Below are 144,179 nucleotides of genomic sequence, written 5' to 3' on the forward strand. Positions count from 1 at the left end.
CTTTTCCCCCAATTTTTCATGTTTATTACACCCTAAACACGAAACGCGAGTATCGCGCCTACCCACAAAAAGTACCCGTTTTACGCGTTTTTATTAATATTGCGGATGGTGTACATGCCACAATGGGAGTGACCCCTACCGGGCAACCGCCATACTTCAATATGCTTGGTTCTAGTAGAGTTCTGATGATTTGTAGTATCCATTTTCTTAAATGTTATTTTTGTTGGCCCCTACACCATATTTTTGCCTTGATCTCAATTACAAATTTGCCGGCTTGGGCCCTAAACCAGATATCACACATTGTTACAAATTCAATTCCAGCAACCTGTTATTTCCAGGGGCGGCGGAACGATGTTGAAAGTGGGGGGGCCAGTCAGGGTGATGTAAAAAATTAAAATAATGGCCGCGAAGCGGCTTCATCGCGTCAGCTTGCGCGACACAGAAGTGTCTGAGGGGATGTGCCCCCTTAGAAGTGAGAAACTTTTGCAAAATGAAGGCCCAATTTAAGCCATTTGGTGGACCATTCTGGCACTATTATTGTGTACAATTTTAGTTTGAAAATTCCGAAAATGGGTTAAATGAAGGCCCAAATTGAAGCCATTCGTGGATAAGTTTTCACTATAATTGTATAAATTATTGCTTTTAGTGTTGCGTGTCCTAATACAGGGGAGTTGGAAAATTTTGCAAAATGAAGGTCCAATTGAAGCCATTTTGTGCATAATTTTACACTTTCTTTAAGCATGTTAAGGTCTAGAATAGAGATTTGATTATTTATGTTCACCCAGACATGTTACACACAGCACATTATGGGTTAAAAGTGGGGGGGCCAGGTCCCCCCAGTCAAAAAAGTGGAGGGGCCACTGCCCCCCTGCCCCCCCCGTTCCGCCACCCTTGGTTATTTCAATTACTTGTCTTTATATGAATATACTAAAGTGAAGTCAAATAGGCCTACATCATCTACATGTCTGAACTCAATTCATACAAAATCTCAGTTTTGTTAGGCATTGAGTGTTAATGCTGTGCTGACCTTTCAATTAATATTAATTAACAACATTAACAACATTGAAGACAAACCTGCAGTGACAAAATCATTAAACGGAGACGAATATAACTATTCGTCTCAGATGTGACATGTTTTCATTCAAAGATTATTTATTCTATACTTCTCTTAAGTTAAGTGCTTTCAGTGATTCCAGCGAAAGTAAATTTTGTCTTAAATACATAGCTTTCAGCTGAATTACTATGTTAGCACATCTATGACAATGCAAAGGTACCAAAATCTGAATTTTGATGACTCACGATACGATCGTCCAAATGAGCAAATCGCCGAATGGGCCTTTAAAACCTGTTACTTTTAAATCAGTGGCTCCGGAACCGAGGCAAATCCATCATGTTTCCTTTAATCACTGCGTTGTCTTTTTTAAAGACATTTCTTGTTTAAAATTACTAAATAAGGTTAGTACTTCAAACCATTCTTTGATGAATCTATGCAATATGACGGTAATTTTTGAAACATCTAAGAATCAATCTTAAACATCTTCATGATATTAATTTTTTTGCGCATGGTCAAAGCATGCTCTTGCGCTATCCACAGACTATCCGGTGGAAACTTCAAAGCAACGATCATGCGTTAATATTTACAAAATGGCGAATGATGTAGTTTAAGTCGAACAATAGCGTGACCGGCGTGACGTAGTTTTTGGCATTGTTCCTATATGCACTTTCACCCTCCTGATATAAAGGTGTAGTTCAATGCAGTCTCAGATTACCATCTTTAACCTTTGGTGAAACCTCAACATAGCAATCGGCTCACTGCACGGACTGTGCACGGACTGTGTACAGACCAATATACCTAGTTCAAACAGAGGTGATTTGGGGTTTTTGCTTGCACCAATTTTTTTCAGATTTTTCGCTGTATGCGATCCGGCGAGTGAGATACTTGACAAATCAAATTCTTTCTTAGATGATAAGCTTGGAAACATCCCAAGCTTCAATTGGATACCTCGACCAGGTATACAATGGTCCCATGTTGTTGTAACGCTTTGAGATGACTGGTCAAAATACGTAGAAAAGCTGAAAAACGCGGATCTCAGGCAGAGAACGAAGCATTTTTAATACGTAGGTGGAGGTGAATAAAAATTATTGGCGAGTAAACAATATCATCTACATTATTTCCGATGCGATCATAAATTGCAGGACATTCTCATGTTTATTTTGGTGTAACGACTGTGACATATGATTAATAATTTCAAAGTTGTGATTTTAGTAATACAAATGTTTTGAGAAAAAGTCTGATTTTTGTTGATGTCAGTGGACGGTTGTTAATGGAATGAAATAAGAAAATGAGTAATGACGCTTAGGGTACCCTAACGTTTTGATATGGCTTCCTTAAATCATCCTCTGAAGCTAAACATAAGCTAACATATTGGAATCAATTCGCACGAAGCGCGCAAAAACCATACTGCAGTTAGGCTACTGTCCGTTTTCCTATACACAATACACAGTGCTCTCACCATTGACGCGTGACCCCTACAAATGATCTACGTTGGAAGAATGGGCACTTGCCTAGTTAACATCACTGTGTGAAAAATAACCAGCCAATATGTTAGCTATTCTCCAAACTTCTAGCAAATATATTTCTCTAACATGACCTAAAATTACAGCTAGGTTAGATGTTCAGAAATAGTCGCACTTTTGTAAAATATGAGTGAGGGCAAGGCATAGCTAGCCAACTCCCGTGTTAATTGAATGGAGATTTGACCGAAAATATTGGTATCGGACCGCTCACTTCTGAAGGATGCCACAAAAAACGGTACAAGCTACATTTTAACTATTCTCTGGCAATCATCATGATGAGTTTCTTATATAGTATGCCGAAATTGGGTACTGTAGGTGATTGACAAATGGTCGCACTTTTCTGATAAATAAGTGACAGTGAACATGAAATATCAGCGCCCATAAACCCAAGTTAGTAGCTAGTTAGTGGAGGCCGTCACGGGACTGATTATTGATTATTGAAGTGCCTTATTAATAGATACGCACGATTTAGAAAAACAAACCGGGACACTTTTGGAGACATCATCATCATCATCATCATCATCATCATCATCGACATCATCATCATCATCACTTTCTACATTTTTTCTAAACAACATAGGGCCTACCGTTTTAATAAGATTTTTTCTTGAAATGCATGTAACTATAATTATTGTTTAGAGCGTGATGAAATAAAACATCACGATTTTCATCACAAAACAAATATAATGCATAAGAAATCGTTTGTTTTAGAGCGTGATGATGAAATAAAACATCACGATTTTCATCCCGAAACAAAGTAATACACAAGAAATCAATTTTTCGTGAGTGATGAAATAAAACATCAAAATTGTCATCACGAAACAAAGTAATACATGAGAAATCGTTTGTTTTAAAGCGTGATGAAATAAAACATCACGATTTTCATCACAAAACAAAGTAATAGGCCTACAAAAGAAATACATTTTTCAAGAGTGATTGAATAAAACATCACGATTTTCATCACGGAACAAAGTAATACATAAGACATCGTTTGTTTGATTGCAATCAACCGCGACAGTTCGTCTCACACACATAACAATGCACTGCGATCAAATAGGTTGATGAAAACATTTGATTGAATGGACTGCACTGCGCCATGATTACGTGCACCGGTTCAAATCCTTTTTTGGAGCCAATCAATAATTTCACGTACAGCCTCTATGCAAATTAGAGTTTACACACGCTGCAGCTGGGGTAATCGACCGAAGCTTGTTGCCGTTTAGTGATCGAATGCATGAGCTTATTTGCTTTACTGAATCGATTTACTGGATTAATTTCCTGTTAACTGGGTTTAATGCCACAAAGGTCGAATCGCCTTTGCCATGGACCATGACTGCATCATGCTTGGCACTTTTAATGTTAAAACAGCCGAAATTCCAGTCCTGATATAGAAATCAGGGACATGAGTAAACATAATATAAATATAGATATACTTAAAGACAAACTGCGCCAGGTGGACTGGGATAATGTGTGTGAAACTGAAACTGAATGCTAATGTAAAAGTGCTTAAAAAATCACGCTAAAAACAAGACGCCAAACATGCCAAAGGCACCTTGGATAACCTACTCATTGTTGAAATGTATACGCAAGAAGAACAGGTTGTATAAAAAAATCTATGCAAAAACCTACTGAAACAAATGTAGGCCTATCTAATCCCTGTTAAGGAGACAACTCAGTACCGTACTTCAGTTCTCAACTGGATAAAGAAAGATACACGAGGAATTATAGGCCTACCTGGAAAATCCTGAACTCAATACTCAGATGACCAAAAAAGGTACAATGTCTGAAGTTTGTACGTAAGAATAAGACATATAGGCCTACTGAGCCCAAATAAATTGTAAACAATTTTAATGAGTTTTATGCCACTAATGCCAGCATCGGACCAACATTAGCTGGAACAATCAAACATCAAGGTAAAGATTTTAACCAATAGCTGTAACTCTACTTGTTTTTTCCAACCAACAGATGAAAATGAAATCTTGAAAATCATCAAAAAAACTGGGTAACAGAAAAAGTCCTGGTCATGACCTTGTAAAATCTGACTTTATAGTAAAAGTGGTTGCAGCTGAGATTGTGTATCCGTTGAAATTAATATTCAATAAGTCACACTCAGATGGAATTGTTCCAGATACCTTAAAAATAGCAAAGGTTGTGCCAATTTATAAGAATTAAAGAATCTCCTGAATCATTTGGTAATTAGGCCTACAGGCCTGTATCTGTGTTGCCTTGTTTTTCATAGATTCTAGAAAGAATTATACATGAAAGATGTTGCAATGTTGTAACTCTTTAGATGCCAAAGATATTCGTTTCGCCATAATCATTCAACATATATGGCGGTATTGGATTTGATTAATGATGTAAATAATGCTATTGATGATAATATGTACGCTGCTGGTATTTTTATAGATTTATCGAAAGCTTTTGATACCATCAACCATGAAATTTTATTACACAAACTATATCATTATGGTCTTCATGGTGTATCTCATAAATGGTTTGAAAACTACCTGTCAAACAGAAAACAATATGTATTCGTAAATGGTGCTCAATCATCCTATGAAACTGTACTTTGTGGAGTGCCACAAGGGTCTATCATTGGTCCTCTTTATATGAATGATATATGTAACACATCAACACTTTTATCATTTATATTGTTTGTTGATGACACAACAGTATGCTACTCTGATAGTAATATGGAGAGTTAAAAGAGGTTGTAAACTGGTTCAAATGTAACAAACTGTCTTTAAGACAAATCTTATGTTCTTTGGAACGCCTCATCAGACTAATGATATTACCAATGAGTATCAAATATATCTTGATGGATGTAAGTTGACACGTGTATACAATGTATGATGCAAAATTTCTTGGTATTACTCTAGATCATAACCTCACATGGAGGTCGCATATAAATAGTATAAAGTAAGACGTGTTGTAAGAAATTTGGTGTACTAAACCAACTCAAACATTTCTAATACCAAAATCCAACATGTACCAGTTGTTCTTATCCCCTATCCTACCATTCTTAACTTACGGTATAATATTGTGGGGCAATGCCAATAAAAATATTTTGGATAGAATTGTAAAACTTTATAATAAGGAATTGGGTCTATTTATGTACAAATACCACAGGTGTCTATTACCAAAATCTTTTGATAATATTTTCATCAACATGAAGTCTATCCAATTAACTATGATATATACAAGAGGTAAAGATGATTATCGGGCCGAGGTCCATCGACTTAATAATGTTTTGTCACTTGGCCCTAGGCTGTGGAATAGCTTACCAAAGGAAGTCAAAGAAGCAAATTGCATCTCCAAATTCAAAACTGGTATTATTAGAATCATTAAAGGTGATCAATAACTCTTGATTATCGCATACTTGTAATGTTTCTGTTACTCTATTGTACAAGTTACTTGTTACTTATAAACGCTTTTTGAATATTTTTGCATTAATTTGCCTGGTTAATGTATATAAGTGATATTCACGATGGGTTCCGTGTTTGCTTGTGTAATTAATATCTAATCTTATATATTATTCAACGTAAATGTGATTCATTGTCTTTCAGGCCTTTGGCTTTGAAATGCATCTACCTCATCACATCATTGTTTTCCAATGATTATTGGATGATGATGAAAATAAAATGAATGAATGAATGAATACGTAGGCCTATAAATAATGCATTGTTCCTTTGATGCCGATTTGATTTGCCGACATGCAGGCTTGAAGTGGTGCCGTTGTTTCTATCGAACAAAAGGAGTTCCGCCATTAAAGCCGTAATGTGTGATTTGCTTCACAGCGACGCCCTCAATTTTACTCGGATTTCTACTTTTTGCATAATTATAATGCCCAGTGGTGTACTAAAATACCACGTAAAAGACTAAGCCTGAAGTGCTTTAATAACAGTAAAATTTAACTTTTTAACCCGGTTTTATTCAGAGTTCATCGATCGACTGCTTGCTAACATCTCCCGTGGATGTCAGCTTATGTGTACACACGTCGAGCGCGATGCTCCGTGCAGTATTACATGTTACGATCTCCGAGCGTAGTACACGCATTGTAGGCGCTGGAATGAAATCGCAATTTTCTTCGTTATACCTCATTTGTGTGGCTCGAAATTAAAAGGGGATTATGTGATCAGTGAAAACAAACATTTAAATAGGAATCTATTCTTATGCGAGTCACACATTATTGCTTACCCGACAGCCTTACGCTTTTCCTGGCACTGACTGTCAATAAGTGATGAATAAAAGGTTATGTGTAAGCACACCACTTTCGAAAGTGGTACCATTGTTCTCACACACCCAAGGGCGTTCTGGTTCTTGTTCTGGTACAATACTGCTAAACACCCCCTTTAAGGGGCCAAATTAGCAGGAGTGGTGCTGTAAACGGTTGGTTAGCCTACTACCTACAACTTCTGTTATACCGCTGTTTTGAACTTTTCTTTCTCCTCTATGGAAGTTATGTTGTCGGGTGGAACATTCCACTCTGCCAATGTCCTCTGTATAAAAGATAACTTATATAACAGTTTTTATTGGTTTGAATTTGTGTGTACTTTGAATGCCTTGATGAGCGCAGGACTGGGCGCCGAACCTTTCGAATAGGGACGAGGCGAGGCGACCCACACTCTAATGACAGCCTATTCATTTTTTTGAATAGAAAGTCTATTCATTCTTTTTTTAATAGAAACTCATCAATTTGAATAGATCCCTTATCATTTTTAAATCGAATCATATCGTTTGATGCGATTTAGTATCAACATCGCAGAAAACTTTGAATCGACACACTCATCAAAATGACGTCAACGATAATGAGGGATTTCATTGGTCAAAAGTACGCACGCTGCTGTATCCGGGGTCTTGGTCGGCCGCCATTACACATTTGTACAGTACGGTGGGGACATAGGCACTAGTAAGAAATCCACTTTTATTGATATATTAATCTAGCATCTGTATTTTTGTGTTCATTATGTTTTAAAAGTACGTTAGAATCTCAGTTGAAATAATAGGAAACAAAACCACGGGTGAAGAACACAGGGCAAACGCTATTTAACACCATAGATTTTATATTTTCAAGCAAATACATTATAATTTTCTGCCATCCTCTTTTAAGACCGTAATTTTATAGATAATTTCTGTAATAGGTGTCACCATGCTATCAAATACACTCGATGGCTATTTAACACCACAGTGTTGAGTCGTATAGTGTTCCTCTCTTAGCGTGAAGCGGACATAGAGATGACGCATTTCCCCAAATTAACATGACTAGAATTTTAACCAGATTCTAGTCAAATAGATTCAAATAAATTGAATGGATTCTAATCAACTGCAACTAGTAAACTATTCATTTTTGATATATTACGTATTATTTTGATAAGGATCAAATCAAATTTGAATAGTTATCTAATCATTTTGATTAGATAACTTGTAAAAAAAATGATTAGTTCCCCTCATCAAATATTTGATTAGACTCTCCGTATCATTTTGATTAGATTCTAGTAAGTCACCTATCGATACGGCAGTCTAATCAAATTTGATTAGTTTCTAATCATTTTTGATTAGTTTGTTTTAAGAGTGCAGCCCCGGGACCCAGCAGGGCTTGTTAGAAAATTGTGATTTTCGATGTCTCTCTGCACACATCTAGTGGTTCCCATTCCAGATCTGATTTATTTTTTGTAACACTGCTCTTCCTCTCGTAATCTTGACAAAACGAGCCACTCTATTTTGTACAAACTCTAGTTTTTGTATGAGTTCTTTTGAGTGAGGATCTCACACTGATCCACTGAATTCCATACAAAATGGTGAACCTACCTTTGCCGCCATGAAGTACTTCATTATAAGTTCAAAAAGTTAAAGACAACTATTACTTTTTTTCAACTTAAGTAACATTTTCTGGTGCAAGTTGATATCATACTTTCCTTCAATTTTGTCGGCCATTTTGAAAAAAGCAACCTCGCCTGTGACATCATATTACCTTCGTATTAATAATCTGACCTAGTAATGCTTTACCGCTATCAATAACAACATCCAAAATCTGATGAAGTATACCACTTAAGTCACTAATTTAACAATCATATGCTTTTTATTGATTTTGGCGGCCATTTTGAAAAAAGGGCCCTCAGCTGTGACCTCATGTTACCTTTATATTAATAACCTGACCTAGTAGTATATTCCCAGCAAACAGAAAACGTTTTCGACATCAGTCGCAAAAGGTTATAAAAGGTTGTCAGAAAACGTTTAAATGTCGGGTTATATAAAGGGTACATTAATGGTATAAAACGTTTTCATAACATTTAAAAACATTTGTTGGTAATTTACTGCACAGCAAACACAAATGTTTTACAGAAAACATTTAAATGTCGGGTTATATAAAGGGTATTAAAACGTTTTAATAACATTCCAAATTTTTTTTTGAAAACTTGGTACAAATCATTCTAAACAGAATGTTATTTTGGGGTTGAAAAAATATTTTGCCAAAAATGTTTGCCCAAAATATTTACAATAACGTTTTAAAATGTTTTCACGACCTTTATATAACCCGACATTTAAATGTTATTAAAACGTTTTGTAAAAAACATTATAAGAACATTTCTGTGTTTGCTGGGTGAAAATATTTTTAACATAATGTTATTTAAATGTTAACAAAATATTTGGCCAAAAATGTTAGCAAAAATAGTTTACAATGACATTTCGAAAACATTTTAAAAATATTGTTGTAGTGTGTTTTCATACAAAACGTTTTTAAACGATTTCATGACCTTTATATAACCCGACATTTTAATGTTATTAAAACGTTTTTGCCTAAACCAAAACCCAAAATAAAACTTATTTAAAACGTTTTAAAAACGTTTTTGTGTTTGCTGGGTTATTGCTAACAATAAATATCCAAATTCTGGTTAAATATGCGCCTAAAGTGACTTATTTAACCATATATATGTTTTTCATTGAGTTTGGCGGCCATTTTGAAAAAAGGGCCCTCAGCTGTGACCTCCTGTTACCTTCATATTAATAATCTGACTTGGTAGTACATTATTGCTATCAATAAACATTCAAAATCTGGTTAAATATACCCATAAAGAAACTAATTTAGCCATATATGTTTTTCATTGAGTTTGGCGGCCATTTTGAAAAAGGCGCCCTCAGCTGTGACCTCCTGTTACGTTCATATTAATAACCCGACTTAGTAGTACAATGTTGCTATCAATAAAAATCCAAAACCTGGTTAAATATGCCCCTATGTGACTAATTTAACCATATATATGGATTTTGGCGGCCATTTTGAAAAAAGCGCCCTCACGGAAAAGTTCTCAGGTTACGGGCTTTTTACCCAAGAAATTCTTGTTCCCCATGCAAAACTGGTCCAGATAAACCATGTGAGAATTTCTCGTTCTCCAAGTGGTACTTAGCTCAGTTTTAACCTGGTCTATTTGGAAGAAGATTCATCAACAGAGACACAACCAGCCATGCCATGCCAGCCCTTGTTCTGTCCAGATTACTGTGAGACTATGCCAACTCGCTCTTAATTGGATGCAACTCTAGCAACATCACCCGCCTTGAGAGATTGCAGAACAAGGGCTGCTCGCATAATCTTTCAAGTTGCTCGTCGTCATTCTACAACTCCTCTTCTCGCTAGTCTTCATTGGCTCCCAGTTAAAGATAGAATCGCCTTCAACATGTTCAAGACACTTTTGTACATTTTCAAGTCACTTAATGATCAGGCTCCTTTATACCTCACAGACTGCATTACCATAGCTAGACCAGGCCTACGCTCTGCTACAGACACTACTCGTCTTGTCATCCCTTGGAATCATCGGGTGGTTGGTGGTGGGGCTTTCAGCATTGCTGGTCCCAAACTTTGGAACAACTTGCCATCATCCATACGGTCGTGTCCTACTGTCAGCAATTTTAAGAGCCATCTAAAGACTCATTTGTTCACCTCATAAGATTTTTTGTTGTTGTTTTCCTCTTATCTTTTTGTGTAAAGTGCTATGTTCATATGGTTATGGTTTACCAGTTTTGAATTATTCAATGGAAGCGGATGCAAATTACTCTTTATACAACTCGTTTGAGACGATCATCTCAGCCATTATCCTACCTGTACTGCTATCCCTCGGCTTTCTAGCGAATTTCGCTATTGTGTTTTCTGTTGCACGCACTACGTACACGCCTTCACACCGGTACAAACTACTACTTAGTAAGTTTAGCATTATGCGACATCACTGTTATTTTAGGTTTTTATCCTTTCCTGATCTGGCCCTACGTTTCATCACCAGTAAGTTTTGAGGTACCTTTCAGGCATTGTTGGATACCTGTTTTCATTATAATCGCCGGATATCAAGCATCTACTGGGTTCATCACAGTAGTGACAATTGAAAGATACTTTGGTATTTGTCATCCTTTAAAGCATCGTCGCTTAGAATGGTTTAATTCAAAGAAACGGACGATTATGGTCATATTGTTCATTATTTTGATCAGTATTATATTATCAGGTAACAGTACCCCAATCATTGGTAAAACCATTCAACTTTGCATCATCTGGCCTGATCACGCCTACCAAAGGTTGCCGACGTTAATCAATACATGCGGCGCTTACTACTCGTTCCCATTTATGGAAGTTATCTTTAATGACCTACCATTTTACTTTTGTTTTATTTTGAGCTGTATACTAAATTGGAAAATTGTGCGGCATCTGCATTTCCGCACACACATCTTGCGAAGTGATTCTGTTATGACAGTGCGCAATCAAGTAGCTCGCATGTTAACCATCAATGCGTTTGTCTTTTTCATGTGCCACATTCCAGCCAGAATCATGAAGCAAGAACAGGTGGACCTTGGCTTGGACCTGCCGAATTTGAAATCTTTAATATGGTTCAGCGCGTGGGATTAGCAACCAATTCAGCGATCAACCCTCTAATTTATAGTCTCATGGGTGCATCTTATCGTCAGGCAATCCGTGAAGCATTTTGTGGACTCTTGCCTGATTCACACACCTGTTACAGAGGTCCAGAAACGGGAGTTATGATAGACTATGCCATAGTCGAATTTTATTGTATGGGCGGAGCCATAGGCGGAGAGCCATACTTTAATTTTGTTTTGCAATATTTGTTCGCACGTTTAAGGGTTTATCTAGCCACTGTGTAGATTGAAAGTTGCAGGGTATATAGTATGTAATCGAATGAAGAAGTAGATAGATTTTCTATAATAATATGTGTTCAGGAGAGGAGATATTTAACAAAAGCAAAAACACCCAAGTCCGTCAAATGCACGAATAAGAATACGTGTATAGTATAGGCCTATCCACCATTGGGGAATTGCCGCAGCTGATTAGAGTCGTTCATTTCGTGCGGTACATGATTAGAGTCGTTCATTTCGTGCGGTAAATAGCGGGCAATGGGTGTATTTTTTGTTTGCTTTTGTGTTGCTTTTTGGAAACACTCGCGTTCGCTATAAAGTCGTTAATTTGTTTGCACAGACCTAGTCTCCTACACAGCCAATTTGTGTCGGGCGATCCAAACAAACATCGTGATAGCCACATACAGTCTGGCCCGAGGCACAGACTATCAAGTGTTTGTTTACCAGTGACCTTCAATAAAATCGATACTGTAGTACAAACATGCTATATACAGGGTGTCCCTGAAAGAACTGTATCGTCAGAAACTTAATTGTTTGGGTATTTTAACGCCACAACTAAACAAAACTAAATACTTGGTGTGGTTGAGCAATAAATCAGCTATCACATACTTTTTGAATTTTGACAAAAAGACGAAATATTAAGATTAGAAATTTAATAACGTGGCATAATCACTGCGCATCATAATTTACTGTATAAAACATACATCTTTTGACTCATGACACCACATTTTTTTTCTTTTTTTGAGAAACAAAAATCCTTCCAAACTTTACATAGAGCCAAAAATTTACAAGATTAAATTTTTTATTTTGGTATAACAATTTAGGGAATTTTTTTTTTGTTTGTTAACGTTTGTTTTAATACGCAATCACTCGGGCACACCCTTTCCAACGAAAAATGAAAACTTTAATCTCAACATTTAATTTTGAGCATGGAGAAAGGAAATCATAATTTCCCTCAACTAAACAAAACTAAATACTTGGTGTGGTTGAGCAATAAATCAGCTATCACATACTTTTTGAATTTTGGCAAAAAGACGAAATATTAAGATTAGAAATTTAATAACGTGGCATAATCACTGCGCATCATAATTTTTACTTCATTTACTGTATAAAACATACATCTTTTGACTCATTATGACACCAGATTTTTTTTTTCTTTTTTTAGAAACAAAAATCCTTCCAAACTTTACATAGAGCCAAAAATTTACAAGATTAAATTTTTTTATTTTGGTATAACAATTTAGGGAATTTTGTTTTTGTTTGTTAACGTTTGTTTTAATACGCAATCACTCGGGCACACCCTTTCCAACGAAAAATGAAAACTTTAATCTCAACATTTAATTTTGAGCATGGAGAAAGGAAATCATAATTTCCTCCCGTTTCTCCCCATTTTCCCCTTCTGTTTTTCTTCTCTTTTTTTTCATTTTGCTTTTCACCTTTCCACATTTTTTCTTCTCATACAACCCTTGTTTACCAAAAGTAATCAATTTTATTTTATTTATGACGACACAGCATTCTGTCATCCCTGTCTAGCCCCGCTCCAAAGGTTTGACCTGGTTGTTAAACCAGCGCAGGCCAGATGTCAGAACTACAAATCAAATGCAGCAAGGTAGAGGTTGTAATATCGTCCACATAGCTACCTATACCTTGCTGTGTATAGTGAACAGAGCACGTGTATTTTGCTCACTGGCAATTGATACAAACAGAAGGTATCAATAAATGGAACAGTATGAATGGATCATTTTCGATGTTTATGTTGTGATGAAGTTTGGAAGTCAACATGTGCGATGATGCCGAGTATTAGGGAACAAACCAAAAGATCAATGACGTCCTATAAACGAAACTAGTTTCGTTTAGGGGTGAGTTGGTAAAAATACATTCTCGATTACGTTTGTACAAAACCATCGGTCTGAAGAATGTGTCATTATTATTATTATGTCAAAATTTTCAACATTTCATTATTACGTTTCTGGGAGGGAGGGAGGGGGTCGGCTGAGAAATGAAACTAGTTACGTTTATAGGACGTCATCAATCTTTTGGTTTGTTCCTTATAGGGTCTACAGGGGTTTTAACAACATGGTGTATTGCCTAAACTTGGTCAGTTGTATTTGTAGTTGATGTTCTTACAGAGCTGAATAGACTTCGGGGTCATCCAAGGTCACCCAGGGTTCATCTGAGGTCAAATGACTAAAAACTGTCATATGGGCACGAAACTTGGTGGGTATAGTCAACACTTAAGAGTAAAAAATTTTGGAAGGTCATTTCAGGGTCATCCGAGGTCACCCAGGGGCATCTGAGGTCAAATTACTAAAACTGTTATATGGGCACGAAACTTGGTGGGTATAGTCAACATTTAGAGTCAAATTATTGGAAGGTCATTTCGGTGTCATCCGAGGTCACCCAGGGGTCATTTGATGTCAAATTACTAAAAACTGATATAACAGCATGAAATTTGGTGAGTACAGTCAACATTAAGAGTCAAATGTTTGGAAGGTCATTTTGGGGGTAATCCAAGGTCACTTAGGGGTCAAATGACTAAAATCTGTCGTATGGGCATGAAACTTGGTGGGTACAGTCAACATTGCTAGGAAACTGTCTATACATACAAAAACTTCCAACACACGGCTCGGGTTGTTTTGGTAAAGTAATACCAACACCTGTTGTGAACTCGACACCACACACCGACACCGCCTGGCTAATAATTATTTGGTGCAGAAGGGACACTAAAATGAATACACGGGATCGATACACGTGAATTGCTATGCACGATTTTGATATCAGACGAAAATCTTCTGATACCGGGTTAGAAAATGATGAATATCTCCCGTCATGATTTTGTTCTCAAGAAACCAGATTTGGTCTCATAAACTTGGAAATACGTGTTGAACAGATATGATAGTCGCTAGAATGCGCTTTGAAAATTGGCCGTGCGCTTTGAACTCAAAATTTGACCATTTTATATTGCGTTGGTCCTGTTATGGACTACAGCGTGCAGCGTGTAGTACAGCTGCACTCACTGTAGGCAGTATAAAAGTCGATGACCATTGACCTCAATGGGGTATACAAGCTTAATCACGCACAACCAAGATCGATTACCCGGCTATTGTGAGTAGCCTTAGTTATGTCCCTCGACTAATTATTAGTTTAAAAGAGCTTTAAAGGTTTGAACCAAATGGCTAATCGTGGCTGTGGATTTAACCTACCATGGCGATTCCTGCCATGAAGATATAGGGTCGAAGACACTGTGCACCACGAGGGGATATCCCATATCCCAACCCGTGCTCTGGGCATCTTGTAAAACATAAACATTACACAGCTGTGCGGCCTATTACATTTCCATATTATTTCCTTCTTTAATCACCCCACACTCCCCATCCACCATCCAGGCTTCGCCCATACAGGGTTCTGAAAAGAAACTCACATTTAAACACAACCACTACCATACCATCACCCAACAACCTTACACACCAACCGCGTATGCCGAAAACCGCGCAACCCGAGAACCGCTCTAGTTTAAAATATGTTATTATTAGTCATGATGAACCCATTTCGTTGAACTCAAAATTATACTGATGTTTATTAAAATTAAAGTATTCAATAGTAAAATGGTCATAAAGAGTTAAAAATATCAGACGATTAGTGACAATAAAAGTAATTGAATGCAACATTATCTTGCATAATTATAACGGCTCACTTTAATACTGAACAATTCTGATTTTGGAATCTACCAGTTTATTGATAGCGAACCCCGAAATTTCGGGAAGCTAACAAACAGAGGGAGTAGGGTGACTGATCAGATGTGAAAATCTATCAATTGTGCACACATTAATTAAATCAGAGTTTTAAGCTTAAATACAATATCCAGTATGCACAATGGGCAAGTGGACTACGAGGTAGTCTAGAGTTATGATGGAGCGAACCTCTACCACAGACACGATGAAAACCATCGAACAAAGCGCAATTGTGACAGTTAGCAATGATGTTATCGGCGATCAAACCACGTGCACCATTCAACTTTAATATTATTATTATTATTATATTGTACAAAGTGTTGACGATAAAGTGTATTTGAAGTAGGTATAGCTGCAATCTGCAATGTATGATAAGAAATTAACCGAACCCTTAAATCGTGCCGTCGTTTTGACAGCTTTAGAAAAACATGATATTTAGATTGTATAAAAACGTATATTACATGAATTTCATTATACCAAAGGTAATTTCAATCACACCAGAACTTTTAAAACAATGACTCATTTTAAGGAGCAATGACTCCTTTTAAAAAGCAATGCACATTTCCATACTTCGTATACCGTGACTGATATAGAATAATTACAGTTTGTGCTCAGCAAACTCCCAGGGAATCGTAATTATGTTATGTTGTTTTTCCCAAACATTCAATCCTATATAAAACTTCACGGTGGCTGTCTTCCACACACAGATTGATCTTTCAAACTTCCATCACGTCCTTACTTAAGCCATGGAGACAAATCAGTCAATAGAAGTGAAACGTGGCCGTAATTGCTTTCGATAGTTCTAGATTTTTCTTTTCACCGTAGTATACCGTAAAACCTCGTCTACAAGCATAGAGTGCTTCTGATAAAAGCTAAATTAATCCAGGTGCCATTATGGAATTTGAACAAATAAGCATATACAAACAAGTTTTATTGTAAGACCAATCTATTGTATTGTCATATTTACGCATCACGCATGTATCATATTAATTTAGCGTTCATCAAAAACACTCTATATGCTTATAGACGAGGTTTTAAGGTATACATTCTCATTCATTTCCCTTAATCAATTCACTGATGAGCTGTGATGTTTGGAGAGTGCGAGATGTTGATGCGTCTAAGTGCCGCGGGCTGTTTTACATAAATGTTAGGTGCAGATTTGTGCAAAATATGGAAAGGAAATTAATAGGGTCTATTCAGTTCATTTTGGTTGCAAATTCAGGCTACGGTGTGTTTGTTTGTTTGATCTAGTGTTCATTTTGTTTGTTCGTTCGTTCATAATATCCATTTGACGGTTGTTCCGCTAGGAAGCACATTTTGGACCAGATTGACAACTCAAAAGCAAATTAATAGCCGAGTTTCTGAACCAAGATAATCTTACAATTTTGCTTTTCCAGCAACAACTTTTTGCAAAACCTGTGAATCCAACGGAACGTATGTTTCCTGTTCTCTTTCCATAAAATACAGAGGATCCGACGTCAGATTCGGATCAAAACCTTGCTTCACCAAATCTGTTTTCTTGTGTTTGAAAGTCCCTGTAATGTGCATCTCTGGCATGAGACGTATGAATTTCGGACAAGCGTAACTTGGAAGGTTTCTGGTGACATACTGGTACAACTCTTTCATATCGATGACTCCCTTGGATGTGTGGTGTAGAACTATGGCAGCCATGCCGGCACGTCCATCCATGTTTCCTGCGATGGAATAATATATCATATTCTGTTATGCGGATATTCAAAGAAACTTTAATATTGAGAATTTCCCCGAATGTGATAAATTTGGTCGGGACTGACCTCATAACCATAATTAGTCCGAGAATAAGGTTCACTAGTCTTAAACAAGGTTTCACTAGTCCGAGAAAGAAAAAGGATCGCTTGTCCGAAACTTAAGGATAGGGTCTACTCATGGTACTAGCGCACTTTCGAAAAAGAGACCTTAAGAACTAGCGAGGCAGCGAGCCTTAGGACAACAATAACTACCAGACTTGATATTGTGATTTTTTTTGCATGTCGGTGTAGTTCCTAATCTACATAAGTAAATTCGATGATTTAAAAAGGATACTATTAGTAAACCCAAATAACTTTTTCTTTCTGAGGTTCAATTTGGATATTTATCTTGCAAGTAAACAACAGAACAAAACAAGTCCCTGTACCAATCTTACATAAACACCCTGTACAACTTAATGATTTTACACATGCAAACATTTAACCATCTAATACTATACATATACTAACCAGGTATTTTGACACCATACACATTGGCTTCTTGAATCCCTGGGAATTTGTTGAGGACTTCAGCTACTTCCGTCGTCGCTACGTTCTCTCCTTTCCACCTATAATAAATTGACAGCGTTAAATGGTGCATATAATGGTGCTTTTGGATATTATAATGCCCGTGTTGTTAAGGAAAAAAACAGCTATCATATACTTTTCGCATTTTGACCATTGGCCGCTCCGTTCTTGGATTATGCATTATAATGGTACAGCTTCAAAAGTTCAAACGCTCTAATTTATGTCCAATTCAAAAGAATTTCTTAGGGATGAAATCAAAACTCGACCGGCCGTTGACAGCCGGTTCCGGCCGACCAACTACCGCGCTAGTTTTGATTTCATCCCTAACCAAACTACGTTGACAGTTTACCTGAATGTATCTCCAAGCCTATCCACAAAATACAAGTATCCGTCCTTATCGTAAGTCAACAGATCTCCGCTGTTAAAGTATACATCTCCTTTTTTCTTGACATCGCGGAGGACTTTCTTCGCATTGACTTCGTCTGATGCTTTGTAGCCTGTCAGAGGAGCTGATTCGGTGATCTTGAATACCATAAGCCCTGGCTCTTCTGCACAGCAAAACACATATCGACACGGTGCATGGTTATAACATTTCTAAAGTGTCAATTCACTACCAATCATGATTAATTATTGAATAATTTTAATAAACCGCGGTTTTCCTTCAAAGATTGTTCGTTCTTTCTTTTTCTTTCTTTCTTTCTTTCTTTCTTTCTTTCTTTCTTTCTTTCTTTCTTTCTTTCTTTCTTTCTTTCTTTCTTTCTTTCTTTCTTTCTTTCTTTCTTTCTTTCTTTCTTTCTTTCTTTCTTTTTCTTTCTTTCTTTCTTTCTTTCTTTCTTTCTTTTTCTTTCTTTCTTTCTTTCTTTCTTTCTTTCTTTCTTTTTTTTTTCTTTCTTTCTTTCTTTCTTTCTTTCTTTCTTTCTTTTTATCTGGTAGAGAATAATGTATAAATGAATATATAAACTACTCAACCAAAGTTTTTTTCAAGCATCAATATCTCAGATTATTTGTGACATGCTCATGTCATGTTACATAACAATGGACAGCTCATTTATTCATCTTTACAATGACACCACATTTAAAACAATTACCATTTTCACGGCTGAGTACACGTTCTGTGAATGTAGTGAGGTCTCCACCAGAATGTGCCAAATTGACCATTATTCTGTACAGCAAGCTGCAATTCACTCGTAATCTTGGACCTAATATAATCTTCCAAGATGACAACGCTCGCCTCTAATGTATACAGATCCAGGGTAATCAATAACTACCTACAGAATATGAGAGTAGAGGGAATGGAATGGTCTGCCATCAATCCAGACCTCGACCCGATAAGTTCCCACAGCAACGCCCTAGCCACACGTTGCAACGTGTGGCTAGGGTGGTGGTGAGCAGCATGAGGAGGAGGTGCCATGCTGTTGTGGCTGCATATGCATATACATATGCATATTCGTTTTAGTGAGTAGAGTTGTTTGAGCACAGAATGGTCAAGTTGGCACATTCTGTTTGAGACCCCACTGCATTCACAATACGTGCACTCAGCTGTGAAAAATGTGATTGTTTCAAATGTGGTGTCAGTGTAAAGGGAATAAATTTGCCGAACTTTTGTTGAAGTGTTAAAATACTGATCATTTGATTTTGTGCAATTCTCGTGTAGTTGTTTCAGTTTTATTATGTTGGTTACGTATATATAATATGCGTGTAATGTTGCCTTACCCTTTTAAGCAATATGCCTCACTGTGAATATGCCTCAAACTAAACTTTTATATCACTTTTAATTACGGTCGTACGTAACCATATAGGAGACAGAGGAAGAGATATATTGTAGCTTATGCGTGACTCACAGGTCGGGTGGAGTTGGATGCAGGCTGTGGGGTCACATATTTTGCAATAATATGTAAGTTCGTATATATTTTTGTGGCCCGGGGTTTGTGGGTCTATCTGTCTGTCTGTGATGGGGTGCGTGTATTTGGGGGCGGTTGTATGATGAAGTCTATGCAGTACTCATCTTTAGTTACTAATCCTATAACCTACTTACCTGGTGGTACTAATATGCACAGTCCATTCTTATCTCGAATTGGCTCAGCTGTATCGGGATCGCATCGGATGAAGTCATACAAATCAAGCAATGACTGATACATAGAGAAGAGAATACCACACAGTTTATACAGTGAAATTGTTTTGAGTGCATAGCCGCTATCATGACTAAAGTTTGTTTGGCTTATACAAGGCGGAAATTATTCGGCTTTTGTTACTACGCAGTGGTCAGTTTGCCCTCATGACCATATAGGGCTAGGTAGTAATTCCCTTGAAAACGAAATGTATTGGCCACCATTGCCCGGTTTTACCCTATAATTAAACTCAGCAATCTGATCAGGGCAGTGTTGATCTGTATCTGTATATTATAGGATGCTTATGATACGCGCACATTAGCTGCTGGTTTCCTCTCATCGCGTTAATGTCGCCCGAATGTCGCGGGCTATTTAATTGTGATTAGACACTCTGTGCGGGACCGTAACTAAAAATTCAAATTCAAAATTTAGTCTTGTGATTGGTTTATCCCTGTCAGATAAAGGGGTTCATTTAAAACTAACCTTGAACAGTGGAGTATATCTGCCTACAGCCCCGACTTTGCCGTCTGAGTTGAGAGTGAATCCATTGGCTTCTGTTGCCCCGAAGAATTCTGCAATAGTACCGATGTTAAATCGACGCTTGAATTCTTCCCATATGTCAGGACGTAGACCATTGCCTATTGCAACGCGCAGCTCGTGGTCATATTTGCCGTCATCGGGACGCTGAAAGACAAATTAATGTGAAAGGACTTCAAGAGAGTTTTTTTAATAAAAAAACCAAAACGGGAACCAAACGTATGTGACGGGACTTTAACGAAGTTTCTGTAAAAATCAACTGGGAACCAAACAAATATGAAGGGACTTCAAGGGAGTTTCTTCGAAAAAAGCAACAACCGGGATCCGAACGAACTATAGAGTGATATGATGATCCATTGCAAGTTATTATTTTAACCTTGCAAATATTCTTCGAAAATGTAGGATGTCAGGCACAGTTCTTATAGGTTTATGCGATCGAACTCGGATTAGAGTTAGATTCGTTATTACAATATCGTATCTACGTTACACCTGGAGACAGTATAATTTCACTGGTTTATTTAGTATCAATTCAGACAAATCAACATCTTTGCCAATATGTTCAGTTCGCATCTTTTCGCAACGTTTAGTAAAATGACGACAATTGCTGTGATGTATAACTGGCAGCCATTTTATCACTTCATCCAAAGCTACGGGCCAAAACTAATGAGCAGAGAAATGTTTACTCGGGGCTACAGTTCCACCTGAATATTGTATTTAAAAAATGAAATTAAAAAAGCATGGTGGTTATTGCGATGCTTAGACAAAACAATCATCATTGCACCTATAGGAATGGGCTATTCCAGATGTATTCCGGACCCCACCCATATGGAAGACACTCCCGGAATTCGGCGCTAAATTGACAGCCGGAATTCACATGTCAGGAAAAACCCATGGAAGACACTGCCGGAATTGTGGTAATAATGTCTAATATGGCCAGCCGGAATTCACGTAAATGTCAAAGTCTTCCATAGGGTTCCAGCTGGAATTAGAACATTTCTTGTTTCCAGCCAGAATTCAAGTAAATGTCTTTCATAGGTTAATCGAGATGGTGATCATAAGTGAAGATTCTGCTGGAATTGGAGCATTTTCCAGCCGGAATATTAAGAAATGTGAATGTCTTCCATAGGCACATCATGGCCTTTCACAATCCCCACTTTTGTTTTTTCGTTTATTTTAGCAGCCGGAATTTCACCTAATCTCAATGTCTTCCATACCCTCCAGCCGGAATCTTTGTTAAAAATGACTGCTGGAATTCTAGAAACATCTCAATTCCAGCTGGAATTGTATTTGTTTTAAATGACTTCCATAGGGGGGTGCGGAATACATCTGGAATAGCCCAATTCACTGACCATACACTTACCGGTGGCTGTGCCAAAAGGTATCTGGCAGTTTCTCCAATATATTGAATCTCTGTGGCTCGAAATTTTCTCACTTCGTCCCAAAACTTACGAGCAGAGAATTGTTTACTTAGGGCTACAGTTCCACCTGTATTTTGTATTTACAAACAATATAAAAAAATAAAAAATCATCATCACACTTAAAAGGAATTCGCTGACCACAGTGGTCCAAGATACACCTTATAAGAATCCTAATCGTCCTACATGTAACCATCGTATTCGCAACCAGGATTATATAGCTCCCCAGGTTTCGTACGGGTAGACCAAGAAGGTAGCAGTTAGTTCCTTGCCCAGGGGGAATTCCAAGTTCCACAACAGAAATCAACATCAAGCATGTACGTACCAGATTATAACGGCTAACTGTTATGGTTATTATATGATCATGGTTTCTAAAACTGACGAACAACAGATACATACAAACCGTCCCTTGCAAAGCTTTCGGCTTTTAACCACAAGCAGATTATGTTAGCACATCTACTAACAAAGGTGTAAAAAAATATCCGAATTTTGATGATTTCGAATGAACAAATTACCTTTAAATATCAAATGTTGCATTGATCAATATGCTATAAGCTATGCTAGAGATTGCCGATTTCATTTTTAATAGTAGGTGACCTATCAACAAATTATTTTTTAGTCTTCATCATATTCACTTCTCAGTTTTTAGAAGCACCCATCCGATTATTATAACTTACCTGGTCTGAGTATATTCATAACTCCAACAGCCAAGCCTGCACTGTGATAAAGAGGTAGACAGACATACACAATGTCATCGGGTCCAACCAAAGACAACTGGATGTACATTACTTTGAGTACTCTCCAGTTATGGACATTGCACGGCTTAGGAAGACCTGAAAAATCAAGTAAAAATCAACTATATTACAAGTAGTCTTTTTTTTCTGTTTTCGATGTAACATCTCAAATTCTGTCGTTCCGAATGTGATTTTCTAACATAGCGATAAAATATCTATCTTCCATAGTAAAACAAATCTTTTGCAATAACTCCTATAGTGCTACGAAAGGGATTTTCATTCGGCACAAAAATAGCGCTCGTTTTTACACAAAAGGATATAACCTAATCGGAGATCCATCCTTTGTGCTTATTTTAGTGATCAAATGTTTACCCTGCATCTTTCCCGGGGTAGGACCCTGGGTATCAAGGAAGAACAGGTGATTAATTGTGACGTGTCATGTCAAAAGGAGACACTTTTGGGCAGGATCATAAATGGAGAAATAGCCAAAAATCTGCCGGTGGGTGATTTTTCACAATTTGGGTTTGTTGCGAATTTGTGATGTTATTAATGCTAAGAATATTGTCTGATAGTTTCAGACCGGAATATAACTGGCATCTTGTAGTTTTTGAGACACTTTTCAAGTTAATTCCTACTCTCAACATTGTCAATAATATTTTTAAAGGCCGATATCTCAATTTCCAATTTTATAATACCATAACTTTTGAACTCAATATCTTCGATTAGGAATGTCCGATTTCATTGGGGAAAACGGTGTTGTAGAGCAAAATATCTCTATATTTAATATATGTAAAAACTCAATTTTCATAACCTGCCCAAAAGTGTCTCCTTTTGACATGACACGTCACAATTGTGTTTCAACTGATTGAGTGTCCAATGTTAATAAAGAAGAAATAAAACAAACAAACAAAGAACCGACCATAAACGGAGCTTGTTGAGGCTAGGAGCACTTCGCTGGTGGAATTATCATCGCAAGAGATATGTTGGTAGTTAGATTGAAATAGTCATTTCCTTTAATATCCAGTCGAAAATGTGGCGCAAATCGTTTTTTTAGCCAAAAATCAAGTTTGCCTATACTTTTGTACAATATAGCCAGAGTTTCCCAATTTCAAGTTCCGAGGGCGCGTGCATATTATGACGTCATAGCGATATTATGTCTGAAAGATTGTACTTGAGTGGTATCACTGGATAGAAGATGTTATATGACAACTTCCCAAAGTTACTAAGCATTTACTTACCCGTTGTTCCAGACGTGAATATGTAGCAACACACATCATTAATTGTTAATCCACTACGTATCTCGCGCGAACAGGATCCCCAGAAAACATGGCTGGTTCAAAGTGTGATACACTTGCTGGTAGGGCATCGTCTCCTCGTCCATGAATCCATACGGTTACACCTAAGGCTTTCAAGTCAGGCATTATTTCCATTAGGGCGTCTAGTAACTCTGGATCTGCAATATCAAAGAGAGAAGAGTTAAACTATTTAGTTTGTTACGTTTCAAGAACCTTATAAAACATGCCCCCTCACACTTTAAAAATGGTTTATAACCAGGACCGTAATCTAAATTAATTCCACCAATGTGCCCTTAGCTCCCTTTATTAGCTTTCCCTCTATCCCCTCTTACTATAGACTCTCTCTCTCTCTATTCTCTCTCATTTCTTGTAAATAAAGCACTTACCTTTCCTGCAAATAACAGCCTTCGAATCACAAGTTTCAATACAGTGCAATAGTGATTTTGCCCGCAGATTGTAGTTCAGCAAGGCAGTTTTCACACCAAGTTTGCACAATGCAAGCCATGTCATTACATATGCTGGTTCGTTGTACATAAAGATTGCCGCCGTTTCTGGACACGTAACTGCGCCGCTGTGTTGGATAAATCTCACCTAAATGAAGAAGAATCATTGTGTTTGTTTTTTAAATACGCCTAATGATGTATATACAGGGTGAGTCAAAAAATGTGCAATAGAGCAAAGAATCGATATTTATGTAAGAATCACGTTGAACTTTCCAATTATTGAAAGTTTATATAAATGCCACACTCAATACGCATCCGTTGTGAAAAAATAAAGTCAATCACATCTACCGTTTAATTTTTATGAGTCCTTTTGCTACGATACCCAATTTCATTATTTGTCCACGAGGTACCATGTATTTTGAATGAGAGCACACAATGCACGATAAAGGCACCAGCTCTGAAACTGACTTTAACTTAAATAAGGTTGATTTTTGCGTTTTTTTTATTTCTTATTTCTGTTAAAACAAACAAACTAACATTACTTGAAGTCCTTCATACCTCACTCGACTTCAACTCCAGTTTTTTTAATCCCAATATATCCAACTTACTGGATATTTTATAATTCACTCCAATTTGCGCGCATTTCATTTCGACATTTAAAAAAACCGCCTACAAATGTGTATATTTTTGATAGAGAATAAACATCTTTAAAGTAAAGGTAAAATGAAAAATAACAACAAGTAATGTTTCTTTTCCTTAAACAAGACCAAGGAAAATAACAATTTCGGTGCTCCCTTTTATTTCAATGCCAATGAGGTTAAGAAAATAGCAGTTGTTCCAAATCTACCTTACACAGAGTGGGCTGACATTCAAATTTTAGATGTTTCTTGGACAAATATTAAAATTGGGTATCGCTATATAATGTGTCATAAAAACAAAACGGTACATGTTCATTCCTTGGTTTTTTCACACAAGGTCACTAATGGATATATCATTTATAAAATGTTTTAAAACCTAAAAGGTTCCAATCGGTTCTTAAATAAAAATGGATTCTTTTCTCTATTGCACTTTTTTTGACTCACCCTGTATCTAGTTTTTTTGGTCTTAAGCCAATCTTCTCCATCATTTTTCGTTTGCCTTTTGACGTATTACGTTTTGAAAATAAAAGAAATTCAAGTTCAATGTGTAAAATAAAATAATTGACCTGTGTCGTTCCAGGAGCGTCAATGAATGTTAAATATGAACACATTTTTGACATTATGGTTCGTAAGTTGTAGTTTAACATGACTTGACCTCAATCCAATTTGTAGTTTTCTTATTTTGGTCACTTAAGGGAAGGGACATTCTTCGTATTCTGAACGTTTGGACAGTATTTATTGTGGGACATTAGAGCACATCAGACATATCGAATTGCATTCTGAATACGAAGAATGGCCTTCTGATATCAAATAATTTTGTTTGTTTTTTCGCAATGTAATACACATTTTATGGCAAATCGTTAAAAATTGATATTTTTGATATTTAACAGTACTCGAAGTAAACTTTATAAATCTGATGATTTCTACCTAAAGTGTATGTAGATGGGATGAAAAGCCGACGATCAATTGAAAATTTTGACCTTTCGTATTGAAGATATGGATTTTTTCCCAAAACACCCAAAAAATTAGGTCTTTTGGGGAAAAAAATCCATATCTTCAATATGAAAGGTCAACATTTTCAATTGATCGTCGGCTTTTTCCTCCCAGCTACATACACTTTAAGACTATATCATTAAATTTTAAAATTTACTTCGAGGACTGTTATATCTCCAAAATGTGAAAAATATCAAATTTTAATCATTTGTCATAAAATTTGTATTATATCGTGAATTTCATAAAATGAAAATTATTTGATATCAGAAAGACATTCTTCGTATTCAGAATGCAATTCGACAGGTCTGATGTGCTCTCATGTCCCACAAAAAATGCTGTCAAAACGCTCATTCCAGTTCACTTAAGGATGGTCTTAAACTTGGAATTATGGGAAATTCGGGCCTCGAAACTGCTACATTGTTGGTCTAAAGAATATAAAAGTATACATTTTAGAATGGCAATGACTTTGATGAATTCATCTGTGAGGTCAAATTTGGGCAAAAAATGCTCATTTTTGGAGAAAACGGTTTTTGGGCCCAATTTTTTTCGGACAATGTAACAGAAAAGTTCTTGGGCAATTTGTTTTTTATTAATTTTTAAAAACTAGATAAAATATCTAGGACCCGGTTTTGTTTTTTGTTTTTTTTAATTATTACCAATTTTGAGAAATTCGAAACAAAAAATGGTCATAAAATGCTCAATTTAAAAAAAATCATAAAAAACCTGATTTTTGCCCAAATTTCAAATATTTTTGTGAAGCTACATAGGCCCTAATGTTTGTGTACAAAACATTTCTTGCAGATCATTTCGTTTAGCAAAAATATCGTCAAATTTGAATTAAGTTCTGGTACACCAGAACGAAATTACAACAGTGGCCTATGAGGCAGTGCAGTGTACACATAATCATAACTCGCGAATGCAAAATCGTAATCAGTTAACTGACATTTTGGAAGAAATTTGGGGATGTGCGCTGCACTTTCGGATGCTGACTTTCTCTATACCTCATTTTTCTGGGTTTTTTTTAAATGCTAGCCACCAATTTTTGCACAAAAAGCACCAAAATTTGCCCTAATTTGCAGCTTTTATTGACATTTTTGCCCAAATGCACCCAATTACTGAGAATACAGTACACCCATCGATATTTGATCGATTGCACAATAAAAGTAATTTAACATTATAAATAAATAAATAAATAAATGTAGATATTAATTGGAATTCACAATGTAATACCCATTTTATGGTAAATGATTAAAAATTGATATTTTTGATATTTAACAGTACTCGAAGTAAACTTGATAAATCTGATGATTTATACTTAGTGTGTATGTAGGTGGGATGAAAAGCCGACGATCAATTGAAAAATTTGACCTTTCGTATTGAAGATATGGATTTTTTCCCAAAACACCAAAAAAATAGGTCTTTGGGGGAAAAAATCCATATCTTAGAAAGGTTAAAATTTTCAATTGATAGTCGGCTTTTCCTCCCAGCTACATACACTTTAAGAATATGTCATTAGATTTATAAAATTTACTTCAAGGATTGTTATATAAAATGTGAAAAATATCAAATTTTAATAATTTGTCATAAAATTTGTATTATATATATCGTGAATTTCAAAAAATGAAAATTATTTGATATCAGAAAGACATTACATTCTTGATATTCAGAATGCAATTCGATATGTCTGATGTGCTCTCATGTCCCACAAAAAATACTGTCGAAACGCTCAAAACGCTAATTCCAGATCCCTTAAATTCGATGTAATTTCATCCCATTAAATAAAATTGAACAGGTCTAGTGTAAACTTCTTTATACAAATACACACGGGTCAATGGACCTGACATATGGTGAACTCAAGTACTCGTTTTATACAAGCTTATACAAATGGTAACAATGGACAGTAAAGTTTCTAGATTGTGCAGTGAAATTCAGACTATGCTTGTTATTAATTTATTAAAAGGGACAATAATTCTCAAGTGAATTTTCTATAGAATACGTAACATGTTTAATTTAATACTACGATTTATATCTGGAAATCTTTATCTCCTGTTTCAAAGTCGTTTAAATTTGCAACTGTGTACCACTGCATGTACTCTTTGAAATTTCGCGTTGGTATTTCAGCCCTCTTTAAAACATAACTAAAGAACCACAGGACCTATAGGAGACAAGCGGCTAGGGGACGCAGGGGTAACCTTGTCAATCAAATACTTCATCTATTGTGTCCAATACTTAATCCGATAAGTGATCGATGTATATCGATATAGGATCAAGATCATGGAATTAAGCTACGGCGGCGCGCTTTCATACTTTACGAGGTGATGGTCTCAGGATTCAGCCAGGTAGGGCCTACCGTAGTACCGTACCTGGATTCAGCACTCAACAACAAGTTGTCATGACTTAATTTATTCTTTATGATTACGATTTAAAAAAAAAAATATAGGAGTATATCTGTGATATTGTAATTCTTCTACACACTCGCTATGAAATGATCAATGCCAAAGCTCATTACCTTTCGCAAGATGCTGTGAACTACCAAATCGCATTAGTTTAAAATAGTTGCTAACCTTAAATTAAAATTGGCTCAACATACTGTACGTCGTAACTATTAGGCATATTTACATACGGAATTTACTTTACTATAAATGCATTGCATTGCAGCATGTATTGTATGCCCGAGATTGTATGCATAGTTTAATTTTAGTTCCCTACCATTTGGTTTGCTTCACGGTCAACATCCTGGTAACTATAAGATGAATCTTCGAATAATATGAAAGGCTTGTCTGGGTGATTCTTCACATGAGATTCAAATATATCCACTATCGTTGTACCATTTGCTATTAGTTTGGCTACTTCTTTTTGCACGGCGATACCTGCTTTTAGCTTGACCAAATCCTGCCATATCGTAGGCCCGTACTTCATTCGTAGAAATCCTGCGACGGCTGCTGGTATTCCCACTGCTAGAGCCGCTGCATTGGGGTTTAATGACGGCATTTTAGTTTTGTTTTGACCAATAAGTATAACTCTATAAGGTTTTGTGCCAGAGCCATTTATTGAACAAGGTACAAATTCGTTTATACCCATAGACTCATGTAAACAGCAAAAGAATTGAACTTTGAACTGTCATTATTTGCCATAAGAAGGCGTTGTTGGAGGCGTTGTTTGGTAGTAAGGAGCCTAGCCCGGTCAAGAAAACTTATTTTAATCAAGTTACATTAAACAAAATAACTTTTAAAAAGGCAGTGATTGTGCCAAAGTGATGGAATCTCAAAGTTTACATAGAAAGTAGCCTATACATTTAATAATGCTATACTCTAAAAAAGACAATGTGTATAATATTTATTTGGTTCAAATTAAGAAAACATATAAAATCGATCAATCAGCCGAAATAATTAAGAAATTAAGAAAAAAAAGCTACTATTATTATTATTATCATTATTATTATTATTACTATTATTATTTTTATTATTCATTTGTTATTATTATTATTATTATTATTATTATTATTTACCTGTAAATCCAATGCCTAACATGTTCCAATCGCAATAATTGCAGCGGGTACATGTATTATAAGCCAATATGCATGCACTGTCTTGGTATCAGTTCGCGGTTCATTCGTTACTCACTTCAACTCTCAACACATTATTTTGTGGTATCAAGACTAGTAAATGACGATCAAAAAGTATAAAAAAAATACTTTATTGTTAACAAGTGTCAAGTGTAAGTGCGTACGTCCTTGACACGATTGTCAGCGCACTGGGTGCCCGGGTGACTATGAAGTGAACTTGAAATCTGGCCTCTACTAATTATTTTCTCCCGTTGTCACGGTTGCCGCGCAAGAAACGAAAATCTCTGAAAATTTTGGGCACAAATCGGCAAATCTTGGGCAATTTTCCAGATTGTTTGTATTTCACTTTTCCATCATGCACCGCAGCACAAAATAAATTTATTTCCAATTTATATACATTTGAATATGAACACGTCACGGTTCACAATTGAATACCTGAGTGGAAGAAGGGCCCAACTCCATCAAAACTGTTTTTGAGATATTAAGAAAAAACTTAATATTTGGAAAAGTTTTATAGACAGAATGTTTTCATCTTCAGGGGACCTTTAATACATGAACATACAAAAGTACATACATTCGAAATTATATATGACGTTTCCATGGCAACGGTACAGGTCTTAATACGAGCTGGAGTTGGGCCCTTCTTCCACTAACATACTGCAAGTGCCAGTTCTGTGTTATAAATAGCTACAGAAATTAGGTAATCACCATTAATTGCACAAGTAGAACTCATGTAATATGTTAGCAAGAAAATTTATTGTAGTGAAAACCAGTCTTCATAGATGGACAAATTTCCTCTTGATCCCTATTTTTTGTGGAAGAAGGGCCCAACTCCATGGAGTTGGGCCTTTCTTCCATAAAAACCATGATTAAGTGTATATGGAAGACTATTTAGAGAGTGGATTTTGGCTCATCTTTCACACACAAGGAAGATCAGTCTGCTGGCAATAAAATGCTGGGTCTAACTCATTTTTGTAAAAAATTGGAGTTGGGCCCTTCTTCCACTCAGGTATTCAATTATATATACTTCTAGTATAAATAACGCGTGGGGGTGAAAGAAGTGAGAAACCTTTGCAAAATGAGGACCTTATTCTTATTCCTGTCGTAAACTGTCGGAAACAATTTGGGTAACGCCACAACTAAACATAACTAAATTACTGGTGTGGTTGAAGAGTAAATCAGCTATCACATACTTTTTGAATTTTGAAAATTGACCACACCGTTCTTGAAGAATTTTACACTCATACCTTTCCACGGATTCAGATATCAATCGATGATCTGTATTCGGAATGCTAATCACTGCGCATCATCAGCGCATGCGTCTATTGTTATTGATAGATACTCCGTATAGATAGGACTCCGTAAAAACATTTTCAAAAAGAATTAAAAACAAACACTTTATTAATAAGTACAAATTATGATCATCTGAGAAAAAAAGATCAAAGACGAATAGTGGTTTTTTTATTGAGACACCCTGTATTGCACACATTTTACACTGCTTCTAGAACAAATAAGGTAATTCAAAGTTCAGGTACTCTGGGTTATTCTACTAAAGATAGATATTGTTTAATGCACGTTGTTGTCATTGTTAAACACAACTTGACACTTAATTTTCAATTACATTAGCTACCAAAATGCCATCGGTAAACCCCAATGCAGCGGCTCTTGCAGTGGGAATACCAACAGCCGTCGCAGGATTTCTACGAGTGAAATACGGACCTACAATATGGCAGGATTTGGTCAAGTTGAATGCACGTCTCTCGAGGCAAAAGGAAATAGCCAAGCTGATTGCAAACGGTACAACGATAATAGATGTATTTGAATCTCATGTGAAGAATCACCCAGACAAGCCTTTTATCTTATTCGAAGATTCATCTTATAGTTACGAGGCTGTTGACCGTGAAGCAAACCAAAAGGTAGGGAGCCCAGGTAGGGAGGTCAGGGAACTATTATGTGCTGCCGTGTCATGTCAAAAGCAGACACTTTGGGCAGGATCGTGAATGGAGAAAATAGCCAAAAATCTGCCAGGGGGCGATTTTTTCACAATTTGGGTTTGTGGCGAATTTGTGATATTATTAATGTTAAAAATATTGTCTGATAGTTTCAGACCGGAATATAAGACATCTTATATTTTTGGCGACATTTTTTCAAGGGAAGTCCTACCCTCAACATTGTCAATAATATTTTTGAAGGCCGATATCTCAATTTCCAACTTTATAATACCATAATTTATGAACTCAATATCTTCGCTTAGGAATGTCCGATTTCATTGGAGAAAACGGCGTTGTGGAGCAAAATATCTCCATATTTAACATGTTTAAGATTGGATTGATAAACAAGTATGATTAATAGTGTGTTTGTTAGGGACTTTGCCCGATCAAAGTCCCGTTTAAAATGCAATGTCCATAGTCGATTTTTAACCCGGACTTTCGCGATTAATAAACTGGTGGATTCTAAAATCAGAATTGTTCAGTATTGATGTGCCAATATAATTATGACATTATGATATGTTGCATTCAATAATATAAGCCTACGTATCCTTTACTTTTACTGTCACTAAAATAATTATATAAACTTTTTCATAACAATTTTATACTGGTATTTTGATGTAATAAATATCAGTATAATTTCGAGTTCAACTGAATCCTTTCATCATGATTAATGACATGTTTTATTTATCAAAAATCGATTATGGCATAGTCTAAAAAACGTTTTGAGCCGGAAGAGGTAAATCTCATGACTCGGCTCACCCTGCTCTGACGGTACGCCCGTATACCATTGTATACAGTTTTAAACGAGAGGGAAAGCAGACACAGTATTTTCCCCGCGAAGAAGGCAAATATTAGGCAATAATCGAATTTGTATTTCCATGGTCTTTCGGCTCTTGACTCAAGACCATGCACATGGGGCGGAAATGGCACCCAAGATAGCAAGTAAGCAAGCCTTGAGATCTCCCATACAACTTCTTTTGTGTGTCAGCTTAAGTTGTCTCTATAGTGCATACACCACTAGGTCATGATCCCTTGCCGTCCAATAATTCAGAGCCAAAGTGAAGGAATCTTGTGAAAGTTTACATACAAAGTATATTGCTACAATGTAAAAAAGGCAATGTTCAAGTTTGAATTGAATTAAATATCGAGGTTCTTTCAAGAATTAGAATAAAGTTGTACGAACAGGCCTCGGCTCGGTAGAGAAATGAATCCAGATAAAGTGTATATTTTATTCCTTTTCAGTATTGTGCACCGCTTAGATTTTACTTTCCTTACAACAAGTTTGATAACTAAAACAAGTTATATCATCACCTTTATTTTTCAAACGCTTTTACACCTTTATTCGTCCTTCTAAATTTGAGGCGAGGTTTATCCAACAAAGCGGCGCAGTTACGTGTCCAGAGACGGCGGCAATCTTTATGTACAACGAGCCAGGATTTATAATAACATGGCTTGCATTGGGGAAACTTGGTGTAAAAACTGCCTTGCTGAACTACAATCTGCGGGCAAGATCTCTATTGCATTGTATTGAAACGTGTGAGACGAAGGCTGTTATTTGCGGGAAGGGTAAGTCCTTTCTAGGACACTTAAAAGTGCAAAAAACAACAACAAAAAAGTGTAGAACCATTTTAATTTAAAAAAAAAGGGGGGCCGGGGTTGGAAGAGGCGAATATCGCTGGCCTTGCACGTGATCTTTCCGTAGCCTCCAAATCCATGCTACTATGACATTAAACAAGATGAGGGCTTTGTATAGTTTAATGGACATTCGTTTGGGGAAATTGACGGTGAGAAGCCGTCAACAGCAATGCTAGGGACACTGTTCGATGGAATGAGTAATTAATTCGCGTCTACTTTAAGTTTGACCCTAGGAGACATTTTTCTATGAAAAATCTGTGACTGGTTGAAAAATCCCTCGAAAAAAATCTGTGTTTGATCACAGATTTTTTACGGATTTTTCAACCGATCGCAGATTTTTGTGTCCTATAAAAGGCGGTGATATATGTTTTATTAAGTTATACTTACACAACACAATAAACTATAACAGATTACTTTTTTTATAATCTTTATCACCTCAGATCCACATTTACTTGACGCGCTAATGGAAATAATGCCCGATTTGAAAGCCTTGGGTATAACCGTTTGGGTTCATGGTCGGGGAGAAGACGTTCTTCCTTCAACTGTATCACACTTCGACTCAGAACGGTTTTCCAGTGAACCCGTTTTGCGAGAAATACGTGCTGGATTAACGATAAATGATGTTTGTGCCTACATCTTCACATCTGGAACAACAGGTAAGACCTATATATTATATAGCGTTCGACTTTCTGAAGTACTTGCATGTATTATTACTTCTACTGACTTCTATTTCTACGTTGATACTCAGCATAATCCTCCATAGGATGTAGAGCCAAGGAACCGGGCCAAGGAATAGAATGCTCTTGAGCGGTGCCAAAGTTGCGGTGCATACAATGTACATACAGGGTGTAATAGTAAAAAAAATATGGTCCTTTAAATGTGTTCTGCAACTGCTCCCTTGAAGGCCTCAGCTGTTGGCAAGGCGAGGACATATCCAGGGAGGTTGTTCCACCAGTTGATTTGAATAATGGTTGAATTACCGGGGCCTCTGTGACTAGACATGGAAATATCTGGTTTAATAATATAATTTTTTATGAATTTCAGGTCTACCCAAGCCATGCAATATATATCATTGGCGATTCATATTAACATCGTATAACCAGGTGTCTTTGCTTGGACCAGACGATATTGTCTACATCTGCTTGCCTCTCTACCACAGTTCAGGAATGCATGTTGCCTTCATGAACATACTCAGAGTTGGTAAGAAATGTTAAGAAAACGGATGGGTTCTCATATCGGTAACTCAATCCAGATGCTCTAATTTGGTACCTTTTATTGGAAGCCGACTCTCTCGGGCCGACTCTGGAATAGTAATGGGTTCTATCCTTGCAGTTTCCCGGGGCAGTTTTGTTTCTGGACATTAAGAACTTCCTGTTAAACCGTGCAAATTTTGACTTTCATCGCTAAGAGAGGGCGCAGAATCGATGCTGAATTGGTCTATTGCCCAGGGCATGTGCCCCCTGCTCCCCCAGTCGCTACGCCACTGAATCCTATTAAATGCTATATGTTATATTATATTATACACTTTGATTTTGCAGGTGGAACAGTAGCCCTGGGTAAACGTTTTTCTGTCCATAAATTTTGGGACGACGTGAGAAAGTTCAGAGCGACAGAGATTCAATACATCGGAGAAACATGTCGATATCTTCTGTCGCAGCCGCAGGTACGTAAAATTCTGGACTTAAACCAATAACCGGGAATATATTATATATACTAATACTAGCGTGTGTAGCGGATCCGATTGAATTCACACACCTTTAAAGTGCGATTTAGGCGATATTAATTGCGAATACATAATGACCTTCATCGAAACACATCAATGATCTTCATTCTTTTCCATTGTATGCATCAGCGTCCCGATGACGGCAAATATGATCACGAGCTACGCGTTGCAATAGGTAACGGTCTACGTCCAGATATATGGGAAGAATTCCAGCGTCGTTTTAACATCGGTACCATTGCAGAGTTCTTTGGTGCAACAGAAGCCAATGGATTCATTATGAACACCGACGGCAAAGTTGGGGCTGTTGGAAAATACACACCATTTTTAAAGGTAGAGTTAAAGTAGAGTTAAAGCTGTGTACGGATTTCAATTGACCTTTTCGGTAAATCCCATAAGCCTTTGCGAGTCGTCATTTGACGTCACGCCGATCTGCGCCGATGCGAACATCGTTTATCGAACATCGTTTCTGCTCATTGTAAGTCGACGTGACGTCAAATGACGAGTCCGGTGCAAAGGCTTATGGAATTTACCGAAAAGGTCAATCTAATTTAAACTTATTATGGAGAGCAAAGAGATGAACATATTTATGTACTTCATAAATTTGCAAGGAAAAAAAAAGAAAAGGGGGGAACTGATGAAAATCATGGTACCCTTAAATGCATTCGTTACCACCGTAATCACAGCGTCATGGATCATTTTCGATTCAGAAAGATCGCCGCAAATGCGGTGGTAGTATGAACGGACCTTAAGGAACTTGCCACAAGAAAGGCATCCAAACCAGAAATGGAGAGTGGTTACCGTTAACTCCTCAACGGGCAGACAACTTTAAACAAGAACTTACCTGAGAAACGACTTAATTAGAGCAAGCCTCGATAAAACAACATGAGAGAAGTCTCTCAGCTGAAGAATGTTGGTGAAATCAGCATGATTCTCAGATACGATATGGCAAACTGACAAGTGAAAGATGACGTGACAAAAGAATGAGAAAAAAACCAAGCTGGTTTTAAAAAGGGACTCTCATGCCAGGATAAAATATTCGGCCTTAACAATAATGAGAAGTGCTTGAACAGGGGCTTGAAACAACATCTACTGTGCCTAATTGACTTTCGTCGGCTCCTGCACAACTTATTCAAAAGAGATCATCAATGTCATAAGAATTCTTATCAAGGCACAACGATTATGTGCGACAAAACCAGAGTGCTCCATTTCCAAATTCTTCAGGATTGTCTCCTGCGTTAGTACAGGCAGTCAGAATTAATAGGTAAATTTTCACGGGAAAGTTTTCTGGACACGTGACACCCATGGGCGCAGACATATTAGCATTATAGAATGTGACCCCGAGCACAGCGGGTGTTCTTCCAATGTATTTGAATAGGAAGAATTCTTCCTTTGAGGCAAAATAAGTTACTTGTCGCAAGTTAATAATGTTATGGTAAGAGTTTCCGTAGATAAATATTTTTTTCCGTAGATAGATATTTTTGAAATTACGTTTTGATGATATTGTGAAAAAATCAAGATAACATAATATTCAATAAATTTGCAATGCACAAATTTCTATCAAAATCGCGGTCAAAAATACTATTCCAATTCAAAATTACTAAGACTTGAATAGCGAGGTCACCGCCGGGGGTCAGAGATCAGGCTCGAGGTTACACTCACATTGATACGCATTGGTCACGTGTCCAGAAAATTTTCCCGTGAAAATTTACCTATTAATGTTGACTGACAGGGTGACACCACAAAATTCGGTCCTTACTGCTTTTTGGCCTTGCCATCGATTTTTTGTAATGAAATCAGCCGTTAGATGAAATTCGAATCATCTTAAATATACTATTCGGTGATTTGTTGTGGTTATCAACAATTTCCTTCACTCAATGGAATTTGGGGAGCTACACAGATAATTGAAGGATGTTACAGTCTATAGGTTTACGTCAGGTTCAGCCGCCACAACCTAGCTGATGGCAGCGAAATTACAGCGCTTTGAATCCTCCGAGATCTGGAAAATGCGCTATATATAAATCCGAAATTTATTTTATTATTATTATTCGATTATCTTATAGTCATGGCTGGATCTCTATGACTTCGTCCAATGCGATCACGATACAGCAGAACCAATTCGAGATAAGAATGGTCTGTGCATATTAGTACCACCAGGTAGGCAAAAAAATTACTAGAGCCAAGTAAAATATCTTGATGTACAGCGTGTCCCAAAAGTAACTTAACATTGTGATTTGGCCATATCTCAAATATTTCCTACTTCATACCAAAATGGAGAACATATTCATATAGATTGATCTTTTAGAATTATTCTGATACCAAAAAGAGCATTATTGATGACCCTTTGACCTTACTGTGCGACTGTACATATGTGTGTATCAAACCCACAAAAGCAAGCTCATGTGTTCTTTGTTCAAGAACATGAATGATGTGCTTCCCTGAACAATAGAGTTGGTTCACTCACTGCGCACGCTACATTAGGGTATGAACATTCATGGATTACATGGCTTAGCGTAAGCGTGACTGCTGTTTTAGATTATAATTATGATATATTGACAATATTAAACTTTACTTTAAAACAGTTGAAGTGAAGATGAATTTCCTATAGATCAACGGATTCAGGTCGTATGGTTCTTTGCCGAGACAAAGTCGGACAAACTCACTGAAGCAATGTTTAAGGAACAGTTTAATGTAAATTATGCACTACCCAGCCGAAATACAATCCAGCAACTAGTGCTGAAATTCCTATCAACTGGATCTGTTCATGATCTACTTCGGGCAGGACGTGGAAGAACAGGAAGATGGGCTACAAACATTGATGTCATACGAAGAGCGGTGGCGAAAAGCCCAAGGCGATCAGTACGTCGACTTTCAATGGAGAACAACGTACCCCGTACAACTGTTCATCGAATCCTCAGAAAAGATCTTAAGCAGTTTCCATATAAAACCCAGATAAAACAGAAAATGAAGATTACGCATTGAAAACAAACAAACAAACAATAAAACAAACACAGCCAGATTAAACAAAACTGATTTTAAAATGATAACACGTTATATCGTGTTCACGTCTCAAATGACGTGACTTATTTTGCGTTTATAAAAGTGGGTTTTACGGTACGGTAGATATCCATTAATTTCATGCCAAAGGGTCATGACCACATAGGCATGTTTGGTATCATAACATTTCTAAAAGAATTATCTACATACTGTGCAATTTTTGTAACAACACTATTAACCCAACGCAAGTTATGGCAAATTCACAATGTTAAGGGACTTTTGGGACACCCGGTATATTCATTCGTAGCGGTAAACGTAAATAGAACGCAAAATAATACTTTTACGCTACTCAAATTCGGTACACTCACCGGAGCGCTTTCACCGGGTCAACCGGCGTGTTCAGCGGATGTTATTACTTCTTGAAGATATTCATCAGGACTGTTCATGATAAACTGGTATTTGTAATTTCTTACAACTAGTCCAAAGATTTCCACTTACTTGCAGACGTTTCGAAAACTGACAGTTTTCTTTATCGATGCTATTGTTGCAATGACGATCTGTGTACAGCTGATGATTTCTGCTGCTTGGCAACGGAGTTGCCAGTTGATTTTTCACTTATCAGATCGTCAATGCAACAATAGCATCGATAAAGAAAACTGTCAGTTTTCGAAACGTCTGCAAGTAAGTGGAAATCTTTGGACTAGTTGTAAGAAATTACAAATACCAGTTTATCATGAACAGTCCTGATGAATATCTTCAAGAATTTGCGTGATGATTATGGTAAAAACACAGTGAAACATCTTCGTGACTTAGAGAACTGTGAAAAGAAAATTGCCCGTCATCGAAACCATCTTGTCTACACTCTCAGATGCCGCGATCTAAACCTCACGCCTCCTAGCCTCAAACTTAAGTGTCCGATCAACACCAAGAAAGCCAGGGACATCATAAACCAAGCTCATCGTGGATTATTACGCGAAAGAGTAAGAGTAATTAACAATAAATTGGATTGTTTAAAAGATAACAAATCTTCTCTCGAACGTGAATTAAAATCTGTAATACCCGCGGACTCCCCCCTGGAAAGTGAAATCTCGTCCCATCTTACGAGAGTTCGCGAGAACACGTTTGTGAAAACCAAATGTCGCCAAGTGCGCAAGCTGCAGAATTTGGCAGAGAAGAACCAAAACAATGGCCAGTTACACAGAAATTCGACCAGTGCACCGGAACCAGATCTTACCGGAACACAGTTGAAAAAGTGGGTAATCAACTTATCAAAATACAAGCTAAATGATACGCGAAAGGTCTGAATTATGCCGTATCTCCCGTAGATGTTTGCCCTGACGAATTCGTGCTCGCCACTGAATTAGCATGTAAGAACTTACCGTACCCGGAAGCTGTTCAACTCAGATCCAAAGTCGCCAGTACTCTCAGATCATCGAAACCTCCGAAATCTAACGTGAGTATCCATGAAAGAAAAGCTATAAATGTACTTAAAAAGAGGACTCGATTGTCATCTTACCCGCGGATAAGGGGAAGGCCACGGTTGTTTTGGATAAACAGGAATATAATGAGAAGGTAGACATCTTGTTAAGTGATAAGAAAACGTACGAGGAATTATCGGCTGACCCCACGCAAAAGTACAAGAGGAAACTGGTGGCCATATTGACTAGATTGACGAATGAGGAGAAGATCAGTAAGGCAAAGTACAAACAGTTGTACCCGACTGCGGAAAATGTCCCCAGACTCTATTGCACGCCAAAGATTCACAAACCTAACGCACCACTCAGACCTATTGTTGATTATACCTCTACCATAGGATATGAATCTTCTAGGTGGCTCGCTGACATCTTGGCCCCCATGGTAGGAAATTCTACTCACCATGTGTTAAACTCCAAGTCATTAGCTGAGGAGTTAGTGGAAGTTGTGATTGATGAAGGGGATATACTAAACTCCCACGATGTGGTTTCTTTGTTTACGTGCACGCCCATCAGTAAAGTTCTGGACATTGTGAAAGAAAGACTTCAAAAGAGGGCTGGTTGAAAGAGTACAACAAATCCAACGGTTTCAATTTGTCAACAGAAGACGTTGTAGAATTATTAGATTTCATCTTATCCACCACCTACTTTACATTTCGGGGGAAGATTTACAGACAACTCTTTGGAGCGGCTATGGGTAGCCCTGTTTCACCGTTGGCGGCGAATATCTTCATGGAACACCTGGAAAATATTGCTATCGCTACTGCCCCTATGGAATGTAAACCTAAGTTATGGAAGAGATATGTGGATGATATCTTGGAAATTGTTTGTAAAGATGAAGTGAATAACCTCACTGACCACCTGAACCAAGCTGACGACACCGACTCTATCAAATTCACTTTTGAAAAGGAAGTGGATGGCAAGATCCCCTTTTTGGACACTTTGATTGTTCGGCGAGATGATGGATCGGTTGTTGTTGGTTTACCGTAAGGCTACTCATACTGACCAATATTTGAACTTTAGGTCACACCACCCTCTTCACCAGAAACTAGGCGTTGTTCGTACCCTTCTCGATAGAAAGAACAAAATTGTCACTGAAGAGCAAGACAAGTTAGAGGAGGAAACTCACATTAAGGGGGCTCTCCAAAAATGCGGATACCCAGATTGGACCATTGAAAAAGTGAAACACCAGATGGCTACGCCTAAGCCCAAGAAAGACAGATCTAAGAAAGACGATTCCGCTAAATCGAAAGGTCTTGTTGTCATTCCCTATGTGGAGGGAGTCTCAGAGCGTGTCTCGAGAGTGTTCAAATCTTATAACATCTCCACCGCGATGAAGCCCCATTGTACGTTGCGCAACCTCCTTGTCCACCCAAAGGACAAACGGGATCCCCATCATTCTACGGACGTCGTCTATTCAATACCATGTAAGAACTGTGATTTGGCATATATCGGGGAGACAGGAAGGAAATTCGGCAAACGTTTGGAGGAGCACAAAACTGAGGCTGAGAAAATTGGTGATAATATAAAAACCAGAGCCACCAGAAAAGCATCCCAATCAGTTGTTCACAAATCGGCTATCACCGATCATGTAGTAGAAAACAATCATGTCATCGATTGGGAGGAGGCTAGGATCGTCGGCAAAGAGAGTAATAGATATAAGAGATGGATTAAGGAGGCGATCACCATCAGAAAGCGGGGCAATACCATGAACAGAGACGAGGGGCAATACAACTTGAGTCACGTCTTTGACGATCTGATAAGTGAAAAAGCAACTGGCAACTCCGTTGCCAAGCAGCAGAAATCATCAGCTGTACACAGATCGTCATTGCAACAATAGCATCGATAAAGAAAACTGTCAGTTTTCGAAACGTCTGCAAGTAAGTGGAAATCTTTGGACTAGTTGTAAGAAATTACAAATACCGGATGTTATTACTACATCACTAGCAACAACAATCTTCTGAGCAATATCATCCGCTGAAGACGCCGGTTTACCCGGTGAAAGCGCTCCGGTGAGTGTACCAAATTTGAGTAGCGTACCCGGGTAGCGTAGAAGTATTATTTTGCTTTCCAGATAATGAAAAATTTCACTGCAATACCAAAGACTTTTCAGCATTATCATCTGACCTCAGACGCAGCCATAGGTCACTTACTGGACAGTTGGACTGAACAAGTCACCTGGTGTAACTGATTCTCCATCCGGGTCCTTATTCCCTTTAATTTGCTGTATGACATACTGATCGTTTCTAGGAAAGGGAAAGAATTATAAACGTGTTCGCGTTATGGTTTGGGTCAAAAGTTTTAATGACATTTAAAATGCCGGGTGATATAAAGGTCATGAAAACGTTTTAAAAACATTTTTTATACATCTACATTTTTAAAATGTCAAAATGATATTGTAAAATATTTGTGGGCAACCTTTTTTGGAAAATAATTAATAACATTATGTTAGAATATTTTACATTAAGTTTTCACAAATTTCTCCGAATGTTGTTAAAATGTTTTATATCCTTTATATAATCCAAAATTGAAATGTTTTCTGTAAAACGTTTTTGTGTTTTCTGGGATATGTATTTTTATTTTTTAATGTGCAGGGGAGCCTGGACTAATGGTAATCAAGGTTACCAAATCGGCTCGTATTGCTGGCTACAGAGCATCAAAAGAAGCTAATGAGAAGAAAGTCCTCCACAATGTCAAGAAAAAAGGAGATGTATACTTTAACACTGGTGATCTGTTGACCTACGATAAAGACGGGTACCTGTATTTTGTGGATAGGCTTGGAGATACATTCAGGTAACTTTAACTTATATCGAGTCGTTTAATATGCTAGATTTATGTAATTTTGGGTTCAATACATTTCTGCTTTGAAATATCACATAAAATAAAAATATCGTTGCTTTATAACGTGTTACAAACGCTGGTTTTATCAAAACGTTTGAATAACACTTAAAATGTAGTAGCGGGTTATATAAAGGTCACGAAAACATTTTAAAACTGCTAATGATAAACACGCTCAGCAATATTACAAAAAGTGTTGTCAAAATGTTTTATTCAGGGTTGTGGGAGGCGTCAGACAAAATAGAGGGAAATTTAGTACTGAAAAAAAAACCAACAACATAAAATCAGGGTAGAAACACCAAATATGGGCTGAGAAAAAAAGAAAACGCGTAAATTTTGGCAATGAAAAAGCCGAAATCAGCTTACCCTTTATATAGCCACCAAATTAAAGAAGAAACAACTCTTTAAGTAGTGGTCCAGAACTAAGTGATTATGAGAGGCAAGAAATAAAAGAATGCAATTGGTCAAAACAATTAAGAATGCATCTTGGCAGGAATATGGAGAAACCTAGCAGAGAAGTGTGAAAAATCCCCCAGAGAATTCTACAAGGAAGTGAAAACTCAGACAAAGGGACAAACCTTTCGACCCCACATCACTGATAAATGATGAAGCTGGAAAACCACTCACTGACCAAGAAGACATAAACAACAGATGGGAGGAATATTTTGATGGTCTCCTCAACTTCAGGGATAGTCAACGCTCCCAGGAACCCTTCAATCCAGGTTTACCTGGTGGAGAGGAACCTTGTCTATCTTGGAAGATGAAGTTCGAGCTGTTGTGAAAGAAAGTGCCAAAAATAAAGGAGCAGGTACTGACGACATAACAACAGAAGCCATCCAAACATGTGGAGATGTTGGAATCAAATGGCTGACTTGAGTTTTCAATGCAGGATGGGAGGAGAGAGCAGCACCAGGTGACTGGCAAAAGACAATATAGTGATTCCTATCTGGAAAAAGAAAGAAAGCAAGAGAGACTGTAAAAAAATACTGGGCCATCTCCTTGCTAGCTGAGTCACGCCGGCAAGATGTTTGCAAAGATCATCAAGAGAAGGAATTCGACCTCTAGTGGAGCTGCAATTAAGTGAGATACAATTTGGCTTCAAAAAAATCAGGAGATATGCATGCCATTTTCGCGCTGTAATTGAGGGCTATGGTATAAGAGGTCAACTGCTAGAAAATGTCAGATCTCTATATAAAGACAGCAAATGCATGATGAGAACCAGAAATGGTCTGTCAACGTGGTTCCCAGTAACATCAGGGGTACGCCAAGGCTGTGTGCTATCGCCACTGCTCTTCTTGATCTATATGAACAAGATCGCCAAGAAACCAAATCCAACTAGTGGAGAAATAAATGAGCTTCTCTTTGCAGATGACCAGAGCCTCATTCACAAGGTCATACCAACAAACTAAACACAGCATGCGAGAAATATGGCATGAAAGTCAGCATAGCCATTATCCATAACAGAGACTATGGTGGTTAGCCGATTACCCAAGGATATTGAAATCACCATTAACAACAGCAAGTTAAAACAAAGTAGTTTAAGTACTTGGGAAGTATCTTTTCTGAGGATGGAAGTATCAGTAGATAAATAGAGACACGATTTCAAAAGGCCAATAATATCATTTACCAACTAGGCCCACTTCTTACACATCCTGCAATACCGATGGATACCAAAACAAAACTCATCAGTGCCATATTTTTCCCAACTCTCAGTGCCAAACATGGACTCTCAACAAAAGAACAACCCAAAAGCTCATCACCTGTGAAATGAGATGCCTAAGAGCAGCAGCTAATAAAGTAAAGGAGGGATAAAATCAGAAATGAGGATATCAGAAAGATGGTGGGCACCACGGCAACACCAATTACAGAATATGTTGCAGAACACCAGGTTAGATGGTTTGATCACCTTATGCAAATGGCCCCCTAGCCAACCTGCAGCAAGAACGTATAACTGCAAAACAACAGAACTAGGGTTAGAGGAAGACCAAGGAAGAGGTGGGCAGATGGAGTAAAGGAAGGATTACCACGAGTGAGGCTAACCCCTTGTCATTTTATTTCAGATGGAAAGGAGAAAATGTAGCGACAACGGAAGTAGCTCAAATCCTCAACCAATTCCCAGGGATTCAAGAAGTGAATGTGTATGGTGTCCAAATACCTGGTTAGTACACCGATCACTTTTGGAAAAAAGAGTTCAATATATCCCTATCATTGAAATGCCTCAAAATCCCGAAATGGCAATTTACACTCGGTCGATTATCATTATGCCATTTAATAGCCTGCCTTTTTATATAGCAAAGGATCCTGAAATTGGTTCCCTGGCGCAGTCAAAGCTGTTGAGCGAAATCATTTCTGCCTGAGGATTGCAACACATTGGGTTTGAGTGCTGAATACTAAATTCAGAGACGTATCCTACATTATATCATAATTAAGAAATACCTATAAACGTTCTGAATAATGAACCAAATAATAGCTTATTGTCATTTATGAAAGTGTAAATTAATGCTAATTTATTAAATTCTCAAATTTATCAAAATTCATTAAACATGGTGTATTTTTTTATCAAAATTCATTAACATAGTATCTTTTCATCAAAATTCAGTAACATAGTGTATTTTTCATCACAGGAAACATGGATGGACGTGCCGGCATGGCTGCCATAGTTCTACACCACACATCCAACGGGGTCATTGATATGAAAGAGTTGTACCAATATGTCACCAGAAACCTTCCAAGTTACGCTTGTCCGAAATTCATACGTCTCATGCCAGAGATGCACATCACAGGGACTTTCAAACACAAGAAAACAGATTTGGTGAAACAAGGTTTTGACCCAAATCTTACGTCGGATCCTCTTTATTTTATGGACACAGAACAGCGTACATATGTTCCATTGAATTCGAGTGTTTTACAGAAAATTGTGGTTGGAAAAGCCAAGTTATAAGATTAATAAATAGGTCTCTAGAAAAATCATACAAATGCTGATTATGAAGGAACAGTCCAAAGGCCAATGTCTGAGGCCACCAGTAACTATTTCCTAAACATTAATTACTTGTAATACAGAATGACTTTGGAGCAGGACATAAAAATGATTTCGCTACACTCCTATAGAGCCTTTTGTGATCCACAGCCTCACTCCCCCACCCACCCCAACACACACGCACTTGCTTTTTATACCATCAGAAACTTAGGGACTACATTATGATTGTGTGTACAAGCTTTCTTGGAAATTCAATGTTGGCAATAAGCTTTGTTTGTGAATATTATCTATTGAACCATACCGTAAAAGATGATGCTAAAATCAGCAAATACGTCTTTAACTAACAAGCAAGTCTGAGCTAAAGTTAAAAAAAAAATGCTTGCAAATTAATTGGAGTTGTTTTTGTTTTAACAATAATGCTTTACTACATGTAGCTACAAAAACATTAATAGCCCTCATGGATACATCATACTACAAGGTACAAATACAGTAGTTCTTGCGACAAATTAATACAGTAATTTATTGCATCTTATAATTTATTATTTAACTGTGTTCCGACGTTCCTGTCCTTTTCTCTACCCTGAGTTTGGAGCTTCATGCCATGAAAGCATGTTACAAAGTTTTCATAGTATAATTCCAAGAAAAAACTCACATTTTTCATACTTTGAAACCTTTGTAATCTGATTAATATTGTATTCCATGAATCGCTTCAATAACGATAAGTATGTGTTATCACAGCAGTGAAAATGTAAGCCATCTTTACACAGGCTGTGTCAATGTGTGATACAAATCAGTTTTCATGGTTATTGCAAAGCCTGCTTCTTCCAATATGTTACATAAGATCTTCTTCAAAATGACCATAATTTATTATTATATGTGACCATCCATCTCAAACCGCTCGTAAAGTCGGCAAATTGAATTTCGAGTTACAGTCCAAAATGTGCATAAAGCTTGTATTCATAATGTACCTAATAATTGTCCTACAAGTTTCTCATTTCAGTCCAGTCATATACCAATCTTTAATCCTATTGTTGAAGAAGATAATAAGCTTATACTTATAGTAAATAGCTTTAATCTTTGTTTGCTTTGGCTAAATCCTGTTCAAGTGGTTGGTTAACCAACAATTAACAATGAGAGGACATTCCTGAACCTCGTTGACTTGGGGATGATTTGAAGTGACCGCCAATTATGACCATTTGATATTTAATACCAGCAATGTAGAAAAAGAGATATATTGTAGCACCAAAATAATGTACCTTTTTCCTGAAGTAGCAAAGTTTAACAAGCCATAACTCCACTTCTGGATATCGTTTGAAGTCAAATGATATATCATTGTAAAGCTTATGATATATATTTTCTAAACATGGAAGAAAACAAAATTGACCAGGGGCCGACTTTACGAGCGTTTCGATGTGGATGGTCACATATGACTGTTCACAACATTAATCAAGTTATGTGGATCCCATAATAATATTAATAACTGGAAACTGGTGGAAACCAATCATTTTGATACAACCTGCAGCACTACACATCAATTTCACCATCACAAAAGACACAGACATAGTGCCTTGGATTGGATAGTTTCAATACCTACATGCAAACTTACAAACATTACTTGATATCAATTTTGTTGCTGTTCTAGCATACTGGTATATACCGCTATATGACAAACTGAGTAAATTGCATTTCATTATCTGAAAATGAAACTATTCATCCTCCAAAAAAATTGAGACAAAAATGTAATTAGTTAATGACATGATTTTTGCATACTACCTGCATGAAAACTTCATTTTGTGTTCCAGCATACCATAAATGTTCGCCTAATGGCGCTATGGGCTCCCTTGACATAACTGGAATTTTAGACACAAACTAAAAGTGCCCTCACATAAAAATCCCACGAGCAAATAAGGGCACATAACCTTAATTCTTGTTGGGATTTTTAGAGGAGAGCACTCTCTATTTGTACATGAAATTTACCCCAAGACAAAGGAGCCCATGTGCACCATAAGGCAGAAGACAAGGTTGCTACGTCGGCACGCATAGTAGGTGATAAAAGTGGTTTTCCAAGTAAAGTGTTTGGATGCGAGCCGTTAGACCAATAGGCCTATAAAATAAACGCCGTGTCAGACAAAAGTCTTTGAACATGGCAAAAGTTCGAAGTCAGCAAAAACATCTAAATCCAGCGATGCGAGGCCTATTGGTCTAACGGCTCGCATCCAAACACTTTACTTGGAGCACCATAAGGCAAATGTTTATGGTATGCTGCTATAGACTACCATGTAATTGCAGTTGTCCATTGTTCTGACATACCGGCACATCACTGTATTATTTTCATCTCATATCAAAACCACTGGAGCAATATAACTCAAAATTGTTTTAATGTTACACCTCATTGTAAGACCCCATCCCTTTACAGACGTCAGACTATATAAATTAGCCTTTACTTCTTAGGCCCAATAGTTTGCTCGGAATAGGAATGTATCTCGGTAATGAATATACTGGCTGGTTCAAAGGAAGCAATATCTCCAAGAACTTCACTCCTGGAAGGAGGCTGTGATGCTGAACCTGTATGGATGGAACAAAGTTTATATTAAAGTTTTTAAACATCTTCAAGATTAAGTTAGCATTGTGTTCTTTCTTTTTGAGAAGGAAAGAAAAAGGAAAGGGAAGAAAGAAATGAAGGAGCGAAAGAAGGAAAGCAGGAAGGAAAGAAAAGAGAAAGAAAGGAGGGAAGGAAGCGAGGAAGACAAGGCGAAAAAGAAAGGGGGTCTTGCGAAATGATAATTGTTCTGATCTTGGGAATTGAATTTTGGTCCAATAAAAATCAACTTCAATTAAGGCCTTTTAAAATTAGTATTTCCTATTCTATCAGTCCCAGTGACTGCCTTCCCCTGTGACTGCACAATCCAGGAAAAGGGGCCTATTTGCATTGGATTTTGGACTCAACACAAAAGTGGGTACCCATACACGTTCCTCAATTTTTCAACGACCTCCTTTACAATGATTTTTCATTAAAAAACATGCGTTTTTAAGGTCCATTTCGTTTGTTGTGACAATCAAGCCCAGAGACTTGCAAAATGTAAAAAGACTAATTTCAAGTTATGCATTCTAATTTTTGGAAAAACATATTTTCTAATCTTTTTCATAACATCAAATATTAAAATTATGAGCCAACTCTTAGCCTATACCAAAGATTTTGAATGCTAACGTGTCAAGTCTTAGAATTTTGTGACTCCAATAAAAAAAGAACATGCAAAATTGCATAGCCCATTGTCCTCCAATTGCAAAACTATTTAAATTAGACTTAGCTTTCATTGCCAGTAAGAACTAAAAGGATTATGATTTTAGCTATGTTTTGGCAAAACAAGATTAGAAATTTGCTATTCAAAAACACAATTGCTGTATTTGTCTGGAATGGGGAGTGCCCCCCCTGATTTCTTCCTATAGACGAATCCAACAAGCCAAGTCATGGTCAGGATTTGGTCGGCCATGACGGGTCCCCGCATGCACCACACTGGTGTAGTGACTGCCCAATTGGGTGGATTAAAGCCGCTTAAAATTCGATGTTAGATTCTTTTGTGTTGTACACTGTCATTATTCTTTTGTCTACGTGTAGCACAGGTGATAGAATGCAGTTTAAAATACCCTCCAAGGCCGAATCATTTCACATTTTAGGTGAGATGGAGCCGACTGGGACCAACTTTGGCAGCCATTAAGGTGTAGGAATGCGTGAAATTGGATTCGTCTATAGATGATTCCTCACCTTGTAGTTCTACATGGGGTGTAGTAGATACTTCCTCCTCATTCAAATGCTCTGCTTCAAGTATTGCGCCCCCTGGTGGTGGTACCTGACCAGATTCAGTAATCTGTTTAGTATCTTCCAATCTTTGACTCACTGCAGTGTTTGCTGCTGGAGTAATCAATTCAAAAGCTACTGAGCCCTCCTGCTGAGAGAGAAAAAAGAAGTGCAGTGTCCATGAATGAATGAATAAATTAAAGAATGAATGAATCAACAGACGAACGAATGAAAGAAAACCACCCTTATAAAGCGCAAAAGACAAATTAAGTTCCAATGTGGTAAAACAATAATCATTTTAATGACATTATTATTACTATTAGATTGGACGATGTGGTGTCCAAGTGTTTAATGACATCCATATCCTTTCAGTTTTTCATACAATTAACAAGGACATGTCTCAACTTCCTTTCCTATTAAATTCATTATCCGGTATGAGTGTGGACAAAGCATTGTTATTAATACATGTATTGGCTTGCTGAAAAGCTTTATTATTGTACTACTTTTTAAGACACTCATTCAATGGCCTGTGACAATTCAGATCAGAGTAGTGCCAGAGTACCATGTCATGCTCCTCAAACAGCTTACTACCATGGTTCCTCAAGGTGATCATCTCTGAACATTCCAGGGCATTGGGTTTGGTTCTGGACACTGATGATGGACTCCCAATCCATGTGAAATACTTGTGATTATAATCCCCTCCCTGGGCAAACCTGTTCAAACTAAATACCAGTAATCTTGCACACAAGGGTTTCCTAGTGTTGGAAATATGGTTACCCCTACTTACATGTGAAGCTGCCTTCTTGTCATGAGTTTTCATGTGGTATTTCAGATGAGATTTCTGGGTAAATCGCTTGAAACATCCTTCTTTGGTACACATGTAGGGCCTTTCCCCTGCAGAGAATAGGAGTAGTATAGGTTAGTTTTGCAAGCACACCTTGAAAGAGGAGGAGGTTTAATATGATAATTGTATTCTTTAAAGGTCCGTAACCCGATCGACAGCATCATCCCCGATTTTTTCATTGTTGATGAGGTTTTGGTATCACATAATAGATACTATTTTTCTCATTACTATCCTGAAATTTGACGCTCCAAGTCGATGTATTTCGAGAAATCATGAATCACAGCGGTTTTACAGGTATACCAGTTTGTAAACAATGGTAAATACTTTGGAATTCTGGGAGGGAATTATGAACGAAATATCAGTCACCGCAAGACGGTGCGCTGTAAATAGTTAAGAAAACGGCACCGGTAAGCGGGGTGTGCTAAATAGCTCAATTGACTAGCGCGTTTGTTTTTTACCCGAGAGGTACACGGTTCAAAACCCGGTCTCGGAAGGGTTTTTTTCTCTCCATTTTACCCAAACTTTTTTATATTCATTTGAAATGTACATATTGCAAGGGGAAATATATTTTGTTTCCTTTTTTTTTTTATTTGTACGAAAAAAAAACATTTTCCGGGGCCGGGCATTGTACAGCATGTCAGCATTCGTCATTGCCTGCCCAGAATGCAATTCACGTATACCAAGGTATTGGATTGCAAATTTGGCTATTTATGCACATTTACGCTGAAAATGCTCTCGTTTTTTCACAAAGCAGCATAAAGGAGGCGATATTTGATATTATTATGTAATTTTAAAGACAATCCATATCCAAAACCAATAGGGTTACCCCCTTTAAAGCACATCCCACCTGCCGTAGGGTAGTGTCATAGCATCACATGGGCATGTGCCGATGTGAAATATCACATTGAAAACGCCCCCTCAATGAAGCTTGGTTCTCCCAAATCAAACGTCCTGTGCTATATACACATGAGCAGGGATTAACTACCTAATTATACAGATATTTAATATTTTTAGGATGGTCTGACTTCATCTCATGCTCTTCGGAATTCACTTTTTCATAGCAGAAAACGGTTCCAGTGCCAACACTGTAAGAAATCTTTCTTAATTTGGCCATGTCAATTTTAATCAATTATATAATCAATCAATCAATCAATCAATCAATAATTACCTGTATGTGTCCATACATGGATTTTGAGATTGTGTGATGTATAGAAGCCTTTGCCACAATGTATACAGGTGTAGGATCGGTTGCCTTCATGTCGCTTCAAATGTGTCTGTGAGTGGGAAAGAAAATAATAGTAACTTACTGGTCCTCTTGTCTGGCTTACATCAAATGAGTGGCCATGATAGGCAAGCCTCTTTTCACCCAGCAATTCCTACTCAAGGTGGTAGCCAGAGACCTGCCCAACTGTCTTTTTGGATGGGTAATTTCAAAACTAGACGGGTGAAAAAAACCTCAACCCATCTTATATGGACTGGCAGAAAATCCCCAATGAGATACATGTAAATAATCACGAAAGTACAAAGCAGGCCACAACAAGACCATGCATGGAGAGGACCCCTTGAACATTGCAATTTCCGCTCATTGCACTATGTACAAATATATCCTCCCAAACCCTTGCCAAAACTCATGTATAAGATGTATGCATATAATGTTCAATTCCTATTCACAAATAATATATTTTAGCCTCTTTTTAGATCAAACAATTAATCATCAGCACATGTATCCATAGAGCATAGTACTGCAAACAATTTATTTTAAATTAACTCAAAATACACATCAAATTTCATAAGAAATGTCCATCAGAATATTATTGATAATGCATGATCTGACCCTCTCAACCAACATGTATAGATCACAGAAATGTTTTGCATCAAACTGTGTGTAACACACAACTTAGTAAAATGGTTGCAATTCAAATATATCATGATGAACCATCCTAGGTGTCATATTCCGAGTCCTAATGGGCAATAGACTAGAGATAATAAAAGAATAAAACTCACAGTTAAATGTGACTTTCTTCCATACACCTGGCCACACACATGACAAATCCAAGTCTTATCTGTCACCAAAGACTTCTCATCATTACTCTGATCATGCCATCTGAAATGAGCCTGAAGACGCAGCAAACTGGTGAACAGCTTCCCACATTCCGAACAAGCAAACGTCTGATGGTTCTCCATGTGAAGCTTCAACTCACTTTCTTCTTGAAATGTAATATCACAGTCTTTACATTGGATTGTTTCACGAGTCTCCCTACCCCTGTGAGCTCTCATGTGACTCTTTACTGCTGAAACATTTTTAAAAACTCGACCGCATACTGTGCATGTAAGCTTCTCTTTCGGGATACGGGGTCGACCAGGTGGCTTGCTGCTGCTAAGATGCACAGTTGGTGGTGTGATTTTATGCGCTGTCAAACGATGCCAGTCAAGTTCGGTTTTACTTTCAAACTCCTCGCTGCACTTGTCACAACTTTCAAATGTAAGGGTCTGAGTTTCCATACTTCTTACGTTCGGGTTCGGTGTTCTCACTTGCGAGGAACAGCAGGGACAAGTCGCGACTGCATGGCACACATGCATCTTTTCATGATCTCTTAGGGATTCTTCCGAAGAGAAATACACATTGCAAGAGGTACATTTAAGATTCAATTTTTCTTCAACTTCAGATGGAATTGATTGTGCAAATGTAACAACTTTACATACATCACAATGTCGTATAAGTTCTTCCTCAGAGGAAAACGATTTGGAACATCTTCGGCACTGGACAAGGTGCACCCGATCTAATTCAGCATTAAGTATGGCATTGCTATGAGTTTCATGCATATGCTCTTTTAGTCTCTCCTTTGATGGGTAAAATTTAGAGCAAAATTTGCAATTGTGTAAAACACCAGAGAATGTTACATCAGTAGTTTTTGTCTTTTTGTGTCTCTTGTTTTTCTTTTCTTTCCTCTTGGCTTTCTTCTTGGATGCCTTTTTTGAGTTTTGTGAGATTTCTGATTTGATACCATCTTCTCTAGTCTTCATACTGTCTGCTGAAGGTAATTTCCCTGCTGTTTGAAATGATTCAGACTATCTGGGCTACAAGTAATTTTAGATTTGGCACATTTGCTGATGATTGTACATGTCCTCTAGCTGAAAGAAACAAGTACAGAGAAAGATAATACTTTTAATGAAAACTTATAACAGTCCTTAAAGAATTAAGACCAACTATGCAGTAAAGCCGAAAGATAAATAATGAGTGATCCTCGTAAGCATGCACTGAATGTATCACAATTTGGGAGTCCCTGAACAGGGATGTCCGGAGTTTTTACTCTGGTATATTGATATATTTTAAAGAATAACGATTAAGCATCATTAATTTGATCTTGTGCGCTAGTTTGTACTGTTTGAATGTTTCCATGTTCCAGTGTATGATGCATTTATAGCCTCTTTACTCTGTTTGTAAAATTGACACTCAAAATTGTTGGATCAAGATTACAAGGATTAAATATTGCTAGTGCTTCGGGAGCACACTGAGGGTATGTCCATCTCAAATCACCCAATGGGTTGGCTGGTCCAAATTCCAAATTGGAATCTAGGGTGTCAAAATGTATCTCACCACCATTATCACTATGAAATTTTTACACTGAAAATGACAGGGTATCACTGAAAATCATCAGAACAAAAGAAATTGTTAGACTGAAATTGTTTTCAGTGGTATTTTTTTTCAGTGGTATTTCAGTGTATTTTTCAGTGGTATATCAAGTGGTTATTGTCTACTATAATGAGCAATGATCTAGGGCACTAATTTCCATAACAATAGAACAGGCCAGCTCATTTCAGTGTGATTAAATCCATTTCAGTGGGATTAAATACATTTCAGTGGGATTAATGACTGGCCAATGATTTTCAGAAGTGTTTCAGTCCATTTTTCAGTGTGGTTGGACAATGGTTATTTGCACAGAATAACAAAAGAACTATTTCAGTGTTATTTTCAGTGGTGCTGTTCATTGTGTTAAATTTTCAATGTCCATTACAGATATCAGTGTGATTTTCAGTGTAAAAATTTCATAGTGTATGCTGATATCTGTAGACATCTAAAAAGGCCTTGATAACGCACTTGACAAATTCCCATTTTTGACCTGATGTGCTGAATAGTTTTGTGTCATTTTATTTGCATATTTATGAATATTAATGAGCTCATTTGCACATTTTGCCTTCATTTCCATTAATCCACTCTCCAGCTTAAACGCAATCACCGATCAACCTTTGGGATACCAGGGTAGACTAAGTGAACTTAACCTAGCCATGGACATTGTTTATGTTGTAAATAATTTAAGATAGAAAAGACCTAAATTGGTGCCAATAATAATTATTTCAAATGTTCTGCATGATTGTTATTTTTGTATAAATGAGTCAACCCCCCCCCATTTTCTCCCTATCCTCAAAGGTACATGTATATGGAGAGGTTAGTACAAATTGGAATGAAGAAGACTGATATACTTTGGAATACATTGAATTTGTTCAAACTTGATTTAAACAAAAAGCAAGATAATTTTACTTTTATAAACGTTGATGTGTGTTTGTGACATTATGGAACCCTGAAATACTCAAATACATATACATACATTTGAGGCATTTATATAGCGCTACATACATAAAGAGCGCAGCGCATATGACAAAAATGACAAAATAACATGGCAAAAGATGAAACCAGATTAATTAAATACAAAGAACATACAAATTATGACCACTGTGGAACAAACTATTCATATAAGCAGCAAATAAGTAAGTTTTTAGACCCTTTTTGAAACCAGACAATGTATTTGATTCCCTGATGGTAGTGGGCAGATTGTTCCAAATATTATGTGGTGCTGAATGAACAAAAGACCTGATTGTAGCAGTTTTCAGCAATTTGACACTGTTGATCTCAGAATGAATGAACAAAAGTGCATAAAGCATTCTTAAAAGGCCGCGTATAATGAAACCTTGAAAATAATGAATAATGAAATAGTTGCCTCATTATGAGCTGAAAAAAAGGGACGTTAAACTCGATATCAAGTTTCAAGTGCCTAAAATACCATGATACACGCTCGTCAAAGGTTTACTGAATTTGATTAAATAGCAACAAATTTGCTCAGCCCTCGCAAATCAAAGATTTGCGTTAGAGAATATTTCGAACAATCAGCAGGCAATCAGAGACAAGTGCGTCCAACGCAGTAAAATGTGGGATGTATGCTTAAAATACGCGCTCGTCAAAGGTTTACTGCAAACGATTATAGCTTCAAATTTACACACGACATGCATTTATAGGGGTTCATTCATATATTTTCATGACTAAATTATATGGGTTCATCTCGCCCCCTCGGACACAAAGGGGACGCCATGTAAACCAATGGAAATTCGGAAGTAAAGAACCTCAATCATGACGGGTGTAGACTGTAGTGTAGTGTAGTGCCCGAAAAAGTGGCTCAACTCAAGTGACAAGTCAGCTAATTGTTTGGATCGGATTGAAATACACAGTAATTGACATTAATGTTCTAATACCCAGAATGCAAAATTCGTCAATTTCAATATTTCAATTTCAATGCATGATTCAAACACTATTTTAACCATGAAGATGGCTTTACACCACTAAGATTTCTGGTACAGAGGAACATCATGCAAGTATTTTGAATTTGTGTGAGTTTGGTTATGGTGGATTATTTCCCACAAGGTCAAATGGGGTCACGAACGGGGGGTCTTTTGGCTGAGGACTAGGAGTCATCTTTGAGCCCCTGTGAAATTTTTATTAAGCCATGCAATGAGTGGTCTACCCTGCTATAGGGGGTCACACCTGAACCTATATTGCCTACTAAAGGCAAATTAGATGATGTCTGACATCTGGTATGAAGAGGAGGGGGGGGGTCAAAAATGGTTGAGTCCAATATTTTATAACTCATAGCGAGACCAATAAATATTGGGCGTAAAACATCCAATTTTATCATTATTATGTTTTGGATCCAATATTTTCACACACTTGGATCCATCAAAACATAATAATGAAGTTAATCGGTGGTTGCATTTGAGCTGCAGAGTGGATTAACGACAATGTAGGCAAAATATGCTAATGAGCTCATTAATATTCATAAATATGCAAATAATGCGACACAAAAGTATACAGCACATGAGGCAACCATATACAATCACTGTACCAAGTTTGATATAATATTGGAATGGCTGAGCATGCATGATACCATAACATATCGGATGAGTCATAAAAATATCGGACGAGCCAACGGCGAGTTCGATATTTGTATGACGAATCCGATATGTTATGGTATCATGCGAAATAAGCCATCCAATATTATCATTATTAGGTTTTCTTAACTCCTACTAATAACCCTGAAAACATAATAATGAAATTGATCGGTAATTGTGTTTGTGCTGCAGAGTGGATTAATGACAATGTAGGCAAAATATGCTAATGAGCTCATTAATATTCATAAATACGCAAATAATGCAACACAAAACAAAACAGCACATGAGGCCACCATACCCTATCTCCGTACCAAGTTTGATATAATATTGGATCGGAGATAGCGTTTAAGCTGGAGAGTGGATTAATTAATGGATTTGCTTCCGCCCGGACAAACAAACAAACAAACAAACAAACAGGGGAACAAACAACCATCTGGATGATAACATAAGCCCCACATATATGTGGGGGCCAAACATTTTGCACAACAAATTTTCTTTCTGGTTTTAGTAGTAATTTGCACAATAATGAATTATTTTCAGATTTTTCATCTCAAACGTGGCTCAAAATTCATAATGCGGGCGGCGGACGCTAAACTCAGAATCAAGTTTCAAGTAGTGCCTTAAGTAGGGCCTATACAGATGCACTTGTCTCTGATTGGCTGCTGAGGCAACCTGCTGTTGTCAAGTGGAATTTATGAATGAACTGTGCGCCGTACCGGTACGCATTGTTACATGTAGCTCCGAATTTGCAACATCGCGGTAGTCGCGCTTGTCAAAGGTTTGCTGCATTTGATTATGTTTCTCGAGCAAGCTGCTGAAGGCAATCTCACCGATCTGCTGTTGCCGAGTGGAAATTTATTAATGAACTGTGCGCCGTGACGTGTTTATAAGTCAAATGCAGCAAACCTTTGACGAGCGCGACTACCGTGATGTTGCAAATTCGGCGCTAACAACGCGTACGGCGCACAGTTCATTCATAAATTTCCACTCGGCAACAGCAGATCGCCTCAGCAGCCAATCAGAGACAAGTGCATCCAAAGCAGTAAATACGCGATGTATACTTACAATACGCACTCACGCTCGTCAAAGGTTTACTGCATTTGATTATAGCTCCGAATTTGCAACATCACGGTAGTCGGGCTCGTCAAAGATTTGCTGCATTTGATTAGTAGACTGCATGACTGGTTCTCGAGCATGTCGAGTAAAATTCAAATTACGGTATACATGTACGGCTTAACTGCCTTAAGCTTTCATGCTTTTATTTTTTATATGATTTTACTCATTTTAGTTAGTCATGTAAATGTTAGTGGCATGTGCCAAGATTTATATAATAATATTAATATGTCATGTAGATTATAGATCATTTCAGTTTTTTACTTAAAAATGCATTATTACATTCACTTACTCTTCACCCGATAATCGACTAACCAAAGAAGCATTCAACTTCCATAATTACCGAATTTTAGGAACTTTTCTCAGCTCATCAAACATTTACCATTGCATTGCAGACTCCTATTTCTTCTTTGACGACGGGCTGTTATTAGTAACATATAGCACGCCGTCACTGAAATAAATTATGTTGACCAGAATAGCGTATGGATTGCCAAATATGACAAAAGTTTTCCAGCCCACCCCCCACCCCTCCCGTGAAGTTTTATTCATTCACAAAAATATGATACAAATACATCAAAGTTTTAAGACTTAATATGAGGATCACTGATGTCCCTGATTGGAGGGAAACATTGTGTTTTTTTACATTGATTTTCATTAGGGGCTGTGCAATAATTATGATCCCCCACCCCCCTGGGGGGTAAAATTTCTGAACTGCTCGCCAAAAATCACTCCAACCCAAAAAAAAAAAAAATTGTACCCTCCCCCAGAGCTCATAATTATTCCACAGCCCCTTATACCATGCCACAAAAATCTTCAAAAGACCATACTTTTATTTCAAATTTCACCGTCAATCAAAGTAAGGAAGGTTTAAGTTATTGCACAGGCAATATTTATTAGCCTAGCTCCCCAGGTTAGCTTGAAACCATTTAAAAAAATTCATTTCTTAGCCTGGTTAAGTTTTACCTTTTTAAAGCTTTTCCAAAATGTTAGTACAGTCCCAATTATACTGCAAAAACAGCATCTAAAGAACGACCGTGATGATCCATCTTCCACACAGGAGAGGGATTTTCAAATGCGGATTACCTACATCATACACCCCGTATGGGAGATTAAGGTCATGGCTTCCATAGGGGGTGTACAGTTTTAACTGGAATAGCCCATTGAAAGCTCAGGCAACTAAACAATTTGCATAAAACTGAATTTTTCATTTTGCATCAGCCCCCCCTTAACAAGTGTTTGTGAACGGTCCCTAAAATTTGACATCTTATCTGTCCGCCCGCCTTTTTTTTTATTTCCCTGGGCGTTGAAATGTGATGCCTTGTGGATAATGCTTGGAGTTTCTTTTTTCCTCTACAAAAATACACAATTCCATCATCTTCAGGATGCCCAACATCAGCTATACTTCAGCAACAAAAAAAAAAAAAAAAAATCGCCCACCAATCAGATGGAAGGACCCAATTCAGAGGGACTTGGTGCTTAATCTGCAAACAAGTGTTTGTGAACGGTCCCTAAAATTTGACATCTTATCTGTTCCGCCTGCCTTTTTTTTTTCCCTGGGCGTTATGTAAATCCAATCGCAACAGACTGGATGTTTTTGAAATGTGATGCCTTGGGGATAATGCTTGGAGTTTCTTTTTTCCTCTACAAAAATACACAACAATAATTCCATCATCTTCAGGGTGCCCAACATCAGCTATACTTTAGCAACAAAAAAGACCACCAGGTCGTCCGCCAATCAGATGGAAGGACCAAATTCAGAGGGACCTGGTGCTTAATCTGCAAACAAGTGTTTGTAAACGGTCTCTAAAATTTGACATCTTATCTGTCCGCCTGCCTTTTATTTTTATTTTCCTGGGCGTTATGTAAATCCAATCGCAACAGACTGGATGTTTTTGAAATGTGATGCCTTGTGGATAATGCTTGGAGTTTCTTTTTTCCTCTACAAAAATACACAATTCCATCATCTTCAGGATGCCCAACATCAGCTATAGGCCTACTTCAGCAACAACAACAAATCTGTAGACACTGTTTTTGGTATAGTGTTTTAATTACCAAATTCTAATTGAATTATCACTTTGAAAAACAGTTTAGAGTTAGGACTACAATGTAGCAAGGGTGTTTTATGAAAATTCTTCAACATTGATACTAATTCATGACATAAAAACAGTGATCAGCACAGTCAAAATAATTAAAATGTTGTCTTATTAAATTCAATATCAACATTCATACACAAAATGCATTTGTTTTAAAACAATTATTCATATTATTCATTGACCCTATTTACACAATTTTGACCAATGTGGTACCCTGTGACTTCTCTCTAGTCCGAAGGGTCGCTAGTCTGAAGGTTCTCTAGTTAAGGGTTGCTAGTCTGTAAACCAAATTAAATTAGCTAATCCAAAGCAAAGCTTCTCTAGTCCGAATATAGAATAAGGGTTAGGGTTAGTGAGCTTGTTCTATATTCGAACTAGAGAACCTTATTTATTATTCATACTAGTGAACACTCGGACTAGAGATCCTGATATTGGGACTATAGCGAACTGTCTTCAAAATTCGGACTTGCGAATGGTAAATTACGTGTTCGGACTAGCGAAACTTAGGACTAAGGAACCTTTGGACTAGGGAACCATCGGACTAGAGAGTTGTCACCGTGGTACCCTGGGGGTGGTGCAGTCCATATCCGGCCATGATGGGACCCAAGTATTGGCTGGATAAGTGAAATTCTGGATAAGTAAATTATGTGTACTTCTGCATTGAATGTCTGTAGTGCAAACATTGAATATTACCCAATATGAGGTAATAATTAACACCCAAAGATGGGATTTTAGTACTGTATTCCACATAGTTATGTCCTTCTGTGCTTCAGAGCATTAATTCAATGTCTCAAGCACCAAAACATGTTTTTTCTATGGAGATCACATGTCTGGATAACAGAGATATCCAGATCAACGAGGTCCAGATAATGAAGTTGCCTTCCTGGTGGGCATCATTTTGGCCCTGTGTTATAATATTAAATTGCATGCTATGCATGAAAAAAATACACTATTTTAGCCCAAGATAAAGGAAAAAGATTGTGTTGTCTGGGCAAATTTGTAATTTTACACTATTAGGGGGTTAGGAGGGTTGACATTTTCTTTGGGAGGAGTTGGTTTAAGGGGGGGTGGTGAAATTTTCTTGGGAAGTTATGTTAGCAGGGATATTGAGTTTTGAAAATAACAGGCTTGATACAATTCGCACTTCTAGAAATGATAAAGCGGGCCGTCAGGTGTGCAAATTAATTGCACTCAGTAAGAAGTTTAGGAATTGAGGTGTGCACTCGGACAAGCGATTTTGGGTGTGCGATAGTGTGCGATTGCACTCGCACATGTCTTAAAACTCAATACCTGAGTCAGGGCCATCGCCAAGGGGGAAGGGGTGTGCGACACTCCCTGGTGATCCCTAAAAAAGGAGGAAAGAAAGAAAGAAAGGGAGAGAGAAGAGGAAAAGAGGGAGGGGATGGAGGACTATAGTCCCGGGGGGATCACTCACATAAATGGTAAAAGGGGTGTTTTTTAGGCAAGGCAAGTTACAGCAGCGTTGGCGCTTAGGGTCTAAAAAACAGTGATTTTCAAGAATAAGGGCAGTTTTCTGAAACTGGACAACTTGTTTAGGGTACCTTTTCAAATTTTTGGTAAATTATGAGTCCAAAAAGGGTACATTTGTTGCATTTTCACCAGCCAAAAACTCATTAGGGGTTAAATTTTACACTAAATTACCTTATTAAGGGGCTAAATTTGCTGGTAGGGTAAAACTCGCTTAGGGGTGTTTGAAAATAATTTGGTCATGCATGCGTACACTGTCATATTTGAGTGGCCCCCCAGGACTATAGTATAGTGGAAAGGTTTCAATGTTAAACTTGCATGTGACTAGCATGAGGGCAGTATATGGGTAACATAATGTGGGTGCCTGTGATTGGTGGAAAGTTAGCTTTGGCCATAAGTGGAGGATTAAGGTGAGTGAGGGGAACAGGTGTGGGAGTGGTGATCTTGGATGTCAGGATGTGGCTGGGACTGGGAGGAGGAGAAAAAGATAACTGAGAGAGAAATTATAGTGAAAAAGTGAACATATACTAGCTGTTATATTTGTTTAATATAATAATAGACTTTGAGATTATGGTTTGGAAAACAGCTTAATATCTAGAAAAGAACCTGCTTTGGCAGGGACTGTCTTTTGAGGAGAGCCATAGCAATCACTCTCTACTGCTCTCTTTATATCTGATATAGGAGAGTGATTTTTAGCTCTCCTTAGTTGACCATTCTCTCATTACACGCTAAAGGCTCCAGAAGAGCTATTTAATGCTCTCCTGCAAATTCCAAAAGACATCCCTGCTTTGGTATAGATGATAACATATTTCATGTGTCATTGTGATACATACATAACTCTGTGCAATGTAGGTCCAAAATTCTACAGGCTCTCATCAATTGTACAGGCCAAACTGAGATATTTTACAAATAACCTATTATGCCTATACCTTTCAAGCTGACTAAAACAGTCATATTTAATGGCATAAAAATGGCGGAAACTTTAAGATTTGAAAAGGAGCAATGTTGATGTTGAAAACAAGTTTGTCTTGCTGATGTTGGTATCAAATTTTCCTGGTAGTAAAGTAGTTGTGCTCCATGACCAATGCAAGAGCACACCATGTTGAAGGAATCTCAAATAATGCTTGACAATATAATGTAAGCTGCAGGGAAATTCAATAATCAGTCTTTAACTCTTTATTACCGACATGGATCATATTGTGCCTCAATTGTTAACTTGGGCATTTGTGCACATTCCTAGTGAGAGCAAAAGGAGGCTGCATATAAAACAATGCTTTTGTGACACTTGGACCCGGGGAGGGGGGTACTCAGTACAAATGACCATACAGGGACGTGCTGCAAACATGGGTAGCATTTTCAGCCTTCTGGTATATCAATGACCCCTTTTTCAAAGCCTATTTTGTTATATGAATGGGTCCTTTTTTCAAAATTTTCTCAATTTTTTCGGAAAACAGCCCAATTTTTCCTTAATATAGCCAAAATTTTCAAAAAATTTCAAAAATTTTGGGAAAATTTGTAAAAACTAAGACAATTTTGGGTAAATTCGGCCGAAAATTTTGACTTTTGGTATATCAACGGGTCCAAATTTCTTGAAAAACTGGTATATTTATGGGTCTACTTCCAAAATCTCAGCGGCACGTCCCTACCAAAACCAAACTTGAGTACCCCCCCGGGCACTTGGACAATGAATCAAAATCTAAAATTTACCCGGGAAAATTTACCAATTAGGCAATAGAAACAAATTAGTTTGATCTTTCGATCGACCATCATATCAATGATTTGGTCAATTCTTATTATTTACGAAATCAATTAATTGACTGTTGTTAATTGTGATAACATATGAATCTTTAATAGTGTGTATTGATTTTGACCAATATAAATTTAGCATCAATTCTCATTAATAATTGTTAGTTCATTAATAACAAGCATCAAAGCAGCATCCAAAGATCGAACAAAATTGATTCTGGTGCCTTATACCTTTTATTAGTGTTCTAATCTTGACTCTAGTTAGTTTACATTTTCATCATGTTTAACACTCTCTTCCGCTGTTTGTACATCACTACCAGAATTGTCATTCTCTACATAAACAACACACTCCACAGTTGTCTCAGAGACTGCATTTTGATTCTGTAATCCAGTACTATCAACACAATCTGCATTGGCAGCATTGTCAGGTGATGTTAGTTTCATTTTCGAATCAGAGGCATCAATCTTTACAGTATTACATTCATTAACAACAGGCTGGTGTTTCTGAAGTTCCATCCGCAAATGACTCCTGAGGTGCGCCTTCAAATGCGCATGTTGCCTGAATCGTACATGGCAACGTTGACATTGATATGGCTTTTCTCCACTGTGTGTCCTAAAATGTTCTTTTAAAGTCGATTTACGAAAAAAAGCTTTCCCACAAGTGGCACATGGGAAGGGTCTCTCATTGCGATGGGCTCTAAGATGGGGTCTTAGACTCTGTTTCCGTGGGAACGCTGCACCACATTCTTCACAAATGTACGGTTTAAATCCTGTGTGTGTGCGTTCATGTTCCAGCATGTCTGCTTTAGTCACATGCCTCTTCTGACAATATGAACACATATATTTCCATTCCTGGTGTTTTGAGCGCATGTGACGATGCAAAGATGAGTTAAGGTAGAAATTTTCGCCACATTCACCGCAACTGTATATCGTCTGCTTTGTGTGGATATTCACATGTATATTTAAAAATCTTTTTAACCGGAAAGATTTGGGACAGTGCGGACATTGGTAAGGTTTAGAACCAGTATGAACCAATTCATGATGGTGCATCTGACATTGAAACTGAAAAGTTTTTGCACAGTATTTGCACACAAACCTGTCTTGAGGAGTTTGCTTTTTACAGTTTTCATTTTTGCTTATCAATTTATGCTGTTGCATTTCATCGAATGATGATAGCGTTTTACCACACACTTCGCACATCCAGCCATCTACGTTAGTCTGTGTGTAAACCGTCCGGATTGATTTTGCCCTCTCTAAAGTTTTCTTAAATTTATGTCCACAACTATGACAGGAATGCTCTAATTCCTGCACATGGCATCGTGAGTCATGGCTTAGCAGTGATTTGCTCGATGCAAATATTCTGGCTGGTGTACACCTGCTGCACATATAATTCTGTAGCAAATTTTTGGAATATTTACCATGATTAATTTTACTAGCATGAATCTGGTTTCCAACAGTTTTAGTATCATTATTTTGCTTCAAAGTTACTTCATGTGCGGTACGGTCACTTGGAATTTGGTTTTGAACTTGCTCTTTAACTACCTGTTCCTTGCTTTCATTAGAAGACCTCTTTATATTTTCTCCATCACACTCAAAACCAGCTGACTTTGCATCACCTGGCCCTTTTTTAACAAAGTTAACATCACCACCTGTATTTTCATTGCTTTGCGCATGTTCAGTTGGAAGATCTTCCACCACTTTGAGTGGAGGAATATTTGTACAATGATGGCGTTCCAAACTTGTCTCTGTTGGAAACCAAAGATTACATTCATTGCATGGCACAAGTGTTCCTGTGTATTCGGTTGTCACTTCTTCTTCATTGCTGTCAGTGCTACTGAAATTACTCTCCTCCATATTTACTGATTGTATGCTTTAATAGCTTTCTTGCATGTTATGTGGATTTCAACAATCTGTCCTGTAAACAACAATGATAAAATAAAAAAAAGCAGTGAAAAAATTACAATTTCAAATTGTGGAGCATCCTCACTTCAATACTTATAATTTAAGGGTTGAGTGCAATAAAGTGCTACCCTCACCTTTTCTTTTGACCGACTTGTTACTGATTTTTAATTATGTGCATTCAAAACATCCCTTCATTGGGGTAATCTTTGTTTGTTTTTTTGTAAAAAACAAATTAAAGTAGGCCTATTACATTTTTATAACCTTTCCAGCATGACCAGTACCAGTAACAACAAAATTGAAGCATTAAAATTCAATGCATTTTGATATCATTAATAGAGTATGACATGAATACAAAATATCAATTTTCTTAAATTAAAAACACAAAACATTGTGCAAAATTCAGATTTTTTTTAGGTCAACCATGAATGATCCTTTTTGTAACGCTCTTTTCACATTTCAAGGGCTGTGGATTAAATGCCAGTAAGGCCAGCTATTTCTGATTTTACGCAATGCATACTACACTGTACATTCAAGGCTTCAACCTGGTGGTAACTCTGTCTGTGTTCTAATATGTACCGTAACCGTTGTACTGTGCTTGCGCAATCAAATCGGTTACTCGCATTACGAAAAAAGGACATTTGCCTTGCCTGATTACTCAAAGTAAATACTACTTGATATATATGCGCTGTTCGTGCGTGCATCCCATGTGGTGTGATGACCCAAGTGATATATAGGCACGGTTTCGGCTGGCCAGCGGCTCAAGACCCATGGCGGTGTCGCCACCCAGTGCCTGGCATGCGAGGGGTCTCGGGTTCGAATCCCACCCAGAGCAAAAAACACGGGTCGAAAAATTTTATGACCCCCCCCCTTCCACCTACATGTAGGCCTACACAGACTCAAGACAAATTATTCATTGCTGCGGAACTAAGGCGCGGAGCGCGCCAACACTTAAAGCCATATTATAACATTTTCAAACAAAATAGATTATGGTAGCATTTATTTGCCATAAAATGTTAGCTTTTACCCTTTTATTTTTGAGCCGAACAGCTACGGCAAAGCAAAGAAAATTGGAATTTACTCCCAGCGCACATGTCGCCAATACGTACCACTCCATAGGTCATGTTATGGTACGACCCTTTGTTGTGTATATCACCGTCCCGCACGCCGTGTAGTGTACGTGCTGTGTGTTATGAACATCGTGTATGCGCTTGACTAACTTTCCATCGTATTTGTAAAACACCAGTTCCGTCTGCTTTATTCAAAATCTCGGATTTTCACAAAACTACAGCACCTAGTCTTGTTTTTGCAGGGTATATTGGTTTTAAAAAGTACAATATAATTGTGTAAAAATAAGAATTTTAAAAATTCAGTGAGGGTGTCCTCCTCAGCAAATGATATGGCTTTAAGAATAAGATAAAGAGTGAAGAAAGTGCACAGTCAGAGCACATTAATTTTAAAATGTATATTGCAAGAGTTCCGATTGTACACACATATATATTTTTGATTGTGTCTTGTGAAGTTAAAGAATGCGCGCACAGCCAGCGAAAGTTTTGAGTCACCAGCCCTTAATAATTCTATAACCCCTCCCCCCCCTATTTTGGGTGTTAGAAAAATTATATCCCCCTGGCCCCTATAACTCATGAACTATAAGTATAACATGTATAAGGCCTATTTTTGGTCTGAAAATTCTATGAGTATGACCCCCTTATATTTTTGCTGCCTTGTGCTATACATCTAGCTCGATGTTTTGAACACGTTGAAAGAAGATTGGCCAAACTATGTAAGATGTAAACCTACCGGTATATTCACCATGAGCAAAATATTCGAGGAAAAGATGACCAGGACGTTTCTGGTTTTGTGACATGTACAAAAATAAAATGTTTGTCTATTTTTCCTGGTATCCACAGCTCGTATTCCAATCAATCATTTATCTCTTTCGCAGCCCATATCAAACACGGCGCAACGTTCTTCAATGGGATTTATTGTCATGTGCTGTGTCAGAGTGAAGTCTGTTGAATCAGGGCAAAGTTCATTTGGACAGAAAATGACAACATCCGCATTTCCATGATCTAGGGATAATTTAGTGCTTACATTATTTTGTAATTTTGGTACCTTATGATGCTTGAACAATGAGTGAATATGAACCAGGTGATCCACTGTGTTGCTGTGAATATGTCAACGCAGCAGGAGAGAAGAGTCATGTCCTGGCGATGTTTTGTGACTGCCAAGACTTTGATGAAGGATGTGACAGGTAAACGGGGTACTACACCCCCGGGCTACACCCCTGTGGTAAATTTGTGACTATTTTTCTCAAAAAATAATAACACACTGGTAATAAAAATTATGTATATTGGGGCAAGGAATCCAATTACTACACTGAAATTTCAGTGACTCAAGACAAGCGGTTCAGTATATATGATAGGAAACGAGGTACATGCTAGCGGTAGGCCTACCTTAATTCTTATCATAAATAACAAACCACTTGTCTTGGGTCACTGAAATTCCAGTGTAGTAATTGGATTCCTTTCCCCTATAATATACATCACTTTTGTTACCACCGTCTTAGTCAGACGTCCTTCGGCCCATTATGCAAAATGGCCATGCGTGGCGGTGGATTCAACCTTCCATGGCGATTTCTGCCATGAAGATATATCGGGGCAATGACACTGTGCGGTACAGTAACATTTCCACAGCTGTATTTCTTTTCTACACAATAGCAGTTTTCACTGTCAGATATGTCCCCTTTTAATTTTGCCAGACCAGATGAGGCGATAGACTTCTCCGTAGTCCACTTGCCCATCAATTGCATACTCTGGCTATATTAGGGTGTCCAGGGTGCAGTGCGTACGCCCGCACGTGCCATCGCTTTTCCATGCACACACAAGCATACAGCCCAAGCATGAACACTTGTCTTCCAAATTAATGAATTTCACAAGTAAAAGTTCTAATTTATGTTTCTTTACTTTCTTGTTTATTTTCTTTTGATCCAGATTCCTGAAAGGTGAAGGTATTGAGAGACATCGTTTGTATCAAATCATGGAAACAATTCTCGACCGACTTCGAATTCCAACATTCTTCGGTGCCGGAGCCAAACGTCTGGATAAACTGTTTGACACAACTGCATTACCTCCCATACTGGTGATACCTCTATGGCTGCAACTGTCATCTTACCATCCATTAGTGACATTACTGTTATTCCTCCTTATACCTTTGTGCATATTAGTTTACTTTGTTCTTGTTTTGAGGCATAGAAGAAGGACACAGTTTTTCATGAGTTGGGGACTTATGTCAACGCTGTATATCTACTATGTATTCATTTATTATGTGTTGCCTTTAGATCAAGTAGGCGCTGCTCAAATAGCGGGGGTTTCCATGATCTTTGTGGCGATGTTAGCGGCATTCTTTGCGTCCAAGCATGGGCCAGGTGTTATATCAAATTTATATGGTAAGGGGAAAGGAGAAGCATCTAAAGACTGGTTTAGAGTGTCAGCAGCTGGCGCTGTTGATGATGATGAGATTAACAGAGTGAGGAGTGACTCACTGCAACGAAGATTAAATACTGGTGATTCAATTGATCCAGTAGTCAATGGAGTTGTACTAACAGCAGTACCTGCTTATGATGACAGTCATGAATGTGGTAAGCAGATATTAAATTTCTCTTCATGAAAGTACAGAATGGCGCTTGGACAAACTGACATGGAGGCAAGCTCTTCTTGAACTGCATTTACGGTATTCATTCCAATAAGCGCCCAGGGCGCTTAACAAAGTCATTTTGGGTGGGCGCTTATTTTTAACCTGGTTTTTAGTCATCAATCACCATCTGAAAGTATTTAGTTATTCTCAGTTAGTGCGCCCTCGTATGTGTCTTAATTTAATATTATATTGACAACAAAATTTTGAGGGCGCACTATAAAGATGGCCGCTGCCGCGCCGCAAAAATACAAATTTGAGACAGAATTAGTTCAAACTTGGCCTTTTAAAGGCATTTGCAGGTGGTTATTGTGAAGTATTTTTAATATCTATACATCTGCACACTATGAAATAGCGTCATAATTTAATTTTGGTGAACATTTTGGATACTTTTGATGCTCAATTTCCCTCATGCATGCGTTTAAAATCACTCGACAGGTAAGCTTACTGGAAGTATTTTGACAACATTGGATGGGCGGTTAATAATTTCATATTGTGTTTGTTGCAAAGTCGCTGGGTGGGCGCTTATTGGGGCATGGGCACTTATTGGAACGAATACGGTAATTATAAAAGGGACATTAAGAGATTTAAAAGTTTGAGGAAATATTGTTTTGGCATTTTTCATGGATCATTATCATTAATTGCCTTCATATTTCCTTGCTGGGTTTGCTATCATGTAATTTATACCTTCATTGGGTTGGAGCATATTATTTTGACTTTTTTTATATATAGCATCAGTATGAATTTAAATAGAACAGTAATATTTGGCTTGCTCAAAATAGCATAAACCCTACCAGGTTGGAGTAGTGTGTAAGAGCTGGTGAAACATTGTCGGATCCAAAAAAATTTACAATGCACTTTTTGGTCAAATAGTGTAAAAAGTATGAGTTTGCACTTAACTAAAATTTGATTCATGGGTAGTGACAATTTGATCACTTTGGTTTATGAACGCATATCACTTGTTTAGAGAGAAAGTACACTCAAAAATGCATGTGTGCTGATATGTTGATGCACCCAATACACAAGACCTGCAGAGGGAGTTGATGAACATTTTGAAGTCATCTCATGTATGTTAAGTTTGCTTTTTGTAACCACAGCGACATGATACATTGTCTTCTTGCCTTTTTGTTGTTTTTCACCAAGCAGATGATAAAAGCTTCAGCAACAGTCCTGTGAGACAGCCACTGCAACACAGTGATGAATGGTGTAAACAATGTCAGTTACAAAGACCACAAAGGGCAGGTCATTGTCCTATTTGTCAACACTGTGTACTAAGACTAGACCACCATTGTGTTTGGTAAGTACTGCTAATAAAAGTGACCTGAGTTAATTTGGTAGGTTACAAGGCATTGTATTTTGTCTAGGTATGTATTACCAGAGAAGACCAACAATTAACAATGAGAGAACATTGGGGATGATTTGAAATGACCGCCAAATATGACTGTTTGATTTTATTACCAGCAATCTGGAAAAAGAGACACATGTATAGAACTGAAAATGGTACCATTTTGTTGAAGGAACAGAGTTCAACACACCATACCCTGCTTCTGGATATCGTTAGAAGTCAAATGATATGCCATTGTAAAGCTTATGAAATATATTTTCTAAACTTGGAATAAAACAAAATTGACTGGGGCCAACTTTATGGCTGATTCGTTGTGTCCGGTCACATATCAGCAGTACATATATAGTTATTTTTATAAATACAAATATAAGCAGTAGATATTGGTATCTACTTCATCAATACCAATATCAGCAGTAGATAGCTAGCCATTTCATCAATACCAGTATCAGCAGTAGATAGCTAGCTACTTCATCAATACCAGTTTCAGCAGTAGATAGCCAGCTACTTCATCAATACCAGTATCAGCAGTAGATACCAATATCAGCAGTAGATAGCTAGCTACTTCATCAATACCAGTATCAGCAGTAGATAGCTAGCTACTTCATCAATACCAGTTTCAGCAGTAGATAGCTAGCTACTTCATCAATACCAGTATCAGCAGTAGATAGCTAGCTACTTCAACAATACCAATATCAGCAGTAGATAGCTAGCTACTTCATCAATACCAGTATCAGCAGTAGATAGCTAGCTACTTCATCAATACCAGTTTCAGCAGTAGATAGCTAGCTACTTCATCAATACCAGTATCAGCAGTAGATAGCTAGCTACTTCAACAATACCAATATCAGCAATAGATAGCTAGCTATTTCATCAATACCAATATCGGCAGTAGATAGCTATAGCTACTTCATCAATACCATTATCAGCAGTATATAGCTAGCTACTTCCATCAATACCAATATCACCAGTAGATAGCTATAGCTATTTCACCAATACCAGTATCAGCAGGAGATAGCTAGCTACTTCATCAATACCAATATCAGCAGTAAATAGGTAGCTATTTTTTCAATACCAATATCAGCAGTAGATAGCTATAGCTACTTCATCAATATCAGTATCAGCAGTAGATAGCTAGCTACTTCATCAATACCAGTATCAGCAGTAGATAGCTATAGCTACTTCATCAATACCAGTATCAGCAGTAGATAGCTAGCTACATGTACTTCATCAATACCAATATCACTAGTAGATAGCTATAGCTACTTCAGCAATACCAGTATCAGCAGTAGATATCTAGCTACATCATCAATACCGTTATCAGCAGTAAATAGCTAGCTACTTCTTCAATACCAGTATCAGCAGTAGATTACTAGCTACTTCATCAATACCGTTATCAGCACTAGATAGGTACTTCATCAATACCAGTATCAGCAGTAGATAGCTAGCTACTTCTTCATCAATACCAGTATCAGCAGTAGATAGCTAGCTACTTCATCAATACCAGTATCAGTAGTAAATAGCTAGCTACTTTATCAATACCAGTATCAGCAATAGATAGTTACTGTAAAAGTCAATATTTTCGCGAGAAGATATTTTCCCGATTTTGAAGATTTTGTCAATTGCGCGAGAATTAAATTTCACGGTTTTGATATTGATACAGTAGAAACCTAATGCAAAAGGTTATTTTCGCGAGTTTTTATTTTCTACTTTTACAGTAGCTACTTCATCAAGACCAGTATCAGCAGTAGATAGCTAGCTACTTCATCAATACCAGTATCAGCAGTAGATAGCTAGCTACTTCATCAATACCAGTATCAGCAGTAGATAGCTAGCTACTTCATCAATACCAATATAGCAGTAGATAGCTACTTTATCAATACCACTATCAGCAGTAGATACCTACTTCATCAATACCAGTATCAGCAGTAGATAGCTAGCTACTTCATCAATACCAATATAGCAGTAGATAGCTACTTCATCAATACCAGTATCAGCAGTAGATACCTATTTCATCAATACCAGTATCAGCAGTAGATGGCTACTTCATCAGTAACAATCTTGGTAGATATACAATATTTAGTAGATATTGGAATCTACTTCAACAATACCAATATGAGCAGTAGATAGCTTCCTAAAGTTTAAATACCACTGTACTGTCAGCAGTAGATAGAGTAGAAACTCTGATACAAGCAGACACAAGCTTTGATACCACAAAATACCTAGTAACACAACGTGCAAATTAAAAAAATAGAATTAGGGACCCTGACAACATATCAGGAGTAGGTAGTTTCTTTGTCAGTAATAATATCAGACATCAATCTTGGCAGTAGATTAGATAGCTTCTTCATCAAGCCATCAAAAATAATAGCAATATCAGTAGAGGGCCTCTTTGTCAACGATGTAGATGTAGCTTCTTCTTTAAGATTAATATCAGTATCAGTAGATAGCTTCTTTGTCAACAAAACAGAATTGCTGATAAATAGTAGTGACAAAGTAGCCCTGTTGATATTAGAAGCAGTGAAGGGGCTTTCTACTTGGTACTTAAAAAAAGAAATAGTTACAGTGGAACCTCATTAATACTAACTTGTCAGGGCAAGGTTAATGTAATTGTTGATGTTTGGTTTTTCATATAATTTTTTCTTATTACAGGATAGATAGCTGTATTGGAGAAGAGAACCACAGGTCTTTCCTACTAGCTGTATTATTCTTTGTACTTGGCTCATACTGGGGATCATTTCTAGCATTCAATAGTTTGTTTCCAATGTGGACTTCTGTGCTGCCTGATGTGCTGAATGTTTACCAAGATTCAAGGTGAATTTTCTATAGAATTTGGTTAAACATTAATTGTGCCTAAGTGAAAATACTATGTTAACTCCAGGATTCGCTGGTTTTTGCCGCATGTTTCACTTTTTTCATCTCAAAACAATTTTTTAAGTCACAAAAATAATTTCCTAGATTTAATACGACAAGATTTGGTAAATTTTAAGAAACTAAATGTATGGATTTTCATTGCTCACTAGTGCACTTAGTGAGTGCATAATGTGTCATATCATATCCAAAACGTTTTCATTTTAAGGGCTTGATGAGACAAAACATATGTTAAATGATTCATTAAATGTTGTGTGTTACTGTTTATGAGCTTTCTGTGTTACTTTTTAATACTTGACTGACTATATGTGCGTTTTTGCCAGTTTTTGCCAGTTTTGCCAGTTTAAACCAGGCAAAAACTGGCAAACACAGGTTTTTGCCTGTTTTTGCCGGCAAAAAACCAAACCATGGTTAACTCTAAAATTGGATATTTTTCACATTTTGGAAATTTAATGATATAGTCTTAAAGCGTATGTAGCTTGGAGGAAAAGCCAACGATCAATTGAAAATTTTGACCTTTCATATTGAAGATATGGATTTTTTTCCCAAAAAGACCTAATTTTTTTTGTGTGTGTGTTTTGGGAAAAAAAATCCATATCTTCAATACGAAAGGTAAAAATTTTCAATTGATCGTCGGCTTTTCATCCCACCTACATACACTTTAGGTAGAAATCATCAGATTTATAAAGTTTACTTCGAGTACTGTTAAATATCAAAGATATCAATTTTTAATGATTTGCAATACAATGTGTATTACATTGCGAATTTCAAAAAATCAAGATTATTTGATATCAGAAGGCCATTCTTCGTATTCAGAATGCAATTTGATATGTCTGATGTGCTCTAATGTCCCACAATAAATACTGTCCAAACGTTCATACCCCTTCACTTAAGATTTATTCATCTTGTTCCTTTCAGGTCAGCTGTTATCTTTGTTTCCATTTGCTACGCTCTCCTAGCAGCCAGTTTTATGTCTGCATTACTCATGGTGCAATTTCACAACATAACACATAACTGGACCTCCAGAGAGAGGCGTATACTGTCAAGAAGACCTGAATATAGAGAAAGACTTGTTGAACAAGACGAAGGATTATGTCAGAACTGGATGAATTTTATTATTATGCAAAGAAGTGTGTTGAGAAAAAACAGTACCCAATATGTGTGACACAGTGACAGGACAGAGTTTACTGCAGAAGCATTTTTGTGCCAAAATAAATTTTATTGGCTTACTTTACCAATTTTGGTATGCTGATTTAAAGGAGTATTTTGTGATCCTAGCATCCTCTTTTTATGACATTTTTCAGTAGATATCCACAAAACAAGCTTATTCCCAAAATTTTAGTTGATTCCGATTTTGCGTTTGAGAGTTATGCATGATTATGTGTATTACACTGCTCCATAGACAATGTGTTGTAATTTCGTTCTGGTATACCAGAACGAAATTCAAATTTCACGATATCTTTGCTAAACAGAAATAATCTGCAAGAAATTTCTTGTATAAACATTATGAAGCCAGAGGTTGCCAGTGATATAAAAATCTCAACTTTTTTTGAGTAAAGTGTGGGGATGATGCTGTGGATCACGAAATGCCCTTTTAAAACAAATAAGGTTCCATTTTTTCAGTCTCACAGGTCAAAGCAGACAACATCCTTTGATTTTTTATGAAAATGGTCTGAATTTGTTTGTCTTGTTATAAAATTTTAAAAAAGAAGAATTTGCATTTTGTAGGACATATTGTTACCTACATGTAGGTAACACAGCTAAATGAGTATTAAATATCCATTCATTCCTATTGATTGTGACCTCTTTTGTTGTGTTTCCATGACAACAGATGTTCTACATATTGCAAGCTATTCTTATTTGGATTGATATATCAAGATAAACATTTTCATCAAAATTGGAGGAAATTTTCTGTTTGACAATGTGAAGCCCAGAGGTTTAAAGCAATTTTGAATTATGACCCCTTGATGTCTTGAAATGCTAAAAGTATCCACTATGGGCACCCATCAAATTCTTCATCTTTAAACTGTCAAAAAATTATATGATAGTTATACCCAAGTTTACGCTTGCGGCAATATTTAGGGTTATCTACTAGATTACTATTACATGTTACAGCTATGGTGACAACTTGTGATGTGATGCTGGGTAAATTTAATTCACTGTCGGAGGAGGTTTGTGTGTGTTAATAAAATGGAGCAAATATATCTGCAGAATGATGGTGAAAAAAGTAAACAGGGCGACCTAAAATAAAAATCAACATAAAAAGAATAAAATAACCGCTTTTATGATTGTAGTTATTGTTGTATTACGAGAAAACTAAAAAGTCTTTGGTTTAATTTCCAGTACCTCGGGGGAGGGATACTCATTGGGTCCTTTAAAGTTAGATGGTGCTGCAACGGCACTTAGCATAATTGTTATGGCAAAAGACTGTCTCAGAAACAATTTTAAAGTAAAAGATACATTCTTTTGGCATGAAAATTCTTGCTCATGAAAAAAATAGTTACCCCGCAAATTGTTTGCAATGAAATAAACATACAATGGCAAACCCTATTCATTTGACACAAAAATTAAATGAAAATAAAAAAGTCAACATGTCCCACACTTATGCGTTTATCACAATATTGTTAGATTCAAGTTTTTTAGGAAGTTTAAATCTAAAACATTTAATATGTTATTATTCTAAGAATAAAAAACTAAAGTTACAGCATTTTGCCATAATAGGGGCTGGCAGCACAAATCATTTACCAAAGCAAAAACAAGTTACTGGGATGCGGTAGACTCTTATCAATACAATAAGTACTCCAGACACTTTCAGGTATTTTTAACACTGTTTAATCTACACTGACATAAATCACTTTATTTCAGAAACACTATTTGAAGACTTTTTGTTGCAAAACCCTCACATCCACTTGAACAATTTTGAGAAAATATCAAAAATCATCAAAAAAAGTACTGGGGGTTTGCAACAAAAGCAGCTAGTCCTGCCAAAAACTGCTTTTGTTGAAAACCCCCTTATATCGGTGCTATTTTTGATGATTTTTTGATATTTTCTCAAAATTGCTCAAGTGGATGTAAGGGGTTTGCAACAAAGTTCTTCATAAAGGATTCAATTTGAAAACTTAATTGCTGAAGAGGAATTTGATGCGTTGCTTCAGATAGCGCAGATGCTAGAGCACTGGACTAGCAATGTAGAGGTCTCCGGTTCAAATCCTGATTCATCCAGATTTTTTACCAGGCACTTTGCGTGACACGGTTGTTTGGTGTAATCATTTATAGGTGATTTCACAAAAGGTCATTAGTTCAAAACTCTCCCCTGAAGACATGATGCGTGCATAAAGCACCAAAAAAAAATCCCAAAATGAAGTGATATTGATTGACTAATTTGCTTTGTAATAATGTTCCATGGATCATGTCTTCTGGAGGCAGATTTGAACTTAATGACCTTTTGTGAAATTGCTCTATTAAATTTACTAACAAAATGTTAGACTCTGGACCTGTAATCCAACGACCGGGGTTCAATCCCAGCTGAGTCCTGATGTTTTCTCTCTTAAAAATTTTCATATGCCAGTTTGCTCGAGCCCCAAACACATCATTTAAAATATATAATGTTCAATTGTAGACCTTGACAATCAATACCAATAGCTATCGCACTATTTTTAGCTATTTCTAAGATAGGATTTCGTTTCTTTATCAACTTATTCATCTGTTTTTGCTTTTTTATGAGGTCATTTTTTATGGTAATCTTTATTCCAGAAACTGTATTATATATGTTCAATTTTTAGATTAGATTTTAAGATTTGATTTAGTCAACTAATATATAAAGTTATTCCTTACATTTCACGATAAAAAGTTTTTTGAAAATTTCCTTGCTATTGTTTACTCGTTTTCTGATGTTTTAATGCCATTGTACCAGTGTCTACCCATGTAAGGGATTGTTGGTTTAATAAAGAACAATATAATCGTGTAAAAAAGATAATTTTTAAAATAGTGTGGGCGTCCTCCTAAGCAACTGTTATAATATGGCTTTAACTACGTCACTTCGCCAGCGTATAGCAGCAGCACAAGACCCCTTTACCAAACAGAAGCCAGTATAGGAATGCGTGAACTCTAGGTCTATACAATAAGTGCTCCAGACACGTTTAACACCAACGCTCTGCAGGGTCTATTGTTCTATTGTTTCCTATTAGAACGCTGACATATTGGAAAATGTTGCCAATCAATATTCATGAGAGTGTACATTCGACGTCCAGTTTGCGAAATTGGGTGAGTTGTGTTTGGTAGGTGTGAAATACAGCTGACTGGGCGTTTTAATTACGTAACGAATAAAGGCATTGACATCGTCGAATGGCTGCCCAGTGCTGTTATGCGTTTAGTTATTATATAGGCCTAATAATTATTATTAAATGTATTCATCATTCCTTTCTTTTTCCTTCTCTGTACTTATTCTTTCCTAGACCTACACTGTCTTTATCACTCCCTCGCTCTCATTGTCCCCTCTCACCCTCCCTCTCTCATTCCCATCATTTTTCTTATATTTATATTTATCTACTTGTCTTTATTATATCTTTTTATTTCTGCCTTCCTCCAGCCCTCTCCCATTCTCCATATCCCTCCTCCCTTCTTCCTCCTCCTCCCTCCCAAGACTTCTTACAGAGGTGAATCTGCCCTCCCCAACCCCTCCCCTCTTTGGGCACGCCACTATACCAATCTCCTTCTTAAAATAAAATTAAATAAAATTACATTAAATTAAAATGGAAATTTCTTAAAAACAACCTTTATAGGCCTATACTTATATTTACATGTATACGTATAGCGATTACCATTATAGTGTAATATAGATATATGGACTGGACATGGCAGCCTTCATACATTCTAATGTGTAATCGATCACCAAGAGCATTCAATTTATTTAAATGAAACGCCTATCGTCAGGTGGGTGGTAAAGATGATTGCATCGACAGCTAAAGCCTCCTTATAGTCTTCAGACCCACACAAGCACACATTTGTGATACATGAGTACAATGGTACCACTTTACACATGACTGCCCTTACACATGACTGTAGTGTGGTCACTTATTGATACCCGCCTGTTGTGTAGAGCGTTAATATGATGCCGGATCAGTGACCAATTTAATGGCGGAACCCCTTTCTTCGAAACAATGGTACCACTTTTATGAATAGCCTGTCGCAACTTCTAATCGGCATCAAAAGAACAAAAGATTATATAATCTATTGCGACTCTATTTCTATTAAAAGCTCTTTGTTTAACACTGTTTAATCTACATAACAAAACTCACAATGTGTCAATTTGATTTTGTTAATATAGGGCCAAAGTCTAACTCCACCCAGAAAGTATCGAAACGATTGTAGATGGTCAGATATATCAGGAACTGAAATTTATAGCAAAAACATATCTAATGTATATAAATTGAGCTCAAAAAGAAACTTATAATTTTTCACAAAGTCATCTTGAAATCCTGTCTATCAAATTCTACCAAAATTACACACAGGTTGACTTCAATGCTGTACTCTTAACACATGTCAGAAACCAAACAGTAATCCAACTGACACAACAGCAAAATGCACTGACATGGAACAGCTTCCTGGGCCACATTCACAGCCCAGCCCTGTTTCATGAAAAAAGTGTATGAAAAGCAGAAAGCAGCACCGTTTTATCATCAGAGCAAGGATCTTGTATGCATTCTCACAGATTTTTTGTGCTGAGTGCCAAATGTTGGACTGTAAAAGTGGATGAAGTCCAGGAAGCTGTCCCATGACAGTGCATTTTGCTGTTGTGTCAGTTGGACAACTGCTTGGTTACTGACATGTGTTTTTAGTAGAGTATTAAAGTAATCCTTTGTGTAATTTTGGTTCATTTTGATTGACAGTATTTTAAGATATGACCTTGTGATTCACAAGTTGTAAAAAATTATAAGTTTCTTTTTGAGCTCAGTTTATATAAAGCGTAGCTTTCTCCTGCGCATTTTGATACCTCTTTTGTTGCTCTACGATATCATTTGGTCGAGTTATGGGCGCTTGAGTGGCTTCAAGTCGGATTTTGAAAGTTGCACTTAGCTCCTATTCAAGCCAAATGCGTTGTACTGTGACCAATAAATGACCATTGCTTTTGTCCGCCAAATTCAAATGACCTTAATCCACTAGAACACTTGTGGGACACTCTTCAGAGGAAAGCTAACAAGGCAATCAAGCATGACACCACCTTAGAAGGCCTTCGGCGCATCTTGCTCAGGAAATGGCGAGACATTGACAGAGCTATTGACCAAGGAAAGATCTTGTTCAGAGCATGCGGCGACGAATCCAGGCAGTGATGGACAGTGATGGAAGTCTAAGAGTAAAATAAAGTAAAGTTCATGGTTAAGTAAACAGAGCGCATCGGTGCCCTTTGTCTTGATTGTGTGTGGGGGTTGTACACGACGAACGCATTGAACATTACATCGTGAACACCGCATAATGACGAATAGAAAACAACTATTAAACCGTTCAGGGTCCGCACCTATTTGTATTGTATTGACTACAGAGGGCGTCATTATCGAAAGTTTAACCCTGTAGCAGGTGGTGTATGACGTGCAGTCCCTAAATTCAGTAAATTTTCATCGTCAACCGTGTATTTGAATGGGATTATTTTGAAATTTTAAAACGCTTGAAATATCACAAACAAATAGGCCTATGTTGATAAATAATATAAATACAAGCTAAAACCGTTGGGGTTCGATAATGAACCCCACAAAACTAACCGAGTATATGGAAAATGCCATACGGCTGGGTGGTTTCACGAGTTGCCGGCTCGATCATGTCATCCGCCGCCTGCCCTGTAGAGCCGTTTTCCCTTGATCGCTACCCGCTTGGCGAATCGCCAAAGGCACTCCACGGGTTATAAATGGACGGTTTATAGTAATCCCGTATTCGATATTATGCGGAAATCATAAATGAATAGCTATCTTGTATGGCTCATAGGGATAGGGACGAATAGCCATCTTTAGAGCCTATCATTTTTTGTGTTTGCTAAGCCCAGGACTATAGCAAGAAATAACAACATTGAAATGATACTTTATTTTGTGCTACGGTGGATACACGAAGCCCCACAGTCTATATTTTGCAACCCAGTATTTCAAATCGTAATGCATAAACGCCTCCTTCATTGTCCACACAATAGAGCATAAATGGGCTCAGGAAAAGTTGTTTTGTCTGGATCGCTACGCGCGGTCGGCGAATTGCTAAAGGCAATCCACGGGTTCATAAAGGGACAGTTTATATAATTCGGTACTATGCGAAAATCACAACGAATAGATATCAAAATATTATATGGCTCCTATAGCAAGGGACGAATAGCCATTTTTAGAGCCTTCCATGGCTCCTAGCTAGGGAGGGACGAATAGCCATTTTAAGAGCCTTGCATGGCTCCTAGGGACGGACGAATAACCATATTTAGAGTACTGTATAGTTCCTAGGAAGGGACGAATAGCCATCTAGCCTTTTATGGTTCATAGGGAGGACGAAATAGCCGTAGTTGGAAACTTGCATGGGTATAAAACAATGGCAAAAAATGAAAACTTGTTAATTTCTATGAACTTTTCTCAATTAACGTGTCAACCATCTGTCAAATTTTATTACCGCCATTTTCTCATTTAATACAATATGACAGGTTGTTGACACAATATTTAACATTTCCCATTCATTTGGATGAGAAAGATTCGAAGAAATTAGCAACATTTTCAATTGGACATAGTTTGTCCAATTCTCATTAATTTGACAGGATTCTCATTTTAAATTTCCGCTAATGTAATGAGGGACGAATATCCATCTTTAGAGCCTTGTATGGCTCCTAGCAAGGGACGAAAAGCCACATTTAGAGACATATGGCTGATGGCTCCTAGTGTGGGACGAATAGTCATCTTGAGAGCCTTGCATGGCTTCTAGCGAGGGTAATAGCCAAAGACTATTGACCTGAGGTGACATCAATATTATCACTGATCTCATCCAAGGGCAATACTTTTAACCGGGAGCTTAGAAAGAAGCAGTATATACGTATAGGATAATGGCCAAGGATTAGAACGTGAGTGGGTAAGAATGGCTGAGCCGCGGAGCGGCGAAGCCATTCTTACTCACTCACGTTCTAATCCGCGGCCATTAACCGACTTAATACACACCTATGACGTCGCGCTATTGTTTTACCGCTCCATTATTTTTTCACGAATGGAGTGTTATTGAAATAGGTTGCTCTTTACAAATTGATCAATTACTCATTGATGCCGGACAATACACTATAAATATAATGATCGTACTAAATTTTAGGTGCGAGTGCAAAAATAGTCCGACTCAGCTTTATGTAAAATTTCTATAGAAATACCCATCATATCACGATCCAGGTGTTTAGTTCAAATCATCCGTAACCACCTTCTTGAATTATAAAGATTTAAAATGTTTGTTACACAAATTGAATAAACGTAGATTCGTAAAATCATTAAAGTGATTAGACCATCAATAGTTCTTTATGCCCACTTCTAATGTATTAACTGTTGAAGTAGTTGCGTTTATAGGTCTCTATTTTGCATAATAAGGAAAATTGGCAAAAGGTCATATAGCATGTATATAGGCTCATATGAAATGGTCATTACAGTTGTCAACCTCAAGAAAACTACACCTATCGCTATACCTGAGCAATGATACTCTTCTCTGTGAATCGAGTTTACGATTTTGGAACAACCATGCAATTATGGACACTATTGTTTATCTTGGATAATTTTGTGATGGAATCATTCCGAGGATATATATCGTTGATTCGCAGCAGAAGGACCAAAATCAGGTACGAAAAGGTACGAAAATTTTAAATGTACTACAACACATTTTACCTAGGCCTATTATTGTCCTTGAACTTTGTCGGCAAAAAACAAAACAAACTTCGCCGCCTTCGACGCGAAATAAAAGCCACCTCAACTTCCAGTCCCCCTTCCGAAATCAAATGGAGCGTCCCTAACATTGTAATATTTATTTACCGTAAAATGGGGTAACTTCGGTAAGCGGGTAACTTTGGTCGTTCAAATATATTTTTAAATGGTCATATTTCCGTACAGCAATATTGTTTTTAGTCATATTTGGTCTCAATTTGTTAAGAAATATATTTGGAAGACGTCGCTCATGTCCAATTTCTTTGAAAGTTACGAAAATATTGGCATTTTGTTTTTGACCAAAAATGAGCATTTTTTACATTTTTTTCAGACAAAATAAAAATCGATATTTGTGAGCAAGGATGCGTGCTTGCTTAATTTTGCATGGGGACAAATGTCACAAAAAACAAAACCTTGCCCATATACAGCGAAGATCAATTTTTTTCATTTTCTTTTCTTCATGGAATGTATAATACTCTGACCAAAGTTGCCCCAAATGCGGGGTATCTTTGGTCAGGCTATTTTCAACCCCTAGGGCACCCTTTCAAAATTATTCAAAATCTTTTTCAACTTCAAGGTGTAGAAGGAACCCTAACGTCATAAAAAAGAGATAATTAGAAATATATTTGGTTTTGTTTGGAAGCAGTGGTTTAAAAACTCTGAAAAGTGCCCAAAGTTACCCGTTTTACGGTATCGGATAGGCCTACTGATCGATGTAAGTAAATATTCAAGCATGCCAAAATACCATCAGATGAAACATCAGATATACTAATGACAAATAAAAATTATACAGAAAATAGACCTACTGTGGCTTTTATCATTATTAAACATGCCCGAAGAGAACGATTTGAAAATAAACAGATTCATAGGCCTAAATACATTGATACAGAATGTGTATTATGTATATGTAGCAATGTTGCCCAAAATATGACAAATTATATGTAGGGCCTAAGCCACTGAAAAATATAAAGAAGGAAAAAAAATGTTATAAAAAACAGTAAGCGTAGAAAGAAAGGTCCAAATAAATAAAAGTAAAGGCCTACGAAGTAAAGCCTAAGTGAGGGTAAAACACATCTTGCATAATAAGTACAACGTACTTAGCCAACAATTTAACCTGCCCGTTTTGATCTTGACTTACTTTTCACAGATTGCATTGTAAGGGCTCGGATAGCGACGTTTTTACGTATTTTGTTTGTGGCACCTAAGAGCAAATCAGACACATCCTTCTGATATCAAATAATTTAGATTTTTATTAAATTCGCGATACAATACACATTTTAAGGCAAATTATTAAAAATTGATATTTTTGAAATTTAACAGTCCTCAAAGTAAATTGTATAAATCTAACGATATGCAGTAAATAGTAGGAAGTTGGGTTGAACAGCCGTCAATCATATGAAAATTGTGACCTTCATTATTAAAGATATAGATTTTTCCTCAAAACACTAAAAATGTAGGTCTTTTTGGAAACAAATGTTTAAGTTCTATATGAAAGGTCAAATTTTCAATTGAGTCGGCTTTTCATCCCAGCTACATAGGCCTATAGTTTAATTACATATCATTAGATTTATAAAGTTTACTTCGAGGACTGTTAAATTTGGAAAAATATAAAAAATATGACATTTTAATAATTTGTATTATATCGCGAATTTCACAAAATCAAAATTATTATTATTATTAGATATAGGGACAATCCTCGTATTCAGCATGCAATTCGATATGTCTGATGTGCTCTCAGGTCCCATGACAATACTGTGCAAATGTTGCTATCCGCTTCCTCAATTTATTGTATTAATGAAAATCATTTTCTTCTTGTTTTTCGTATCATTGTTTTGCATGAATGAAGTGATGATAACAATACCGCACTTTTCGCAAATACTTGCTTTTCAAAAGTGCAATTGATATTAACACTACATTCGTAAATGCCAATACTTTTTCCCTGAAAAGTATTTGCTTTTCAGAGAAAAGAGAAAGGCATTTACGAATGGCGTGTTATTGTGATCATCGCTCCATTCGTGGAAAATAATGGAGCGGTAAAACAATAGCGCGACGTCATAGGTGTGTATTAAGAGCGTATAATGTCAATGAACAAGAAGAATCTATTAATGAATGATATATTAATTACTCAAACATCTAGCATCAAATACTAAATGATATTATACTAAAACATTCAATAATCATGTCATCACTGTTTTTATCTACAATAACCGTTTTCATCATTTTAGAAGAGTAGAGCTAAAGCTGTTGACTATCAATAACAAAAAAATCGGCAATCTAAAATGACACCTTTGTGCTACTATGGTGAGCACATCCTCCCGTCCTAGCTCCAACTTCCATCATTATGTAGGTTAAATTTTGCATCCCAGTATTTCGAATCGTATTCCAAAAGCGCCATGCCCCGTCAAGCAGATGATGCGTACAATACGGGCAAGAACTGGCGCAGGAAAGGTTGATGTCACCTTGGTATTGATGTCAGTGTTGCCCGGGAAAATCTGTTAATAAAATAACCAATCGTTGTAACTAGTGTCGAATTAATTAACATGTTGATGAGGGTTCCTTATAATTGTCGCCGGATTAATCTATTGCTTAGGCTTCTTTATAATTAACGCCGGATTAATGAACACAGTGATGGGGGGGTACTCAAGTTTGGTTTTGGTAGGGACGTGCCGCTGAGAATTTGAAAGTGGACCCATAAATATACCAATTTTTCAAGAAATTTGGACCCGGACCCATTGATATACCAAAAGTCAAAATTTTCGGCCGAATTTAACCCAAATTATCCTAGTTTTTACAAATTTTCCCAAAATTTTGGGAACATTTTGAAAAATTTGGCTAAATTAACGAAAAATTGGGCTATTTTCCGAAAAAATTGAGAAAATTTTGAAAAAAAGGACCCATTCATATACCAAAATAGGCTTTGAAAAAGGGGTCATTGATATACCAAGAGGCTGAAAATGCTACCCATATTTGCGGCACGTCCCCATATGGTCATTTGTACTGAGAACCCCCCCCCCCGGGATGAGGGTTCCAAATAATTGAATATATGAATACAAAACCCACCCAAGTCCATACTTTGGCCAAATTGAGTTAAGCATGGGAGATTGTTGCTATACATAGGCCTATCATATGTATGAAAGAACAACTCAAATTCATCCTCTGTGTCTATTGAGCATGTGAAAAATAGCATGTATGAAAGAATCACCCAAGTCCAGGATTTGAGTCTTGTAACACATTGATTGAAATCCAGTATGTATAAAAGTCCACTTGTAACACATTCATTGCTGGAGAGTGACTTTTGAAACAGGAATGGGTTTAATCAAGGAAAGTATGTGGTTTATATTACATGGCAGTATGCTTATCAACATTATACATACCTTTGTGCTTTATTTTGTATTATCTTACCAGTGTTAATCTCATTCCAACATTGTTGTCTTTGTATATGATTAAAAAACCACCCAAGTCCAGGATTTAAAATGAACCCCACGAAGTCTCTGAAATGCTAATCGCCATACCTAATACAGTTTAACCCACTCATTTGCACGTAAAACTTACCATATGGACCAGGTAAATCTAACTGAAGGAATTAAAATGATACACGGTTTTTTTTCTAAAAAATCACTTCCCATGGACTTGGGTGGGTTTTGTATTCATGTATTCAATTATCGTCGGATTAATTAACATGTTAATAAGGGTTGCTTATAATTATCGTCGGATTGATTAACATATTAATTAGTTCCTTATAATAATCGTCGGAATATTAAATGAACATGTTGATGAGCTTTTGTTGGGTCTTATATAGGTTTTATAGGTTTTATATATGGGTAAATATTACCAAGGTTGGATGAAATAAAATAAAAATAAAATCGAGAAAGTAGTACGTCTTGCTACAATGCTCCGCAAGTTACCCAGCAAACACAAAAACGTTTTTAAAACGTTTTAAATTAGTTATATTTTGGCTTTTGGTTTAGGTAAAAACGTTTTAATAACATTAAAATGTCGGGTTATATAAAGGTCATGATATCGTTTTAAAACGTTTTGTATGAAAACACACTACAACAATATTTTTAAATGTTTTCAAAAAATGTTATTGTAAACTATTTTTACAAACATTTTGCCAAATATTGTGTCAATACTTAAATAACATTATGTTAAAATGTTTGAACCCAGCAAACACAGAAATGTTCTTAAAATGTTTTTTCAAAACCTTTTAATAACATTTAAATGTCAGGTTATATAAAGGTCATGAAAACGTTTTTAAAACGTTATTGAAAATATTTTGGGCAAACATTTTTTCGGAAATATTTTTTCAACCCCAAAATAACATTCTGTTTAGAATGTTTTGTATCAAGTTTCAAGAATGTTTTTGGAATGTTATTAAAACGTTTTTATACCCTTTATATAACCCGACATTTAAACGTTTTCTGTAAAACATTTTTGTTTGCTGAGCAGTAGATTATCAAAAATGTTTTTAAGGTTATGAAAACGTTTTATACTCTTAATATACCCTTTATATAACCCGACATTTAAACGTTTTCTGACAACCTTTTATAACATTTTGCGAATGATGTCGAAAACGTTTTGTGTTTGCTGGGTATTCCAATCACTTGTTTTAGTTGTGCCATTTATGCCCCCGTTAGTCAAATCTTAATTTATACTATACTTACTCTCTCTGTTCCATCTTGATTCATAACATACACCTCGGTGTCATTAGTACTCAAGGAAGTTGACACTTTAAACGACTTAACCCAGTTGTCTCTACTCCCATCACCGCCATCACCTTGAGTAATTACTCCCAATACAAAAGTTATGTAACCTGTATTACCAAATTGATGACCATTAATGCTTATGAATTATACGAAGGCACAATGAATGCGGCTTTGTCACAAAGAATTACGGTGTTTTTTGGGGGGGGTTTTTCTTTCTTTTTTTTTCGTTTTTTGTATTATACTAATTATAAATTGTTTCGTATATCACGGCAGCACGATATCTATTTAAATAGAATAATCGGCCCCTAGATCTTCAAAAAGGGCTAAAATGTTACCTGGATGATGGCTTACTCTCTAAATGTAAAAGAGTGAAAAACCACTCTGAATTTCAGAGTGAATTTAAGTTAGCTCTAAAAGAGTGGGTTTTAGCTCTAAAAGAGTGAAAACAGTACACATAATTTCACTCGCGATTTCGAGTGAGCCTCACTCCCTCAAAAGTGGCGCAAAATCTCACTCTTTCTTGGAGTGAACTGTCAGACAATCAGAAGCGCCGAAAATCGGCCGATGTTTGTTGAACTTGTGTAACAAAATGGCGAACAGTGTGTGAATGAATGGCGAAAAGAAAGCGGATTTGATGAAGAAATAGACATCATACTCAATAGTGATTACATGTATGTGTAGGTCATAACTCGTAGCAAGTATACACTTGGTCTGGAGACAACGGCGGCAGTAAGCTTAAGTCATATGTGAGCAGTTTGTTACCGACCCAGTGCCGGTTTACATGTACGCATATGATATATGTAAGCTTATGTAGGTTACGCCGCATCACGCTTCTCCAGACTGTGACCGTAAACCTGGTATTTGCCAAATGTTATGTCCTACACCTAAGTGTACTCACCATTGAACAGTTTGACTATTAGCTTCACTAAATCCATAGTTTTTCATCATTCATCCCACACTGAAGTTCGACACATTGTGTGCTTAAGCTTTAGACCAGTTCAATATTCCTAGACCGGGCCCTACCCTAACCTGGGGCCTAGCCTCACAACAATTTAAAGCACATAGTAGCTGTTATGAACTGCTGTAATATTCTTGTATATAAAATAGGCCTAAATAAATAAACAAATAAATAAATAAATAAATGCTCTTTTCTGATTCACTCTTTTCCGGAGTGAATTTTTTCACTCTTTCTTGAGAGTGAGCTTAACTCTAAAAGATGACTCAGATGGCTCTTTGAAAGAGTGCGATTTCACTCTTTTTGAGTGATTTTTCACTCGTTCACATTTAGAGAGTAGTACCCTGCACCGATTTTGCATTTCAAATGATGCGATTTAAAAGGTTCAACCTTTCATTCAATCGAGTAATAGGGCACTGTTATGGAACACAACTGCCAAACATCTCAAACATTGTCACTTGTAGAGTATGAACATGATGATTTGTTCATACATACTCACGATATAACGACGTTTCTGATTGGATTTGGGCCCTTTTTTGCTGGTCATAAATTCCGTTTATGACCAGTACGCAGGGCATAAACAAGCTGCGTCACGCAGCGTTGGAACCCAATTAACACGATCCACGATTTGCTAGTGTTGCGTACACGCGCATGTCACCGCGCCAATCTCACGCGGAGCGCAAAAGATGACGCGTATCACGCGTTGACTCCCGGCCGTTGACCTCATGAGCCGAGCTGCTTCCTGCAAGTAGGCCTACTCATTTTCTTCCAATTTATGAAGGAAAACGGTATGGAAATGTTATTTAAACTTGTAAACCCTTTTTATTTTCATCTGTATTGAATTGCTAAGAATGTTGGGTATGTATGAACGGGGTTCATTCATAGGATTTCGGGCATGATCGCTGTTTATGATCGCTGTTTATGCCCTCGGCTCACGCCTCGGGCATAAACAGCGATCATGCCCTCAATCCTATGAATGAACCCCTAATTCATTTGTATCCATTTATTTACTTATCATTGACTTATACATTATTTTCTGAACATAGAGCAATAGTTATACCTCGGTACATTATTTATGTATGTTATTTAACCATTGCTTTGATGTTCTTGTTCTTATTTTTTGTGGTTATTTAATATTAATTAATCGGTAGCGTACAATTATTGCCACATTTTTACCACAATTTCGTTCAGAATAAATACCGCCCTAAATACCTTTTTTTGTTTGTTTAAAACCGTTTTAAGTTTAAAACCGTTAAAAACTCTACAGGAGCGGTTTCTTTTCCATACTGATGAGATTTACCTATGTTAGCTTGAATCCATTGAGTTGTCGAGGCCCTTGCTAACCAGGCACCGTTACCATTAAGCCTTGCCTCCGCGGCTGGGGTACTAGCTGAATATACCGATGACGCTGTAATATCGGTATCATTTATCTCACCACTTTCCATGCCCAGATAGTCGTAGCAAACTAGAAAAATAAACAGAGTGGGTAGTGAGGAAAGTTTGCCAAAGGTGATCACATGCACTGGTCATTCAAAGGGGATTATGTTTAACATTGGTCAGTACTATGAACTTGATTCGTTTAATGAATTTTGGTCTCCCACACAGAAGATGTTTCATACTCTGCAAGCATTTGAAATGGCTACCAGCACATGTAGCTGCAAATCAGAAGATTCAAGAGGGAAGTGAATAGCTATTTTGGCGCCAATCTTGAAAACGCTGACACCTGATTAGATAACTGCTGTTATTGCCCATTGCCTAGATTAGCGTGATTAAAAATGGCCATGTTGCTATTTAACGCGGCTGTGTACTCTAGCCATTGTTTCTTTCTCAAAATTGAGTTTTTATGATATGTTTGTACCTTGTTATGTTTTTTATAAATACAAGGAATGAAAATCCAGATTTGTAAACTCCAACTGCAATATTTTAAGGATTTTATTTCACTATTCCACTCGTGTTTGAAATTGAAAAGGAAAGAAAATCTTTGTTGTACCAGCAAGGTACACGCGCGCAACAACTCATCGCGTTGCGTATCGCGCAATTTGTTAACGCACAAATACGCGACGCATACGCGACGCTTATCTACATGCGCGGCGCATCTGATGGAAACACCACGGAAGCACTGATTTCACAAAAACCTAGTGGTCAAATGGCTCCGTTTTAGCTGATAAAATGTGGGTTTTTTTTTTTTTTTTCCCCGATTTAAATATCAAGTTATGAATGGATTTCGCTCAAACTTCTCAAGGGGCTGTGGATTTACCCGATGTTCACGTAATATAAGCTTCAAAAACGAAAACTGTCGCATTCTCCTGTGAGATTCGATGAAAGTGCAAAATGTGACCACTTTAAACTTCAACGGCCATTATTTCAATGTTCATTTTCTCGGTAAAATGACGATTTAGGTACACGATAACTCAATAAATACAGCATCTATAGGTAAGCAAATATGATCATCGTAAAAAGCATGATCGACTCAAGAAACGGTTTTCTCATTTTTTATATTTTGGTCTATTTCCGATTTTGGGCATCATTTTGTGCAAATAGGCGTTTTTGAATTTTAAAAGTTCATTTTGATGCCTTATATGGTCAATATCTCAAAAATGAGGCCAATATCAAAAAATAAAAAACCGTTTTGGAATGGAGCCTCAAGATTGAGCTAAAAACTAAATAAAATATTTTGGAAAGAGTGTTTTTTGTTATGATGTACCTAACAAATATTGCCAAAAACTCACTTTTTGTGATTTTCTTCAAAATTGTTGTTTTTACCCCAAATCTGTATTTGTATTAAGATTTATTGATGTCTTGCCTTCATAAAAATGTATACTTTTATATGTTTTGCGCGAATAATTACAAAGTTATTGCACTTTTACTACATGCATGTCTGAGAGTACACAGCCACCTTAATGAAGGCAGCTGCAAAGCGACCATTTTAAACAGCTTTAAATTGTTTCTTTTTTACTTTATGTTGATGACAACCAACGTACAGCATTCTTGTCCCAGAGCACCAATCGAATAATAATCATATTATAGGGAGTTAGCATGATCATAGTACAAAATGAGCGAAAAACAGTGTATTACATCTTCAGGCGGTTGACGAAGAAACAGAGACAAACAGATCATCAAAAGTTCTTGATCCCGATTTCTTAGTCGTGTTTTTACTTACACATTTTCTTGTTCATTTTGCATGAATGTTTGAAAGGGACGACATTTTATGTTATACGTAAGTTGAAAAGAATTTGACTTTCCAAATATATCAGCTCACCTTCCTTTAAGCTACTTTTTCTCTAAACACGACGATTTCGGAAGTGAATTCCAAAATCAAAAAGCCGATTCAGACAATCATGATCTTTGTGTTAAATATTCTCTTATAATGATTCCATAACTGCCTCATTAGCTTACCGGATAGAACATTGCACCGATAAACTAAAGGTCCCAGGTTTGTATGCTAAATGTTCATGTTTTACCCCAGCTATATCATGTGTGGTGAGAAGTTTACATCCAATTATGTTATGTGTAAATCACTTTACTTTTAACATATTTACCTGTACAGCTTAATCCATCCCCACTGAATCCTGCATTACAGGTACATTTGAAACTGCCAGGGTTGTTGCTACAAGCTGCGTTAGAGTCGCAGGGGCTAGTGAGGCACTCATCATCGTCTAAAAAGAGGATAAGAACCTATATTGTATTGCCGAAGTGGAAGCGATAGACAAAACATCCAAAGTTCTGATTTCATAAACGTCCATCAACCTATATAAAGTCTGAAGCTACATTTCCCTAAACACTGCGATTTCGGAAGCGATTTCTAAATCAAAAACCTCTTTCTGTGCTTCTTGGATGCGAAGATGAATAGACGGTCAGGACTCGATTTACTCCACTCAGGCTAATTTTGGCAAATACAAAACTGATATATATCCAGAAATAGAATAAGGTTACTGTTGGGCATAGTTAGACTATGAACATGTAAAATTTTTATAACTTTTGCAACCAAATCAGTTATAAACATGCCCGGTAAACGTGGAGTTTGGACTGATATGTAGAAAGGAAGTGCTTTACTTCATATAAACCAGATAAATACCTCGATTTTGAAAAAAAAAATATGACTTTATCCTGCCTGAGTGGACTGGATCGGGTCACATATTAAATATCTTATTCTATTCCCCAGCTGACTTATTAGCTAACTCGAAAGACCATTGGGCCCATCATAAACCAAATGAATCCTAAATGTTTAGTATAATGTTTTTCACTAGCTATCGTTCCTACCCCCAGTTATTTTGGTGAAAATACAGGGTGTCCCAGAATGATCTATACCGGGAAAGATGGACTTTTTTAGGTATGAAGGGCATGTTGAATGGTCATATTGTTTTGCATTTATAGTTCTACAGATATTTAGCTTTCTCAGATTTTTTAGATTTTAAAAATTGGACGTTTCTAGTAGAAGTTATAAAAGATTGTGTAAAAATGGTGAATTCTAAGTTTTGACAACGCAACCTATTTTGAAAATCTGTAACATTACTAACCGTTCAGCACAAAGTTATTTGGAAAAAGTTATGCAGGTATTTTAGTTGTGCCATGTTCATAATTCCACTAAATAGCCGATATCTATCTATTATTTATGACGTTACGAAGTATAATCATTATATGGAATTAAGGATTTGTGGCCTAATCCCATTCTCTCTTTGGCGGTATTTTTAAATATAGTTATTGTGGTGTGAGATCCATGTCATTTGAAATGCTTGCAGAGATCGAACTGGTTGTGGTACAGAAAAGACGGCTCCTCAATTTACTGTACAGCAGTGTGGATTTCTTTCAAAAACTTACTGGCAAACCGGCAGCTATGTTGAGACGCAAAGAAGATTCATTAGACGATAGTGTATAACGTAAAGAAGTTTGACGAGCACGGAACTGTCAGGAATCGGCAGAGTGAAGCTTCAGGTGCTCGTAAGACTGTAAGAACTAGAGCGAACATTGCAGCTGTCCGGCAAGCTTTAAGGCCCAACTCCAACAGTAGTTGTCGTCGAAATGCTGTGCCAAACATCCCACGTTCTTCATTTAATCGTATCGTGCCATTTTTCAAAGGTATGCAAGTCGTTTTTTAGGTATGAAGGGCATGTTGAATGGTCATATTGTTTTGCATTTATAGTTCTACAGATATTTAGCTTTCTCAGATTTTTTAGATTTTAAAAATTGGACGTTTCTAGTAGAAGTTATAAAAGATTGTGTAAAAATGGTGAATTCTAAGTTTTGACAACGCAACCTATTTTGAAAATCTGTAACATTACTAACCGTTCAGCACAAAGTTATTTGGAAAAAGTTATGCAGGTATTTTAGTTGTGCCATGTTCATAATTCCACTAAATAGCCGATATCTATCTATTATTTATGACGTTACGAAGTATAATCATTATATGGAATTAAGGATTTGTGGCCTAATCCCATTCTCTCTTTGGCGGTATTTTTAAATATAGTTATTGTGGTGTGAGATCCATGTCATTTGAAATGCTTGCAGAGATCGAACTGGTTGTGGTACAGAAAAGACGGCTCCTCAATTTACTGTACAGCAGTGTGGATTTCTTTCAAAAACTTACTGGCAAACCGGCAGCTATGTTGAGACGCAAAGAAGATTCATTAGACGATAGTGTATAACGTAAAGAAGTTTGACGAGCACGGAACTGTCAGGAATCGGCAGAGTGAAGCTTCAGGTGCTCGTAAGACTGTAAGAACTAGAGCGAACATTGCAGCTGTCCGGCAAGCTTTAAGGCCCAACCCCAACAGTAGTTGTCGTCGAAATGCTGTGCCAAACATCCCACGTTCTTCATTTAATCGTATCGTGCCATTTTTCAAAGGTATGCAAGTCGTTTTTCATCGATTTTACATTATTGCATGCCACGCCAACACAAATAAAGGTAGCGTGCTGAAATTAACAGAATAAGTAGGAGACATGTCCAACATTATAATCCTGGTATCGAAAATAGATACACTGCCCGTCTTCTATTTTTAGTTATTTTTGCAAACACGGTACAAATCATTCTGGGACACCCTGTAGTAATTTCCTTTATATTTAGGAGAAAATTCGGTGAAAATCGCATTTTTATAATTTTTAGCTGAAAGTCAATTTTGCCTATACGTTTGTACATAGCCAAAATTTCCCAAAATTGTATGGACGTCCTCACATTATGACGTCATACGACATTATGTGGGGAATGTTTGTACTTATTTTGGTGTCACTAGATAGAGGAGACCCATAGCTATACAATTGTATTGAACATTGGACAGGTAAATTAAAGGTCCCAGGTTTCGGCTACATTCATGTTGTGTGGTGAGAAGTTAAATCTAATTATATTATTATAATCATTATTTTCACTAAATTTACCGGTACAGTAAAATCCATCCCCATTGAACCCTTCATTACATGTACACTCGAAACTGCCGGGAGTGTTGCTACAATTTGCGTTAGGGTCACAAGGACTAGTCAGGCACTCATCATCGTCTGCAAATAAGAAATAAGAAACAATATTAGCCAATTTGCACGAAGTAAACACCACTCTGATGCAATGTCTTTAAATTGTTCATCAAACAAAGAATAGGTTTCCAGGTCTATCTAATATTTTAAGTAGATATCAAGCTTGTATGTGAAGAAGAGTATATTTCTCTCTCTGGTGTTTGAATATTCCTTAAAGAAAGTCGCAGCTGGCACTGAACGCCTATATTTCAGCAATTTCAGAAAATATAGCATAATGGACAAAAGAAACTGGTCTTTTGTCGATCGTTTCAACATAATACACTTGTTGACGACGACGTTAAGACAAGTTATCCAAAGTTTTTGAAGTGCAATTTTTGAATCCAATTATATTATTATAGGCTAGTAATAATTATTTTCAGTAAATAAAATTTACCTGTACAGCTTAATCCATCTCCACTGAATCCTGCAATACAGGTACATTCGAAACTACCAGGGTTGTTGCTACAAACTGCGTTAGGATCGCAGGGACTCGTCAGGCACTCATCATCTACAACGAGAATAAGAGACAATGAATGTGAAATGCAATCTCCAAAGAATGAACATTTTTAGAAATGTCGACTAAATTAGTTGCACCTGTTTGAAAGAAATAACTTATATTTAGAATTGAAGCAATAACCCATGTCACCTTTTAGTTTATATATGCATGTCAGTTTTATATGCTTTTTTGTTTATTTGTCTGTTTGTATATGTTAAATCTTACCATCCACGCTTACGTCAAAACGACAGACCTTATTTATCCCACGTCTGTCACGAGCTTTACACACAACTGTCCTTACTCCACTAGTAAAATTGGTTCCAGAAGGTGGGATACAGGTTACTTTATAGACGTAATCAGTATGATCACTAGGCACAGGATTCTCCCACTCAATCATCGAAGTTGATATCCTTGGATCTTTTTCAACCACTTTGCTTGTAGGACATGTTAAATCTTTACAACAAAATAATATGACATTAAAATCAGTGGGATATCGGTTAAAAGGTTCGGTTATTTATTTTGTGATAATGTTGGTCAGACTGACGTTGGCACGAAATATTTGCTCTAATGTCTGAAGTATATAGGGTGTCAAAATAAAAACACAACCAAACTTTGACCCTTTTTCTCAGATTTATTTGTAGTCAATGACTGGAATATTTTAATTGTATTGTGTTTGAATATGTTTAGCGCAAAAATGGTGTTGTTAGTTAGCATCTTATGTCTTTGATATACCGTATGACATTAATGACAACCCAAAGAACAACTGCAACACAAGTCAATCCACTTCGTAGTTTAAATTGTAAAATGCTATCTCAGGCACGCATGGTTTGTGAACTTGTGAGAAAGGGGATAAAAGACTGATTGCTTTTTTTTATTAGTACACTCTATATTTATCCGATTGTAATAGTAGAAAAAGAAGAAAAGAAAGCTTGGTTGTTTTTTTATTGGGACTCCCTATGTAATAGTGATAGTAGAAGAAAAAGAAATTATAAATGTATATTGCAACTTCGAGAAAAATGTGATGGAAATGTTGATGCTTACTCATACAATCCAAATCATACTGTTTAATGATCATGCCGACATCACTGGTAGTCAAGGGTTTGTCGACATAAACTGGTTTAAAAGTTCGCCGGGGTGTATATGCATTCGCTCCTCCATATATGATACTGGTGCACCGACATGGATCGGCATACGGCAGAACCCAAGTCCTTTTATGGTTATAAAGCTCTTGTCCAACCACACACTTATGTGCTTCAGTAAGAGTCATAAGTCCTAACATCACTGAAAAAAAATGTGAATTTTACAAAGCAAAGTGATTTTCTCAGCCTTTTAAAATTAAAAAATTTATTTTGATCCATAATATGGGACGTATACACCACAAAATACCGAGTCCATAGAGTTGTGGAACGACTTGGATCTTAGCTACAGCTCTGATGCACGAAACCTGATTCGTCTGACTAGGTAACTCAATAAAGTATGTTTTGTTGTTGTTGTTGTTGTTGTTGTTGTTGTTGTTGTTGTTTTTCATTGTCCTTGAAATCAATTATTTAAATCACCCATTACTTGCTCGTATACGTTTGCACGAATCTTCAACTCAGAATAATGCACTGTCCTTCTTTTAAACATGTGCTTTTAAAGTTGCTGGTTGTTGGGTACTACAGTGTCGATATTGTTTTAAGAAATAAAGTAATTTTAATTAAAATTTACCCGGCATTGAATTGGATCATCAAAAGTCGTCTGGCAGTTATTGGATTGTGCTTTGATAAGCAATAATATGAATCACATCCAAAAACACGAAAAATCATTTTTGGGAAATTTGAACTGCTTCATTATTATCATGATTACCAAACCTTTATTTGAAAATGATGTTGATGTTTTCAGGGTTCATAGGTATGTGTCAAATATTAATTATTTCAAGCCGCATTGACTTTACATGCACGCATAAAAGCATAAAAACACCAAAAAGACTTTAAATAGCAAGAAAGAAGGATACCGGTAGTGGATTAAAGTTACTATGTTTAAGGTTTTAAGGAGTATTTCGTGATCCTAGCATCCTCTATTTATGTCATTTTTCATTAGATATCCACGAAAAAACCTATTCCCAAAATTTCAGTTGATTCCGATTTTGCGTTCGCGAGTTATGTATGATTATGTGTATTACACTGCTCCATAGACAATGTTGTAATTTCGTTCTGGTGCACCAGAACGAAATTCAAATTTCACGATATCTTTGCTAAACGAATTAATCTGCAAGAAATATTTTGTACATAAACATTATGTAGCCAGAGGTTTCCAGTAATATAAAAATCTCAACTTTTTTTGAGAAAAGTGGGGGGATGAGGCTGTGGATCACGAAATGCCCTTTTAAGATAATTGAAGTCATCTAAGTGAAAAGTCAATTCTGGCACATGTCCATAGTATCTTTTAGTCGTGGTAGTTGAGAGGATATTTTGTGTACGTAAATTACAATAATATACCTAAACTAACAACAAAAGGGGTTTTAGTTCTTCGTATTATGTGTTTCAATATGTTCTTGCATGCCTGAAGTCGTTACCCAGCAAACACAAAACGTTTTCGACATCATTCGCCAAAGGTTTTTGGTTGTCAGTAAACGTTTAAATGTCGGGTTATACAGGGTGTCCCAGAAAAAATTACCGGTCAAACAAATTTGAACGTAAGTCGAGAAATGAACACCAGAATCCAAAAATCTAAACATCAACGTGTAGCCCATCTTATTTTGCATCTTATACGCTAATTCTACTGGAATCGGTTGATTGATTGCAAAGAAATGAGTGAGTACATAACACATGCGTCAATTCACTTCATTCCATTCATATCTTGTTCTGTGAAATCATTTTCGCTCTTTTTAAACAATCTGTTTCTTGCAAAACATTTAATTAGGTTTTGTTCAAATTTGCATCTAAGATGCTAGGTACTTGTAAATATCTTTTTGGTTAATGTTGATATAAATGTTGCATAAAGAATTATTGCATTTTCTCACACACATTAATTTTTTTTAATGCAAAGCTTAAATCTTTGGAAACTTCAACATTAATGTTGCATGGTATCAAAAATCACACGTAAAGCTGTAAGCGCTTGATCATTGTCATTCTTGGCTCAAATGTTCTTAGGAAAGTTAAATATAACATATTCGCACAACCATATTCTCGGACAAACTGTTATTCATCTTCAGTGAAAGCATTAATAACATAACACTGTCAGATTATAAAATAATGTGGACTAAACTTAATGAGATACACAAACTTTAGGAAGCGGTGAGCAAGTATGAAAAAAGGCGCCTGTTGATCAAACTTGGAATGAACTGCATTGATGCGAGCATTATACAATGGTTAATTTCTTTGCAATCAGTCAACGAAATCAAGTAAAATGTGCAATAAAATTGGCTATGCGCTACATTTTAAAATTTTTGATTCTGATGTTTATTTCTCGACTTATGTTCAACTTAATTCACTTAATTTTTTCTGGGACACCCTGTATAAAGGGTCCATTAATGGTATAAAACGTTTTCATAACATTAAATAACATTTGTTGGTAATTTACTGCACAGCAAACACAAATGTTTTACAGAAAACATTTAAATGTCGGGTTATATAAAGGGTATAAAAACGTTTTAATAACATTCCAAAAACATTTGTCAAAACTTGGTACAAATAATTCTAAACAGAATGTTATTTTTGGGTTGAAAAAATATTTACAGTAACGTTTTTAAAATGTTTTCACGACCTTTATATAACCCCACATTTAAATGTTATTAAAACGTTTTGTAAAAAATATTTTAAGAACATTTCTGTGTTTGCTGGGTGCAAATATTTTAACATAATGTTATTTAAGTGTTGACAAAATATTTGGCCAAAAATGTTTGCAAAAATAGTTTACAATGACATTTCGAAAACATTTTGTTGTAGTGCGTTTTCATACAAAACGTTTTAAAATGATTTCATGACCTTTATATAACCCGACATTTTAATGTTATTAAAACGTTTTTACCTAAACCAAAACCCAAAATGTAACTTATTTAAAACGTTTTAAAAACGTTTTTGTGTTTGCTGGGTATGTGAAGCAATTTCTCATATTCAATGTAGTTACCTGGGTCTGCATTATTGTTCAAAATCGCATCTTTTTATAGTGATGCCTTATACTTCTACTTATATACTGCGCACAGAAAGTATCCGAACACTTGATACAACAGCAATATCTTTAAAGCACTAATCTTAAATTACCAAATAGAGTAGTCAATAATTATACCAATTTGAAATAAAAAGGGCCAGCATTTCAAAAGTGACAAAACAAAAATTTACTTAAGCTTTTCTTTCGAAACACGCTAACGGCGAGTGAGTGCTGGTTTGTTATTCTGTAATGAACCACAATTCGTCGGCTGTATTCCATAGTGGCGTATAGTGATTTTTGGTCATTTTTTTGCAAATTGGCACATATGTTTTTAATGATGTTCTTTTTCATTTTTCTAAGTCTCATCAGTCAAAACTAGCTATTTAATAAGTAATTAATTAATTAAATGTGTCGTATAGCTACAAAGTGAAATTTTGTGTTTTCCATAGTGGCGTATCGACCATACGCCACTTTTTATACACATTTTATAATTATGAAATATCGGCAAAAATGAAAAACATTGTATGTCATAGTGGCGTACACGTATCGGACCTATACGCCACTATGGAATACAAACGACGAAAAGTAACGCCATAGGGATGGCGTAAGGTTAACGTTAGGTTAGGGTATTGCGGGTTGTTTGTTTTTCATAGTGACGTATAGTTTTGTGCTTTTTATTTTCAGTTTGCCAGCAATTGTATGTATTTATTTATATTGAAAAATATATAACAATAAAATCTATTTAGTTTACTACAGAAATTTCACATTATTTACAAAATATAATGAAGGCCTGATTTACACAACTCGATTTTAAATTGGCATTTCTTCAAACCCGATTTTCTCGAAAAGTTGTTTATTCGCGGCGCCCCACTATACGCCACTATGGAATACAGATGACGAATTGTTAGTAGTAGTCTCCCTGGAAGGAGGAAATATCCTTAATTTGTCACTTTTGAACTGCTCTCTTTTTATTCATTCAAACAGGTAAAACATTGGGAAATAAGGTCGCGTTATGGCGAATGAGGTATCAATACACAAAACAATGTTTATATTTACTTTATTTGGAACGAGTAATTTAGATTGAACATCTTTAAAATGTTGGTTTTGTTTTCAGTGCACGGATACTTATTGCGCGCAGTATATCTATATTATACTATTAAAAGCTGTAATGACCAAAACCAAATTTGAAACGTTAATCATCGCAAAGCAATACGGTCGCTTAGATACCATACTGGACGCAATTAATATTCCAGGCACCATGGTCATATGGTCATGGTATAATGGTGGCAATAATTATGCTTTTATGATGGTGTAAGGATCACAAACTTACCTTGCAAGATGCAAAGTTGTATCATAATCCGCAGTACATATTCAATTCCTAACTGATACATATTGAATCGTCTAGAAATGTGTTTAACACACTTATAGTCGCTATAAAAATATAAGAACAAAGAAAAAAATATAAGCATATATTTATGTATTGTGCAATCGCCTAGCAGTGTAGATTACAATGAGCACGGAGTTTCCTTGGAGTTTCTTTGAGTAATCTGATGTTTTTTCCTAGCGGTAAGTAAGTTCAGTAGCGTACCAGAGGCAAGGGGTGGCAGCAGGGGGACCCCCTCCCCTCCCTTTCACTTGATTAAAAACATACTAATCGAGGACCCACACATCCGTTCTTAATCGCCATACCGTGGACCTCACTCACACACACCAGACCACTTACTATCCAACCATGGCCCGTCCTATACCACCCATAGGTGGACCCGTTTTAAATGCATTTTTACGTTATTTGCGATGTCTTGGATATATTTAAAACACCGAGGACGTCCACGGTCACCGGGTGTCCTCATTTGACATGTGTGTATCCTTGTGTGTGTCCTCGTTTGCCTGGCTACGTAAACGCACCCCACCCACCTGACGGCCCTTTCTGGGCTGGCCGGGTATACATCAATCAGAATACTTATTACTCTGTGAATCATCTCTTTAGTCAAGTAAATAAATTTACTGGATTTGGGCTAAATAATGCATGTATTTGCAAATTGTCTCGGTGTACACTAAAATTTAATCTTGATTTTGAGCTAAAATAGTGTGAAATCGAAACACTAAGGCGATGATTATGCTTGTCTGAAATGAATGGTGATAAAATCGATTCTGTTGCAATTAGTGGCGGGTTAACCCCTTATTTATCTTAATTTGACTGGCGTAACATGACAAAGTCTTAACCTGAATTTGCAGAATGGACAGCTGACCATGTGAAACACGAGAAGTCATTGTAGTATAGACGAATCCAACGAGCCAAGTCATGGTCAGGATTTGGTCGGCCATTATTGGCTCCCCGCATGCACCAAACAGGTGTTGTGAGTGCCCAATTGGGTGGATTAAACCCGCTTAAAATTCGATGTTAGATTATTTTGTGTTGTAAACTGTCATCATTATTTTGTCTACGTGTAACACGGGTGATAGAAAGCAGTTTAAAATACCCTTCAAGGCCGCATCAATTCACATTTTAGGTGAGATAGCTGGGTCCCCGTCGCGGCTATGGTTGCCATTGAGGTGTAGGAATGCGTGAAATTGGATTCGTCTATAGTGGGACTGTGGCTTCCTTGAATCATTTCCTATAAGATCAATGTATAATAGTCATCAGAAATAAACTGAAGGCCTATTATTTAAGCAAAATAACCAAAACGGAAAAAAATTTACCTGCAAGCTCCGACTCGCCTTGATATTAAAATTATAACAAGAAAATACGAACTGTTTACCCCTTTTTGCTTCTATTTCTGAAGATATAATCTAATATTTTAAGTGGATTTCAAGATATAATAAATTTACCAACCCGCAGAAAGCATCGTACAGTAAAGAATTTCTGGTGCGTGCTATTTTCGATAATCAATGATGAACCTAGGAAAGAATGCACTTTAATATAATTAAACGTGGCAAGTGGTTGAGCACTTTCGACTACTTTTGGAGTAGAGGTTGTGCTGGAATGGCTTGGTTTGTCATGATGTTGACACCACAGAATGTATATACATGTATACGCATTTCTGTTAAGTTGAAACCATGACAAATTATCCGTCTGATGATCGGTATACCCAATGATCGTAAGTTAGGGTATGCCGTAAAACTATTAGTAACGGTTGCCTTTTCCAGAGGTCTATACTTTGAATTTGTACCTATCATATTCTCAATGAATGAAACTAAAGTTCAAATCATACACATATTCCAATATTTAAAAAAACAAAAACTCTTGACTCCCGTTTTCAAAGCCTGAATTTGAAAATACATAAATAATAAGTAAAGTCACATTATATTAGTTCAGAATATTTATTTTCATAGATAAATTGTAATTATTTCAGATTAAAAACACCCAAATAGTAGCCAAAGTGGCTGAAATAGATTGTGATTCACTTTCAAATTCATAAAGATATAGAAATAATAATAAGAAATAAGATACAGAAAAAGATCATTATTTAAAAACTCAATGGAATAATATTAAAAGTACAACCAAAATCAAAAATCAACTTTTAGTTGTAGCTCATAAATTATTCAATCGTACACACCCCAATACACCCCCACACAACACCAACCCACCACCCCTACATCCACTGATACACTGCCACACTAAATAATTGCACAAAAACTCAACCTACAAATTGAGAGAATTGCATTTGAAGAATTGAACCAGGGAGGGGTCTGACAGGTAAACGCGGATTAGCCAAATTGGCGCCTTCCATAGTTTTATTACTTTTATATAAAGTGACACTTCGGCCAATTTTTTGTATTTCTGATTGAACTACCAAATCACACCCAATTCCCTCCCAATCAATCATTAAAATGATTAAAAAAACTCAATGAATGAACAGGAGATGACTAAGACTGATTTAGGAGATCAGCCATAGGCCCTACACAGCGTCATCATCCCTATATTTTTGTGTCAGAAATTGGCATGATAGTAGGGCGAATCCACTAGTTCTTCAACAGAGACGCATGGCGATAGGCCGAGCGACTCGGACTAAGCATACCACATGTACGATAAAGAGACGGAGCTCCAGCGACTGAAACTACAGCTGAAGCTAGTTGGTGATACAACAATGGCCGCACCCGGCTGCATCATAGAATCCTATCCCAATAATATTGAATTTTATCAAATACATTTGAAGCAAACACGGTTCGTCTGCATTTAAAAGACATGTTAATTCACAAAGATATAATTGAGTATGCACAATGTCATCCAGTTATGTCAAAGAAACAATGGATTATAAAATGTTCAAAGACACTGGTTTACTCGATTTCCGAAACACGCAGACTGTGACCAATCAGGAGTTGGTTCATTTTGGTGTTGTGTATGCATAATTTTTATGATGTGAAATTCTCTGCATATATACATTTAAGTTTTTTTGTTACGTATTTGGTTCTGGTTGTTAATAAAGCAAATTATGGTTATTATGTATATGTGTTTGTTACAGACTTACTTAATATTGACCCAGTAACTTATTTTGAGTCATTTTGAGTCTTTTCCTCTGGACTTGATTATTTTGTTGTTACGTATTAGGCGCTATAGACGAATCCAATTTCACGCATTCCTACACCTCAATGGCAGCCATAGCAGGGTTCCCGTCGGGTATATCCCACCTAAAATATGAAATGATGCGTCCTTGGCGGGGATTTTAAACTGCATTTCGTCACCAGTGTTACACAGAGACAATAGAATGATGAAAGTTACAACACAACATCGATTTTTAAGCAGCTTTAATCCACCCAATTGGGCAGTCACAACACCTGTTTGGTGCGCCGGGGACCCAGTCATGGCCGACTAAATTCTGACCATCACTTGGCTCGTTGGATTCGTCTATACATTTTGTTTGTTACATATTGGGCTCTATACATTTTTGTTACGTATTGGGCTCTATACATTTTTGTTACGTATTGGGCTCCATTTGTTTTTAAAGCAAATTATGGTTATTAGGTGCGTGTGTTTGTTATAGAATTACTTTATATTGACCCAGTCACTCATTTTGAGTAATTTTGAGTCATTTTGTGTCTTTCCAAAACAAATTAGTATTTGACATTGTTTTTTCCGTGGCGATAAAGCAACATTAAGCACTACCATTTTAAGTTAAGTGGTTTTATCTTATACGCTGTTTGAAGCTAGCAATTAGTGTAAGATCACAATGACTTCACCATAGAAACAGATGATTAAGTTAAGTGGTTTTGCTTGGGTGCACACAGTTTTCTAGAAAACTATTAACACTTTAATCACAATTACTTTTAGTATCTTTTCAAAATATTATGATTGTCTTTACCGAAAAAATATATTATTTTACTTTCAATTTACTGTCTTTCCAGCACACTTTCAGAGCTTATTTATGGCAAAGCTGACTGAAAAAAAACACTGAAAAAATGACGTGGTAGTCTGCAGAGAGGGAGTGTGGTTGATGATATCTCAAACACTCCTCAAATATCTTTACAGTTTATTAGCTTATTGGGCTCTGGTTGTTTTTAAAGCAAATTATGGTTATTAAGTGCATGTGTTTGTTATAGAATTATTTTATATTGACCCAGTAACTCATTTTGAGTCATTCTAGAACAAATTATTTGACAGTGTTTTTTCTCTGGCAAATTATGGTTATTAAGTACATGTGTTATACCCGGTAACTCATTTTGAGTCATTTTGAGTCTTTCTAGAACAAATTATTTGACAGTGTTTTTTGCATGTGTTTGTCCGTAGAGAAAAAACTCGGTCAATTGATTTGTTCTAGAAAGACTCAAAATGACTCAAAATGAGTTACCGGGTATAACACATGCACTTAATAACCATAATTTGCTTTAAAAACAACCAGCGCCAAATACGTAGCAAAAATGTATAGAGCCCAATCCGTAACAAAAAAATCAAAGTCCAGAGAAAAAACACTGTCAAATGATTTGTTCTAGAAAGACTTAAAATGTGTTACCGGGTCAATATAAAGAAATTCAATAACAAACAAATGTACCTACCTCCCATGATTTGCTATAAAACAATTAGAGACAAACACGTAACAAAAAAATCTACATCCAGAGAAAAAACACTGTCAAATAATGGGTCAATATAAAAGTAATTCTTTAACAAACACATGCACCTAATGGTCATAATTTGCTTTAGAAACAACCAGTATGGACTTGGGTGGGTCTTGTATTCAGGTATTCTATTTATATGCAACGATGAAAAATATTGAACAAAAGATGCAAAAGGCAATAAAACAATGTGGAAATGAAAACAGACCAAAGCCAAGTCTACAGTGGACTAATGCAGAAAACTAACACCATGTGTTGACTGCCCTAACACGCATGCGCCATATAATTTGGGATCCGATGTCAGGCGTTGAAACCGAGCATTTGTAGCATGGGCACAACGTTATTGAAGACTCACCCTGTCGAACCCAAAATTCAAACAATAACTTTGCATGTTTTTAAAGAAATATCAAACACTGAACAAAAGAAACACAAAAATGCCATCAACAACAAGAAAATGAATCATGAATAAATTATAAATCATTTACAAGTGGAATTATTTGAAATGTTCTTGAAATAGACATTATAGCATGATATGCCTATGTTAAATTCAAACTGGCCTCCACATAATTATCGATAGTTAAGTATAGCAAAATGCATAAAATATCTCCGATAATCCCCTTAAAAGTATTATAATTTTATCAATAGAATAATAATATTGGTCTACTTACCAAATTGTGAATCGTATAAGGCCTACATTTTCGCCACGAGATACTGAATAAGGCACAACCGGTATTAAATAATGACGAAGAAATGCTCTGGTTACGCTTACCGATGCAAATCACTAGTGACGCACAGTCGATATTGCCAAAGCCGCTGTTTAGCCACAACGATTACTACCATGCGTTTGGGGAAATGGTACTCCGCAGTCACTAATATTTGACGTATAGATTGGGCGTATTGTCATCTTCAACATTTGGCATAATTGAAATATTTTAGCAACAATTTGCGCAGCCATATTATATACCTACGTTTTACCCATGCATATTGATAATACAGGTTTTGCTTTCATTATGTGCGCCGGCCACTCTGAAGAAAGATACAAACTTACCACACTAATTCGCTGTCGTAGTGCACGTTAGTAACCATTGGTTACTGCTCCAAGCCTGGGTTTATACACCTGTTCCGAATTTTGATATGCCATAGGCTTTGTGTTGTGATCATTTTGATCAGTGGTTCGTAACAAAGAAAGCGTGATCCAGTTGGCCTAGCAACGGCTATATTATAACGTGCACTACGACAGCGAATTACCAAGAGTACTATGTAATTTCTTAATCCAGGTAAATAAAACAGAAAAAAGCCGGAAAACTAAACTTATTTTTGAAATCTTACTGACAAAGTATGCCAATGTCCTTCAGGCACGAATATATACTGATGAAAGTTTTAAACACCTGTTGCACATCGTAGATCAATGGAATGATTATGTTGGTGCGGGGCTGCTCGAACTCTATCTCCCCATGTACAAAATACATCCCTACTATTATAGCCAACCAAGAATTCAGCGATTGTGCCGTTACGTCCATGTTTAAGCATGTTAAACGAATATTCGGCAAGAATAGAAAATATTTCATCTCAAAGATTTACTATGATTACATCGATGCATATCTGCATCAGCAAAATGTGTAGTAAGGATGAAATTTAGTGGTGATATCAATTTGGGAGGAATATTTAAAGGGAGTCTCCGACAATCATAACATTATGCCTTATATGTTAGAAAAATAATTATCAAGCACGAATCACATGGTTTTTATTTAAAACAAACTCATATTGACTATAAAAAACGAATTAAAGCAGTCGGCTCTCAACACGCGATATTCAAAATTGCCGCGCCGAAATTGTCTAAGTGCAATGAAGTTATGTTTATTTGTGCTCAATTGTCGTCAGCCTTCATCGTATTACTGGGACGTCATTGAACTGAACAACTTCGGCACCCGGGAATTTTGAATATCGCGTGTTGAGAGACGGAGGTTTTTATTCGTATTTATGGTCACTATAAGCATAATGTTGTGATTGCCGAAGACTTCCTTTTAACACATTATCCTATGGGACAACATCCATCACGAAATTAATGCTGTGATCGCTGCACGATTATCTGATCGGGGCTATAAACTGGTTCATACACTAGCTTTTATTTTGCAGGTATCGTGGTTTTGTGCCGTTGAAGAAGAGTCGGTTGTTGGTTACTGTACTGCTGGTTGCAATATCCCAAAAAACGTGTTGTAACCATGGTAACGCAATTATAACATTCTTACACCTTACAAAACCTTGAGGAGAACCAGATAAGAACAGGGCAGGGATATGAAAAGTTTATGATTTAACAATGCAGAATGAGTACCCGGAGAAATCACTGTGAGGACGGTCATGGATCAGATACTCACTTACGGCACTCCGGAGAATCGAACCCAGTTTACAATGCTCAGATGCGAGTGCTTCCACCACTTCATCTACCCGCCATCCTCTTTCCAGGTTGACCTCAATTTTGGAATTAATATGAGAAATCAGCGGAGTCGTGTGCATATGTATCTATACCGTTTTCATGCTTATGGTTAGCGTGAATGTTTCAGTCAAAGTTATGCTCCGGAGGGAGGCTAATTCAAAATCTGACCTTGAGTACATAGTACGTCGGGGTTAGTCGATGTTCACCACTACCACTCGGTTACTTTCATTTTCCGGCAGGTCGGAGAAATTGTCCAGAAATACTCTGGCTTTTTAAAGCTAAGCTATATACCTCTGTTACTCATTTCTGCATCAATTCAATATCAGAAAGATCACCATCCCGGCCCGAACTACGTATATCCACGGGTATTCATAGGAAGGATAATACACCCTCTTTTTGGCGAATATTTTTAACCTTCAAGAATGCTCCTTTTTTTTGGGTAAAACGCGATATTTCAAAGATATCCCTTTTTTTATTATGAGAATAATGATAGGCACAATTATTTTACTTCGTTCATAGATAAACAATACCCTTTTCGCTAATTTTTTTTGAAAAATTGCCAATTTTGTGTGTGTTTTGCGAAAGCGTTTCTTCAGCACAAATCACTCCATATTTTTCGCATTTGTCCGACGAGTATGACTACCTCCGGAAACACGAAGTGCGATGACCAGCATCACGGCCGTACAAGGCCGTTTTACCAAATCTAAAGCAAGTTACTATAAATAATAATTTGTAATACTTCTGGTGAGATGTCACAAGACAATACTCCAAAAAAATATATTGATATCAATCAGCGATGTTATTTACAAGGCCCGACGATTACGAGCTGATAGGAGAGCTATTATAAAAAAATATTAAAAACTATTTGGTCTGTAAATTAATTGAGTTATCGTTGACGCACACACACCAATATCGCCTGGCTAATAATTAATTTGTCAGCAGAGATACTAAAATACCCGGGATCGATACACGTGAATTTGCTATGCACGAGTTTGATATGAGAAGAAAATCTCTGGATACCGGGGTAGAAAATGATGAATATCTCCCGTAAATGATTTCGTATAAAGAAACCAGATGTGGTTCCTTGCACTTGAATATATATTTTGAACAGATATGATAGTCGTTAGCTTGCGTCTTGAGAAAGTAGCGTGCGTTTTGAGTCAAAAACTGACAATAATTCTGATTTATATGTGCCGAATTATATAGCGCAGTGTATAGGACAATCGTGGAGGTATGTCTAAAACCATATGACCTATTGCGTATCATGCACGACTCACACACAGCGAGGTCAGTAACCGAGCTAATCGGGGCTATTGTCAGTAGCCTTTGGCCCATTATGCGACTCAGAACTATTAAACAGGTCGATACAAAATGGCCATGCGTGGCGGTGGATTCAACCTACCATGGCGATTTCTGCCATGAAGATATCGGGGCGACGACACTGTGGCACAGTGCTTCAGGAGCACTATAACTTTGTTTCTGGCAGTTAACTTGTGCTAAGGTTGTACAACTAATGCAGTGGTGTGTGGGTGGGTAGTATATGTGTAGTGAAGGGGAAGGTGGTTTTAGTTCCGAGTATTTACCCAGAGATGGAACCGAGACTGTGGGACAGTCTATGTAATAGGCAATCCTTGAAACAGTGGACATTCGCGCCATTTGGATGGCGTTTTACTTGTTTACATTGGGAAAGTATTATATCCGTCCAGTATCTTTTAAGATAAAGAAAAGCCTTAAGATTATGAAAACAAATAAAATGTTGATTATACATGTTATATATTAGTTAACTGACTGTCATAAATTGTCATTTAAACAGAGAGGTTTACCACGGAATTAATGCCACAATGAAGGGTCTTGTTGTAACATTCGCGCTAGTGTGCGTCATCTACCGTCTCTTGCACAGGCCTTGTTTGATGACAAGCCATGGAATGGAACTTATCGAGGAACTTTGCGTTGTCCTGTCGGATGGAAGGAAAATCGAAGAACGGGGAAATGTTACTGGTTAGTTACATATTTATACTATACTTTGACCAGCTCGTAATCGGCGGGAATTATTAGGCTTTTACCACTACGCCGAAAAGTAGATTTCAATTAATACTTTGTGATGCTCCTGGCGAGTTGACACAAAGCAATTCTCAAAATGAAATATATTGATATTAATCCGCGATGTTATAAGGCCCGTCGATTATAAGCTGATCAAACTATATTGATTTAAAGGGGAATGGTACGATCAAAAACCTCATCCCACGCATTTTCTCCATCTCTCGTTTTTCTTCATTAATCCTGTTAGCTATATAGGACTGAAAGCTGTTTCAAAAATACAGCCAAAAGTGGTCAAACCCATCTCTCGTACACAGTACTATGTGGGAAGTAGCGTATCAGAATTACCATGTTCTTCTTTTTAGCTAGCTGGGTATAATATTCTTCGGGCTAGAATAGTATAAACTTGCAAATTGACCCGAAACCACAACTAATTCACAAGATAAACATTGACCATTTATCTATATGGGTGCTTCAAATGATCATTTTTGTTCATTTATCAAAAGGTATTGAAAGACCGACATGAAATTACATAGGTATACTATAGACGGATATGTTACGCACATGTCGTTGACTTAGGTTTAAGTGCAACTAATTTGTCTGCTTTTTCTTCAAGAGGTCCATAGTTTTGAGCTGTGCTCTTCCAAGAAGTGGCGGTTACTTTTTGTGATATGTTTAGTAATGGTATTTGTATCATCCAGTTTTGTAAAAATTAATTTATTATTCTATATTATCATATTTCGACAAATATGTGTCTTCTTATTTCATCAGGTTCAATAATCGCAGCATCCTCCCGCAACACAAAGCCTATAGTAAATGCAACAGATGGGGTGGTTACCTGGTCACCGTGAACGACGAAACAGAAAACGAATACATTCGCTCTAATTTTCCGATTGAATCCAACTCAACAGGTGCATCTGAGTTTGCATGGATTGGATTGACCAATCAGTAAGTGCATTTCGATGACACTAATCAATCAATATCCCGTTGAATCCAACTAATTTTAGTTTACTGAGATCCGACTGACCAATCAGCGGCGTCATTCTAATCAATATATTTATTTGCAAGGAAGTCTAGTTTATGAGTTTGAGTTACTTGGATTCAAGGCCACATTTTGAGAAATAATTAACATTGACCATGTGCCCATCATGTCGAGGAGGAGACTTTTCACATAGGGCAAAGTACAGACACATGCCAACTGTTTAATGTATGTCAAATTTTACGATGAATTGTTTAACATTTGGTCTTTCCGTTTAATTTTCAGTTTGAGCCACACATTTTATTGGGTGGAAGATCGTGGTGAATTATCTTGGGAAGGCCTGTGGGCTCCGACTCAGCCAGATGATGACGGTCTCTTAGATTCATCAGCTTGCGCTAGTTTGAACGCAATTGACGGGTATGTATTTGTGTCCATTTTACACAAACCATTACACTGTTTAGTAATTTTCACCCAATACAATTGTTGCTTAAATTATGAACAACTTAATCAGTGTACTTCGGTTATATTCATAAATGCGCTTATATAAATACGCACGTGACCACCTCCGCGCTGGCATAACAGCTTATAGACAGTAAGTCTCGAAGTGACCTTCTACATAGCGAGTGGTATTTCTATACATTTCAATGCAAAGGCAGAACAACGTGAGGCTGCTGTGCAGCAAAATTGTCTATTTTGTTCAAATATGTGATTATATTGTAAAAGTTTCCGGCGTTGAATATTTTTTCCGTCGTCAAATGCTTTGTTGTTTTTCATAACATATTACAAATTCGGAATTGCAAAATGTGTAATAATTTTGCAATTCAAATAGTACTTACATAGTTCCTGTCCCTTTCTATATAGTGGTCAATGCATGAGAATTTGGTTACGCTTGCTGGTCTTGGTATGTCGTGCCCATGGGTCACGTCCAAACAGTTATGAACCAGGCCAATTTACACTGATTTCAATGGGGCTAATAAGGTATTCATGCGGACATATCTCGGGCCCTCATGATCCGATTCCCACCAAATTTGGACTGTGGATGTTTTTCATAATGCTCCACCGAAACATGGTGTTCAAAACGCTGAAATGCAAAAAAGTTTTATGTGACGTCTATACACTGCCGAGTTATTATGAAATAATGAATCTAGATGATAACATTAAACGTGACACTTTGGCGGATCTATAATTTGAAAAGTCAGAATTACCGCCGGCTGAATTTGCTCAAAAAAGGACTGAATTTATTTGTGTGGCATAATTATGTCGATTTGGCGTAGAGTGCTGGCATACACATCGAACCCACTGGTCAGCAGTCTGGCGTATAACTAACTCCTGTTTTGAAAATAAAAATGAAATCGTAACCCAGTTCGATTCTAATTTTCCCCTGAATATGGACCCAGTATAAAGAAGAAATAAACAAACAAATACTATCATAGACAAATTTAAATTCTTTGTAAAGAGTTGGTTGGCTAGTGTTTTACTATGTTTTTCGTGTTTTTCCCTTAGGATGAAAGTGTTCATAATTTATGTACCGATTTCTAACATACACCACATTCTTACCTTTCCAGGCTCTGGTATGATGAATCATGTAAAAGTCATAAACCAGGCTTTGGATTTATTTGTGAAAAGCCCGTCAATGAAGACCCAGAACCGACCGAGCCACCGCCCACGACGGAGGATTCGCGTCGAACAAGACGACCTTAAGACATTATTATAACTGAAAAGATAAATGTCGATGAAGTACTAAGGATTAAAAACAGTTTCATTAGTTTATCCATTTTGTAAGCTCAAAACCAGTTTGAGCAATATGGACGACATTTGAACAAACATATTTGTGAACATTGAGCCAAAAAAGTAAACAAAAACTTATATTCATGGAAGTGGCACTGTTATTTAACAGTCCTCGAATTAATGTTTACAAATCTAATGATATTTACTTAAAGTGTATGTAGCTGGGAGGAAAAGTCGACGATCATATGAAAATTTTGATCTTTCGTATGGAAGATCTAGATTTTGTTCCCCAAAACACCTAAAAAAATGAGGTTTTTTTGGGGGGATGTGCATCTTCAATACGAAATGTCAACAGATTTATAACTTGTACTTCGAAGACTGTTAAATATAAAAGATAAAATGTGTATTATATCGCCAATTTTTTAAAAATCGATATTATTTGATATAAGAAGGACATTCCTCGTATTCAGAATACAATTCAATACGTCTGTAGACTGTCCCACAGTCTCAGTTCCATCTCTGGGTAAATACTTACCACTTCACTCCACAGATTAATACCAACACATCACTAGGCCCTAACTGCCAGCAACAAAGTTATAGTGCTCCTGGAGGGTCTAATACGTCTGATGTGCTCTAATGTCCCACAAAAAACACTGTGCAAACGTTGTTAATGTTACCAGAGCCCTTAATGGCAGAGTGATTTTGAATACATAATCCTCTATAATCCTCTAAACATTGAAGTTTGTGCTTTTGAACCGTATATCGCAAATTCTCTATAATAATTCGGGGCAGTGTTTCTTCAAGCTTATTGGGTGTAGTGGCATGATTATTTTGAATTAGACTATTTTGCCAAGAATATATCTGTATTGGTTTTTTTGTTGTTGTTGTAAAACAATGTAACTAATACAATAGTGTTTATATACATAATGACTTCGATAAGTTAGATAAAATGTATCAATAATCTAACTCAATAAATATTTAAGTAATGTCAAATGCTTTGCTCTCAATTTCATCTTTAAAAAGAATCAGTTTGGAAGCTTGACTGCTGCAAAGATGAAAATAGCGCCCCTGGATTGCCCAGAAATGATTTTATCTCAAACCATTACGCGGAGGCGCCCTATTTCAAAACATTAGGCGGAGGCGCCCTATATAACGTTAGCTTTGGACATATGAATTTTCACCCGGGTAAGTCGGATGAAAAGTAAACAAATGATTTAAGGCCCATTCAGTGATTTTCTCATCATTTTATGAAATCATAAAAGTTCAGATTTTGGTACCTTTGTCATTGGCAAGATGTGCTAACATAGCCTGCTAGTGTTTAACGAAATCCGTGTTTTTAAGACAAAAATAAGGCGGAAAGGTTTTTTTTAGTATTGGTGGGGAAATTTTTTTTTGCTCATGTAGTGTTTCAAAACTCCCCCCCTTGAAGTCTAATGGTGCGTCCCTAATAAGTAAAAGTCGAGCCCGTTCTGTGATGTAAAGTATGTATCGAGGGTTGAGAACCAGAAAGTCTTACCACCTAGGTTTCATTATCATTGAGGTATAGGACTTTTTATTTTTTCGGAGAAGAGCAGGTAGGGCAACTACTTGATTAGATTTCTAAATAGTACATACTCTGAAAATTTTAGAAAATTCGCACGAGTCCGTTTTTTTTAAATCACATTTTTGTTCCTAAAATGGGGGTTATAGCGCCCTCAACGGGCACTCTCTCCATAGGGCTACATGTAAAGACCAGTTATAGACAAATGGCCCTAAAATAAAACGGACTCGTGCGAATTTCCTCAAATTTTTCATATGATGTAGATTTAACATCTGGAATGTAATGCAAGTGATGCCGTTGCTGCTCTTCTAAATTCATTTTTAAAATGTCCGCCCCAGACCAAGGTGTAACTCAAGAAGGAATCCTAGGTGAGTTAAGGCTTTCTGGCTTCCTCGAATTATGAATACCACTTGCCACAAACTGCATTGCCTGACTATAAGAGTGAATATTGTTTTATTCCAAGGGTGCCAGCATATGCGTCAATCCTGGGGGATCGGGTATATTACCACCTCCACCCCCCACCCCCCACCCCCATATATTGATAAGGGAGATGGTACATACAATCATTCCACCCCATGTTGACGCCTGTATATGGGTTTCTGACCAGATTAATTTTATATTTGGCCATTTTTGTCTAAAAAGCACCGATTTTTGCGTTCTTCGTGCGAATTTTGCACCATTTTATACCTTCAATATGCAAAAATTGTCATGCAGGTCCTGTATTCGATATAAGATTTTTTTCCATCCCTTCCAATGTTAAATTGAAACCTGCGCCACTGGATGCCCGTTATAGCAATATTTGGACTGTGAACAAATTGCCCTTTCTGGTAGGGCTATTCCAGAAAATAGATGCACGCCCCTTGTAGAGGAGTTCGGATTTCTGGACTTTTTAACCATGATTGCTGGAAATCCAGACTTTCAAAGTGTCTGAATTAAAAACAAAAAGAACACAGTAAAATTGTTCACAATCAAAAATCCTAAATTTGTGGAACTCATTTCGGACAAATCCGTTATTTTTATACATTTTTTCATTGTATTCCCATGCACTCTAAATACAAGGATTTAGCATTGTAATTAGGGGCCAATCAATTTTAGATTTAAAATTAATCTTACAGATTTGATTTTAAATGTGTAAGATTTAATTTTAAATCTAATAAATTATTGGTCCCTAATCTCAATCTCTTAGGATTTATTTTAAATCCTAGAAATTTACTGTGCTTTTTTCAGCAAAATTGGCAACAGGATTTCCAGTCATTTTCAGTTACCAAACCTGGAAATCTAGACCTTTCTTTTACTGAAACGCCTCTATAGGGGGTTTGGACATATTTTCTAGAATAGCACATTGAGCATTGAAGCACCATTTGTTGAATTGTGACCTTCCAAAAAACTTGAGAAAAGGTTTGCATGGTTTGTGATATAAAATAAAATATGTATATTAAGTGCGTGGCATTGCGTAATATTGTGACATCGTTGCACATCCAACAACCGGTGTGAACGAAAGGCATGATAAGCAGCTGATCTTTGTCTGAACAGTACAGATATAAAAGGTTAAGATAGGTTTATACAATGATAAAATCCATTATTTTCACGTTGCTCTTGTAAAATGATTGCAAGAGATATCGCGACTTTTTACTTGATAGTTGAAATAGTAATTTTCTGTCATATTTAGGAGAAAATTGCATATCCATAGAATTATCAGCGGAAAATCAATTTTGTCTAAACTATACTTTGTACATAGCCAAAACATTTATGGCATCATAGTGGCTTATTATGACATCACAGGATAGAAGAGACCCAGAGCTATATTGGTTTATAGGTTAATGAACGCGTATTACTTGTTGGGAGAAAAATTAGACAAAATAATGCACGCGCGCTGATGTTGATGCGTCTAATGCACGAGCCCCGAAGTGGGGAGTGCATCAGATGCATCAACATCAGCGCAAGTGCATTATTTTGTCTAATTTCTCGAGTGCACAATGATTCCTGTACGGGTTGCTTCGGCCACATAATAAGCTGATAACATGCATTGGCCTTTGCGTGGTCAATTCGTAATTTGTCATTTTTAAAATTGCACGAATTTCCAAACAGCGGTTCCTATGCTCACGATGATTAAACTTTTGATATCAAATTTGGTATCAAACCTTCGACGTAAAGTGTATAAAAAATTATTATATAAATTATTTTGCCATAAACTTACCAGACTCTGATTAAAATGGGGATGGAACTAGTGACGACTTTTTAATTTGGCTGTGTTTAGCACATTATTTGAAGAAAGCTAATTAAATTACTTTTATACCTCTATTGTAGCCTTTAATTTGATAATGAATATTATACTTATGTTGTATGAGAAATAAGCATTTGGTTATCTAAGAAGAAAACAACTCGCCAGTCTACACTCAAGATAAAAATATTGTAAATATATATTAAGAAGTAAAAGTATCACAGACAGCTATACAGTGCTCGATACCAATAAATGGTAGAGCTATTTTAAAAATATAGACACAGATATTAATACATTTCACAACACTGTGTTTCACGCCAAAGCGATCTTCAGGTGAATAGATACACTGCACGATTTAGGGAATGGAAAAAGTGCTGTGTTTCCAAACACAGCACGAAAACACAGCAGAATAATAGAATACACAGCACTATAATGTAATACATAAGAATTAAAAATTCTTTTTACTGTGTTTGCAAACACAGCACTCAAACACAGCACTATAATATAATACATAAGAATGAAAAATTTCATGCTTTGTTTGCAAACACAGCACTCAAACAAAGCACTATAATATAATACATAAGAATGAACAAATTCCATGCTTTGTTTGCAAACACAGCACTCAAACACAGCACTATAATATAATACATAAGAATGAAAAATGTCATGCTTTGTTTGCAAACACAGCACTCAAACACCGCACTATAATACAATACATAAGAATGAAAAATTCCATGCTTTGTTTGCAAACACAGCACTCAAACACGGCACTATAATATAATCCATAAGATTAAAAAATTCATGCTTTGTTTGCAAACAAAGCACTCAAACACAGCACTATAATATAATACATCAGAATGAAAAAATTCAGTGCTGTGTTTGCAAACACAGCACAATAATATAATACATAAGAATGAAAATATTCCATGCTGTGTTTGCAAACACAGCACTCAAACACAGCATTATAATATAATACATAAGAATAAAAAAATTCCGTGCTGTGTTTGCAAACACAGCACTCAAACACAGCACTATAATAAAATACATAAGAATGAAAAATTCCATGCTTTGTTTGCAAACACAGCACTATAATATAATACATAAGAATGAAACATTTCATGCTGTGTTTGCAAACACAGCACTCAAACACAGCACTATAATATAATACATAAGAATGAAAATATTCCATGCTGTGTTTGCAAACACAGCACTCAAACACAGCACTATAATATAATACATAAGAATGAAAAAATTCCGTGCTGTGTTTGCAAACACAGCACTCAAACACAGCACTATAATAAAATACATAAGAATGAAAAAATGCCATTATTTGTTTGCAAACACAGCACTCAAACACAGCACTATAATATAATACATAAGAATGAAAAATTTCATGCTTTGTTTGCAAACACAGCACTCAAACACAGCACTATAATATAATACATAAGAATGAAAAAATTCCATGCTTTGTTTGCAAACACAGCACTATAATATAATACATAAGAATGAAACATTTCATGCTGTGTTTGCAAACACAGCACTCAAACACAGCACTATAATATAATACATAAGAATGAAAATATTCCATGCTGTGTTTGCAAACACAGCACTCAAACACAGCACTATAATATAATACATAAGAATGAAAAAATTCCGTGCTTTGTTTGCAAACACAGCACTCAAACACAGCATTATAATATAATACATAAGAATGAAACATTTTCATGCTTTGTTTTCAAACACAGCACTCAAACACAGCACTATAATATAATACATAAGAATTAAAAAATTCTTTGCTGTGTTTGCAAACACAGCACTCAAACACAGCACTATTATATAATACATAAGAATGAAAAATTTCATGCTTTGTTTGCAAACACAGCACTCAAACAAAGCACTATAATATAATACATAAGAATGAACAAATTCCATGCTTTGTTTGCAAACACAGCACTCAAACACAGCACTATAATATAATACATAAGAATGAAAAATTTCATGCTTTGTTTGCAAACACAGCACTCAAACACAGCACTATAATATAATACATAAGAATGAAAAAAATTCAGTGCTGTGTTTGCAAACACAGCACTCAAACACAGCACAATAATATAATACATAAGAATGAAAATATTCCATGCTGTGTTTGCAAACACAGCACTCAAACACAGCAATATAATATAATACATAAGAATGAAAAAATGTCATGCTTTGTTTTCAAACACAGCACTCAAACACAGCACTATAATATAATACATAAGAATAAAAAAATTCCGTCCTGTGTTTGCAAACACAGCACTCAAACACAGCACTATAATAAAATACATAAGAATAAAAAAATTCCGTGCTTTGTTTGCAAACACAGCACTCAAACACAGCACTAAAATATAATACATAAGAATGAAAAATTTCATGCTGTGTTTGCAAACACAGCACTCAAACACAGCACTATAATATAATACATAAGAATGAAAATATTCCATGCTGTGTTTGCAAACACAGCACTCAAACACAGCACTATAATATAATACATAAGAATGAAAAAATTCCATGCTGTGTTTGCAAACACAGCACTCAAACACAGCACTATAATATAATACATAAGAATGAAAACATTTCATGCTTTGTTTTCAAACACAGCACTCAAACACAGCACTATAATATAATACATAAGAATGAAAAAAATTCAGTGCTGTGTTTGCAAACACAGCACTCAAACACAGCACAATAATATAATACATAAGAATAAAAAAATTCCGTGCTGTGTTTGCAAACACAGCACTCAAACACAGCACTTTAATAAAATACATAAGAATGAAAAAATTCCATGCTTTGTTTGCAAACACAGCACTCAAACACAGCACTATAATATAATACATAAGAATGAAAAAAAATTCCGTGCTTTGTTTGCAAACACAGCACTCAAACACAGCATTATAATATAATACATAAGAATGAAAAAATGTCATGCTTTGTTTTCAAACACAGCACTCAAACACAGCGCTATAATATAATACATAAGAATGAAAAAAATTCAGTGCTGTGTTTGCAAACACAGCACTCAAACACAGCACTATAATATAATACATAAGAATAAAAAAAATTCCGTGCTGTGTTTGCAAACACAGCACTCAAACACAGCACTATAATAAAATACATAAGAATGAAAAAATTCCATTATTTGTTTGCAAACACAGCACTCATACACAGCACTTTATTATAATACATAAGAAGGAAAAATTTCATGCTTTGTTTGCAAACACAGCACTCAAACACAGCACTATAATATAATACATAAGAAGGAAAAAAAATTCCATGCTTTGTTTGCAAACACAGCACTCAAACACAGCACTATAATATAATACATAAGAATGACAAATTTCATGCTTTGTTTGCAAACACAGCACTCAAACACAGCACTATAATAAAATACATAAGAATAAAAAAATTCCGTGCTTTGTTTGCAAACACAGCACTCAAACACAGCACTATAATATAATACATAAGAATGAAAAATTTCATGCTGTGTTTGCAAACACAGCACTCAAACACAGCACTATAATATAATACATAAGAATGAAAATATTCCATGCTGTGTTTGCAAACACAGCACTCAAACACAGCACTATAATATAATACATAAGAATGAAAAATTTCATGCTGTGTTTGCAAACACAGCACTCAAACACAGCACTATAATATAATACATAAGAATGAAAACATTTCATGCTTTGTTTTCAAACACAGCACTCAAACACAGCACTATAATATAATACATAAGAATGAAAAAATTCAGTGCTGTGTTTGCAAACACAGCACTCAAACACAGCACTATAATATAATACATAAGAATAAAAAAATTCCGTGCTGTGTTTGCAAACACAGCACTCAAACACAGCACTTTAATAAAATACATAAGAATGAAAAATTCCATGCTTTGTTTGCAAACACAGCACTCAAACACAGCACTATAATATAATACATAAGAATGAAAAAAATTCCGTGCTTTGTTTGCAAACACAGCACTCAAACACAGCATTATAATATAATACATAAGAATGAAAAAATGTCATGCTTTGTTTTCAAACACAGCACTCAAACACAGCACTATAATATAATACATAAGAATGAAAAAAATTCAGTGCTGTGTTTGCAAACACAGCACTCAAACACAGCACTATAATATAATACATAAGAATAAAAAAAATTCCGTGCTGTGTTTGCAAACACAGCACTCAAACACAGCACTATAATAAAATACATAAGAATGAAAAAATTCCATTATTTGTTTGCAAACACAGCACTCAAACACAGCACTATAATATAATACATAAGAATGAAAAATTTCATGCTTTGTTTGCAAACACAGCACTCAAACACAGCACTATAATATAATACATAAGAATGAAAGAATTCCATGCTTTGTTTGCAAACACAGCACTCAAACACAGCACTATAATATAATACATAAGAATGAAAAATTTCATGCTTTGTTTGCAAACACAGCACTCAAACACAGCACTATAATATAATACATAAGAATGAAAAATTCCGTGCTTTGTTTGCAAACACAGCACTCAAACACAGCACTATAATATAATACATAAGAATGAAAAATTTCATGCTGTGTTTGCAAACACAGCACTCAAACACAGCACAATAATATAATACATAAGAATGAAAATATTCCATGCTGTGTTTGCAAACACAGCACTCAAACACAGCACCATACATAAGAATGAAAATATTCCATACTGTGTTTGCAAACATTAAGATGATGTATTCTAATCAAAATTATTATTAGATTATTATTATTAGATGACGTATTAAGATGATGTCGATTAACTAATTAATTAACTATTTAATTAATTAATTAATTCTCCTTATATTTGTTTTCATGTACCTCGTATCATGCTTGACACGATAAGGTCTTGCTTTTTATTTATTTTGCCCTTATGTTCTTCTTTATTTTATTTTTAGTTCAATAATTAATTTTGTAGTGGGGGCATGCTCCCTGATATTGTTTTCACGTTCCTCTTATCATACTTGACAAGATAATGTTTTGCTTTTCATTTATTTCACCCCTTATGTTTTTCTTTGTTTTATTCTTAATTAAATAATTAATTTTGTAGTGGGAGAAATGCTCCCTATTTTTTTCATGTTCTTCTTATCAGGCTTGACAAGATAAGGTCTTGATTTGTATTTATTTCGCCCCTTGTGTTTTCCTTTATTTTATTTTTAATTAAGTGATTAATTAATTAATTATTAGAGGGGTTCTGCTCCATTATATTTCTTTCATGTTCCTGGTATCATGCTTGACAAGATATGGTCTTGCTTTTAGTCTATTTCGCCCCTTATGTTTTTCTTTATTTTATTTTTAATCATTTAATTAACTCATTTTGTAGTGGGGGAAATGTTCCCTTATATATTTTTTTCATGTTCCTCGTATCATGCTTGGCAAAATAAAGTCTTGCTTTTTATTTATTTCGGCCCTTATGTTTTTCTCTATTTTATTTTTAATTAAATGATTAATTAATTTTGTAGTGGGGGCATGCTTCCTTATACTTTTTATGTTCTTCATATCATGCTTGACAAGATAATGTTTTGCGTTTTATTTATTTCGCCCCTTATGTTTTTCTATATTTTATTCTTAATTAAATAATTAATTTTGTAGTATGAGAATTCTCCCTTGGTGTTTTTTTCATGTTCCTCTTATCATGCTTGACAAGGTAAGGTCTTGCTTTTTATTTATTTCGGCCCTTGTGTTTTTCTTTATTTTATTTTTAATCAATGAATAAATGAATGAATGAATGAATAAATGAATGAATGAATGAATGAATGAATGAATGAATGAATGAATGAATGAATGAATGAATGAATGAATGAATGAATGAATGAATGAATTAATGAATGAATGAATTAATGAATTAATTTTGTGGTGGGGGGAATGTTCCCTTATATATTTTTTTCATGTTCCTCGTATCATGCTTGACAAGATAAGGTCTTGCTTTTTATTTATTTCGCCCTTATGTTTTTCTTTATTTCATTTTTAATTAAATAATTAATTTTGTAGTGGGAGATATGCTCCCATATTTTATTCATGTTCTTCGTATCATGCTTGACAAGATAAGGTCTTGTTTTGTATTTATTTCGCCCCTTGTGTTTTCCTTTATTTTATTTTTAATTAAATGATCAATTAATTAATTTTTAGAGGAGTTCTGCTCCATTATATTTTTTTTCATGTTCCTCGTATCATGCTTGACAAGATATGGTCTTGCTTTTAGTCTATTTTGCCCCTTATATTTTTTTCTTTATTTTATTTTTAATCAATTATTTAATTCATTTTGTAATGGGGGAAATGGTCACTCATATATTTTTATCATGTTCCTCGTATCATGCTTGGCAAAATAAGGTCTTGCTTTTTATTTATTTTGGCCATTATGTTTTTCTTTATTTTATTTTTAATTAAATTATTTATTAATTTTGTAGTGGGGGCATGCTCCCTTATATATTTCATGTTCTTCATATCATGCTTGACAAGATAATGTTGTGCGTTTTATTTATTTTGCCCCTCATGTTTTTTCTTTATTTTATTCTTGATTAAATAATTAATTTTGTAGTATGAGAAATCTCCCTTGTTTTTTTTTTTTTTTTTTTTTTTCATGATTGACAAGATAAGGTGTTTTTTTTTTTTTTTCTTGTGTTTTTCTTTATTTTATTTTTTAATTAAATGATTAAGTAAATAATTTTGTAGTGGGGTTCTGCTCTATTATATTTTTTTCCTGTTACTCGTATCATGCTTGACAAGATAAGGTCTTGCTTTTTATTTATTTCGCCCCTTATGTTTTTCTTTATTTTATTTTAACCAATGAATGAATGAATGAATGAATGAATGAATGAATGAATTTTTGTAATGGGGGAAATGTTCCCTTATATTTTTTCATGTTCCTCGTATCATACTTGACAAGATAAGGTCTTGCTTTTTATTTATTTCGCCCCTTATGTTTTTTCTTTATTTTATTTTTTTTAATTAAATGATTAATTAATAAATTTTTTCGAGGGTTCTGCTCCATTATATTTTTTTTCATGTTCCTCGTATCATGCTTGACAAGATAAGGTCTTACTTTTAATTTATTTCGCCCCTTATGTTTTTCTTTATTTTATTTTTAATCAATTAATTAATTCATTTTGTAGTGGGGGAAATGTTCCCTTATACATGTATATTTTTTTCATGTTCCTCGTATCATGCTTGACAAAATAAGGTCTTGCTTTTTATTTATTTCGCCCCTTGTGTTTTTTCTTTATTTTATTTTAAATGTTGGGCTTGGTCCTTCTATTTTCTATGTTCTTCATATCATGCTTGACAAGATAATGTCTTGCGTTTTACTTATTTCGTCCCTTATGTTTTTCTTTATTTTGTTCTTAATTAAATAATTAATTTTGTAGTAGGATAAATCTCCCTTGTATTTTTTTCATGTTTCTCGTATCATGCTTGACAAGATAAGGTCTTACTTTTTATTTATTTCGTCCCTTATGTTTTTCTTAATTTTATTTTTGATTAAATTATTGATTAATTTTGTATTGTGGGACATGCTCCCTTATATTTGTTAGCATGTTCCTTTTCAGCTACCAGGTAGGCCTATGCAGAAATGTAAAAGTCTGAACTTCACTTGAACCACAGATATTGGAACACAGTTGCCACTCTGTAACATAAAATTAACTTTTAACTTTTAACTAGCCATCGTTACCATGGTTACCGAGCATTGGTTAGCAGGCATACAGTCCGACAATGTACTGGGAGCTAGGAGAATGGTTCAGAGATCACATCTTTTCAACTACACCAAGTACTAAGTAGGCCACTATCAGGACATTATTATTTGTATTTTTGCTCATGTTCTCTGTCATCTTTTACTTAGCTATCAGGACTTACCTAAAATTAAGAAAAGTATTACTTACCTCAGTAACAAATAAAGTGCCCTATTCTTTAAATTAATTGATTTGAAGAATATGGCACTTTATTTAATACCTCGCTATACTAGTATACAATGTAGATATAATGTACCTCAGACTTCTAGTTCACAGTACTACATCCATGTACTTAGGCTTGCTAAGTAGAGCACTATCCAAATTTTGTAAATCTGAAACGTATCGTAATCCAAACTTCTGAAATGTAGGCCTATATATCGTAGCAGGTGAAATATTTGGAATGGTGGAAGCACAGAGTCCAGGCATCGTACATGTACATCAACAACGTTTACGCGGATGGTTCGAAGGGATTTCGTCAGACGCTCCGAATCCGATGAGGGCGACATTTGCTGTGTTTTAGTGCTGTGTTCGTAAACACAGCAAATTTTTCTGTCCCTAAATCGTGCAGCACATGGGTGAATAAATTAAAAATGAAAAACACGATGATCAAAGGCCTTTCCAAAAACTCCGTAACCTAGCAACGAAATAAAGCGTGCACGCAACGTACGCGGTGTCGAAAAACACACACCTAGCGCAAGTATGACGCACAACGGCAGGTGGTGAAATAGGTTATGGAGAAAATAATGAATAGGCCTAAACATACCATATGAAACATTACTTTTTCTTAACACGGCTATGACGACATTTGCTTATCAGCTCACTTCTTTTGTTGAGCGAGATTCTTGGATTACTCATTTTTGAGTTTAAGATTGCCATTTTTCTTCTAAACAAAGGTTACAAATTCCTGATTTTCTCATTTTGGTGTTGGATTTTGGACTATATCCCAACTGATGTTGAACTTTTCATCTTTGTGTTTAAGCCCCAAACATATTTCGATAGTTCTGTCTCCTTTTTGTATTTTTCTAGCCGAAAAGACTTAGTGTGGTTGTCATGTGCTGCACGATTTAGTAGCACATTACTAACATTGTCGGACTGTATGCCTGCTAACCAATGCTCGGTAACCATGGTAACGAATGTATTATATTATAGTGCTGTGTTTGAGTGCTGTGTTTGCAAACAAAGCATGACATTTTTCATTCTTATGTATTATATTATAGTGCTGTGTTTGAGTGCTGTGTTTGCAAACAAAGCATGGAATTTGTTCATTCTTATGTATTATATTATAGTGCTTTGTTTGAGTGCTGTGTTTGCAAACAAAGCATGAAATTTTTCATTCTTATGTATTATATTATAGTGCTGTGTTTGAGTGCTGTGTTTGCAAACACAGTAAAGAATTTTTTAATTCTTATGTATTACATTATAGTGCTGTGTATTCTATTATTCTGCTGTGTTTTCGTGCTGTGTTTGGAAACACAGCACTTTTTCCATTCCCTAAATCGTGCAGTGTATCGTGGTTGTTGTACCTTTCCTTAAATGTACCGCCTGCTAATCCAATATATTGCTTTGATTCATTGTCTGAGTTTACTGTGGCTTTGTAAACTATAGCTTGAGATAAGCACTTTCCACTGAGAGGACAGCTGTCCTTTTTTCTACAATTACACTCTTTTTCGGGTGATCATCGTGTTTTTCATTTTTAATTTATTCACCTGAAGATCGCTTTGGCGTGAAACACAGTGTTGTGAAATGTATTAATATCTGTGTCTATATTTTTGTAAATATATATTATATACTTTATCATTAAAAACAAACATGTGTAGTAATATTATGTGAGTTGGTTTTCAAATTCTAATCGAGTCGAAAGCTTCCCGTAATTTTAAATAGTAGCGAGAAATAAGCATTTGGTCATTTTTAAGGTATTGGATAGCAATGTTTGCATAGTATTTTTTGTGGAACATGAGAGCCCATCAGACACATCAAATTGCATTCTGAATACGAGGAATGTCCTGATGATATCATATATTTATTTTTTTTATATTCGTGATATGAATTTTAAGGCTAATTGTTAAAAAATGATATTTTTGACATTTAACAGTCCTCGAAGTAAAGTTTATAAATCTAATGATATACATGTATACTTGAAGACACATGGAAAGATTTCTATACAAAAAACGAATCTCTTATAAACCATCTATACACAGTATCCACCTCGATACACCTGAGCACACACCCCCGTCCAAGAGCTTCCAAGCAAGCAGTGAATTGTCTTTACACAGGCTTTGATTATACTACACGGTCGAGTGCATAGCATCGTAAGAGCTGTGTGAGTTTCTAGCTGGAAAATAGATATCTGTGATTAGTTTTTGTCAAAACCTCACGTGTTTCCTTTATCCAATCAGAAATTTATTTTATATCGAGCTAACACCCCCCCCCCCAAAAAAAAAACACCAAAACACTTTTCTCATTTTGTCAATGTTTATAGCAACGACCTACCCCAGCACAGTTTTGACCAAAATGTAGGTTTTAAAAGTCAAAACGTCAAGTGTACCTAACAATATGTTCCAAATTGTATGTCATTAAATGAAAGAGAACACTTATATTGTCCACATACTAGCCTCATTAGAATTAGCAATGGCCAATTCTCTTTAAAATGCAAATCTTGTGCAAAAAGTTACTATTTTCGCCTGTTTTGCCATACGGTTGTAAATTCTATGAACTATGATTTTACTAAAGAGTGCTTACAAATTGACATGGCATACGTAGCTGGGAGCAAAAGCCGTCCGTCATTTCAGTTTGACCTTTAAGATAATGTATTTTATCACCTTTTCCGGTCTTTTGGGATAAAAATGTATATCTTCAATACGAGAGGTAAACATTTCAAATAATGAACGGCTTTTCCTCCCAGCTACATACCGTACACTTTATACATATCATTACTTTTATAAAGTTTATTTCGAGGATTGAAATATTTTACCAACACGTAAATAACATTAACATTGTGATCTTCAGATAATTATTATAGAAAAGGTTTTGTGCTCTATCTATTTCTAACTGCGTGACATTACATCGATAAGTCTAGCAAACGGTGTGAATGAAAGTCATGATAAGCAGCTGAAACATACCTCTAATAACAGGGTTTTCCCCAACTCCTAAACATGACTAAATATTACAGATAAAAGTCTGAATCAGGGTAAAGGTTATATCACAGGGGGATCCCCTCACATAAACTTCAAAGCTAAGATTTTGTTATTTTGATCAGCCTCCTGACTGGTACAAATAAATGCACGTATTGAAGATATTCATCAGGGCTGTTCATATTAGATTGTTATTCGTGCAACTAGTCTAATAAAATTCCACTTATATGCAGACGTTCCAAAAACTAACAGTTTTCTTTATCGGTACTAAAGGCTGCAATGACGATCTATGTTTAGCGGATGTTTGTTGCTGCTTGGCTGGTTGATTTTCTTTAACAAAAAAATTGTTTCCTAACCCTAACGCCCCGGGGCCTTTTTAACACGGAAAGGGAAAGAAGAAAGGAATAAACAGAGAAAAGAAAGAAAGAAGTTGTTTGCTCTGGGTAAGATTCGAACCCGAGACCCCTCACATGCCAAGCACTAGGTCGGCGACACTTTGCCATGGGTCTTGGGTTTCGCTGGTCAGCGAAAACGTGCCTATGTATCACTTTAGGGCGATTGCGTCATCACACCACGTGGGATGCACGCACGAACAGCGCATAATTATATCAAGTATTATTTTGCAGTACCTGAGCGTAGTTAGGGTGAATAAAGAATTTAAAGAGGGCATGCGGTTAAGGCATGGGGTATGGGCGAACTTGAAGTACAGGTACCTGGAGAGGGGAAGCAACGAATTACCCCCCAAATCACAGCGGCAGGTAGTGACTGGGCCGCCGAGTGCGAATATGTATTTATTTTGGAAGGTTCGTGTTTGTTTTAAATTTTGGGGCGTTTTTTCAAAATTTGATATTTTTGGTGATATTTCAAAAAAGCGATATGCCAAAGACAACTCTTTGGGTACATAGTTTGTTATTGTTATTGCAGTTATTTTCCACATACCTACGTTACCATTCGCTTTGGTGATTTACGAATATTATATATTTTGTGACTGCAATTTGGCGTTTTCAATGCAATTTAAGCTTATCATGAAATTAAGAAAAATATCTGGTCATGCTCCTTTTATAATTTTTACCTGATCGTCGGCTTTTGCAGGCAACAGAATGCAGATTGGCTCACGATAGATGTCGTATTCCTGTATGTGGGTCACTTGATGATAAAATTACTTTGAATTCCTTGTAACAACACACAAATGTTCGTCTGGAAAAAGGGTTTCGGAGTAAATTATAGAATAGCTCTAGTATTCGGCGCCGTATCAAATCTCATAAAAAGGCCACGACTGGCGAGTATGTATTTATGTTTCCCGCACGAAAGCTTGTGTCTACTTCTATACTCTACTTCTTTGGAAACGTTGACCTTTGACCATTCTTTGTATAATGCCCTGCTATGACCTTGATGTACACTTGTTTGGGTACTGTTAAGGGAATGGGTATGAACGTTTGGACAGTATTTATTGTGGGACATTAGAGCACATCAGACATATCGAATTGCATTCTGAATACGAAGAATGTCATTCTGATATCCAATAATTTTGATTTTTGAAATTCGCAATGTAATACACATTTTATGGCAAATCATTAAAATTGATATTTTGATATTTAACAGTACTCGAAGTAAACTTTATAAATCTGATGATTTATACTTAACGTGTATGTAGGTGGGATGAAAAGCCGACGATCAATTGAAAATTTTGACCTTTCGTATTGAAGATATGGATTTTTTTCCCCAAAAGACCAAATTTTCAACACGAAAATCACATTCAATCGTCAACATTGGGAAGATTTCAAAATGTATGATTTTGGGGCATTTTGATCTCAGTGTCAAAAAAGGCTGAAATATGTCGCACCGTACCCACTTTTCAACTAACAACCTCCCCCGGCATGAACTTGATTTTCAATATCGTAATTAGATCATTTTATCTTCCACACTATTCAATACATTGATCTAAATTGTATGAAAGGGAGCAACATTTGGAATTCAAGATACTCCGAGGAAAGCATCATACGGGGGACCTAAAAGGTAAGAATGATAACCTAAAAAATGCTATTCAGCAAGAGTGGGCACAACATATTTTTAAAATGTTCAAACAACCTCGTTCGTTGCTGGGGACCGGGTTGACGTATCGGTTTTGTCATCGCCTTGCATCACTGATATGTTTTCGCATGTTTTTCGCAGGTACCCTGGGTTCCTGCATCTAAAATATATCTTTCGTCTCTCCTATTTTTTTTTTTTTTTTTTTGGGGGGCTTTTTCGTTCGTTGCTGGGGAACGAGTTAACATAGTGGGTCTGCCCTCGCCTTGCATCGCTGATGTGCCGGGTTCGCGCCGCGGGCATTCCTATGTTTTCGCCAGGTACTCTACATCTAAAATATATCTTTCGTCTCTCCTATATTGTTCCGAAATGTTTCCCGTAGGTCCTAATGATTATAATAAATGATTGCTATTATGATGTTCTTACCACTCTCTATTGTTATGCTTTTTGCTTTGAAATTAATTTTCTTGGTCAAATAAAAAACAATAATTATACCTCATGTTAAGAATAAACATAAAATGTTGTCTTTTAGTGAAAGATTTTTGTTTTTTACAAACCTGAACTGTTGTCAGTTAATTTTTTTTGTCCTTTTTTTTGGGGGGGTAACTTTTTATTGTTTCAAACTAATGAAAGATGTTCTCTATAAGGCACATCGCATTGATCTATTATTATAGTTTTGTCAGAATTTTCGTTCTGATTTCACCAATTTTCACTAATAATCGATAATCGATATTTCTATCGTGGTATCAATTCTTCGGTATATGTACAGGGGTAAAAAAATCAAAAATGCTCGATTTCGCTCAAAGTGGTCTTAAATTGTTCCGCTTGGAATAAAAAGTTAACCAAAGAATACTTTGCTATATCTCAGGTGTTTTGTTACCTGGGTAAGAGGGACACAAATAAAGCAGATTGACCATGTTAATCTTGATCTATTTTGTGATGTTACCATGGTAACAAAATACCTGATATATAGCAAAATATTCTTGTTTAAATGTTGTTCTAAGTGGAACAATTTAAGAGACCACTTTGAGCGAAATCGGAGCATATGCAAATTAACATTTTTCCCATATGCCCTTTTGTGCCCTTTTTGGATATCTTGTTCAGGAGGGTATTTAAAGTCACTAGCAAGCAAAACATTGGTGTTCCATTTTTGTCTAGCTCATGCGTAAATGAACTCGTCTGTTTCCATATGGACCACCAAATAAAATTCAGTACAATCAATAAATATCATGTTTGCCTAATACTATTTTCTAAATTGTATATATATTATTGTTACCTACCTGTACTGGGAAATATGTGTTTATTTAAAAGTCATTGGGCAAGTTTGCGTAAAAGGTGACAACCAAATTATTGTTTGATTCGGGTTTGCTGAACTCGAATAGTAAGGGTATACGAGGTATTGTTGGTCAAAGCAACCTAAAAATCGATTTTCATTATCTGAATCAATATACCGTAAAACCTCGTCTACAAGCATATAGAGTGCTTCTAATAAAAGCTAAATTAGTCCAGGCGCCATTATGGAGTTTGAGCAAATAAATTACACATCCAAGCATATACAAACAAGTATTATTGTAAGACCAATCTTTTGTATTTGCATATTCACGCTTGTTTCATATTAATTAAGCTTTCAACAAAAACTCTATATATGCTTGTAGACGAGGTTTTACGGTATTATTGAAAAATAACACTTTGGTGTTTTGTAAAAGTTCATTCTACAAATCATATACTTCGAAAAAAATTAGTTATGTCCGTTTTACAAAAGTGATGTTGTTTCAGCCATTATTACAACATAACTCAAGGACCACGGGACCTACAAAGGTATATCTGTGATATTTGAATTCTTCTACACGCTCGCTAGGAATTGAGCAAATGCAAATTTTGCTAAAGCTCACTACCATTCGCAAGATGCTGCTTGGACCAACATTACATCGTATACCCTAAAGTTTGCCAAACTGCATTGCATTATGACACAAACTGGATGTGGTCAGGTCTGGTCTGGGTCTAAAAACACTATAGGATTGATTTATTAGGCGATTCGCAATCACCGATATTTCTTTCTATCCACGACGCGTGGAAAAGCGCTAACTACAAATCGAGTTTGGTGAGTGGTAGCGAACGAGAAGGATCGCTCGCCTCAAACGAAAAGGTCTGATTTTCAAACCTTTTTACGAATAATGGTGTTTGTTGGGTTACAAGATAAAAACTAAATAACGACATATTTATGTCACATTAATACAAAAATGAAATTATTATCCTGATTATCGTATTTTTATTTTAGATACAGTATTCATTCTTTTACCAAGAGCAAGATTTCCGAAGCATTTTATTATGATGTTGAAGCACACTGTACTGCTTCTGGCTTGCATGTTGCCAAGCATGTACCAGGTGAAAGCCGAATGCTTTGAAGCATGGATGTCTTTCGAAGGTAAGACCAACCAAACTGCCAAACAAATTTTACACTGCAAATTTTGACACTTCGTTGTTGCTTTCAGTGCTTTGCAATCTGCTTGAAAATAGTTGCAACCATTTGCGGATTTCAAAAATTGCAACAATCAAACGGGGGGGGGGGGGGGAGTCAAATGCATTATGGGAAGGGCGAGTTGAATTACGTCACGATTCTAGAATATGCATCCCACATACTACTACAGACCATGTATCAACAGTCAGAGTCCACGTGCATTGTATGCTGTGCTTTCTCGTATATTCATGAGGGCCAATTGTTCGAGTTTGTCGTGTCTAACAATCAAGGCAGCGTTGCGTTGCCTTCGCGTATATTGCGTCCTTTGCAATTACGCGATATTTTTGCCTCTCGCATTTCATTGAACAATCGGTCCTCATCGGGTGATGCTGAGGCTTTGACTGCTTGTACGCTGTCTGTTATCTTTTTCGTCCATGATACATCCTAGGTCTCAGACCACAGGCGCCATTAGCGGCCATTTTGCTTCATATATGATGTTATTTGAGCGTCGTAATACAAAAATAGGCCTACATTTTGTTAACAATTTTTTAATATATTTTGTAGTAAATCAATGGAATATGATGATGACTTTTTAGGTATTACATTCTTGATAGAATTAGGCCAAATGACCAGTTATATTATTATTATTCCGCCGTCAGTGCGATTCCACTCACTGCGCATTGTGAGTAAAATGAACAAGGTGTGCCTTGAAGGTGGAAGGTAAAAGCTATACACGAATCCGACGGGAGCTGTTTCTACTCCTCAACCGTGGGTGGCGCTGTTGCGTCCGCCATTGCCGGGGGCCATTTCGCGCTTGATTCAAGTTCACGTGCACGCTGTATGTTCACCTTTCATCTGTTTTAAGCTATTTTAATCCCGATTTTAATCAGGTTAATGCTACAATTTTTTCATGATTAGGTCTACCTTATTTTGAGGAGATGAGGTCGGAACATTTTTGAGCATTTAGACCTACAATTATATTGATGCTCAACTTTAGGCCTGGTATGCTAGGCCTTGGGCCTGACTAGTCATTTATTTTTGGTTGGTAGGCCTACTCGGCATTGACACGGGTAGCCGACCCTAGCATAACTCGCCGGCTCTCACAACCGATATTGGCATGTTGGTAGTGTTATTTTAGACAAGGTTTACATTCAAGTCAGGGATCTAGAGGTGGGATTCGTAACACGTTTTGTGAGAGCAAAGCAGGGTTCGTATGGGTCATGGAATTTTGCTTTTTCATTTTCCAGGCCTGCAAAGTCATGGAATTCAGAAAAGCTCTTGAAAATCATGGAAAGTCATGGAATTTCACAATTTGCTCCCCAAAAAAGTTTCTTTGATTAATAATATTATTTTAAACCAAAAATGGTAATTAAATTAGCTTTTTCATTTAATACCCTTTTCCGTGTTTTAAAATCCATTCCGATTGTTAGGCCTACGTTCTAAATCGGAAAGTAAAATCACGCATTTACCGGCCAGCACCTGCTGGGTAAATTATGCACAGAAATTATGCCACTTGCCCACTATTCCGCCGTCTGAAGGTATATTTAACTATTTAGCTATTTTGGCAGTTTGGTGCAAAATAATAGGCCTACAAGATGATTTTCGACATCGTTTTCGTTCCGACTTTCGGATCATGCATGAATGCACATTAATTTTATTTTATTTAATAGGCCTATAGGCCCTACCTAAAAGATGATTTCCGAAATAATGCTTCTGACTTTCAGATGGTCATTTTTTTAGTAAGTAGACCTATCTAGGGCCTAACTGCTATACACATGCTATGCAATTCCGTATGAGAGCAAATTCCAAATGGTGAAAATAGTTAATATCTCCAAAAACACTGGTGCAACAATATTACAAATTTGGTATGAAATGATAGAGTAGAACAATATCTTTAATTTGATGCGTATTGCAGTTATATTGAAATATGTTTACTACTCAGTACTGATTTTTTTCAAAAGACATGATTTTTTTTTTTTTTTTTTGTTTTGAAAATGCCCATTTAGTAAAACTAAATTTATTTAGCTCTATAATGGGCCTACAAGATGATTTCCGACATCGTTTTCTTTCCGACTTTTGGATCATGCATGCACATTATTATTATTTTTATTTAATAGACCTATAGAATGATCTCCGATATAGTTAACGTCCGACTTTCAGATGGTTCATGCACATTCACATTAATATTTTATTAACTATCTAACTAGGCCTACTTTGTTGTCTGAAGGTATTTAGTTAACTATTTAGCTCTATTGGTGCAAAATAATAGGCCTAAGATGATTTCCGACATCGTTTTCGTTTCGACTTTCAGATCATGCACGCACTTTGTTTTTTATTTAGACCTACAAGATGATTTCCGAAATAATTTGTGACATGATCAAGGGGAATGAGTCGGATGTCGCTAATATTGTTTTTGAGATATTGGCAAAAACAATGTTCAAATTCTTTTGTTTTATCATTGTTTTTAGCCATTGATAAATTGCTCATAACTCGGTAACCAGACGTCCGATTTTGATGGAGTTTGCATCAAAATGTAGCATTAATTTGTAAACAGCTAGAAAATGATGCAAAAAACTTCTAATTGAAAATTGCCGACAAGTGACTCATCCACCCTGATTATGTCACATTTACTTCATCAGACTTTCAGATGGTTCATGCACATACTTTTTATTAATTATCTAACCCGGGCTATCTAACTGCTACACATGCTTTGTCGTCTGAAGGTAGCCTAATTAGTTAGCTCTATATTGGTGCAAAGTAATAGGCCTACAAGATAATTTCCGACATTAATATTAACCATGCATATAGACAACTGGTATACATGTACATATCCAGTAGAGTTTTCTAATTAACATTATTAACATTAGCACTATGTTTTTTCTTTTTTTGTTTCTTCTTCTTTTTTTGTTGTTGAAAACATGCCCTAACAAAACCCGATGTTAGGCCTAAAGCTTCAGGTGGGTGGTCCACCTGAATCAATGAATTGTTAGTTTATGCATAGGTCATGTAATAAAGCCAGTGCAAAAGTTTAAAAAATGCTTCGTGCATAGTTGAAAGTAGTGTGCCCCTTAGCATGGTTAGGGTTTTGAAGTACACAAATAGTATTGTATGAAAATGGTTGGTGCATTATATACCAGAGAAAGTCATGGAATTCTTTAATTAAAGTCATGGGAAGTCAAGTCATGGATTTGTTTTGCTCATGAAGTGTAAGAACCCTGCAAAGACTTGTGCCGTCCGGACTTTTTCAAAAATCAGCGAGGGAGTCCCTTATTATTTGTTATTTAGGCCTATATGTTGTTTTTTACCATCCATTTCTGTGTAAAATTGCAATTGCAAAGGCTTTGGCAACACATCATAAAAACGGGGAGGCCCCTAGTATTTTTTGTTATTTCCCCAAAGCCCTAGGCCTACCCCTAGCTTGAAGAGAGTGTTTGCAATACATGTTTATAAATGGTAAGGAAGAACATGTCTTTTCATTGCAACAATTTTAGAAACAAAGAAAGGGACCAAAGAAGAAAAATATTTATTTATTTTCAATTGGCCTCATCGGGAAGTAGGCCTACCGCATCGGACTTTCAATTCGTCGCCGAAGAAAATCGTCAGTCAAAGACCGATAATTTTCTTGTTCTTTTGTCGCTTCTTAATTAAAAGCATTCATCATTTGCATTTTTTTAAGTTTAAAACTCTACTTCTGATGAAAATTTTGCGATATTTTATACTACTTAAAAGTTAAAACTATTTTCAATACACCTGTAGGCCTATCCGATTCTTTAAACCAGAGCTAAGCGACCGATGCTTTTTAACACTTTTCATACGGATGAAATAAGCTTTTGTTTACAATATTTAGGCCTACGCTACGGCGAAAAAAGATGCATAAATTCACTTTTTTGACAAGTAAATTACCTTGAAATTCTAGTTTTGGCCAGACTCGAACATCATCTGCCTAATCAGCCATGGCAATTTGATGATGGTGACAGTAAAGTGAACTTATAGAAGCATATCCAAAGTATTGTTGTTGTTTGCCTATGCTATGCTGCACAAATGGCCCCCGTAATGGCCCCCCGTAATGGCGGCGATGTAAGAGGGCTTCACAGCGGCGCCCTCAATTTTACTCAGATTTCTACTTTTTGCATAATTATAGTACCCAGTGGTGTACTAAAATACCACGTAAAAGGCTAAGCCTGAAATTCTTTAATAACAGTAAAAGTTAACTTTTTACATTAAAACCGGGGATACACGGTTTTAGCTTTAATGTGTACACACGTCGAGCGCGATTCTACGTGCGGTATTACATGTAATACGATCGGCGAGCGTAATACACGCATTGTAGGCGCTGGAATAATATCGCAATTTTCTTCGTTATACCTCATTTGTTTGGCTCGAAATTAAAAGGGGATAAAAGGGGATAATGTGATCAGTGAAAACAAACATTTAAATAGGAACCTATTCTTTATGTAAATCACACATTATTGATTTAAGTCGAGCATTGTTTGTAACCACTTACCCGACATTACCCTAATTGGAACGGATGCTATAGCCTCATTCACTAGTAGAAATTTGCAATGAGAATTCTTTCAAAACGATGAGAATTGGACAAAAGTATGAGAATTTAAAATTTTCTCATTTATATAAAACTTTCTCATTCAAATCAACGTGTCAACCACCTGTCACATTGTTTTAAATGAGAAAATTAACCACTTGTGACAGGTTGTTGACACGGTAATTAATATTTCTCATTCATTTGGATGAGAAAATTTTGTATAAATGAGAAAATTTTAAATTCTCATACTTTTGTCCAATTCTCATCGTTTTGAAAGAATTCTCATTTTAAATTTTCCACTATTGTAGGCCGTTTTAGGCACTTAAATGCTCATAAAAAGAACCTCATCGTATTGTCTAACAAAATTCGCATGGAATGCTACTTGAGCAAGTACAAATATAATTAAATAACTGTTGGAGAGGGGGCTATAGCTAAAACAAAAAATGTCTTATACCTTAGTGGTTATAAAACAAAGGTGTCTAACCCTCCCGATACAAAGGATTCTGCATATCCAATGCGGTATATACTTTATTGTGTGAGATTTTTTTCTTCAAATATAAACCTTTTTGTTTGTCGCATGGTTGAGCCCAGACTTGAATCTAAGAATCTTAGTAAGATAGAACCATAGACACCCTTAAGATGATTGTTAATATGCATAGATGAAAATAGGTGAAAATAGAAAATGACAGCTTTTCTACCAGGACTCTATAGGACTCAATTTTTAGTAACAAGTATGTCTCAAATCTATTGGCACTGTTAAATAACCTTCATGACAATACAGTGGCTCACAGTAGCTCACATTGTGACCTCAAATTGCAGAGAAATCCCATTTCGGTTCACCATTTCCTATTTTTTGGGAATGATGAAAGCCTGGTTCAGGACAAATAGTGTAGCCTGTGTTGTGATTTAATCTCGAGGGAACTAGATAAATATCTCAAGGGAACTAGATATATCTTGAAGGAATAAAATCATTATCTCGAGGGAACGAGAAAAACGTTTTTCCATGTCTCCTCCGGGGCTCCGTTAACTAGAAACGTTTTTGGTCGGTCGCGGATGGCAACCGAACATATTTTGCTTAATGTCAGATTAATTCACAAATTCAATAAAATATACTTTATTTACAGGTAAATGCTACCAGGTATTTCTCAACTCTAAATCCTGGGGTGAGGCAGAGTTCAATTGTATGGGCTACGGTGGACATCTTGCAAGCATTACTTCACAAGCTAAAAACGACTTCATTGTATCAGAATTAAAGCATTCAAATGCCGTTTATGCGTGGATTGGCGGAAACGACATATTTGCCGAGTTAAAATGGCAGTGGACCAATGGCGATCCATGGGGATATACAAGCTGGAGTCCTTCCAACCCAAGTTTTTCATATGATACTAACTGTGTGAAAGGTTCCGATGCTGGAACTTGGTACGATAGTTCCTGTTGTATAACCTACCCATATGTTTGTGAAATACCCGATCCTGGTTCTAAAGCCCTGCAGAAGTCGCAGAAGAAAGGTATCTCAACAGATGTAAAAGATGCATTAGTGCAGGGTTTACTTCGCGAACTCTTAACACAATAAAACAAACCAATAGTATTGCTCTAGCGGACACATGTCCTTGTCTTGCATTGTTCAAAAATTGATACTGGTATTAATTAATATTGGTTTATTTTAAAACAACTTTTAATGGTAGAATTGTTCAGTATTGATGCATTGGTGTAGTAGAACTAATTAAAAGTAGAAACAAAATTATATCAGCATAAACTGGATAAAAAATCAGAAAAAGGAATGTTTAATTAATATATCGCCTGCTCGGTGCCAGAAGTGGGTATTAAAGTGCAATAGCTGCCATGTGTAGTTGCTATGTGTAGATGAGTACTATATACTGTGCGTAAATTGTCAAATGTTCACAGGGCAGCTATTGTACTTACCCAGTTCTGGCACTGATCACTCGATATATTGCTTCAAGATTCAGTAAGGACCTGCTTTAAAATCAAAATCATGTACATGTACAAACTTGACATTTAGAATGGAATATATTTGCTCTGGAAGGGGTTTGCATAAACTGCACGGGGTAAATATTAATTGAAGCGTGTCAGATTAAGTAATTGTTTGACAGAAAATGTGCTTTCCATTAGTTAACATTATGGCGCTCATAATGTAGTGAATTAGCCTAAAATGGCGGATTTAAGGAGACTGAATTTGATTTTTCTGGGGTAAAATTTCTGAATTTGAGTAACATTATTCTGATATATTCAAATTTATTGAGGTTTGAGGTGATATTTACTGAACCTAAGTACCAATAAGTGTTCGTCAGAACTGAAATGCACTTGTAATCTACCAGTTTTGAAAGTGGGAGGAGTTTTTATAATATGGCTCTGAAAAGTGGTACGCACTCAGAGAGTTTAAATGACCACTGGGGACAAATGTTATATAAACTTACTGTACACACAGAAACGTCAGTTTATTGGACAACCAAGAATCCGCGCAGTTGTTTTGCACCGTGAGTTTATAACATTTGACCTCAGGGGGGCCATTTATACTTTTTTAGTACGTACCACTTTTAAGAGCCATATTTTAAGCTCCTACCATGTTCCGAAAATTGGTACATTGCAAGTGTATTTCAGCTGTGATGAATGCCAATTGCTGACGAAATATAGGAAATATCACCTCGAACCCCTATAAATTTGATAATAAGAGAACAGTGTTGCACATAAAGTCCGAAATTGTATCCCCCTCAAAGCTCAAATTCATCCTCCTTAAATCCGTAATTTTAGGCAAATTCACTACATTATGAAGACCATAAACATGATAAATGTATACTCATGGAAAACGCATTTTCTATCAAACAATTATTTTACACCATCTCCCGACACATCCCAATTAATTAAGCCTCTTCCAGACCAGTTTTGGAATTTTTCAAAAATAATTCCATACTAAATGTCAAGTCTGTATATTAAAGTCCATTATATTCGACGGTGACGCATCAGCCTAACATCTTGAGTCACAACATCACCGACGAAACAAAATTATATCATAATTTATTTTTAACACATTATCAAATGATATGAATTGTAAAAGCCATTTATATTGTTTCAGTGTTGTAATTGTGTATATCTGTTGAATTTAAGGCTTTTTAATCGTTAATAAATTAACATCATAAATATAGTTGCACAATTAGCTATAAGCGTCATCTATGTGGAAATTCTAGTTTGCTTAAAGCAGTTCCCTTTCTTTTTGAATTCTTCTTTTGGCGGAAAAGGGGACTGTATGTCTTCAATAATTACGAAAAGATTGGAAGCCGAGTGCCGGCTAACAAGCGGGTTTCGTTAACAGTGGCGGCGTCAAGGGGAATAAATTCCTCCCAACGGGTTTCCCCCTCCCTGCCCAACTCCCCCCCCCCCATACCACCAGGACATAAATACACCAGGTTCGAACGTTTAACATTACGTTTTTTATCTTTTCTGCAAAATAATGAAGTATTGTGAATTTATGTTGGGTAACTGGGTGTTTAGTATTATGCTCTTTGAAAGAACAGTGGCATGATCGACGGGAATTATATAAATAAACGTAATTTCTTACCAGTTGAAAGACAGGAGACAAACAGAAACGTGATCCCCCCTGGAATCGAACCGGTGAAAGATGTATTGTTCCATTCCACTTGCCGTTCCGGCTTGTGGAATGGAACAATCCATCTTTCACCTCGTGATTATATTTCAACCATCACACTCATAGACAGTTTGTATACTAATGTATAGCTATGGGTATCCTCTATCCAGTTATACCAAAATAAGTACAAACGTTCCCCTCAAAATGTCGCTATGACGTCATAATGTGAGGGCGCAAATGCAAATTTGAGAAATTATTGGATACGTACATAAGTATAGGCAAACTTCATTTTTTTTTTTCAAAAATTCTACAAAAATGCGATTTTCACCGAATTTTTCCTAAATATAATAGAAAATGACCAATTTCACCTAACAAGTAAAATATCAGTAGCTCTTGGAATAAATTTGCAAAAGCGAAATGAAAATCAATGGGGCCTCACCACCCCATCCCCTTCCCCATGGTCATCTCTGGGGTAAAAATTTTATTACCAAAATGAGCGCAAAGGATGGATCTACGATTAGCTTAGGTCGTTAGGGCGTAAACGCGTGCGTTGTTTTTTTATGACGGATAAAAAATCTTAGGGGAGTTGGTACCCCCTTCATAGTTCTCGGGTTAAATACTATTTTTGTTTTGAAAAATTTTCTTTATACCTTTTTGGGCAGAGCCTACTGGATTTTTCAAATAAAAAAGAATCAAAGTGCGGGGGTAGTACAGTCGCTTAAAAAGGAAAATGTGCGGGTTTAATCATGCTTATTAGTGGAAATACCTTTCGTTAGTATTAAGTTGAAAGATCTTACAACTTGCAGTGTGCGTGTACTGCACCGATTAGAACCTGACAGTTAAAGTTACAACAGTACAGTAGTAGTAGTAGTTCGTAATTCCCGCCTTACAGAAGGCGCACACCTGATAAACAGGGTAATGATAAAGTACACAAAATACAAATAACACAAAAATTGACAAAGTTCACAATATAAATATAGAAAATTTTTCACAACAGAAGCCAGTGTGGTCTGGGGAGACAGGTGCACTGCGGAAAAGAACTGTTCATCACTCCGGGGCAAACGTATCGCACGTCCAAAACACGGCGCTAAACTACATGATCAAACATTGGATGTCCACGGTTTAATCCAGGATTCAAATCCACTGGTTAAACATTAGTTACACTACAAACAGTGAGATAACGTGTTGTCTGTAAAGCAATTTTCAATTGCATTACAGATAGCCTGCCATCATTTAGCCATCAAAGTTGCCCCGCAGGGGTAAAACGAAACAATAGCGATCAAGCTTAAACTATTATTAGCCCCGATAGAAAATGGGCTTGAAGAATGAGGGAAATTGAGGGGTGAACATAACATAAAAAGGTTACATTATGACAGTGACGTTTTAGGTATGAAAGGGGTGACGGACTGTCTGTAGAGGATTTTACAATTTCATTCACCTTGCTTCCACGCCCTGCGGGGCCTTTCTATATTGGAACTCCATGAGTTGCAAGTCTTTACTATGGATTGTTTTGAAACTTAGTAGTGCATGCATCCTACCCGAACAATTTGTCGAAAGTCATTTCAAGGTCACGGCTGGACTTTGTTGTCTTGCAGCTTATCTAGCTCTTTCTTGGCAACCTGATATAATTTGCTAAAGGTCCTTATTTATTTGACCGATTATAACAAAACCTCAGTATCCGAGAAATTATATTTGACATGTCGCATTTGGGGTCAAACGTCATGCATGTGTAAGAGGTGAGAGGTCATTAAAGGGGTATTTCCGTACATAAACAAATACCTTCCAAATGCCTCTTTCTACAGATTACTTGGTCTTCAGAAATTTTGAGTTCTAGGTCATATCATACAGGGGTCAAACAGGGTAAAATTTACTATTTGCTGCGTATGAAGTGCTGTGATCATCAGAATAATGCTAAAATTTCTCAAACGCTTCCAGATGTATATAAGAAGGGGTTGTTTTGGTGTCAAAAGGGGTGAAAATTATAGATTACGTGTTTGGAATAAAAATTAATTATGTGATATTGAAAATATGAGGAATGTCATTTCAAGGTCAAGCAAAGGTCAAATGCTGTTATTCTGCTTCTTCTTCTTTCAATATTTTAAAACTCAGAGCTTGACCAATGAATATGTGCTCAATCGATCAAACTTGGGGAAAACTTCACCTCGATCCCTAGATTTTAAATTTGGCATGTCGAATCATATGGAAAGGTTGTGCTACAAAACGACTCTCTTATGACGAATCCAATGAGCCAACTTGGGGGGAACTTTACCTCCCTAGACATTACAGTTGGCATGTCGAATCATATGGAAAGGTTTGGCTACTCTCTTATAAACACATCTATGCACAGTTTCCATCTCGATACACCTGAGCACACAATTTTGTCAAAGCCGCACTACCTTGTAGAGAACACTGTCTGTGAGTACTCTATACACGGTCGAGTGCATAGCATCATAAGAGCTGTGTGAGCTTCTAGGTGGCAACTAGTAGACAATTAGGCATCTGTGATTGTTTTTGTTTTTTTGTCAAAACCTCAAGTGTTCCCTTCATCCAATCAGTTATATCAAACGAAGGCTAATACTTCCCGCTAAAAACACATCTTTTCATTACGTCAACAGATGACGAATTAAATGTTTATATAATAGGAAGGCGAATGTGCTAAATCTGTTAAAAATAACCTATTCACGCACAATTTTTGACCAAATGTAGGTTTTTAAAGGTCAAAACCTCAAGTGATACTTTTTTTTCCAATTTTATGTTATTATATGAAAGAGCACACTTACATTATCTGCATACTAGATTAATTTCAATGAGCAACGGCCAATACTCTTTGCTAATCTTGTGCCAAAAGTTACTATTTTCGCCTGTTTTGTCATACGGTTGTAAATTCAATGAACTATGACTTTGGTAAATAGCGCTTACAATCCAAATTGATATGCTGGGATCAAACCTCACGCATGTATAATATGGCTAAAAGTGTGCTTTTATCAAATATGCTTTTTCTCCACAGATGACATGGTACAGAGGTGCAAGGCCATTATAGCTGTGAATCACTAATTTCCCCTTTATTTAAACAGACACACTGACCATTATCTAAAATAAATGAATTATTTGTTCTAGATCGCAAGATACACGATGAGCAAATGGACCATGGAGAATTCCCCATGAACCATTTCCAGTGTCCCTTATGGATTTACAATTGGACACAGAAATAAATATATACAAATAAGAACATCGTAATTGGTCAATACATGATATTGAACTTATCCATATCCACATTTCCACCAATCATCAATCCCCACATTGTTGACACTGCGCAGTAGCTGACGGCAGCACATCAAGTTTGACCTATTTGTATGTGTATAAATTATATTTGTCATAATCTTCCCTCCGAAACTAGAATATATTTTCTATATAGCAGATACCGACTTTAGCTTGGGCGGTACGGGAGGAATTATACTGTTACCATATTTAGCTTTACGACCACTATTTTCCAATTCGGTGCTTCTCGAAGTAAAGGTAGGACAGAAGTGTGCTATTTACATCGCTTTGATCCCTCTGCTATCTGGGAAAAGGCGCTATATAAAACACCGAAATTTATTTATTTATTTATTTATTTATTTATTTATTCAACTCCAAATCTGGTTTTTACTTCTTCCTGTTTACCATCATGTTCAATTCATTTTGCTCTCCCATTTTTGTGATAGCATTGTTTTTTTATAATATTTCTAAATTTGCATAACTTTTTATTCATATTGGGATTGTGTTGGCGAGTAATAGTTTATAACTTTTAATTGAAAGGTCGTCAACCAGCTTTATGTAATAAGTTTATCATTCAATAGATAAAGTATGCAGATGGCGCAGCCATCAGGGTTCAATTTCCCGTGTGTCCGAATTCCAGTTTAAATGGGATTCCCGGATGGGATTACCAGAATGGGTGACTCCCGGGGTGACTCCATTTGAAACCCTTGGAGATAATTCTGAACGTAAGTATTAGCAACATCTGTGTATTATATTTCACTTACAATTCTACTCTTTCATATTTCTACGTTTATATTGCCTACAATTGGGTAAATAAACATTGAGAATGCTCCGTCCTTCCCAGGGGACGTAAACATGGTAAATCAGTCATCTCGCGTACGCCATACCTGCAGGGCCGGATTTACCATTGGACCAGATGGGCCAAAATTTGCCCCAAAATGCCTGTTCATCTTCCCTTTTGTAGCCCGAAAAACACCAAAATAGGGTAAAATTGCAAATTGTTGCCCGCTCCGCGTAAACTGGCCCTGCAAATAACATAATTTACGTTCAGTTTGGGCTAAACTAGTTTGAAATTGAAATATGTTCCCGAGCCAATCTTCTAGTAAAATCGGTACAAAATATACTCATCCCCCTCTATATTGTAATGCATCCGCCGCATGTCGATCTTATACGTAAATCAAAACGTTGCCACTTGAGTGCTCATGCTTTCCTCACGGTGACTTTGGGGTCACCAAATTTTAGCCTGGCCCAGAGCCTCCAAAAAGGTAAATCTGGTCCTGCATACCTGGTCATAAAGTTCACAGCGAGTTTTGAAAAGAGGTAGGCTAAGACATCTGACTGACCAACTCGGACGCACATGGAAAGCAATGTTACGTCATTGATTCATAACAACCATTTATAAAGATTTTACAATAAATAATACATAACTTCGACACGTCATTACCCATTTTCTTCATCAAAATTTAGATTTTGGTATCAGAAAAAACCTCATATTTTTCTCATTATCCTAGTGAAATTTAACGCCTGCTTTATTTTTCGTTTGAATGGTGTGACCAAAAACGTAGTGATTTGTGGTACCCACACTGGAAATGTATGTAGAAGCCTATGGGGCATTGTTATTGACGTATAGGCCTATGTCTGTGTTTCAAATATCGAAACCACTGGAGTAATACAACTCCAAATTTTAATGGTAGGCCTCAATCTACGATAGAAAACAGAACGTGAATAATCGCTTTAAATCTCATTATCTTTTATTTAGGCAGTGTTGTACCGAAGAAATGAAGAACCTTATTCTCGTTGCCTTCGTTGGCCTCTTTGGCGTGGTTACGGCATTGCCGGAGTTGGAATGTCCTCGCCCAACATGGGTAAAGAGGCGCAAAACTAACCACTGCTACTGGTTTGAAGACGGAGATCTGCTACCACAATATAAGGCAGATGAGAGGTGCCGCCGATATGATGGAAAGCTGGTAAAGATTGATGATGCTGAAGAGAACGACTGGATTCTTAAAGTGAGTCCTTGATTCTCTTCCTTTGTAACGATGACGAAATCTGCTGCACGATTGAGCAGGGTGGTGTGGGCTGTGTGAGTGTTTGCATAGATTAAGTGTTATTTGAGTTGCGTAAAGGAGTGGAAGAAGGGGGAGAAAGAGGAGGAGGACAGGGAGGTGGAGGAAGAGAAAAAAGGGGAGCAGCGGGAGAAAGAAGAAACACAGTAAAATGCAAATCCATAGGCGTAGATTGTGGGGGATGGGGTAGGGGATAAATCTCCCCGATATTTTGCCAGGGGGTGGTCCACTAAATCATCCTCCCCCATGTCAACGCATGTGGGTTTCTGACCAAATTAACCTCTTATTTGGCCATTTTAGACCTAAAAGTGCCAAAAAAATTTCTGTCGCCAAAAGGTGCTGGATTCACTCTATACTTCAAGAAATATTTTCCAACCCCGTCCACCTAAAAAGAAATCTACGCCTCTGTGGAATTAGCTATAAGT

The 144,179-nt window shown here is 36.4% G+C and overlaps 5 protein-coding genes across 9 annotated transcripts; 2 read left to right on the plus strand and 3 right to left on the minus strand.

Moving 5' to 3' along the window:
* Window positions 1-16,399: 16,399 nt before the first annotated feature.
* On the minus strand, window positions 16,400-28,991 carry LOC140169799 (long-chain fatty acid transport protein 2-like). The gene is made up of 10 exons (XM_072193101.1): window positions 28,601-28,991; window positions 24,204-24,408; window positions 23,761-23,975; window positions 22,466-22,621; window positions 21,734-21,858; window positions 20,320-20,520; window positions 19,764-19,857; window positions 18,078-18,276; window positions 17,672-17,769; window positions 16,400-17,131 (listed from the first exon to the last, which is right to left on the minus strand). Exons 4-10 carry the CDS (start codon window positions 22,572-22,574, stop codon window positions 16,815-16,817), a joined length of 1,143 nt encoding a protein of 380 aa, XP_072049202.1. The 5' UTR covers window positions 22,575-22,621; window positions 23,761-23,975; window positions 24,204-24,408; window positions 28,601-28,991; the 3' UTR covers window positions 16,400-16,814.
* Window positions 28,992-31,090: 2,099 nt separating this feature from the next.
* On the plus strand, window positions 31,091-45,050 carry LOC140169248 (long-chain fatty acid transport protein 2-like). Its single transcript, XM_072192505.1, has 10 exons — window positions 31,091-31,372; window positions 32,809-33,013; window positions 33,523-33,738; window positions 34,127-34,282; window positions 34,621-34,745; window positions 34,935-35,135; window positions 36,866-36,959; window positions 41,866-42,064; window positions 44,170-44,267; window positions 44,734-45,050. Exons 1-10 carry the CDS (start codon window positions 31,091-31,093, stop codon window positions 45,048-45,050), a joined length of 1,893 nt encoding a protein of 630 aa, XP_072048606.1.
* Window positions 45,051-47,323: 2,273 nt separating this feature from the next.
* On the minus strand, window positions 47,324-57,466 carry LOC140169800 (uncharacterized). Of its 3 annotated transcripts, none has more exons than XM_072193104.1 (6): window positions 57,351-57,466; window positions 51,731-52,858; window positions 50,895-51,000; window positions 49,670-49,776; window positions 48,850-49,030; window positions 47,324-47,651 (listed from the first exon to the last, which is right to left on the minus strand). In XM_072193104.1, exons 2-6 carry the CDS (start codon window positions 52,748-52,750, stop codon window positions 47,527-47,529), a joined length of 1,539 nt encoding a protein of 512 aa, XP_072049205.1. In that variant the 5' UTR covers window positions 52,751-52,858; window positions 57,351-57,466; the 3' UTR covers window positions 47,324-47,526. The 3 variants fall into 3 exon arrangements, with proteins under 3 accessions (XP_072049205.1, XP_072049203.1, XP_072049204.1); XM_072193102.1 differs by having other exon boundaries at window positions 48,850-49,033; XM_072193103.1 differs by having other exon boundaries at window positions 48,850-49,033; window positions 57,358-57,462.
* A 3,181-nt stretch (window positions 57,467-60,647) lies between these two features.
* On the minus strand, window positions 60,648-66,203 carry LOC140169802 (uncharacterized). 2 transcript variants are annotated; one of them, XM_072193105.1, is made up of 2 exons: window positions 66,085-66,203; window positions 60,648-64,300 (listed from the first exon to the last, which is right to left on the minus strand). In XM_072193105.1, exon 2 carries the CDS (start codon window positions 64,237-64,239, stop codon window positions 62,647-62,649), a length of 1,593 nt encoding a protein of 530 aa, XP_072049206.1. In that variant the 5' UTR covers window positions 64,240-64,300; window positions 66,085-66,203; the 3' UTR covers window positions 60,648-62,646. The 2 variants fall into 2 exon arrangements, with proteins under 2 accessions (XP_072049206.1, XP_072049207.1); XM_072193106.1 differs by having other exon boundaries at window positions 66,097-66,193.
* Window positions 66,204-66,208: 5 nt separating this feature from the next.
* On the plus strand, window positions 66,209-73,888 carry LOC140169803 (palmitoyltransferase ZDHHC23-like). 2 transcript variants are annotated; one of them, XM_072193107.1, is made up of 5 exons: window positions 66,209-66,538; window positions 67,278-67,924; window positions 69,124-69,274; window positions 71,972-72,133; window positions 73,109-73,888. In XM_072193107.1, the coding sequence occupies exons 1-5, from the start codon at window positions 66,417-66,419 to the stop codon at window positions 73,353-73,355; spliced, it is 1,329 nt and encodes a 442-aa protein (XP_072049208.1). In that variant the 5' UTR covers window positions 66,209-66,416; the 3' UTR covers window positions 73,356-73,888. The 2 variants fall into 2 exon arrangements, with proteins under 2 accessions (XP_072049208.1, XP_072049209.1); XM_072193108.1 differs by having other exon boundaries at window positions 66,453-66,576.
* The last annotated feature ends 70,291 nt before the right edge of the window (window positions 73,889-144,179 follow it).

Source organism: Amphiura filiformis, chromosome 14, assembly GCF_039555335.1.
Source record: "Amphiura filiformis chromosome 14, Afil_fr2py, whole genome shotgun sequence".
In the NCBI taxonomy this organism is placed as follows: domain Eukaryota; kingdom Metazoa; phylum Echinodermata; class Ophiuroidea; order Amphilepidida; family Amphiuridae; genus Amphiura; species Amphiura filiformis.

What these genes read in the sequence shown, in the direction of transcription:
- LOC140169800 (XM_072193102.1), bottom strand. Translation starts at nt 52,750, where the DNA reads ATGAAGACTAGAGAAGATGGTATCAAATCAGAAATCTCACAAAACTCA. An exon ending in CCATGTATGGACACATACAG is followed by an intron (nt 49,777 to 50,894) that starts GTAATTATTGAT and finishes TATTCTCTGCAG; the next exon opens with GGGAAAGGCCCTACATGTGT. An exon ending in ACAAGAAGGCAGCTTCACAT is followed by an intron (nt 49,034 to 49,669) that starts GTAAGTAGGGGT and finishes TTTCTCTCTCAG; the next exon opens with CAGGAGGGCTCAGTAGCTTT.
- LOC140169799 (XM_072193101.1), bottom strand. Translation starts at nt 22,574, where the DNA reads ATGTACATCCAGTTGTCTTTGGTTGGACCCGATGACATTGTGTATGTC. An exon ending in GTGCATATTAGTACCACCAG is followed by an intron (nt 18,277 to 19,763) that starts GTAAGTAGGTTA and finishes TTTGCTGTGCAG; the next exon opens with AAGAGCCAGGGCTTATGGTA. An exon ending in AGGCTTGGAGATACATTCAG is followed by an intron (nt 17,770 to 18,077) that starts GTAAACTGTCAA and finishes AATTTATTATAG; the next exon opens with GTGGAAAGGAGAGAACGTAG.
- LOC140169802 (XM_072193105.1), bottom strand. Translation starts at nt 64,239, where the DNA reads ATGGAGGAGAGTAATTTCAGTAGCACTGACAGCAATGAAGAAGAAGTG.
- LOC140169248 (XM_072192505.1), top strand. Translation starts at nt 31,091, where the DNA reads ATGCCATCGGTAAACCCCAATGCAGCGGCTCTTGCAGTGGGAATACCA. An exon ending in ACCGTGAAGCAAACCAAAAG is followed by an intron (nt 31,373 to 32,808) that starts GTAGGGAGCCCA and finishes TCTAAATTTGAG; the next exon opens with GCGAGGTTTATCCAACAAAG. An exon ending in CATGAACATACTCAGAGTTG is followed by an intron (nt 34,283 to 34,620) that starts GTAAGAAATGTT and finishes TTGATTTTGCAG; the next exon opens with GTGGAACAGTAGCCCTGGGT.
- LOC140169803 (XM_072193107.1), top strand. Translation starts at nt 66,417, where the DNA reads ATGAGTGAATATGAACCAGGTGATCCACTGTGTTGCTGTGAATATGTC. An exon ending in TGATGACAGTCATGAATGTG is followed by an intron (nt 67,925 to 69,123) that starts GTAAGCAGATAT and finishes TTCACCAAGCAG; the next exon opens with ATGATAAAAGCTTCAGCAAC. An exon ending in AATGTTTACCAAGATTCAAG is followed by an intron (nt 72,134 to 73,108) that starts GTGAATTTTCTA and finishes TGTTCCTTTCAG; the next exon opens with GTCAGCTGTTATCTTTGTTT.